The 144,179-nt window shown below is 43.9% G+C and overlaps 1 protein-coding gene across 1 annotated transcript; it reads right to left on the reverse strand.

The window, feature by feature from the left end:
• Nucleotides 1-15,554: 15,554 nt before the first annotated feature.
• Nucleotides 15,555-107,127, reverse strand: CLASP (CLIP-associated protein). The gene is made up of 22 exons (XM_086486468.1): nt 106,251-107,127; nt 74,188-74,343; nt 74,018-74,080; nt 70,978-71,046; nt 70,714-70,891; nt 46,874-47,035; nt 46,653-46,750; nt 21,285-21,359; nt 21,124-21,192; nt 20,931-21,016; nt 20,732-20,849; nt 20,415-20,513; nt 20,003-20,333; nt 17,945-19,893; nt 17,759-17,860; nt 17,547-17,651; nt 17,394-17,468; nt 17,244-17,312; nt 17,089-17,157; nt 16,407-16,508; nt 16,207-16,329; nt 15,555-16,123 (listed from the first exon to the last, which is right to left on the reverse strand). Exons 1-22 carry the CDS (start codon nt 106,581-106,583, stop codon nt 16,085-16,087), a joined length of 4,470 nt encoding a protein of 1,489 aa, XP_086342594.1. The 5' UTR covers nt 106,584-107,127; the 3' UTR covers nt 15,555-16,084.
• Between the last annotated feature and the right edge of the window lie 37,052 nt (nt 107,128-144,179).

Below are 144,179 nucleotides of genomic sequence, written 5' to 3' on the forward strand. Positions count from 1 at the left end.
TTGTGCTAGTTAACATATGCCAACAAGCACATCTTGTAAGCATAACACGTAGATTGGACAGTCATATTTCCTCAAGTGTATGGGCCACCATCATGAACTATATAAAGTGTATACTTGGACTTCAAGAAAATGAATCATAATATTTTTAAAATCTCAAACAGTTAAGCTCAGTCGTTACGTTGAGGTAGTGGTGTAATCTTGATGCATGGAGGGAAGCACAGCACAAGGGCCACATATCAGAGAGAGAGAGGGCAGAAAGCGATTGTGAGATGCAAGCAGGCTTGCAATCAGAGGCCAATAGTCAGTCCAAATGGAGGATAGCTCACCACTAGAGCCAACCAGTTCCGACAGCTCTCTTGACAGTACTCCACCGAGAAGGAACTTGAGAGGCAAAGGTTCTGTTGCTTCTCCTCCGCCCTGCAAAAGATTGAAGGCTTCTAATTCCCAAGGATCCCCAATGTCAAAGTACATGCATGGAGGGAAGGGGAAGCAGGACTCAGGTACTCTCTCTCTCTCTCTCTCTCTCTCTCTCTCTCTTCAATGAGGGGGCCACATTTGGAAGTTGTAAATCAAGCAAAGCATGAAACATTTCTCTAGCAGTCCCCGATTACTAATCTGCTAGTGAATCCTCTCACCCATGAGAAAATTGTGTTGATAAGCATATGTTGTAATCAACACAGAGGACTATGCATTCAGCTTATATGATTGTTTTTGCAGTAGCCCCTAGCTGCAATCTTGTTGTGGATTCTCTCACACTAATCAGGTGCTTGTGCATTGGCTTAGGCATTCAAGGTGCATGCTTAGATGATTGCATCTAAAGAAATTACTTGACAACCCTATTCTAGTGAAGTTTGGTATGTTGGAATTAAACACAAACAGCTTGGAGAAGACGAAGGAAGCTCAAGGCACACAATAGAGAGTGTGTTACTTAGTATACAATGGAAAGATAGATAGCCCTAGAGTGATGGGCGTATATACAATGCTCGGGAGGAAAAACCTCCTAAAGAGGGAAAAAGTGCCCCGGCGGTCCTAGTGTGTTCACACACATCACTACCACATGTATATGGTAACAAATCCCCCCCTGGAGTGATGCGGTGAACGAGAGCTGGCACATAAGTAAAGGGAAGTGCCATGCCCTAAGGACATGATCAGTTCACAAAGGGGAGTAAGCCCAAAGCTTTGCGGAAAGCTTCAAGCTTCTCATGAGACAATGCCTTTGTGAAAAGATCTGCAAGGTTGTCCTGTGTTGGCACATAAGCCAAGCTGATATCTCCTGAAGAGAGCCTCTCCCTGACATAGTGGTAATGCACCTCAATGTGCTTTGTCCGAGCATGAAAAATTGGGTTCCTCGCAACTGACAATGCGTTCTGACTGTCAGTGTAGATAGTGTTGGCAGTGTCATGTCCAACACCCAAATCAGCCATAAGGCGTCTGAGCCATACACACTCAACCGTAGCTATGAAGATTGCCCTATACTCAGCCTCACTCTCGAAGTGGCCATAGTAGGTTGCTTCTTGCTCAACCATGATATACATAAACTGCCAAGCATGAAACAAAAACCACTTGTGGACACTCGCGTGTCAAAACAACCATCCCAATCTGAGTCCGAAAATGCATGTAAATTTGGCGACAATGATTCCCCCTTGGGATAAAACAAGCCAAGATGTAAAGTGCCACTAAGGTAGCGGAAAATCCTCCTGACAGCCTGCCAATGCTTAGACCCTGGGCTATGCATAAATCTTCTCACTTGTGAGACTGCAAACTGAATATCTGGCCTTGTGTTGCATACATAAATGAGACAGCCAACAGCAATTTGGTAAAGAGTGACATCAGCACGATCGCCAGTATCATGTAGACTCAACTTCAAGCCTGTTTCCATGGGAGTGGCAATAGGTTTGCAATCCTCAAGTCCAAATTTACATAGCAATGTCTCTATGTAACTTTTCTGACACAAGGCAATACCACCATCACACTGCTTAAACTATATACCCAAGTAATGATGCAATAGCCCCAAATCTTTCATCTTGAAAGTAGCATTCAAATCAGCCTTAAATTCAGCAATATGTCTCTCATTTGGTCTAGTGATCAGCAAATCATTGACATAAAGAACCACAATGAGAAGTACATCACCCTCACGCTTTACATACAATGTGCTTTCTGTTGGACTGTTATGAAAGCCTTGTTTGACCAAATGAGTGTCAGCTTTCTCATACCAAGCACGAGGAGATTGCTTCAACCCATGCAAAGCCTTCTTACATCTGCACACTTTGTCCTCTTGTCTTTTTATGACAAAACCGCGAGGCTGTGTTACATAAACTTCCTCAAATATATCACCATTCTAGAAAGAAATAACAATGTCTGATTGATGTACATCCCAACCAAAATGGGCAGCCAATGCACATAGAAAACGCACAGTAGTCATACGACAAATGGGAGCAAAAGTCTCTTCATAATCTATGCCTTTTTGCTGTGCATAACCCTTTGCAACAAGTCGAGTCTTATGGCGATCGATATCACCATCCGGCTTGCATTTCAACTTGTAAACCCACTTCGTACCAATGGCCTTTTTACCAGGAGGCAAATCAAAAGTCCATGTGTCATTTTCTATAAGTGCATCGTATTCTAATTGCATGGCAGCAATCCAATTTTTTGAATTTTGTGCTTCATCAAAAGACAGAGGCTCCTCAACATCATGTAAGCTAGACACAGACAAAGCATAACAATCCGATGCATAAGATGCATGGCGAGAGCCTGAATGAGTACGACTAGACAAAGGTGCATCCAATTTACTATCACGCAAAGTGTGCACTAGCCATTTTGGCATACCTTTAGCCTGCTAATTTTCAGCCCTTTCCTCATCAACTACATCATGTACATCTGCATCAGTAATAAGCTGATCTGTAACATTTTTAGAAACCCTTATAGGATGTACATTTGCCTCATTGGAACTTACATTCGTATTTCCACCACTGAAAAGAGGCAACAAAGTGTCATAAATGTCCTGTGAGCTTACATTACTGTCTCTAGTACATGACAGCAAGGACTGAACAGAATCTTCCACAAACACTACATCCCGTGAAACCAGAATACGCTTTGTTTGTGGATGATCTAACCTGTAAACTTTGCTTTCAGCACTATAACTAACAGAAATACTTTTGACAGCCTTATCATCCAATTTTTTGCGTTGTGTTTGTGCACCAAAGCATATGCCAAGCAGCCAAAAACACGCATGTGCTCAATAGAAGGCTTTCTATCATGCCATGCTTCATATGGAGTAATAGACTACAAAGATTTCGTAGGATACCTGTTAAGTACATAAGTGGCACAAATGGTGCCCTCAAGCCAAAAAGAATGCGACAAAGCTTGAATTTTGACCATACATCGTGCCATTTCCGTCAGTGACATGTTTGTCCTCTCAGCAACACCATTTTGCTGAGGTGTATAAGGCACTGTACATTGGTGTTTTATCCCACGACTAGCCAAAAATTCATTAAAATCATGAGACATATACTCCCCCCCTCGATCGGAATGGAGGGTGCCCATAGTACATTTCGAGACATTTTCAGCCATAGCCAAAAATTGTTTGAAACACATAAAAACTTCGGACTTCGCTTTAAGCGGAAATACCCATGCATGCTTGGAGTAATCATCAATGAAAGTCCCAAAGTAAAGGTAATTGCCCAAGGATGGAGTTTGCATGGGCCCGATGCACAAGCTGCAACCTGCATGTGCCCCGAACTAAACCATCCTTTGGAAACTTAGAACGCTGCATCTTACCCAAAATACAACCTTCACAAACATGTTTGGCAGGTGCTTCAAGAGGCGGCAAAGAAGCATCCATATCAGATTTTTGCAAAGGCAGCAAACTAGAAAAATTCAGATGATCAAAACGTGCATGCCAAAGTTTTGCATCTGAAATAGCCCTTGAATTTGCAACAGCATTTGCAAAATTTTGTCCACACTTGTCATAAAAAGTGAGCTTATACAGCCCACGACACAAAAGACCATATGCAACAATTTCATCACCAAAACTGAGATCATGAATTGTACATTTGTCATCCACAAATTTGACTACAAGTCCCTGTCTAGCAAGTGCGGATACAGACAAGAGATTCTTCTTGATCCATGTACATAAAGTGCATCAACAAGTGTGAAGGAACTTCCATTTGCAGCAGTAAGCACAATCTTTCCAACTCCCTGAACCGGATAAGAGGCATTGTTGGAACAAGTGACTGAATTCCCATGAGGGATAGACTCGAGAGAGGTAAACAATTCACGATGTGAGGTAAAGTGCTTTGTAGCACCACTATCGAAATACCACACATGTGAATCAGCAGCAACTCACAAGCATGCATCATGGACAGCAGGACTGTAAGTGCACTCTGCGCTAAAAGCCCATTCTGCATCAACATCAGCATTACAGTCTCCTTTCACAGAAGACTCAACAATGACTGCATTTGTAGTGGAACCAGCATTTGCAATGGAACCACCCTCTTTTTTCTTAGCCTCTTTGGCCTTCAACTTAGAACACGATTTGATCAAGTGATCATTAGCTTTACAATAATGGCAACGCATCTTCTTTTTTCCCTTATCATCAGAAGCATTAGGAACAGAAATTTTCCCACTCGTAGCAGAACCATAAGAAGTAGCCGCATTGCTGTTACCACCCTTTCTTTGAGAAGCAATAGAAGCATGTTCAACTGCACACTGCCTAGTTTTGACCTTTCTGAAAAGTGACTCTTGCAACAGCACTGTGCATAATGCATCAAACTTGACAACTTCAGGCTTTCCTTGGGTCATAAGTCTCCAAGTACTAGCAAAAGTCTGGTAGGAATCTGGTAAGGCATCAAGAACAGTCTGCACAAGGGAACTGTCTGAAAAGACTTCACTTGCAGAAATAAGTTGCTCATTGATATTCTTGACACTAGCAAGGAAAGTGTCCATATCATCTTCCTCATGCATAATCTTTGACTCCAGCTCTTTACGCAGCAAAGCAATCTTAGCCTCATTGCAACTTGCATAAAGACCAGCCAAAATATCCCAAGCCTATTTTGCAGATTTTGTTGAACGGATGTGAGAAACAATGGTGCGCTTCACAGACAATGCAATCAATGCATGAGTCTGCGCATCCTTTACATCCCAATGAGCTTGTTCTGTCGTAGGCAAAACAACTATAATAGCAGCAATCTTTGCAGCAAGGCCTGCAACATCCTCAACATCGCCTACATCCTCAGAACCAGGACGTACATCAATGCCCTGCACAATATTCGAAATGCCCTTTGACACAAGAACGTGTTACATCATATAAGCCCACATAGGGTAATTGTCCCCATCCAACGTGTCCTCAGTAGCAAACATCTTGAACACATCTGTGTTGTTGTTGTCAGCCATGGTAAATGTTGCACCTGATGTGAAAATTGTCCGAAAATAGGAGAAACGGAGCGGGAACAACACATGCTATATATCACAAATCCTAGAAGACTATAAGGCACCTATTATGCAAAAAACGACACTGACAGAAATTCTGCACAAAATGACAAAATTGCCTGTGCAGACCTGCCTGTAGTGGAAACGAAGGCCGAAATGAGCCTGAATCAAAAATCTGAGCAGACCGAGCAATTTGAGTTCACCCGAAATATTTGTCGACCTGCAAATACTTGCCAAAGCTCACTGAAATCGGAGACAGTGAGCAGGCGTGTGCTGGCACAGCTGGTGACTAAGCCCGAGAGGACGCAACCTGCTCTGATACCAATTGTTGGAATTAGGGTTGCAGAGAAATACACACAACTTGGAGAAGATGAAGGAATCTCAAGGCACACAATAGAGAGTGTGTTACTTAGTATACAATGGAAAGATAGATAGCCCTAGAGTGATGGATGCTCAGGGGAAAAAACCTCCTAAAATGCCCCGACGCTCCTAGTGTGTTCACACACGTCACTACCACATGTATATGGTAGCACTGTAAGGTTTTAATCTTATAATCATGTATGGTGTGCAGGCCAATGGAAAGCTCCCAAGCTGAACATCCCATTGGAGGAAAAGTTTTGTGTAACGGCAGAAGAGTTTAATGTTGTCCATGGACGCTGTCGACCCCAAATTGGTGAAGTGGGAGCAGATTACAGATGTGGAGTGGTTCAGTGTATTTAGAGAGGTGAAGGATCGCAACAAATATCGCTTCAAATGCAGTAGCATTCCTAGCGACATGTACGACCAAGTACTTCAGTTGCACTACAGGATGTACCAGAAGGCCCCCACCAACATGGAAATTAATTCATCTTTTGCAAAGGGTTTTGTAAAACAATTCAGTCCAGTGGAAATTGCAAGTGGCTCAATCATGCAATTCAATTGGGTTGAGTGTGCTGTCCAGCATTTGCACGACCTTCGAGAAAAAGGATACTACGATGTCCATGTTAAGAAGTGGAGGGTGCGTAATGCCCACCCCTCAAGTCAAAAAACAGAGGAGGGCTCCGCGAAAACAAAGGACGATTGCACTCGCCAAGTAGCTCCGAATGTTGTTTCTACTACCAGGGCAACACCCATGTCTATTAACAGCTCTCACAAAGTGACAGCAAGCATGTCATATTTCAGGCTCTCTAATTTGCAGCACATCATGAGTGCAAGTGACCATCTTAGAAATCGACTACAAGATGCTAAACAACATCTCAAGAATGCAGGTTAGAAGCTTGAAGCTGCGAGGGTTCTAAAAGCAAGCCATGATATGGTGAGCCGTGTAGTACTTGCTATGAGACAGAAGCTTCATGATGCTGAGAATGAATTGCGATGTTTAGGCGTCACTGACAGTGTGGATGCAAGGAGAGAAATAGAGCTCAAGCTTAAGATCGAGACACTAAAAGAGACACTGGATGGTTTGGGGTTTCCTCACAGTGGGGACACCCAAGTGTTGTTGATATTGACATAACCTGTCTTCGTGTAAGTGGCGATGGTTTTTGTGATTGAACCTTATGTTTTGAATATGTGCACAACTATCCTATGTACTTTCCATGCTTCTGTTTTGATTGGTTTGTAGGTTAATGTGGAGGGTGCAGGAAGCGAAAGTGCACCCCTGCGATAGTCAATTGAGGTTGCTCATGCAGATAAGTAGGGTGATACAAGGCTCCTTCATCTCCACTTCCCTATGCAAGATAGCTGTGGACACTTTTATACAGAGTGTATAGGAGGGGTACGCGATGGGACAACAAGCAACGAGTGTACTGGCAATGTTCTGCCACTATAAGTACACGAAATCAGTGCAATGGTCAAAATCCCACATGAGCATACCTATCACCTAATCTGCTTTATTGATGCATGCTCCCAGGGGACCGAATGTAGAGCTTCCACTTGCCATCAGAGGATACCAGCTGAATGGTGTGGCAAGGTCTCACAAGCAAGGATCTCTAATCACACATAGTTCTGGTAAGATAATGTTCAAGGAACAGTTATCCAGCCTTGATTCCCACACTAGCCCTGTGTATTCTAGTTAGCATAGAACGTATGCTAGTTAGCTTAGTGTGTATGGTGGCCAGCAGATTTTGTATAATAGTTGGCAAACCTAGTTGTGCTAGTTGGCATACGATGAGATATAGCTAACATACATTGTCATGGTGGTAAGCATATTGTGTATGCTAGTTAGCACACCTAGTTATTCTAGCTAACATATTGTGAATACTAGTTGGCATTTTTTGTATGCTAGTTAGCATATTGTGTATGGTAAAAAGCATTCCTTCTATGCTAGTTAACAAATTATGCATGCTAACTAACATAGACAGTTTCCCAATTAGAAACAAAGTATGTTAATCAGCATATAAAATATGCTAATTAGTGCACAGTGTGCTAACTAGCAAACATGGTATGTTAATTAGCATATTTAATATGATAATTAGCATACTTTTTAAGCTAGTTAGAACACTGGCTAACCATCATACACAGTGTGCTAACTAACATATAAGGTATGCTAATTAACATACTTTTTATGCTATATAGAACATTGTGTATGATGGCAAGCATGCAAGTATGCTAATTAGAAAAAAGGTATGCCAATTAGCCTGCATAAGCATACCTTTTTTTCTAGTTATCATACTTGCATGCTAGCCATCATACACAATATTCTAATTAGCAAGGGTATGCTAATTAGAATATTGTGTATGATGGCTAGCATGCAAGTATGATAACTAGAAAACAAGACTTGATAATTAACATACTCAGTATGCTAACTAGCATACCTTGTATGCTAGCTAGCATTTGGTGCATGCTAAAAAGCATTCAAAGTTTAATTAGCATACCTTCTTTGCTAGCTAGCATAATGTGTATGCTTGTTAGCATACCTCTATGCCAATTAGCATACATTCTGAGCTAGCTAGCATAATAGTTAGCATACCTCTTTGTTAGTTATCGTAATGTGTATTTTAGTTAGCATGCACAATATGCTAATCAACAAAGATGGTATGCTAATTAGCAAAGACGTTATGTTAATTAACATAACTTATCTTCTAGTTAGCATACCATCTATGCTAGCATACACAGTATGCTAGTTAGCATACAATTGTGTATGCTAATTAGCACACCATCAGTAATAAGCATACCATTAACATACACAATTTTGCTATATAACATTTTATGTATGCTAATTAGCATACATTCTCTGCTAGTTAGCATACACACTATATTTACACTTCCTTGTTAGCATACTTCGTATGCTAGTTAGCATATTGATCATGGTGGTTGCCACACTTTGTATACTAGTTAGCATAGACAATATGAATGTCTATAGGATATAGATGCCTACCATACATGGAATGCTACTTGTCACACTATGCATACAAGCAATCATAATGGTATTGATGAAAATTAATGGGTGAATGGAATACACATATTTCAATGATGCAAGATGAGCACCTGACAAGACACCTGTCGATCAAAGGATAGAAGAGAAGCTCTGTAATGATGAATCTGATGAGCTGGATAGAGAGCATGAAAGAGCAACTGTAATACCACATCATGCGACAACGCACGAGGCCGCTGTAGATGGTAAAGAAGCAGATGATGATGATGAAAATTTTATCATGATTATTCATCCCAAACCCAAGCCCCCTACAGATGATCAAACAAGCGTCTTAGAGGAAACAATTAGGAGTGTGCAAGAGGAAGGTAGGAGTGCTCAAGAGGAAGGTTTCAGGACTACCCCTACAGATGATCAAACAAGCGTCTTAGAGGAAACAATTAGGAGTGTGCAAGAGGAAGGTAGGAGTGCTCAAGAGGAAGGTTTCAGGACTGACAATGGGCTGACTGCGTAAGACACCAGTGATGACAACCCCCTGCAGGGTTTTGTAAACAAAGGAAAATTAAAGAGAAAAGGTGGTCTGGAACAAATTTTGGAAGATCCAGGGGACGAGATATGTGCTACCCCTCCGAGCACCTTGGATGACACAAACAAACGCAACAGAGGTGAAAAGAAATCCATTCGCGTGCTTGCAAGATATTGTGATGAATCTGTTCCATGTCTCTTCTCCACCAGAAGGCATGCTCCCAGTCCACCACGAGCAGTGCCACTTGCCAGTCCTCTCCCACCTGACATTGTTACGGGATCTTTCTCAATTTCGGACTCTACATCACTTTTTTGCCTATCTGAGGATATATTGCAAGAGTCGAAGCAGGCCATTGCTACCATTGAGCTTGAAGCATAGCGATTGGCAGCTACACACCAGCGTCACGCAGCTACTTACGCAGCTATGAAAAGATCTCTGCGAGTCGCTGAGAGCGCCATCGCGATAGGGATGCTACTATTTTCGCACTACAACAGACTTTGAAGTTGAAGTCTCAAATGATTAATGACCTTCAAGTTCAGGTACAAGGATTTAGAGAACTGCTTCTACATGAAAATGGGCCTACCCAACCTACCATGATGGGCGTGGGATATGGATGGACTCGATCAGGTACGCCAGTGCAGAATGCAGCAACAAGTCCTCAGCAATTTATGTGACTCTACACACAACGTCCAAATCATTACTACAATCAACAATATCCTTCGGGGTTTCAGTCGTCGCCATTGCCTCAAACGCAGAACGTTCCTTGCTGCGATGGAATTACTGGTGCACACCGCCATGGTTGTGTTACTCGACATCCTCAGTACACTCCAGGACAGGTGCTACCCTCTGCCCAGCAGCCAGGTGGTTGCTCTCTTCCCATGCGGCCCAATTATGGACAGGAGAGCCCACATACTCAGGGTTCAATCATTAATTTGATGGCTCCACCTCCGGAGACTAATGCTTCGACTGGTGTCACGAAAATCTCTCTCTTGGGTGATTGCATAGCAACTTTTTTCACCATGGCAATGCAGTGCATAATGGTTTATTTTACAGTCTTACGATCTTTCTCTCACCGAGATGGTGAGGGGTCTTGTGGTGGGCAACCTGTAAGCAGGCTAGTGTCACTTTCATAGGACACACAGTTGGTCTGGTTTGGATCACACTCGACGGACTCTCTGGGCTGGGCAATGACACGCGTGGTCAGGTCACCACCACCACTCAGTTTGGAGATAGACTTAGATAGCTTACATTTATGAGCCGTTGGTGGCTCTTTATGGTTGTAAATATGAGTAGTATATGTTGGGTCATCATGAGTATTTTCTTTATATATGGTCCAACGTCGTTGTCTAGAGTAGAGAGTCTATACACACAACACATCTGCACGATCCTTGCACATCTAAGCTTCTACGCTCCCGTTGTACCCGTGAGTTCAGAGCTACAGCTGAGTGTGCTACCATGCCAGAGTCTGTATCGGTTCTTTGAGATAGTCAAGTCGATATGTTCTGGTGTGCTGTTGTATCTCTGTGTTGATCAGTTGTTATCTATTGTTTCCTTTGTTATCATTCTGTTTTGAGTAAGATGTCACGCACATTGCACTGAGGAGCACCCAATGTAGAGAGCACGACACACGATCCGCGCTACAGCAAACGCATGGAGAGCATGATGAGAGGAGAGGCTAGCCAGTCTCATAGACCGATCACATGTCTTTAGAAGAGACATTGGACAGTCGGAGGAGCTACTGTCACAACAAAGCTCACACTTGTCTCACACCAGAGGCACACTGATGGGCCGAGCATTTGAGTTGGGGAGATCCAAACGCCCGTGAGACTGCAGTGGACCACCCAACATCGACAAAGACTGGATCAAAAGATTCGGATCACTTTGGCGAGGCATGCACGACGCCCGGTCAGACTACTAACCATGGAAGAGATTGATGAGATCTGCCAACGACCAATGTTGGATCTCCTATGATTTAGCTACTTAGCTATCCCAACTAGCTGCTTAGTTCACATCGACCGGCATAGGTTTCCATAGTATTTTTAGCTTGGTTTGTTATGTTGTTATTGTTGTTACTCTTACTTAGTATCAAATCCACCACCACATTGTAGCTTTCTGGTCTCATAGGTCACTTGAAGACGTTAATATTACATTTCATTTCATCATCTCTCTCTCTCTCTCTCTCTCTCTCTCTCTCTCTCTCTCTCTCTCTCTCTCTCTCTCTCTCTGCTACTCCTCCTGAACCTCTACTCCCATGCTCAGATCTCGTGACTGTTCTGTGGGCTGTCTCCCATTTGTATCCCACTACATGTGGCAACAGTTGGCCAGGGGCCTGGTGAGTCTCTGAAAAGAAAACAATGTCCTTGTCTCTGAAACTGTCCTCAAAGGCACCAACATCCAACCTCATAGACCCATTACAATTCCAAGTCGCCATCCTCAATGTGGTCCCATAGGTCTCGCACCGTCATGTAGAGCGCCGCTCTACAATCACCACCCGACCATCTCTGTAAAAGGCCATCTTCCCCTTCTCCCTTGCCGCTTGAATCTCGGGCATTACTTCTCTCATATGCGCAAGTTGTGAGAGAGTGAGGTCATCGCTTAAGAAAATACCTGTCTTCTTGAGAGTAGGTCTCTTCCTCAAGAATTCCTTCTTCTCTTCCAATGAAGGGAAGAGTAGTATGAGAGCTCTTTCCTTTGAAGATTCTCCGGGGCCCTCACTCTTCTTGCCCACTCTCCATGCCTTTGTGTGTGAAGGCTTCTCCACCCCCATCATTGATGTGAGGCTTGTGACCTCTTTTTCCACATTGTTTATGTCCTTGAGGCCGGTTACCCTCATATGTAGAGCCCGCACCCTCCTTCTTTGTTCCTCTTCGAGGGTCATGTTGATAAGAGTGGGTGTACAAGGAGCTTCCTTACCTTTCCCTTTCTTGGCAACCTCAATCCATTTTTCGGCCTCCTCTACTTTCTTTTGCGTTTCGGATATGACCGCGGCCCATGACTTCTTCTCCTCATTGATGTTGTCAATTTCTTCCCTCAAAGAGGGCTGAAATTCCCCCTCTTCAAGCCCATTTTTTGACCGTGTTTCCAACACTTCTTTGTGGAGGTCCAAAATGCTATTCTCCAACGTGGCGATCTTGTTGAGAAGATGATCCTTCTCGTCCTTCCACCTCTTCTCCTTTTCTTCATTTTCTCGGAGGAAAACAGTCTTCGCGTTCCTCCAATCTTCCATCTCTTTTCTCCATGCTTTCATTTCCAATTCAATGATGGAAATTCGTTTGGAGTGAAGAATATATTTGAGTTTGCTTGTTGCCATAGGTGAGGTTGGGGATGACATGAGAGAGAGAGAGAGAGAGAGAAGAGAGGATTGATGTTCCTACTCTATTTGGTATGTATGTTGATGAGGTGTCTGATTACATTGACAGAGAGGGTGATAGAGGTGCCCAGCTGGCAGGGACGTGGATCCCATTGTTGTTATATGCTGATGATATTGTCTTGATCTCTGACTCACCAGAGGGTATGCAGCGACAGTTGGATGCATTACACAGTTTTGCAGAGGATAGTGGATTGTCTGTAAACCTTGGTAAAACCAAGGTCATGGTGTTTAACACCACACCGCAGTGGATCAGGAGATCGGCACCGACCTTCACGTATGGTCAAGAGATTGTGGAGTATACAGATGCATACACTTACCTTGGGATAGTCTTCACTGGGCCGAGGTTTTCTTTGGGGAGAGCAGCAGAGACTAGACATACCAGAGCTTATGCGGCCTTGGGAGGCTTGGAGAGGATGTGTTCGCAGGTTCAGTTCCAGGAACCTCGGACAAAGTTATGGCTCTTTGATACTTTAGTAGCCTCAGCTATGATGTATGGGGTACAGGTATGGGGACCTTCTGTAGGCCAGGATGGTTGGAGACGTATGGAGAGGCCCTTGGTATCTATGATCTCCCGATTGATTAGAGCCAAGGCCTCCGTACCTGACGCGATCATTCGAGCAGAGCTAGCTGCCCCCCCCATGGAGATTGAGGCGCTTACCAGATCAGTGTCCTTTGTGCACAGCCTATGGGATACTACTAGAGACAGATATGCTAGACTGGCCCTTGAGTCTTCCAGACAGTTAGCTCTACAGGGGGACACTTCATGCTGGTATGCACAGATGACTTCATGGTTTCAGACGCATGGCTTCACCATGGACAGGTTGCCCCCTTTCCAGTATTCTCTTCAGGCACCCTCGCTGTCTCTTACACGGGTGGAGATCACTAGACTCATTCGTCAAGACCTGATCCAGCTCGACACCAGGAGGACATGGATAGAGCCGCCTCAGGAGTTGAGCACGAAGATGGCTTTCTATAGAGAGCATCTTCTCCACCTCACAGGAGATGGGTTTGTGATTCGACCCAGCTACATGGACACACATGTCTCATGGTTTGCGTTGTGCCATTGGTCAGATACGCACATCCTCACATCAGCTCGAGATTGAGACTGGTAGATTCAGAGGGATACCAGCAGACACCAGGATATGCCGATTATGCCAGAGAGAGCCAGAGACAGAGTTGCACTACATATGTCATTGCACAGTGTTCTATGAGATACGGGGGCGTTTCCACTGCTTATTCAGAGAGGGTTTTGGTCCTCTATCTAGGGTCATGAGTTATGAGGATCAGAGATGTCTTGGACTATATCTACTTGAGTTACACAAATATAGAGACACTTTACTGGGGAGAGCTAGAGAGAGGCAGTCCCAGAGACACATTACAGATTTCTTTTCACTAGATATGGGACAGCCAGAGGAGCAGCCACCACTGCAGAGCTCGTCCCACACTCATTCGACCACTACTGGCACTCTCATCGACCGAGCATTGGAGCTACAGAGATACAAACGACCGCGACTGAGGAGAGGAGCTACACAGCATCGACGGAGACTACAACAGAAGATTCAAGCCATACTCTCTCGACATCCAGAGTGCAGATGAGGATGGATCCTCACCATTTCTTCCATCTTTGTTTCACACACTGTTACATCCAGTTTACCGGGTACCTATTGTATCAGCTGCTACACCCACGTAGTTTTAGATTGTAGTAGTAGTAGTAGTAGTATTTTGTTCCACTTCTAGTTCTCTTCTTTTCTAGTTCTTTTGTACCCAGACATGGTATTAGATTCACTATTTTGTAACTGATTGGTCTCATAGGTCATTTTGGCCTTTTGAAGACGTTAATATAACATTTCATTTCATTTCATTTCTCTCTCTCTCTCTCTCTCGTATGGGTGTGTGCGTGTGCTAATAAAAGAGGAAAATGGTATAACCTTTCTATCACCCAAGTGTCGCAGACTGGTTATGCCATTTCCCTCTTGAATAACAAGTCTTGAGTTCAACTCTCCTCATCTGAGCTCTTTAAGGTCTCTTGGGATAGTTTCCTACGATGTTAAAAGTCTCTTCTTCTTCTTCTTCTCTCTACACTCTTCTTCTTCTTCTTCTCTCTACACGCGCACATATCTTGCCCAAGAATGTTGTCAGGAATCCACTGTCCAAATTGGGTTGCTAGGCAGATTGAGCCATGTCAGCACAAATTTTACAACAGAGGCGCTTGTCCTCCGTGGCACGCCCTGGTTGGACTAGAAAGCAAAACCTCTATTTCCGGGCCCACCAGCCAGCAGGCGGCCTCATTCCCCTGGACACTTGCCATGTCCACGAACTTTTCAGCAGAAAATGCGCGGAGGCATTGAACCTGCGACAGTCAGCGTCCCATGTCAACCGAAATAGCCACAAGGCCCAAACCTATTCGCTGTAGCAAGTTTGCACTTTATTAATTTTGTGTTGTCCTCCGTCTAGTGCGAACCACAGGTGTTTTCCCAAAGGGAAAGGACTGTGAGCACTGGTACGCAGTCTGAAACCCCACACCCCCCCCCCCCAAAGAGCTTGGACTATCTGAGGACATACACACACAGCGGTTCATTACATGACGATCCAAAAGGGTAATCAAACGCTTGTGTTCAAGAATCACCTGCAACAATACCCGTGTCCACATCCTCCACTACACATGTTGGTTTCTAGATTCCAGAGAGATCAAGCAGTAAATGTCAAGTCACAGTTAACCAATGCTAGGAACGAGGGAGAATGCTTCCAATACCTCTTTGTCTAAAACAATAATCCAGTGGCTTTTGTTTCGTATGAAAGAAACTCAATTCGTTACACATAACTCAATTTTGTGTTTCAAGAAAGAAGACCACACTAGTATTACAAGAGAAAACTGCACAAGATTTTTCTGAAAGTGCTTAAATTATCCAAGAAGATGTATACTATAATATAAGTGGATCCCAATAACTCTAGAAAATTGCACATCATACACAAGAAAAGCTCCGCAACCAGATGCAGATCATATTCTCTTGACATGGATGACCCTCTACAAGAAATAACCCTCTACAAGAAATAAAAGGGGCCTCTCCGAAAATTGGGCATCCTGGGTGAGAGGATTACATCAGCTTTCCACATCCCAGAAATATCCAATATAGCAACAACAAGGCTATTTAGTCCGTATAAATCATTTACATAATGATAACACGCCTATCTATCTTACCCTCCACATCTGCATATATCATTGACAGGCGACTTCGAAGGATTAGGATGGCAAAAGCACTATCTTCCATTTTGATGGAGTAGCGTTGCTGCTCCGTGTGACCACAAAGCAGAGTTCGTGAATTCAAGACTCACTACTTTAGGTATGTAACTTGAACTGCACCGTGTAAGGCAAAAAAAATTCTAGCCATCGCCTGCCCCTTTATGTGACAAATCATGCAGGTGTTGAATCCAAAGGTGTCCCCGATCGTGCCTGCATATGCATACAAAAGGACTCAGATTGATGGACGGGTACAAACCCCATGTACGTAACAAAGCTTGAACATGCTCTACAACCTGGGAAATGCGATTTGCGTATATGGTGACCAGCCGCAGTTGAGTACTGCTCAAACTTCCCAGATAAGGCAAGAATGCCTTCCCAAGAACAATGTAGATGTCAACGAGACAAAAAACAACTGTCTGCAAGCATAAAAACTAAATTAGACTAGGCTTGAACAAAAACCTCAGCATGCATTAAACATGATGTGGAACCTGACCTTCCGCACATCTGCGCTTTGATTGCCAAATGCATCGAATAATGCAGGTAAAAAGGAAGGCAATTGCGCCATCAAATCCTCTGGTGGAAGCCTACCCACAAGCTGAGAAACAGAGAAGATATCAGTCAAGCTATTTAGATTGCCACATGCCCTCTTCCACAGACCAAAATCCTTACATGCCCCTACTCCAACAGGATTGCTTTTGCCCAGTCAACATTTCCAGTTAGTTACATATCTAATGCACCTTTTCCCTTGTAGATGAACCTAGGTCAATGTCATTCAAGAGTTTCATCTCCCCATCCTTGCGATTGATCTCCCCCCTTTCATTGTAATCAGCTGGCCTTACCAAAATGATACAGAAAGTAAATAAATACAACGAACATAAACCAGTCGCACAGTTTTGGGCACTAATGCGTTTAATTTCCTGACATGTCGAAAGAATTCCACGAAAAGATTTCCCAGGTACTACTCTAATTTGTTTCTCACAGCTGTTTAGACTTGCTAGCTGTTCTCAAACTAATAAACAAAAGGTGTAGTACAAGCCAGTAAAATTCTTCTACTGGAGAGAATGAACGATTATCATTTCAGAGCAGCATGATTCAAAACATCACCCTCTTTCCAGCTGCAACTCCTGTTCATGTAGATCATGTAGAATGATCTAGCAGAAAATTGAATAGAATACCTTGGTGAGGCAACCGATGCATGTCACCAAAGTCTTCTCATCCTCGCTGTTCAGAAGGGGAACAACCACCTGAAGACGATACAAACAAAATATTAACTCCCCGAAAACGCTGCACAAATTCGATTGCCTTCCAAGAGATGACAAGAGAAACGGACCGAAAGACAGCGATATGGATCATACTGAGATAAAACCAGAGAGAGACAGCGATCGGCGGCACTGGACACCTGATTGGCGCAAGAGTCAAGGTCATTACACTCCACAAATGAAACAAAAGAACCTCAACTTAGAAACACTAGCTCATATACCTTGGCAACAAGATCTCGAGTGCTATGAAGAAGCTTTTCAAGCAGCATCTCAACAGAATCTTCCAGCATATCTTTCTGGATCAAACAACACTTCTAACTATCACAGCAGTCTGAAGTCCGATTTCAAAGCTAAAAATGTGGTCACAAATATACCTGATTTCCCAACATTGCAAGCACAGTTGAAAGGGCAAGCTCTCTTATTGATGGATCTGCATCATCAAGCGCCTCTAGCAACCCCGTTAAAATCTGGTTAAGATACTGCCCCCAAACAACAGGTCAAGTTAAAACTTCAAAGGGGCCAGTGAGAAGACTGAGCAGCGCCTAATTTAGTGCAAAGGAATAACAGTGATGGAAAAACTAAAAACCTGCGACCAAATAGTTGTTTGATTGGCCTTTGAGAGATGAAGGAAGTTCTGCAAAGCAGCACGTTTCTTATCCAGGGCTTTCTCATCATTGCCAGCAGAAAGCTGCGATGGTAACAAACACTCTGCTTAGTCTAGAGACTGCAACAAGCAGAGAATTAGAAACTTTGACAATCGATTGAGCAATACCTGATTTAGCAAACCTGGTATGCTGGCCGCTATTTCCTCCGAAGATAGCTTTTTACTCGGAGTCACCTGGCTAACTTTGACCAGAATTTGTTCACCTTCCAATTGCCTCTCACTTGGAATTTTTGCATCAACTGCTGAGGAGCCAGAAAGTTCATTGCTTGGGTACAGATGAGAATCAACATGCAATGAAGCCAAGCTCTCAAAGTCACGTTTGGCTTCTAGGCTAGGACGTGAAGTAGATGAAGGCCGATCTAACCAAGCCTTTGGGCCGTCTAGACTGTCGTCGACGCCATTTCTTGAGCCTTTGCTTCTTATGGAGTTTAACGATTCTTGCAAAGCACTAGGAGTTTCAAAATTCTGATGATAGACGCCATGTACATCTTCCAAACTCGTCTGATTGGCCAATCTATTCCCATACTGTGCAGGCTCTGTGTGACCACCACTGCTCCACTTTCTACTACCATCATTGTTGAATGAAGTTGAGTAACCACCCAGAGCTTGACTTTTCAAGATAGAAGAGTTTGCCCTTCGAACCGATAAACCATATGCATCATCCAAAGGAGGAGAAAGGTCGAGTTGATCATGAACAGATTTTGACCTTGTCCTCTGGCTCCTGTTCTGTAAAAAATTCATCAACTCTACCTCTATCCTTGGTGTATATTGCTTTAGAGCTCGTCGCAGGCTGCTTTGCTCCTCGATTGAAAGACCAAGAATAAAGTTCAGGACAGTCGATGAGTCAAAATGAGTGTAGACAGATATAATACCATTCACTGCTGTTTCCTTCAACTTCGCATTCTTGTCATTGGCTAAAGGGGCAAGTTTAGCCAGCCACATCTTCAGTAGGTTACTGCCAGCTGCTGCCTCCCCATTTACTGCAAGCTTGGCAAAAGCAGCTATGGCAAATTCAATAACAGCCATTTTAGCCTTTGGAGACCTTTGCTCATCTAAGGATCTCAATAAAGCAGGAAGCAGTGAGTCAATACTGTAATGATTCCCCACAATCTCTAAGGCAGAGGTGCCCAGTTGACGGATAAGCTCTTTTGGGTCAACCAAGCGAGAAAAAACATGGGGTAGTATTCTCTCCAGATAAGATTCGAATAACTTTTGACAAGCCGGCACAAGCTCTGCAAGCGTAGACAAGGCCGCTTGTGCAACTTTATGATGTGGATCATCCAAGTGTTGCGAAAAAAGTTTCATGACCTTCTCAAAGCTCTGCATTACATCTTGAACACCTCTTGGACCTTGTTGTAAAAGTTTCCTCAGATAATTAAAAGCTGCAACCCTTGCAGACCAATCCGCACTCACGCTCAGGCCTTCTGTCAAAGCATCATTGAGGGACATTAACCCATCCATGTAATTGTACACTTCTCCAAAGGGAAGATGTGAATCATCCAAACTACCTCTGCTGCTTATAGAGGACCTAGTAGAGCCACTGTTCCGCAACAAGGGTCGTTGGAAACCTGGTATAGAGCCATGGGAACTATCCTTGTAATAAAAATCTTTGTTTCCAGCATCCATCATATGTTTCTCCACTTGTGGTTCTGCCTTTGAGAACCTTCTAACAACTTTTGTTTCCATCCCCTCATCATTTGAGCTACCCTGGCTTGACCTATCAGATGTGATAGGCACCCTCTTCACCGAGTAAAGAGGAAGCATTGAAGATGTTACATCTCGTGGGTTGCCACTGGCATAAGCTGTTTTGGAAAAGTCCAATGATGAGGAACCTTGCAGATTTGCCAAACTACCTGCCCCTGAAATCACAGAGCTGCCAACTTGAACCCCTCTGAGGTAGCCAGGGGAAGCCCCTGTGATAGAGCTTCTGATGCCACCTTGTATAGCTGGAGTAGATGCAGGGAATGGAGGATCACGCGCTGACGGTGGATCAACTGCTGCCCGAGTGGCAAGAGTTGATGCATGTATTTTCCTGTAGCTTCCGCCCGCATTCACACCTAGACAGAGAAGTGAAGACTTATGAAACATACAGAAAAGCATAAAAGATGCATGTGTGCACCCTCTCCAGAAGCACCCTTCTACAATATGAGACTAGAAAATTGTCACCTTGTTCCTTCCCATTTGATCTAATCGACGACAACTCGCTTTTCTCCAGAACATCCATGCCCTTGAGCATTGACTCAATGGCATTCACCTGCTGTTGACTTGCCTGCAATACACTCTCTAGGCTCCTTTCCGATGGTGGCTTATTATTCGGCAATAAGCTTCCTGTTCGATCCATGGCCACTATGGGAGTGGTTCCAAATGAAACCAACTGACTTCCAGCAGAGGCGGATTGAGTTCCTGTACTTGAATGTTTTATCTGATGACCACTACGCTCACGCAAAGAGGGAGATGCGTAGCGTTTGTGAAGACCTCCCTCTTCCTCATTGATGAGCTGTAATTAGCAACAGCCACTTCTGTTATGAATATGAACAGCTAAAACTAACAAAAAGCCAAGAAGATTCAAATGACATACTCTTTGTATTACGGGGTCAAAACTTGCAAACAACCTACGCGACCGTTCAGGCCAACATTTTGCGAAGACACGGTAACATGTTCTTGCAGTAGAGCGAACCTGAAAGATTTCCACACATCATTCTTATTTAAAAAGCATCAAGCAATTCAATACATGGTTCAACACAGTCCTATAACGGGAAAATGCAACATATGCACCAGTTCTTCCACACCAAAAGCTATCCTGTTGATACAGTTCTAACTCCAGTGATAGAGTAGACAGTCATTCGATATTCACAATACATGTAAGGCTTGGCAACTCATGTTGACTTGTCACACCTCACTCATGGCATCTCCTACACAACACTTGATCAGGTCCTCATACATGTCGACCAGCTTCTGTGTCTCTGGTGAATCTGCCCACTGTTCGAGAACTAAGAGTGCATAGTCACAACATCTGCAAAGTTCATCATGATTCAACCTCATCACTTCCATGTTAACCTTAGATGCCTGATTGACCCCTTGTTTTTTAACTTACCTTGCGCGAAGCACAGAATTTCTATCATTCTTTGCACTGTCCATAATGCGAGGTAGGACCCGTGCCACTCTACAGTTTCGCAGCATCTGTAAAAGCATGAAGCTTAATACAAAATATAGCAATGTGGCAGAAACACAGAAGAATGAATATCCATTTTTATTGTTCATTCTTTTCCCCTAGCGAAAAGACCTACAGTTTTGATGCAAGTGTCAGCAGATTCTGCAATCACCAACACCGTGATGACCACGAGTTTAAACAGTACCTAAAAACAATTTCAAAAGTTTAGAATCAAAATCCAACATGCAGCGTATGTCAACAAAATAAAGCCTCGCAGCTCAAGAGATCTGAACTAACAGGTATGAATGCTTCCGCACATTGCTCAAAGTCTGCCAGCAGCTCCTTTGACAACAAATTGAGTAAATGGCAACCCTGGGGAAACAAGGCACTGCATGGTTAACGTGTAGTCGGTATGAAAGCAACACAGACATTTCATAAGAGTGAAGTGATTCTCAGAAGCGGGTAACAAGATTTCATCACAAAGTGTTCTTCTCATGTAAGTATATGTGAACACATGGAAGAAAGAAGGTAAAACAGGGAACGAAAAAAGAAAAGAGGGGAGTGCCTTCTGTTTTTGAGTCTCACATCAGAAAGGGCGGGGGCACCCGCGGGGGGGGGGGGGGGGGGGGGAATGAAATGTTATATTAACGTCTTCAAGAGGCCAAAGTGACCAATGAGATCAAAAGTTACAATTGGTGAATCTGATACAGTGTCTTGAGTTAAAAAGTACAAAGAACTGAAAAACTGAAACTGAAACGAAATAGGTGGGGAGGGGTGAAGGCTGATATAAAGGGTTAGCTGATACAAAGCTAAAAAAAGATGGATCAAATGAGATACAAATCATCAGATGAGATCCCTCATCGGTCGCTGCCGAATCTCATCAATACCCTCCATTGTCAATACTCTGACTGGTCGTCTTGCATGTCGAGCTAGGGGGGGGGGGGAGAGAGAGAGAGAGAGAAATAAAATGAATTGAAATGTTATATTAACGTCATCAAAAGGCCAAAGTGACCTATGAGACCGAAAAGTTACAATTGGGAATCTGATATAATGTCCGAGTACAGAAAGTACAAAAAGCTGAAAAAACTGAAGCTCAAATAAAAAAGGCGGCGAGGGGTGATGGGGTGAGGGCTGATATAATGGGTTAGCAAATGGATACACATCACTAGTGATACAAATGCAAAAGAGATACAAATCATCAGAGGTAAGCGGGTCAAGCTCAAATGAAATCCCTCATCAGTCGCTGTCGAATCTTCTCAATATCCTCCATGGTCAATACTCTGACCACTCGTCTTGCATGTCGAGCTAGGATGATCTGGATCCTCTGCGCCCACCTCCGTCGATGATGTGAGGCCCCCCGAGGTCGTGGGCGCCTTGATCTGCCTAGCTCAAAGGCTCGGTCACTCAGCCTACCTCAGATGTAAGTGGGATCTGAGATATGTTGTGATGATTGCTCCTCTCGCTGTCCCTTGTCTGGTTTAAAGAAGTCCGTGATTTGTCTCTGAGACTTGTCTCTGAGACTGGCTCTCCCTTGATGTCCTTAGCAAGCTCTCTCTATGTTTGCGCAGCTCTAGTAGAAACAATCCAAGACATCTTTGATCCTCATATCTCATGACTCTAGAAAATGGTCCAAAACCCTCTCTGAACAGACAATGAAAGCGGCCTCGTATCACATAGTACACCCGGCAATGACGTGTAGTGTAGCTCTGACTCTGGCCTCAGCTGGTACCCCTCAAAATCGGCCAATCTCAATCTAAAGCTGATGTGAGGATGTGCGTATCTGCCCAATAGCACACTGTATCCATGAGATAATTGTGTATCCATGTATGCAGGCCTAGTCACAAAACCGTCCTCTGTGAGTTGAAGAAGATGCTCTCTATAGAAAGCCATCTTCGTGCCCAACTCCTGTGCCGGCTGTATCCATGTGCTCCTAGTATCTAGCTGAATCAGATCCTAACGTATGAGTTTGGTGTTCTCTGTCCGTCTAAGAGGTAGGGAGGGTGCATCTGGAACGAAGCCAATCTATCCATGCTGAAACCATGAAGTCATCTACCCATACCAACATGTTGTGTCACCTTGCAGTGCTGGCTGTCAGGATGACTCCAAGGCTAGCCGAGCGTATCTGTCTCTGGGGAGTTCCCCTACACTTATGTATAAAGGATACTAATCTAGTCAATGCCTCGACCACGAGGGGTGGGGTGGCTAGCTCGGCTCGGATAATCTCATGTGGCACTGAGGCCTTAGCCCAAATCATCCGAGAAATCATAGAGACCACAGGCCTCTCCATACATCTCCATCCATCCGTGATGCCATATCTGCCATGGTGGTCTGCTGAGCGTCCCCATATTTGAACTCTGTAAAGCATAACTGAAACCATTATAGTGTCAAAAGGCCAGAGCTTTTTTCGCGATTCCTGAAACTGAATCTGCGAACACATCCTCTCCAATCCTCCCAAGGCTGCATAGGCTCTCGTCAGTCTGGTCTCTGCTGCTTTCCTCAATGAAAACACCGGTCCACTAAAGACTACCCCAAGATAGGTGTATGCGTCTATGTACTCCAGTGTCTCTTGGCTATACGTAAATGTGGATGTTGACCTCTTGACCCACTGTGATGTGGTGTTGAACACCATAGCCTTGGTTTTGCCAAGGTTGACAGACAATCCACTATCATGGGCAAATGTGTGCAAAGCATCCAAATGACGTTGCATTCCCTCCTGAGAGTCAGAAATCAACACAATATCATCAGCGTATAGCATCGGAATCCATGTCCCTGCTGGTTGAGCACCTGTGTCTCCTTCTCTCTCTACATAGTCTAAAAACTCATCCACATTCATCCCAAAGAGAGTCGGAGATAGAGGCCATCCGTGCTTCACCCCAACAATGGAGTGCACCATGTCAGGCATACTCTCATTAGTGCCTACCCGCCATACCATTGTCCTGTATAAAGCCAAGATCCCCCGGATCATCTCTGTAGGCACACCAATGTCCTGTAGTCTGCGTATAAGTCTACCTCTCGGCACTATGTCAAAAGCTTTGCGGAAACCAACAAAGCTACAGTAGATCCTCCTGCCATGGTGTCTACCCTCCTCAATCATAGCTCCGAGTGTCAGAATCTGGTCAAGAGTGGAGAAAAGTTTCCTGAATCCTGCCTCCCCTGATGCTCGTATGCCCTTTCTCTCTGCCCATTTACTATTCTCAAGAATAGATGCATACATCCTAGCCAAAGTGTGACCAACCATGATGGTGCCTCTACCTCTGGCCTGCAGCTGACTTTGTTGCGAAACCCAAAACTGCCAATGTCGCGAACCCTAAAATTTGCCTTGCCCAGCTATGCACACAAACCCACCGTCACGAACCCTGATCTGACAGCGCGCAGGGCATGAGGAAACCTTTAACCAGAAGAACGCATAGGCAACAGGTTGCACGTTCAAGGTGCACGAAACAGCAACGATAGAGGGCAGGGTGAACCCTAAACGCAGCGAGGAGAGAGAGAGAAAGAAAGAAAGAAAGAAAGATTTTTAACGTCTATGTCAGGCCGAAATCGGCCTATGAGACAAATCAAATGTACATGGTGTGTATGTCATCCGTCTATCGGAAAGAAAAATGAAACAAAACTGATACAAAACTGAACTGAATGTAGGTAATGGAGTATCTGAGGAGGGATGGAGCTCTATCTCTAGGGGTATATGCATGTCTATATGCTCAAGGTAGTACAATCATGAGAATGTATCAAGCTATCTAGCTCCATCCTGTACAAATGGGGGGATGTAAGATGTGGTACATGGGGGGGGCTGGTGCCAAGGCTACCCGGATGAAAGCTGTCGGGTCGGCCCTCATCTGAGCTACTCGCTCCTCAGTGGCACGGTGCTCCCGGGCTCGGATCTCCTCGATCTGTCGATGGTGGGAGCTCACGCCCCTGTAGCCTGTGACTCGTGGTCGTCGTCTAGCTCGGTTCACCTCCGCCTGTGGGAGTGTCACTCCTCTTTGAGTATCTGGTGAGGTAGGGGTGGCAATCCTTTGAAAGAAGTCTGTGAGATGCGACTGTCTCCCCTCTGTCTGTGTAGCTGTGCGTGGCTGTAGTAGTGTGTCCCGATGGCTCTGTATCTCTAGTAAGAAACGTCCAAGCTGTCTCTGATCTCGAGAGTCCATGATCTCTCGGAGAGTGGGCTGTCCTCTGAGTAAGGCCTCATACCTGCCTCTGATCTCAGTGTATGCTCTGCATCTACATACAAAGTGCTCCTCACTCTCCACCTCCTCTGTGCAGGCTCTGCAGACTCGCTCCTCCCTGGGAACACCAGTATGTCTCCCGATCTCAATCTCTAACCTGTGTGAAGCCACTCTCAGCTGACCAATCGCCACCCGTGAGCTATGTGGCATATATGTGTCCATATAGCGTGGTCTCTGTATGAACCCCCCAGACAATATGGTGAGAAACTGGTCTCTGTAATCTGACATCCTCGTCCCCAAGCCAGGTGACTCCCAGACTCTCCTAGTGTATAGCTGCCACAGATCCTGTCTCAATACCAAGTTTCTCTCACTGCGAGAGAGGTGAACAGATGGTGAGTGGGGGTCGTACTGGAATGGTGGTAGGCTCTCCATGTCAAGACCGTGTCCCTCAAACCATGCTCTGACCTGTGAGTACCAAGCTCTCTCATGCCCACTCTCTGATAGCTGTATAGCTGCCTCAAATGCTCTACGAGTAAGTCTGTCAGGAGGTAGCTCTCTCATCCTCTGGATGAAGCAGACTGTCTGGAATAATGCCTCTACAACCATAGGTGGTGTGGCGAGCTCGGCTCTAATAATGTCATGTGGCACTGTCTTCTTGCTGCGGAGCAAGCGTGAGATCACACATACCTGTGGCCTCTCAAGCTATGTCCACTGGTCAGCTGTCAATCCTGGTGCCCATACTGCCGCCGAGTACATCAGGGCCGGGGTGACTAAGGTGTCGAAAAGCCACCCCTTCGTGCGGGGCTCCTGAAAGTGTGCCTGGTGGCATCTCCGCTCTAGCATTGTCAGAGCTGCATATCCTCGGGTGAGCCTGTCAGCAGCAGCCTGCCTCATAGTGAAGGGTCCTGGTAGGCTGGTGAATGTGATGCCAAGGTAGACATAGGAGGTGACTACATCAACCTGTCCTCCTGCTGCTGTGAAGGTGGCTGCGCTCCTCACTGCACTGGATGTGTGAAAGATCATGACCTTGGTTTTGCCAAGGTTCACAGTCAACCCCTTGTGTGTGCTGAATTCGTCCAAGGCCTCAAGATGGCGTTGCAAGCCCTCGGGTGACTCTGAAATCAACACAATATCATCAGCATATAACATGATGTGGACCGGAGTACCTGCCAAGTCGCTCCCCTCTCCCACTGCTCGTAGTATGTAGTTGGAGATCTCGTCGATGTAGAGCCCAAAGAGTGTCGGGGAGAGTGGGCATCCTTGCTTAACACCAATGGTGCTAGCAATGGTCTGTGAAAAGCCGCCTGGGCAACGAACTCGACCCGTCACCCTCTCGTAGAGAGTATATATGGCCCAAATCATCTCTGTCGGTACCCCAATGCTGTGAAGGCGCTGGAAGAGTCTCTCGCGTGGGACTGTGTCAAAGGCCTTGCGGAAATCCACAAAGCAGCAGTAAAGCCTCTTCTTCCGCGCCTTTGCCCCATCAATGAGGCAGCGCAGAACGAAGATGTGGTCAGTGGTGGAGAAAGCTCGTCTGAAACCTGCCTGGCCTGGAGCTCGTAAACCCTCGGTCTCTGCGTAGCAGTTGAGCTGTGCCTCAAGTACTGCTCCATATAGCTTGGCCATCGTGTGGCCAATCATGATAGTCCTGTAGTTCCCTGGGTCCAGGGTGTCGCCAGATTTGTGGATAGGCACTATGGTGTGCTGTGTCCACTCCTCTGGGAAGCCCTCCCCTATAGCCCGGTTGAAGACATGTGCAATCAACGGGGCTATAGTGGAGGCCGCATAAATGATGTGCTCACTCTGTAATCCAGTGTGGTCAGCTGATCGTCTGTGCTGCATGCGGCGTATGGCCCTCTCTACCATCTCTACTGTAAAGAAGGAGGAGCACGTGGGGCGTGGCTCATGTGGCTGTGGGATAGGAGGCTGCCCTGGCACCTCATAGAGGCGCTCTGCATAATCATGCCATATTTGTGGATCCTCAATAGCTGTGGTCGGATGTGGCTCGCGCAGGGTGCGCCATGCCGTCGCGCTATCTATGCTCATGAATAGGCGGTATAGCTCAAGCTCCTGTGCCTCTTCGAATGCTCGCCGCTTTTGGCGTGTCAGCGTCTTCATATCTCGTCTGGCCTCTCTCTCTGTGATCTCTCCTAAGGCTCGCCGTGCACGGAGGCGTCGGTATAACTCTCTGCACTCATCATCATACCAGCGGTTCTGAGGCATAGTCCCGGGGGGGGGAGTGCGTCCTGTGTGAGTGGTGTGTGGAAAAGAGCTAATAGCTGAAGTGTGGAGAACGGAAGAGATATGTGATGTGAGAACTGAGAGTGGTGTGGATGGGTGGAGGAGGCATAGGCCATGCTCGACCTCGGCTGAGTAAAGAGAGGCTAGCTCATGTGTGAAATGGATGGTGGTGTGTGGAGTGTGTGCTGTGGAGCTGTGTGGGATGGTATCTCCGGTGATGGAGAAAGAGAGGTATGTGTGGTCGGCTCCGATGGGTATGGGTGGAATGGTGAAGGATGTGATAAGGTGTGTAGCCTCCCTGGGTCCCAGAATATAGTCGACTGTACTCCCCCCTCCCTCTGTAACTCCATGTGGCATACAAGTCAGGCGCCCTGAGGTGGGCCACTGGGCCATCCCGTTATAAATAACGAGACGGTGCTGGGAGCCAAGTCGAAGTAGGTGTCGTCCGTAGGCTGTGACTGGAGCTCTGTCTGCTGTATCTCTCATAGTAGCCTCCTCATCTAGAGTGTGTAGTGCCTCTGGGTCCTTGTGGTCATATGCCTCACACTGCTCACTGCGCGTACGAGCATTGAAGTCTCCCATAAGGAAGACTTCACCCAGTGTGGAGTACTCCATAATCTCCTCCGTGAGGCATGCGTACGGTGACTCCTGCTCAATAGGGGCGAATCTGGAGCCTGTGGGAGCAAAGTAGCAAAGGGCAATGTAGACAATCCTGTCTCGTGAGAGCTCGAGGCGAATCCACATGTATCGGGCTTGTGGGTCCCGGGCAACAATCTGTAGTCTGCTGTGAAGCCCCTGTCTAAAGAGTATGGCCACTCCTCCTGAACCGCGAGTGGTGTGCTGGCGCATACATCCCCGATGTAGAGACTCCCATTGGAAACCATGTATCCGTGGTAACCCTCTCTCTGGGCTCTCGTGTGTCTCTGTAAGTAGAATGATGTCTCGACCTCTCATCACCTCCTCAAGTCTCTCTGGGTGTGTCCATAGGTCTCCATTGCAATTCCAAACCGTGACATGAATCTCCTCGTGTGTCCCACAGGCCGCGAGTCCCTATGCGATGGTCTTGCCATCAATGATAACCCTACCATCTCGATATACTGCCTTCTTCCCTTCTTTGCGGGCTTGGTGGACTCTAGGCATGCACGTGCGGCGGTGATCTTGTTGCATCTTTGTGAGGTCATCATCAAGATAAATCGGGGGGCCTTCTAGCCCTCTCAAGATGACCCTCTTTCGGAGGAAAGAAGTTCGAGACTCCTCGGAGGCGAATTGGAGGATGAGAGCTCTCTTCTTTGGATCTTTGCCGGCTCTCCAAACTTTGGAGAAAGGGATCTCTTCTTCCTTGTATCCCACTTTCTTGCATAAGGCTTTCCCATCGCTCTCGGGTGTGGACCCTTCTTCTTCTTTGATGCCGGTCACTCGCACATTGAGACAGCGAGCTTGTCGCATTTTCTCCTCCTCGATGGTTGTGTGTACGATGAGTACCTCATCTTTTTGGGCTTCTCCCATATCGTGCTAGAATAGTCATGATGCTCTGATGGAGCATCCATCGATATCATGGTCGCCCTCGTAGACGTGGGTGTCTAGCTCTCCCGAGCTCAATGGCTCTGTCCACTAATATACCTCTCGTATAAGTGGGCTCTGAAGTCTACTGTGAAGCATGCTCATCTGGCTGTTAAGCCCCTGCTCTGAAGAAGTTAGTGATCTCCCTCTGTGAATGTCTCCCACTACCTGGTCTCCTAAAGTGACTCTCCCTAAGTCTGCGCAGTTCTAGCAAAAAACAACCCGAGGCATCTCCGATCCTAATATCTAATGACTCTAGCCAATGGTCCAAAGCCCTCTCTCAATAGAGAGTGAATGCGGCCTCGTATCTCATAGTATACTGGACAATGATAAATGTGATGTAACTCTGTCTCTGGCTCTATATGACACAACTAGCATATGTTGGCTCCTACTTATATTCTCCTTAATTTGCCAGTCTCAATGTGCGCATCTAACCTATAGCACATCGTATCCAATAGGATAAATGAGTGTCCATATAGCCCGCTCTGATCACATATCCATCCTCTATTAGTTGAAGAAGATGCTCTCTATAGAACGACATCTTTGTGCCCAACTCTTGTACAAGCTGTATCCATGTGTTTCTGGTATCTAGTTGAATCAAATCCTAACGTATAAGTCTAGTGATCTCTATCTATGTGAGAGAACGAGAGGGTGCATCCAAGGAGTACTGGAATGGAGGCAATCTATCCATGTTAAAGCCATGTACGATGTGACTAAAACCATGATGTCATCTGCCCATACCAATATGTTGTGTCCCAATGTAGCCCTAGTTGTCGGGATGACTCAAGGGCTAGCCGAGCATATCTGTCTCTCGAGACATCCCATAAATTATGCATGAACAAAACTGATCTAGTAAGGGCCTCAACTACGAGAGGGGGGGCAACTAGCTCAGCTTGAATAATCGCATGCGGCACTGAGGCCTTGGCCCGAATCAGACGAGAGATCATAGAGACTAGAGGCCTCTCCATACATCTCCATCCATCAATGCTACAAGATCTTCCATAATGGTCCACTGAGGGTCCCCAAATCTGAACTCCATAAAGCATAGTTGAAGCCTAGTACTAGAATGTCAAAAAGCTACACCTTTGTTCGAGGTTCCTGATATTGAACCTCCGAACACATCTTCTCCCATCCTCCCAAGGCTGCATAAGCTCTCGTCAATCTAGTCTTCGCTGCTCTCCTTAATGAAAACATCGGTCCACTAAAGACTACCCCAAGATAGGTGTATGCATCTATATACTCCACCGTCTCTTGGCCATACGTAAAAGTGGGTGCGGTGCTAACCTCCTGACCCACTGTGGTGTGGTGTTAAACACCATAACCTTCGTTTTCCCCACATTAACAAATAATCCACTATCATGGGCAAATGTGTACAAAACATCTAAATGACTCTGCATCCCCTCCGGAGAGTCAGAAATCAACACAATATCATCAGCATATAACAATAGTGGGATCCATGTCCCTGCCAATTGAGCTCCTCTATCACCATCCCTCTCAATGTAGTCAGCAACCTCATCCACATACATGCCAAATAGTGTAGGAGATAGTGGGCAGCCCTGTTTCACCCAAATAGTGGAGTGAACCAATTTATAAATTCCCTCTGGAGTGCAGTACCCCCATCTCTTGCAATCTATGCATCAATCTAGCTCTAGGCATTGTATGGAAGGCTTTGCGAAAATCCACAAAGAAACAATAGAGCCCTCTCCCACATGATATCCCCTCCTCAACAATGGCTTTGAGTGTCAGAATATGATCAAGAGTAGAGAAACCTCTCCTGAAACCCACATGTCTTTCTACCCATACACCCTCTCTCTCTGCCCATCTACTCAACCGCTCAAGGATGGATGCGTACAACAGTGCCAATGTGTGTCTAATCATGATAGTGCGGTAATTCCCAGCCTCCATGAGGTCCCCTAACTTGAAGATAGGTACGATAGTGGACAAACTCCATGTATTAGGTAGGCCCTCGCCCATGGCACTCTTGAACATCACTGCTTGAAGCTCTGCAAGCATATCTTTGGTATGTATAAAATGATCTACTACCATGCCATCGTGATCATATGCTATCCTAGCCTTCATCCTGTCAGTGGCTTTCTTTACCATCTCGGTGGTAAAGAAAGCACATGTGTGTGGGCATGCCTCTGGCGAATGTGGAAGAGGTGGCTGCCCCTAGACTATGTAGAGAGATAATGCATACTGACCCTATACCTTCGTAGAAGTGATGACTAGTGGGAGAGAGTGCTCATGGAAGAGTCGCCATGCCTCACCTGAATCCTGGCTCAAAAGCAAGTGATATAAATCTTGCTCTAGTCGAGCTAGAAACGCCCTCTTCTTCCGTCGTACCAAACACCGAGAAGCAATCCGTGACTGCCTGTGAGTAATGACTCCTAGAACTACCTCCCTCCGAAGTCGGGCTCTAGTCTCTTTGCACTCCTCGTCATACCAACCATTCTGGGGTATGCTCCCAGAACGTCGTCTTTGCCCAGGCTCAATGTGTGGGTATGCCTTTGCTGCATCCTGTAGTGTCTCTGTCAATATATATGTAAGCTCTCCTAGAGAGCTCCCCGGATCCAATATACATGTCATAAGCATCTATAGATACCATTAATGTAGATAGAATCAGTCTCCAGAGTAAAAATGTAAGGGGTATGCGTAGATGTCTAAGCCAGCCCAGCTGTGCTATATTGGAATGAGACGATAAATGTGAGGAGGGCATGATCTAATGCTACCACAATAGGCATGGGCCCAACTGTGAAGTCTTGAATAGAGGGTATGAAACTGGGATGAGCCAAAACATAATCCACTGTGCTAGCCCCATGTCTATGAGAAAAACAAGTGAACCCACTCGACGCTAGAAATTTCTGGAGGCCATTCAAGGTATCCAGTCCATGTGCAATCCCCAAATCTATCAGATATCCCCCATATCCAATGAGCTCTTCATCCAACGAGCACATCGCCACTCCCATATCACTGACATCCAATTCTCTCAACATTTCCTCTGAGGTATCATAGAAAATTGTTTGAGATTGGCTGGTCCTGGCATTAAAATCTCCTAGAAGAATGACATCTCCATACCTAGAGAACTTCCATATGTCCTCATCCAATATCATGTAGGGTGACTACCCCTTGGGCGATGCATAATGAGATGTGTTGGGCGCAAAATAGCATATTGCAACGTAGAGTGGCCTCCCTGTCTCTCCACTCACCCTGACCCACATATATCTGGCTTGCTCATCTCTTCGAACAATACGAATGAGGGGTTGAAGCTCCTCCCTGAATATGACTTCCACACCTCCTGACCCCTGTACTCTATGTGTTGATCTCACATCCTACCTACAAGTAGTCTCCCTATGGTATCCCGTCACTATAGGTAATGTGCCACCGGGAGTCTGATGCGTCTCCGAATAAAAAATAATGTCTCTACCCTTGAAGCGATCCTCAAATGCGCCTACATCTAGCTTCATTGATCCATTGCAATTCCATGCTTCCATTTTAAGGTTGGTCCCATAGGTCTTGCACCGTCATGCGGTGCGTCTTTCAAGCACAACTACTCTCCCTCCCTTCTAGAAAGCAATTTTTCCTTTCTCCCTTGCCGCCTTGATCTCTGGCATCAGCTCTTGCATGTGTCTTACTTGTGCTAGAGCGAGGTGATAACCCAAAAATATCCCAGTTTGCTTGAGTGTTAGTCTCTTCTTCAGGACTTACTTCCTAACTTTCAACGTAGGGAAGGTATAATGAGTGCTCTTTCCTTTCGCATCACTTCACTTCTTGCCAACTCTCCAAGCATATGTGTGTGGTGTGGGTTAAGAAATACCCATGCGCTTCAAGAGTTCTTGCACTTCTTCGTCTACTTTTTCACTGTCTTTGAGACCGATAACATGCAAATGAAGGCATGTGGTCTTCCTCCTTTGCTCCTAATTATCATATTGATAATAGTGGATGTTGGTGTGGCTTCATGCATCTTATCTTTTCCTTTCTTTGCATCCTCGATCCACTTTTCAACTTCGTCAACCTTCTCTTGTGTTTTGAATAGGTGCCTTGCCCATGAAGAGGTTGTTCATGCCTTCTACTCTTCCTCTTCCCGTAAAGTTTTCACCTATTCCTTCATGCTTTCGAGCTCCTTTATCATTGAGGATTGGTTTTCACCTTCCTTTGTGAGGGTCTTTTTACAAGCTGCGAGTTCTCCCTTAAGTGCTTCGATCAGTGCATCCTTTTGACTCATGCGTTCTTCCATTTTTTATTTCCAAGATTCAAAAGCAGCAAGTGCATCCTCTAATCTCTTTTGCATCACGCATTCCATTACATTCACTTATGCCCCTCACTATAGTCTGTATTTTGGCCTTCAATGATGTGTACATCTTTTTTTTCTTTTTTTTCTTTTTTTCTTTTTTGGAAAAAGTCAGGGCTGTATATTACTAAGTACAATATAATCCCCAGCGGATGCCAAAATAGCCTATCACGTGGGGTGTACACGCTGAATGTAAGGAGGAGAGCCACTATAGTGACAACTCGACTAGAACAATCTCATGGTGGTCGGTGTGATAAGTGGAGGAGAAACCACCGAGGAGAGGCATAATGCCACGTAATCTGGCCACCTGTAAGTGTGAAGAAGAGTGGGGATCGGGCCCAACGCCGAAGGAAGGCAAATCGAAGGAAGGCAAATCGGCGAGCCTCGGCTGCTCGAGATGTACCTGAGGAAGAATCCCACTGCCAAATCAGGGTGTGAATGATGTCCAACCAAATGGCAATGAGGGTATCCTGAAGGAGTTGTGGAGCCACACTTAGAATGTGGAGACAACGAGCTCTCCAAACATTCCATAGTGTAATACTAGTGATGACTGAAAAAACTTCATCTCGTGTCTGAGAATCCCCCTGCCAAGCAATCTATGGTAGCATAGCCAAAGTCCCTCGCCGATAACCAGTCAAGGTAAGCATAAAGGCTGGATTTGTGTATGAGCCCCCATAGAAAAGATGCAGGCCGGGCATCGGCATCAACCATGAGACAGATCCCCAAGTAAGAAATCCATGCTGAACACCTGCTCTGCTAAGTAGAAAGCAAACTGCAAGCCACACTACATGGGAAGCTGAGCATGACCAAAGACAGTGTGCAAGTGACTCAAGTAGTCGCAAAGGACAGCGAGTACAGAACGGATCATGACCCATAGTAGCTAGCCAAGTCCCAACTGAAAGTCCCGCATGTGCAATCATCCACATGAAAAAAGAAATACAACGAGCCGCATGTAAATCCCAGATGGCGGACCAAAACTGCTGCAGATAGGCATGGGAGAGGCCTAAATATAACCAGAAACACATACGAGTAGACTGCTCTGGTTGTTGTCTCATCAATGCTAACCTTCCAATCCTGACAGTGTACTCAAAGAAGGATACAAGTGCACCGGTGGGGTCAGAGTGAGGCCAATGCCACTCTCCTGGGTACATCTCATCATGACCAAGCATTTCTTTGTCCAACTCTTTTCTCATTTCTGCATACATAGCTTTTTTGTAAGTCTCCGCATTTGCATACCTCTCTTTTTCAATGTCACCCCTCAAAAGGCTCAGCTCCGCCTTAATCATCACCTGTACTTTTTCATAGATTTAAGTCATCCTTGACTCTAAAAGGTTTCTCTGCTCTCACCGAGCCTGGCGATAGTGTCCTCTTTCGAAACCTCCGCATATCTCTCTCTTTTGATTTAGGCGGGGTTTTATAGATATTGTCGTCCCCGAGGTCAATCGGCTGGTCCATTCTCTGGTACCTCATGTGAGGCTACGCATAAAGTACATGTACCCCTCCTTGAGTGGTGGTATAGGTTGTCTCTCCTAGACAGTACTAAGCGAAGAGGAGCTCCAAACACTGTTCTGTCGCCCTTATTCGCTTGGTACTAACCTCACAAAAACAAGGTCGTCAACGGTCCCGACATGTCTCGAGGACGCAACGCACAAGTATGCTTTGTGCATAAGCAGATTGCACAAGGAAGCGAGGGGGGGGGGGGGGGGGGGGGGGGGGAGAGAGAGAGAGAGAGAGAGAGAGAGAGAGAGAGAGAGAAGAAGAAGAAGAAGAAGAAGAGTTTTAACGTCGTAGGAAACTATCCCCAGAGACCTTAAAGATCTAGCCGACGAAGAGTTGAACTCAAGGCCTGTTATTCAAGAGGGAAATGGCATAACCAATCTACCACACTTTGGTGATAGAAAGGTTATACTATTTTCCTCTTTTTATTATCACACACACCCACACCCACACACACACACACCCGAGAAGGAGAGTTTTAACATCGTAGGAAACTATCCCAAGAAACCTTAAAGATCTAACCGACGAGGATTTGAACTCAAGACCTGTTATTCAAGAGGGAAATGGCAAGAGGGGGGGAGAGAGAGAGAGAGAGAGAGAGAGAGAGAGAGAGAGAGAGACTATTGTGCGGCAAAGTCTGTTGTCGTGCAATCCTAATAGCGGTTCTTGTTGTCGCGGAACCCTAAAGTTTCATCTCTTGCTAGTGCGCAACTATGTCGTGCTGCCGCGGAACCCTAAAGTTCCATCTCCTACTAGTGCGCAACCCTAACGTGTTGAGAGAGAGAGAGAAATGAAATGAAATGAAATGATATATTAACTTCTTCAAAAGGCCAAAATGACCTATGAGACCATCAGATACAAAGTGGTGAATCTAATACAATGTCTGAAGTACAAGTACAAAAAGTACTGAAAGTAAAAATAAAAATGAAAACTAAAATGAAGTGTGAAATGTGAAATGTGAAAATGTAGAATAGGCCCTCAATGACAATCTGGGTGTCGTGCTAGAATGCCTCTGATCCTCTGTTGGAGTCTTCGTCGATGCAGTGTGCTCCTGTGTCTCGATCGTGGTCGTCTCGATCTCCCGAGCTCAATCGCCCTGTCAATGAGGGTGCCTCTGGTATGAATGCGGGTACAACCCTGTGCCGGTGGTTGGTCTCTTGGCTCCCTCGATCCAAAGAAATCTGTGATCTGTCTCTGCGCGACTGTCGTACTCCATGTCTCCCCAACAGACTGTCTCTATGTCGGTGTAGCTCAAGTAGATATAAGCCAAGGCATCTCTGGTCTTGATATCTCATGACTCTATCTAGGGGCCCAAAACCCTCCCTGAATAAGCAATGGAAGCGCCCTCGTATCTCATAATACACAGTCCAGTGGCATATGTAGTGTAGCTCTGTCTCTGGCTCTCTACCGCATAGTTGACATATCCTAGACTCCGGTGGTATCCCTCTGAATCTACCCGTCTCAATCTCCAGCTGGTGTGAGGATGTGCGAATCTGACCAATAGCACATCGCAGACCATGAGATAAATGAGTGTCCATGTAGTTCGGACGTGTCACAAACCCATCCCCTGAAAGTTGGAGAAGGTGCTCTTTGTAGAAAGCCATCTTCGTGCCCAACTCCTGTATCGGCTCTACCCATGTCCTCCTCGTGTCCAACTGTATAAGATCCTGACGAATGAGTCTAGTGATCTCCGTCCGTGTGACTGGTAGGGAGGGTGCGTCCAGGAAATACTCAAAGGGATATACCTAGATGAATCCAAGATAAGCCCAGATTCACCCTTGAAGGAAAGTGCAAGGTATAGACCCATGGTAGTCACCCACAAGACGATATAACCATCAGCTCCATCATGCATAGTATTGACTAAATACCACGACATCCCCACTAACGTCGTCAGTGCCCAATAGTAGGTGTAGAACTAGGTACTAACATATGCTCCCCAACACAACACACACCACACGCACACACACATGAGCATACATCAACACAAAGTTCAGCCTACTGAGTTTCTGTCATGACTCCGGAGATCAAGGGCAGACTCAGTCATAATGAAGCCTAGCACTAAAAGAAGCATGAAATCGAAAAAATTAGCCCAAATGAGATAGTTGATAGCGCATACGCACCACAAAAGATAGAAAGAATTAGCACAATACCAAATGGTCGTAACTCGGACGAAAACTTCACAATGTGAAGTCTGCATGTCCGCTACACGACTAAAAAATATACCTAGATGAATCCAGGATAAGCCCAGATTCACCCTTGAAGGAAAGTGCAAGGTATAGACCCATGGTAGTCACCCACAAGACGATATAACCATCAGCTCCATCATGCTGAAAGGGAGGCAATCAGCTCCCTTTCAGGGAATACTGAAAGGGAGGCAATCTATCCATGCTGAAACCATGTCTCTGAAACCATGAGGTCATCTGTGCATACCAACATGATGCATCTCCCAGCATCGCTAACTGTCTAGAGGACTCAAGAGCCAGTCTAGTATATCTGCCTCTATGTGTATCCCATAGACTGTGCATAAAGGACACTGATCTGGTAAGAGCCTCAATCTCTATAGGAGGGGCGGCTACCTCCACTCGAATAATCGCATGTGGTACAGAAGCCTTGGCTCTAATCATCCGGGATATCATAAATACCAAGGGTCTCTCCATGTTCCTCCAACTGTCATGATTCACAGATGGTCCCCAAACTTGGACCCCATAAAGCATAGCTGAAGCAACCAAAGTATCAAAGAGCTATAGTTTTGTTCGTGGTTCTTGAAACTAAACCTACGAACACATCCTCTCTAGCCCTCCTAATGCCGCATAGGCTCTGGATAGTCTAGTCTCTGCTGCTCTCCTCAGGGTAAACCTCGGTCCCGTGAATACCACCCCCAGATATGTATATTCTGTGTACTCCACAGTGTCCTGGCCATATACGAGTGTAGGTGCCGATCTCTTGACCCACTGTGGTGTGGTGTTAAACACCATAACCTTGGTTTTACCAAGGTTCAGAGACAATCCACTATCCTCTGCAAAGTTGTGCAATGCATCCAAATGTCTTTGCATGCCCTCTGGCAACTCTGACATTAACACAATATCATCAGCATATAATAATAAAGGGATCCATGTCCCTGCCAGCTGAGCGCCTCTGTCACCCTCTCTGTCAATGTAGTCAGAGACCTCATCTACATACATACCAAAAAGTGTAGGGGACAAAGGACACCCTTGTTTCACTCCAATAGTGGAATGAACAATGTCAGAAATCCCCTCAGGAGTGCGTACCTGGCCAGTCACTGAGCCGTATAAAGCCATGATCCCCCATATGATCTCTGTGGGTACTCCCAACTTCAGTAGCCTGTGCATCAATCTGGCCCTCGACACTGTGTCAAATGCGTGGCGGAAGTCCACAAAGCAACAATACATCCGTCTCCCATGTGCCCGACCCTCCTCAAATATGGCTCTGAGTGTAAGAATATGGTCCAAAGTGGAGAAACTCCTTCTGAACCCAGCCTATACTGCTCGTATGCCCTCATTTTCTGCCCATTTACTCAGTTGCTATTAAAGAATGGATGCATACAACCGTGCCAATGTGTGCCCTATCATAATAGTACGGTAGTTCCCTAGTACCGTGGGGTCCCCTGCCTTGAAAAGAGGTACAATAGTAGATAATCTCCAGGACTCGAGTAGTCCCTCACACATGACACGGTTAAACAACCGCGCAAGAACCTCTGACAGTAAATCTCTAGCATGTATCAAGTGCTCTGCCACCAAACCATCATGATCATATGCTCTCCTAGTCCTCATCCTGTCAATGGCGTTCTTCACCATCTCAGTGGTAAAGAAGGTACTAGTGGCTGGACATGGCTCTAGAGGGTCTGGTAATGGTGGTTGCCCAGGTACTGTATATAATGATGCTGCATATTGACCCCAAATCTCGGGAGAGGTAATCACTGGAGGAGGTGAGTGCTCATGGAAGAGACGCCAGGCCTCACCTGAATCTCGGCTCAAAAAGAGCTGATACAAATCACGTTCCATCTGGGCTAAAAAGGCCCGCTTCTTCCGTCGCACTAAACGCCGAAGGGCAATCTGAGACTGTCTATATGTAATGACTCCAAGTATAAGCTCGCTCTGAATCTGAACTCTCATCTCTCTGCACTCCTCATCATACCAACTATTATGAGGCATGTTCCCAGAACGTCTTCTCTGATCTGGTTGAGTGTGTGGGTATGCCTCTGCTGCTGCCCCATGCAAGATCTCCGTCAATAAAGTGGTGATCTCCTCCACTGTATATACAGGCTCGGCTGCCCCCATCCATCTGTAAATCTCTTCCACATAAACTGAATCCGTCTCTGGTGTAAAAGTATACCGTGTGTGTGCAATCCTCTGTGGTGTCTGAGAGACACTATACTAAAAAGAGACTGAAAAAGTCAGGAGAGCATGGTCCACTGCTACTCCAACATGCCTAGGGCCCACACTAAGATCTTGAATATGAGAGATGAAGCTCGGTGAAGTCATGACATAGTCCACTGTACTGGCCCCATGTCTATGTGGAAAGCATGTGAATCCCCCAGACGAAGGAAAAATCTCTAGACCATTAAGTATGGCCAGACCATGCGTAGTTGTCATCTCCATGAGATATCTCTCATACCCTGTGTGCTCTTTATCCTGTGAGTGTCTGTCAAGTCCCATCTCCGATATATCCATCTCTCTAAGCATCTCCTCCGAGGTATCATAAAATACCGTTTGGGAGTTGGCCGTCCTGGCATTAAAGTCTCCCAAGAGAATGATATCTCCATCTCTAGAGAACTCCCATATGTTATCATCAAGTATAGAGAAAGGGGATTGCCCTCTAGGTGAGGTATAGACTGATGTGCTAGGGGGAAAGTAACATATAGCAATGTATAAGAATCTGCCTGTCTCAGCTCTCAGTCTCACCCACATGTATCTCGCTTGGTCATCTCTTCGGACAATCTGTAAAAGCGGTTGCAACTCTTCCTTGAATAAGACTGCTACCCCTCCTCAACCTCGACTTCCCTGTTGGGATCTAGCGTCTGGCCGACAAGATGTCTCCCATAAATAGCCAATCACACTTGGCATCAACTGTCCAGATTTTTGATGTGTCTCCGAGTAAAAGACAATGTCTCTATCTCTGAAGCTATCTTCAAAGACACCCACATCCACCCTATATGATCCATTACAATTCCATGTCGCCATCCAGAGTGTGGTCCCATATGTCTCGCACCGTCATGCTGTGCGTTTTTCCAAAACCACTACTTTCCCTCCTCTGTAAAAGGCAATTTTTCCCTTCTCCCTTGCTGCCTTGATCTATGGCATCAACTCTTGCATATGTGCTATTTGTGCTAAGGTAAGGTCATCCCCCATAAATATTCCAGTTTTCTTAAGTGCTAGTCTCTTCTTCAGGAATTCCTTCCTTGTTTCCAAAGTCGGGAAACGCAAAATAAGTGCTTTCTCTTTGACGTTTCCCTTCTCATCCACTCCCTTCTTTCCTACTCTCCAAGCACCTGTGTGCATAGGTTCCGGGATGCCCATGCGCTGCAAGAGTTCCTTCACTTCGTCTTCTACATTTTCGGTGTCTTTGATACCAGTAATACGCACATGGAGGGCTCTAGTCCTCCTCTTCTTTTCCTCCTCAATGGTCATATTGATGATGGTAGAAATTTGTGCGGCTTCTGGCATCCGGGCCTTTCCTTTCTTTGCACCTTCAATCCATTTTTCTGCTTCTTCAACTTTATCCTGTGTTTTAGAAAGGCGCTCCGCCCATGAGGAAGCCTCCTTCGAGTTTAGTTCTTCCCCTTCGCGCAGAGTTTTCACATGCTCCTTAATATCTTCGAGCTCTTTTAACATCGAGGGCTGATTTCCCCCTTCCGTTTTGGGCATAATTTTGCACGCTGCAAAATCCCCTTTAAGTTCTTCAATCACTGCATCTTTTTCCTTCATGCACTTTTCCACATTGGTTTTCCAAGATTCAAAGCTTGCAATTGCCTCATCCAACTTTTTCTGCATAATACATTCCATTACATTCACTTCTGCCTGCATTAGAGCCTGCATCTCCCCTTTCACAGATAGATGCATCTCATCATGCTTATCGCTTTATCGAATTCTTTCCTCATATCTGCATACATAGAATTCTTATAACTCTCTCTGTTTGCGTACATCTCTTTCCTGATGTCATCTCTCATAAAGCTGAGCTCAGATTTAATCATCACTTGAACCCTCTCCATCATTAAATCATCTTGGATTCTGACGGTTTTCCCTGCCCGCAATGAGCTTGGCGAGAGTATGCTATCTCTGTTCCTCCGCTTGAATGTCGCTTTCATTTTTTGTGGCGTGATGAAGCCACTTGCTTCACCATCCTCGATTGGTTGGTCCATCCGAGAGAGAAGAACAAAGCGAGCACTGAGTCAAGGCCCTCACCAGCTGAGGTCTGGCCTCCGCCCTGGTTGGCCTTGCCCTCATCACCAAGTCCTAGCCCTCGTCTTGGCTGACTTGACTGCTCTCGTCCTCGCCCTAGCACTGGTCTCGTCTGGTCGCCCTTCGCTCTTCTAGCCCTCTCCCTTGGCAGGCAGCTAGCTCTCGCCCTTGGCACAGCTCGCCCTCGTCCTTCAGAGGTTGGGGCCCTCGTCCTCACCCTTGGCAAGCTGCTCGCCCTCTTGATACAGGACCAACAGCTCGACCAGGTCCACCTGCTCGCCCTCGACCAGGTCCAGCAGCTCGCCCCGCCTTCGACCAGCAGCTCGCCCTCGTCCCGCCTCCTCATCCAACAGAGAGAGAGCTCGTCCCTCTTCCTTCGACCAGCAAGTTGGCAGCGCGACGAGCTCATCCTTCGTCCAGCAAGGCAACGCGAGAGGGTTTGACTCAGCCTGCTCGCCTTCGCCTCAGTCTCCTCCCCTCAGACATCTCGTCCTCGTCAGCCTGCTCGCCACATAATGCTCGCCCTCGTCAGTCTGCTCGCCCTCGCCCTCGTCCACAGAGAGAGAGAGAGAGAGAGAGAGAGAGAGAGAGAGAGAGAGAGAGAGAGAGAGAGAGAGAGAGAGAGAGAGAGAGATGAAATGATATATTAACGTCTTCAAGAGGCCAAAATGACCTATCAAACCAAACCGTTACAAACTCGTGAATCCGATACCATGTCTGGGTACAAAAAAGAGATGCTAAAATGAATCTAGGAGTGCTACTAGCTGGAACCGTGTGAGGTATGTGCGATCACTGATACAATGGGTGCCCACTACAAGAGGGTAATATAATGGGTCATGAGTCTATCCTCGTCTGTACTCTGGATGTCGAGATAGTATGGCTGGAAACCTCTGTTGTAGTCTTCGTCGATGCTATAAAGCTCCTCTCCTTAGTCGCAACCATCTGGATCTCTCTAGCTCCAATGCTCGATCAATGAGAGTACCACGGGCGTGAGTATGAGTTGAGCTTTGCAGTGATCGCTGCTCCTCTATCTGTCCAATGTCTGGTGTGAAGAAATCGGTAATCTGTCTTTGGGATTGTCTCTCTTCAGATCTGCTCAGTAAACTGTCTTCGTGTCTATTTAACTCAAATAGATACAATCCAAGGCATCTCTAGTCCTAATAGCTCATGAGTGTCGAGAAGGATCCGAAGCAGATTCTCAATAGACAGTGGAAGCGACCCCGTATCTCGTAGTACACTGTGCACTGACATATATAATGCATCTTCGTTTGGCTCTGTATGGCATAGGCGGCGTATCCTGCTTGCTGTTGATTTGCCTCTAAATCTACCAGTCTCAATCTCAAGCTCGTGGGAAGATGTTCGTATCTGACCAACGGCACACTGTAACCCATGAGATATATGTGTATCCATATAGCTGGGTCGAATCACAAACCCATCCCCTGTGAGTTGGAGAAGATGCTCTTTACAGAAAGCTATCTTCGTACCCAGCTCCTGTGTCGGCTCTATCCATGTCCTAGTGGTGTCCAACTAGGTCAGATCTTGGCGAATGAGTCTAGTAATGTTCACCCGTGTAAGAGACGGCGATGGTGCATCGAGGGAGTACTAGAAGGGGGGTCAGTTGTCCGTGCTGAAGCCATGTATTAGGAACCATGATGACATCTGTGCCTACCAGTATGTTGTGTCCCCCTGTAAAGCTAATTGTCTAGAGGACTCAAGGGCCAATCTAGCATATCTATCTCTTGTGGTATCCCATAAGCTGTGCACAAAAGAGACTCATCAGGTAAGCGCCTCTATCTCCCTGGGAGGGGCTGCTAACTCCGCTCTAATGATCTCATGTGGCACGGAGGCTCTAATGAGCTGAGAGATCATAGAAACCAAGGGCCTCTCCATACCTCTCCACCCATCCTGACCTATAAAGGGTCCCAAAACCTGAAGCTCATAGAGCACAGTTGAAGCTACCAAGGTATCAAAGAGTCATAGCTTTGTTCGGGGTTCTTGAAATTGAGCCTACAAACACATCCTCTCCAATCCTCCCAAGGCCGCTCTAGTCAGTCTAGTCTCTGCTACTCTCTGCAAAGAAAACCTTGGCCTAGTGAAACCCTAAGATATGTGTATGCATTTGTGTACTCCACAGTCTCCATATCATAAGTGAATGTAGGACAATAAGTGAATATAGGTGTTGATCTCTTGATCCATTGCAGTGTGGTGTTAAACACCATAACCTTGGTTTTATCAAGGTTTGAAAACAATCCACTATCCTCTGCAAAGTTATGTAATGCATCCAAATGTCGTTGCATACCCTTCGGTGAGTCAAATATCAACACAATATCATCAGTATATAGCAACAATGGAATCCATGTCCTTGCAAGCCGGGCACCTCTATCACCCTCTCTATCAATGTAATCAAAAACCTCATCTACATACATACAAAATAGAGTAGGGGACAATGGACAACCTTGTTTCACTCCAATAGAGGAGTGCACTATCAGATATCCCTCCCCCCCCCCCCCCCCCTCAGACTGCGTACATGCCCACCATTGATTTCTATAAAGCCATTTGATCCCCACAATCAACTCATTGGGCAGTCCCATCGATCCCCCCAATCAACCCACTGGGCACTCCCATCTCCTGTAGTATCCGCATCAATTTGGCTTTGGGCACCATGTCAAATGCTTTTCGGAAATACACAAAACTACAATAAATCCGTCTACCATGTGCCCTACACTCCTCAATGATGGCTCTGAGTGTCAGAACAAGGTCAAGAATAGGGAAGCCTCTCCTGAAACTGGTATGCCCCGTTACCCATACGCCCTCACACTCTGCCAGCTGCTTCTCAAGGATAGATGCATACAACCGTGCCAATGTGTGTCCAATCATAATAGTACGGTAGTTTCAAGGCTCCATAGGATCACCTGCCTTGAAGATGGGCACAATAGTAGACAATCTCCAAGTCTCGGGTAGACCCTAACACATAACACGATTGAACAGAATTGCAAGAACCTCTGCCAACATATCTCTAGCATATATAAACCTTCATAAGTTTAGAATAGTTTGAACTCACAAATTATAAGAGGGAATAAAGCACTCATAAAACTATAAAGCAAGGGACACAAGAAAAGAAAAGAAAAAGAGAAAAAGAAAAAAAAAACTAAATCACTTTATTTGCTACGAGACAAAACTAGATAAAACAAAACATTAATAACTTAAAAATGTATTTTGAAAAAGGCATGCGCAAAATAAGTTGACGCAGCTTACTTGGCTAAAACTTAGTACAAGTACTTAACTTTAAACAAAAAAGGATAAGACATCTTAAAACCTTAATATCCTAGAAAGGCAAACTTCACACAACAACTTCTAAAGGAAGAAATTTTTAAGCTCTAACGTAAGCTAAATATGCAATCGAAAAATAAATACTACTACAAACCTACGAAGAAGAGCTCCAAATAACCAAAGAAGTACAAAGATCCAAACTTGACAATATGTGACCTCAACTTCGCTGCTTGTCCAAACAGGAAGAATAAGATTAACACCTTTATCATGCATAACTTTACCATCTCAGTAGTAAAGAAGCTACTTGTAGATGGACATGGCTCATGAGGATCTGGAAGGGGTGTCTATCGAGGGAACCGTATATAAGGATGTTGCATATTGACCCCATACATTAGGGGAAGTAATCACTAGGGGAGGGGAGTGCTCATGAAAGAGAAGACATGCCTCTCCTGAGTCTCTACTCACGACCAACTAGTATAAGTCTCGCTCCATCTGAGCTAGGAGCGCTCGCTTCTTCCGTCACACATGGCACCTAGATTGTCTGTGATCAATGACCCCTAGGAGGAGATCCCTCTAAGTTGTGCTCTTGTGACTTGTCTCTCTACATTCCTCGTCATACAAATTGTTTTGAGACATGCTCTCAAGACACCGTCTTTGATCAGGCTGAGTGTGTGAGTATGCCTCTGCTACTACATCATGCAATGTGTCAGTCTAAAAAGTGGTGACCTCCTCCACTTAAAGTCCTGGCGTGGCTGTTGTACATACATGACCATAGATCTCCTCTGTATAGATAGGGTCAGTCTCTGATGTGAATCTATAGCAGGTATGTGTCCTCCTCCGTGACGTGACACCTGAGCTGTATTGTACTGAAAGGAAACTCAAAGTGTCAAAAGAGCACGATCCACTGCTATACCCACTAGTTTGGGTCCTGACTCCTACTGAAAGAATGAAGACGTGGATAGCCACTGAGGAATCCTGGAATTACCTCGGGATAAAGATACTCTAATCAGGTGGTGAAATGTACCTATCTGGATAGTGATCAAGTCTACACAAATCTGCCCAAAGCTGTGTCCACCTCAAGCAATGTAGCAAAAACCACAAAGTCAAGTGCTCTGTATCTAGTTGATATAAAGCATCCACTGAAAAACCTCCTGTAGCACCTCACAACAGCCAAGGGAATATGAAACCCTTGGGCCGTGCCTCCAAAATCATCCGCATCCACTCTTAACATTTCCTGATGATGTACCCCAAAAAAGGATGCAGATCTACTGCAAAACCATATTGTTAGAGAGGCAAGGACCCACTCATCATCCACCTCGAAAGCCAAAGGGAGGTACCAAGATGCATATCTCCCTGACAAGCATAAATTTGCATCCAATAAAGCCCCCAATTGTCACCGCACTCATCGTTGAGCAGTATAAAGCAGAAACACCTCTAATCCAAGCTTGCGGAAACCCCATCCAAGCAATGTGCCCTCTAAGAAGTCCTAGTAAACTCATATGTCTTCTCAAAATCAAGGAGCAACACAACAGGAGTTTGAGAGGAACTGGCCCACTCAATTGCCTGATATAAACGAAACAAATTGTTCAATATGCATCTCTATCCTAAACAAATCCTGTCTGCGAACCATGAATAAGAACATGTAAGAATGATCACAATCTAGCACTAATTATCTTGGCCAAAATCTTATTCACCTAAGGGAGAAGTGTGATTGGTCTCCATTGCCACAGATAAGTGGTTTCTCCTCCCTTGGGAATAAGAGATATGAGGCCAGAAAACATAGATTTAAACATATGCCCACATGTTAAGATATCCAGACAACCTCTCAACCGCCCATGCAATACATCCCACTGTCTCAAGAAAAAGCCTCTAGCAAGCCCATCCTCCCCTGGGCAAGTATATGCATCCAAACTACAAACTGCATCATAAAGCTCTGTGTAAGAGAAAGGAGCCATGAGCTGGAAACACATATCCTATGTAACAGATGGGAGTAAGTGAGACCATATCTGCTCTCTAGCCTGGACCATCGCTACAGTAACTGGATCTGCAGCAAAGAACCGCTCATAAAAACCAGAGACGATGTCCAAAATTTCATTTGGATAACAAGCAGTCAGTATAACCCCTACCCCCAAAAAAATAACAAAAACAAGACAAGATCCAAACGCAAAAATGTTACAGTTCATACAAGACGTTAATACACAAGGAGCAAAGTTCAAGTGCATACTTGTTTCACAATGGTTGATCTTCGATCAGCCAGCTGCACATTAAGTGGGTTGATTAACTGCTTGAGGAGAGCAGGAAAACAGGCGTATTCAGCAGCCCCTGAATGAATGCAAGTATAGGTGAGCTAAACCAAGTAAAAATGCCCCATGAGTCAGATTTTCATGCATTTAAAACCTGAAGGCTCAATTATTGGATGGAACACTCCAAAAAAGTAATACAAACCTCCAGCCACAAGACCTTCTATTCGTTGCATGGCTGCCATTCTCACAGACCAATCTTGCTCAGGAGCAAGCATGCCAGCTACTTTCTCCAGCTCCTTTGTAAGTTCTTTCTCTGAATAGACCCGAATAGGTTCTGCTGGCTTCTCGGCTCCCTCATTCTCACCTGCATTAAAGGGACAACTTTACTTACTTGAATGAACTTATTTTACTTACCCAGCCTTCTTCGCAAGTCTGTAGCTACAGCAAGCACAGAAAAAAATTTAAATATCATGTGACTGAGCTAAGATGGAGTGTAGTCAGCCAAGAACAAGAATTTAGGACTAATGTCCAGTAAACTTTAGACCTGATAAATCCTTGACATTGATCCTATTATGGGACACTAAGCCTGTGTTGGGACACCTCAAAATTTAAAGTCTTTCAAAATTTCGCACGTATATTTCACAGCAATGTACAGTGAACCATCGACATCTTAAGAGTTATGTCTGATTTCTTCAGTAGTACAAAATGAATCAAAGACATCCAAATACCTAGGCTTGCAATAAAACAATATATTCTAGACAATTCAAAACATGAATGGAAATCTATCCAAAGAATTTATTGGCAGCTCTTTTGAAGCCTTCAGTTATGCCATTAAATGATTGTTAAATTGCCCTATTTTGTTGCAATCCCGTCTTCTTGCTTGCTTCACAATTTGCAATTTGCATCCATGATGGATTTATACCATCGCTTGACTACTCAACTAGCTCATATAGGAATGAGAAATCTTTTCTCTCTTCGCCTCATCAAGTTGGGTTCTCGGCGCATAAACTTACACTCCAAAAAACTTTTCGCAGAACTTGTTATGAGATGAAATTCTGCTATACTGGTAATACAAAACAGAAATCTTCAACATGTAACTTTGTGATTACGAGATATATTCATCTCACAAATGTGATTAATAACAAACCGTGTTTTTATATTTCATTACCCACGCTCCAACAACTCAACATTTTGGCTGGCAGTTTTTGCTTGCCCATGTCATCAGCATCCATCTAATTGCTTGCCACGCTAGAATTGAAGAAAATAAGTCAACTTGAAGATGTGAATTTAATGTATCGTGATGCTCCTATCTTATCATGGACTTCTTGTGCCAACAACACTGGCATTTGTTGCTTCAAAAGAAAATAAAACCGTACTTTCTTTGCTTAAAACTATAGTTTTTCTAAATATAGACCCGTTATGAACACATATCCATCCATGTAGGTTTACCAGGCAACATGAAATGGTTATTTAAGTGCTCTAAATCAATGTTTCTATGACTTAAAACTATTGTTTTCCTAAATACAAACCCAGAAAAGCAGATAAGACGAGGCACAATAGAGCGGAGTTTCTACCCAAATGCATTGGCCCCTAGGCACCCCACACGTCTTTTATATTAATAATCCACAGAGTATAACTGCTATTAGCAATGGGAGACAAGCTGAAAATAAATAAACTTTCAACCAAAAGAGACAAGGGAGAAGATTGACATAGTATCGCGGACAAGAAGATGGGTTACCCCCCCCCCCCCCCCCCCCATAGAGAATCTTTACTAGGGAGAATCTTTTTACAACACAAGAACCGGAGTGACCCCTCCGTCCTTAATCTCAAACTCGAAGGTCAATTCCTACCCGTGCGGGAAACTCCAAGACACGAGCTCTCAATTTTGTTTCCGCTCATACCTGAAGCGTGAAGCTCCACACACCGTTACTGATTCCGTTTCCAAAATCCTTGAGCACACGCCAGGGCTCTCGTGACGGAGTACCTCCCAAAGCACATACACGAAACAACAACTTGTAGAGCGTATTCACAATCGGTAATTGTCATTCCAAGAGCGGAAAAGCGACCTTCAAACGCTGGCTTCACTCATTTGCTTGCAAATTCTTGCTGGCAGATCCTCCAAGATCTAGCGCTCGTGAAACTATGGGACTGAGAGAGGGCTGGCTGAATTTAAAGGCACCAAGGACCGGCAGGAATAGACGTGCGGTGCTGGTTTGAGTCATAGATGAGTCGCTTGTTTCTTTAGTCTTGCCTTCTCAAACTTGAGTAAGACAAATTGACCGACTACTAAGTCCAAATTCCTTTTGTGCTTGTCTGCAGCTTTCTCACTCTGCACATCTATTTGAGGATGATATACAAAAGAAAAACTCAACTTCGTGCCAAGCTTATCAAACAAATCACACCAAAAATTTCCTGTCATGAGAGGATCTCGATCTCATTCACAATAGACTTGGGCATCCCATGATGATTAAAAAACTGTCCTAGAAAAATACTAGCCATATGATTTGCTTTGATCGTTTTCTTGACTAGAATCAAGTGAGCTTACTGGCTAAATTTGTCCACAATGATCCAAATCGCATCATTTCTAGTCTAAGTCTTTGGGAGATCCGTAATAAAATCCATGGCAATACTCTCCCACGGTTGATCAAGCACAGGTAAAGGTTGGAGTAACCCAAGCGTCTTATGCCGATCGTACTTGACTTTTTGGCAAACCAACATTCCTTACATAATGATCAATGCCGCTTTAAAGCCTTGCCAAAAGAAATATCTTTCCAAAGCTAAAGTCTAAGGGAGAATACCTCGGTGACTTGCATAGGGCAAAGCATGCACTTCTTCCATAATTTTCATCCTCAATGGCACCGCCACGCAAATAGCTTGGTGATGGTAGAGGTAACCATCCCGAATGGAATAGGGATATTCATCCTCTCTAATCTGTAACTAGCTCCAAATAGAGGAGAAGTCTGGAACGTTCGGATATAAATCAAAAAGTGATTCCGATTCCTCGTGATATACAGAAGAGATTGCATTCACCCTTGGCCATCTAGATTGTCACGAGATTGTGACAACCACTATATATATTTGTTGGCTTCTTTCCCTTCATTTGTATTTAATTTATAGAACCCTCTTGTTAAAATCACAAATGCCCAGACATTACGTGGCCATTGTGAAAGGGTATCATAAAGTCATACAGCAGAATATTGTCAGCTTTCAGTATCCCTGAAGCTCAAAGACACATCAATGACTCTAGTATCTAAATCAAGGCATCTGTTGACAAAGGAGCGGAGTAACTCCCCTCTTGTGCATCCCACTGCACCAGATCTTCGGCCAAGCTGAATTATGGGTTCCATTTGGAGTAGACTATGCTAAACCAAAAGCATCGAGGTAAAGTTTCACAATTTGAGGAGTATCTGCTAGGTCCTCCTCCTCCATCCACTTCGTATCCAATGCAAGATAGTTCTTGAACTTAACCAAGAACCGCCTTCGGACTTTACCTTTATTCTTTGTATCCTTATGTGCCAAAATCTATTCAGGAACAAGGATCTCCTCGTTTTCTTCCACTCCGGGTTGCTCATCAAGCTCCCCATCATCGGGCACATCACCCTTAAAAGGTTACTCACATGAAATGCATTGTGAATCCTCCAAGTATCTCGCAGTTTCAATCGAAAGGAGACATCATTTATCTTTTCAGTGATCTGGAAAGGTCCATTGTATTGCATACTAAGCTTTGGAAAAAGCCTCTCGTTTCCCTTTTTCTTTCTTAGGCGTGCCTTCTCAAAACGTAAGAGCACCCAATCATCCTCCTTCAATTTCAAGTCGCAACGATGGCGATCCGCTGCCTTTTTCTGTCGTTCTTGAGACTTCTGCAAACTCTCGCGAACCTTGGCAAAAGCCGTATCTAAGTCTCGCGTATATTCATCCGCTTCCAAAATCTTATATTTCGTGCTCAGAGGGTGGAACCTTCGCAGCACCTTCAACAATCTCAAATGGCGCCTTCCCCGTCGAAGAGTGTATCGTGTTATTGTAGGCAAATTCCACCAAAGGTAAGTACTTTTCCCATTGAGTCTTCTGATCTGAGATATAAGACTTCAATAAATCTAGTACCATTGAATTGGCAATCTCAGATTGCCCGTCAGTCTGCGGGTGGAAAGACGACGAGAACTGCAACCGCGTGCCAATGTTCTCCCAAATAGCCTTCCAAAACAAACTCGTGAATCTGGGGTCCCTGTCGAAGACAATCGTCTCGGGCATGCCATGTAATCTGAAAATCTGGGCCACAAACAGTCTCGCTAAGTGATCCGGCTTGACTGTTTTCTTCACTGGAATGAAATGAGCCTATTTGCTAAATCTGTCAATAACAGTCCAGATACCATCGTAACCACTCTGTGTTCTCGGGAGATCAAAAATGAAATCCATTGCAATACTTCCCCAAGGACGGGTGAGTATCGGTAAAGGCTGTAACAATCCCTGTGCTTTATGCATGTCAAACTTGACCTTCTGGCATACTAAGCAACTGCGCACAAACTCTTCCACATCTTTTTTGAGTCTTAGCCAAAAGAAGTATCTCTCTATCCCTTTCATGGTGGTAGCAATGCCACGGTGACCCGTAAAAGGTGGACAGTGGCATTCAGTCATAACCTTTTCCCTCAACGCTGTGTAATGCACAACATGGTCTTTCTCATTAAGTAGCCTTCCCGAATGGAATATCCTGCTACTGTCTCCCCATCCCGTATCCGTGTGAAAACATCTGCAAAATCCGTATCTATGGCATACTGGTCGACCATATCCTCGAAGCTCTTATGATGTATCGCGGAAATAGCCAGAACCAATGGCCTCCGAGACAAAGCATCTGCCACCACATTCTTCTGTCTGTGCACATGGACAATCTGGAAGTGAAACAGTGACAAGATGTTCGCCCACCGCATTTGCTTTTCCGAAAGCTGATTCTGTGACAAGAAGTAGAGAAAACTCTGATGGTCTGTGAAGACAGTAAAACCAGCTCCGAGTGGGTAATGCCGCCACTGAGTAAGAGCATGGATAACCGTCAAAAGCTGTTTCTCATAAATCTGTGTTGTCATCTCCAACCTTGAGAACAATCGGCTCTCGTAAGCAATGACATGGCCTTCTTGCATTAAGACCGCACCGAAACTATGACCACAAGCATCACAATATACTCAAATGACTTTTGCAAATTAGGGTTTCTGGTAGAAATTAGGGTTTGCAAGAATTAGGGTTTCTGGCAGTTTCTGCTCTCGGTAGCCACGTCATCACTTGGTGACAAGTATACAGATGCTGACACCTACCTTGGGGTGGTCTTTAGTGGGCCAGCTTTTTCATTGAAGAGAGCAGCACAAACTAGACTGATTAGAGCCAATGCAGCATTGGGTGGATTGGAGAGGATGTGTTCCCAAATTCAGTTTCAGAAACCTCACATGAAGCTATGGTTCTTTGACACTTTGGTGGCTTCCGCACTGCTCTATGGAGCTTAGATATGGGGGCCTTCATTGGACCATCATGGGAGATCGGGTCACATTGATGGATGGGGGCACATGGAAGCCTCTCGTTTCTATGATCTCGCGGCTTATTAGAGCCACGGCTTCAATACCACATGACATTATTGAATATTCGAGCAGAGCTAGTTGCCCCCCCACTAGTGGTTGAGGCGCTCACCAGGTCGGTCTCCTTTACACACCGCTTATGGGACCTTCCCAAAGACAGATATGCCCACATAGCACTTGAGTCCTCTCGACAGTTAGCAGGTAGCTATGTAGGGAGATACAGCATGTTGGTATGGGGAGATGACATCGTGGTTTCAGGTACATGGGTTGAGCGTGGATAGATTGTTCCCCCCTTCCAGTACTCATTGGATGCACCCTCTCTGACTCTACACAATCCGAGATCAGCAGGCTCATCCGTCAGGACCTTACTCAGCTAGACACAACGAGAACTTGGATAAAGCCGGCTCAGGAGCTGAGAACGAAGATGGCTTTCTATAGAGAGCATCTTCTCCAGCTTACGAAGGACGGCTTTGTGACGGGACCCAGATACAAGGACACCCACTTATCTCATAGGATACGATGTGCTATTGGTCAAATACTCACATCTTCACACCAGCTTCGGATCGAGATTGGTAGATAAAGCGGAGTACCATCCGAGGCCAGGACATGTCCCCTATGTCACATGGAGCCTGAGACAGAGTTGTACTACACATGCCACTGTCCAATTTACTATGAGATACAAGGCCGCTTTTACTGCCTGTTCAAAGAGAGCTTTGGACCACTCTCTAGAGTCATGGGGTATGAGGACCAGAGATGCCTGAGATTGTTTTTCCTCGAGTACCATCCCAGGCCAGGACATGTCCCCTATGTCACATGGAGCCTAAGACAAAGTTGTACTACACATGCCATTGCCCAATTTACTATGAGATACAAGGCCGCTTTCACTGCCTGTTCAGAGAGGGCTTTGGACCACTCTCTAGAGTCATGGGTTGTGAGGACCAAGGATGCATGGGATTGTTTTTTCTCGAGCTGCGCAAACACTCGGACAACCTGATGAGAGGAGAGACTAGCCCTGTTGGGTCTAAAGGCCCTCTGGCCACCTCTCTTGTACATTACTTATAATCACTTATACTTTGGGTGTGAACCACCCCTAGGGTCACTTCAGTGACCCTCATATTTGTACCCTAAAGAAAATAAAACATAACATTGAAAGGTGTTCCAATAGCACACAAGAAACCTACGTACAATCTCTCTCCCTCTCTCTCTGTATAGCGCTTGCAATCTTCTCTCTCTCTCTCTCTGCTCATTGGCTCTCAACACCCATCGCTAGCCCTTCTACTCTCTTCAAACTGGTATCAGAGCACGGTTGGCAACTCCCTGGCACAACCCCCAGCGCCTAGCAAGGAATTAACATTTTCTCTCTCTTGCACAGTTTCTCTCTAAAAACAGCAGCGCATGTACTTTCTCTCTCCTCCCCGACCTAGAGAACAACGATATCTCAGCCTGCAAGCTTTAATACGCTGAAAACAGGCCATTTCGGGCTGTTTTTCTTCAAAAACAGGTGTTTTTCTGCTAATTACAGCAAGCACAGGTATTACAGGCACTTTTGAACACTTTGGGCAACACCAATTCACCCACAGAATTGGGGGTTTTGCTCTATTTCAGCAAATTGTCGCTCTAAACTTGGGGGTTTTGCACATTTGTGCAAGATTATTCAAGATTACTACTTACAGGTGCAATTATAGGAGAAATTTCAAGGATTCGAGTTGGGAAATTTGGGAAGTTAACTGATTTTTCACAAATTTCAGCAAATTGCTCAGTAAATTTTTGGGGCTTTAGAGGTGATGCAATTCAGGACGATTTGTAGCATGTATTACAATTTGTGGTCCTGTTGAGTAGAGTTTGGGACTCTTTTCACATGTACATGAAATTTCTGTGATAAACAAATGTATATTACTTGCGGAATGTTCCCTTCAGAATTGATGTATTACTGAAATCACATGCTGCAGTTGACCTCTGAGTTTTGGGTCTCTGCACATGCTTTTTGGCGATACCATTGCAGTGGGAGTTTTCTTGCATGTTGTGTGAAAATTTCAGCATTTATAGTTGGAATTTACCCATGTTTTATGCTGCTTATGCATAATTACAATGTCCTCTATACAATGTCTTTGTTCCTGGCTCATTTGTGCTGAGTTTTGGGCAGTAATTAAGCTGCTTTTCTCACCTATTAATTTGCTTTCATAAAATTTCAGCATCATATTTTTGCGTCTTTTGCCTTGAAAATGGCCTCTAATGCATCTCCCAATAGTAGTGAGTCTAAGTCTTTGATGGAATCAAAAGATTTGACGGCACAAGCTTTGATTTGTGGAAGGAAAGGATGCAAGGTATTCTATTCCTTAAAGATTGTGAAGATGCATTGCTTGCGATAAAGCCTGAAAACTTGTTAGATGCAGATTGGGCAAAGCTGAACAAAAAGGCTATTGCTTATATCAAAATGGATGTGTCAGATGATGTGCTTACTGACAATAAGCGTCTTGACACTGCATATGCTATCTAAGACAAGTTGACTAGTTCGTATGAGAATAAAATTCCTATGAATCAAGTTCATCTCATGCGGAAGCTTGTATTTCCGCATTGTAAACATGGAATTAGATGAGGCAAAGTCTGCACTGAGCACTTGAATGCATTTACAAGTGTTTTGAGTCAGCTTCAGGATTGACGGCTGCAACATTTGATGACAAGTTGAAAGCTATTTTTCTTTTGATGACTTTGCCTGACAGTTGGGAAGCGCTTGTTGGGAAGCGCTTGTTGTGTCATTGTTAAACAATGTTGCTTTAACCTTTGATGGTGTAAGAGGCTCCATTCTAAATGACGAGATTAGAAGGAAAGTCAAAGGTGAAGGGAGTGGCACAGCTTATTATGTAAGGGGCACGTCAGATAAAAGGAACAATGTGGCCAATAAGGGCAAGAGCAGGAGTAAGAGCAAGGGAAAATCTCAAGATATAACTTGCTATCAATGTGGACGCAAAGGGCATAAAAAGCCCGATTGCTGATTTTACAAGCAAGAGCTTGAGAGGAAGAAGCAACAGCAAGGTAAGAAGAAGAAGGATGCAAAAGATGCTAGAGGTGATGATGACACCTCTTCTTCTTCTAAGGATGTTGGCAAGGCCAAGGTGGCCTCTAGTGTGGTCATAGAGGAAATTGTTGATGTGGACGGAACACTTGCCGTAGCTTCGAGTGCTTTTGATGATGTTGTGTCTATGGCAAGTGATATGTACGTCACAAAGCCAGATCTTATTGATGCTTTGCTTTCAGCACATGATGGGTTGTCTCAGTCTTGCATAGTAGACAGTGGTGCCTCATTTCATGTAACTCCGTCTTTGGAGTCTTTTGCCACATACACTGCAGGTAGCCTGGGTAAAGTTTACTTCGGTAATAACTAAGCATGTGAGATTGAGGGTGTTGGCAACATTTACTTGGCTTTGGAAAATGGCCAAGAGCTTGGTACAAAAGGGTTCTATGCTGATTGTGAAGGGCAGTAAAAAGGGAACTTTGTACTGTTTGCATTGCAAGGCTTTACTTAGCAAGTTTGTTGTTGTGGTTGAAGTTCATTGCCCAATGGAACTTTGGCACAAAAGACATGGTCATATGAGTGAGAAAGGGCTACAGGTTCTCTCCTCTCTTGGGAGATTTGATGTGAAAGGTCCTGGCCTTGAATTTTGTAAAGATTGTATCCATGGTAAACAAGTGAAGTTCTCTTATTCGTATGGTGTCTCTAAAAAGTTGCATGCTCTTGATTTAGTACACTCAGATGTTTGCACTATGCCTCTGAGTTCACATGAAGGTGCACGTTATTTTGTATCTTTAATTGAGATTTCAATAGAAAGACTTGGGTGTATGTACTTAAAATCAAGAGTGATGTTTTTGATGCCTTTAAAAGATTTCATGCTTTTGTGACCACACGGAAGGGTCTTAAGTTAAAGGCCATAAGAACGGATAATGGGGGAGAGTATATATCACGTGAGTTTAATAATTTTTGTGAGATGCATGGTATTAAAAGGGAATTAACAACCCCTTATAATCCATCATCTATTGGTGTGGCTGAAAAATATAATTGCACAATTTGTGAGAGGATACGTTGCATGTTGTCCAGGGCTAATCTTCCACAGGAATTTTGGGGAGAAGCTTTGAAAACTGTAGTCCGTGTATGCAACCGTTCTCCAAATCGTGCTTTGGACAATGGCATCCCTGAAGAGTTTTGGTCTGGCAAACCTGCTTCATATGATCATTTGCGAGTATTTGGATGCGAGGCATTTGTACATGTGCCTGTAGATCAGAGGACTAAGCTAGACATGAAATCCATCAGAGGCGTCTTCATGGGTTATGGAGATGAGGGTGAGATGGGTTACAAGGTATGGCTACCTGATTAGGGGAAAGTTGTATGCAGCCGAGATGTAGTATTTAATGAGGTAAAATTGCTACAAAATGCTACACGTGTAAACTATGACAAAAAGAGAGTCGAATTTTATAATGACCAACCACCCATAAAGCCACCTTTGGCTGAAAATATGGTGTCTATTGATGCTGAAAATGAGCAGCAACCATTTGTGCAACAGCCAAAAGAGATTGGACAACAGATAGATGCACAAAATGGGATAGAGCACAATGACCAACAGGCTGAAAATGATGTACAGCAGGGTATTAATGCTGAAAATCAGTTGCTAAATAATAGCGGAAATATTCTTGAGGATGTAGGTCCTTTGCCTGCTAATGCAGATCATTGGGTGAGGAGATCTACGCGTCAGAGACGTCAACCAAAGAGGTTTCAGCCATCTTTGGATTGCATTTTGTTGACTGATGAGGGAGAGCCTCTTACATTCAAAGAGGCCGAGTCTTGTGAAGACAAAAGTAAGTGGGAGCTTGCTATGAAATCTGAGATGCAATCACTCTATGAAAATAATAAATGGGAGCTTGTGCATTTTCCCAAAGGCAAGAAAGCTATTCCTAACAAGTGGGTTTATAAGATCAAATGTGTTGATGACAAACCCAAATACAAAGCGCGTTTAGTTGTTAAGGGTTACGCACATAAGGAAGGCATAGACTTCCAGGAGATCTTTTCACATGTAGTGAAGATGTCTACTCTCCGTGTGTTGTTTGCTCTATGTGCTATCTTGGATTTGGAGTTGGATCAAATGGATGTGATCACTGCTTTCTTACATGGTGACTTGGATGAGGAGTTGTATATGTTGTAGCCTGAGGGCTTTGTCATTCCAAGGAAAGAGCATTTGTTATGCAAACTAAAACGCAGCTTGTATGGGTTGAAACAAGCCCCTACACAAGGGTACAAGAAGTTTGATACTTTTATGCTCAATCATGGTTTCAAACGCAATCAAGCGGATGACTGTCTCTACACTAAAAAGGCTCTTCTTGGTAGTCTTATTGTGCTACTCCTATATGTGGATGATAAGCTGACTACATTCAAGCACAAGGAAACCCTGAATGCTTTGAAAAGGAAGCTGAATTCAGCTTTCTCAATGAAAGATTTGGGTGCAACTGAACATATTTTGGGAGTATGCGTATTACGAGGGACAGAAAGAAGAATCTTTTATTCCTTTCTCAAGACAAGTACATCAAGAAAGTGCTTGAGAGATTTAATATGGCTGATGCCAAGCCTCTTGGTGTGCCTATTGCCCAAAAGTGATGCAGTTATACATGCTATGAAAGGTATTCCTTATGCATCAGTCTTTGGTTCATTGATATATGCCATGGTTGCTACACGACCATACATTGCTTATGCAGTGGGAGTTGTTAGCAGGTTTATGTCTAATCCGGGTAAAAACCACGTTGGGAGCATAGTTACCAGGAACGGGAAACCGGAACGGGAACGGGGAACGGGAACGCGGAACAAAATGCCATTCCCTGTTACGGGCACTCACGTTTGAAACACGGAATGGGGATTCGAAACGGGAACTTGGAATGGGAACGGGGAACGGGGACCTGAAAACGGCCATTCCCTGTTACTATGGTTGGGAGGCAATGAAGAGCATTTTCAGGTACTTAAAAGGTACACAAGACACATGTATATGTTATGCCAAGGGTACACTACCATTGCGGGGATTCTGTGATTCGGACATGGCAGGTGATCTTGACACTAGAAAGTCTACCAGTCGGTATGTATTCACACTTGCTGGAGGTGCTATCTCGTGGTGTTCAAGGTTACAGAAGATTGTGGTACTGAGCACTTAAGAGGTTGAATATATTTCAGCCACAGAGGCTTCTAAGGAAGCTATTTGGCTTGGCAGGTTGGTCAAAGACTTTGGTCTTCCTGCATATGCTCCAGTGCTTGGTTGTGATAGTCAAAGTGTTGTATGTTTGGCTAAGAATGCCATGTTCCATGCTCCAACCAAACACATAGATGTGCGGTACCATTTTATACGACAGGTATTGGATGATGGTGTAACAAACTGTTGACGTGTCCAAGCCTAAAGAATGGGGCCAACTTACAGATGTCGGCCGAGCGGCCTAAACCCTAAGAAGAAGAAGTAACAGAAGAAGAAGTCCTACCAACTTACGGGAACCCTGTCTGATGGGGCCCTGAGTGACAAAGGATTTAAATAAAGCTGGACTCTCAAGACTTGCGCAAAGTGATGACGTGGCAGATTTTCGAAAATTGCGCTGACATGATGACGTGGCAAGCTGTACGGAATTCCGCATTTTGCGTTGGCTGATGACGTGGCAGGTTGTACGGATTTCCGTAAATTACGCTAGCAGCTTTTTGGCTTTGCTTTTGGACCATATGCCTTTGAGTTTGAAGGCTTTTCATTGTAATTGCTTTTTAGGCCAAGGGCCTTTAAATATGAGGTTAGGCTCATTCTTTGGCATGCTTCCTTGAGAAGGTGCAGAGTCTGGAGTACCGGCTTGTCCTGTGTTAATGCAATATAAAGAAACACCGAAAGGGGCGCCAAGGTTTGGGGCCAATACTCTTTGGGGTGGAATTCCGCCACTCCGTGTCGCGTGTCATCTCTCTCTCTCAGTTCAGTTGTTACTGAAGTGCTAAAAGTCTGTTCAGTCTGTTCTTTTCTATTGGCACATGGTGCCCGTCTTGTGACAGATGGCCTTGTCACACTGACAAAGATCAAAACACAGGATAACCTTGCAGATGTTCTCACTAAGAGTCTTGCTAATACACTTAGTGGGAGTTACTTAAAGGTACCCTATCGGGCCTTTAAGTGGAAGATTGTTGGGTCTATTGGCCCTCTGGCCACCTCTCTTGTACATTACTTATACTCACTTATACTTTGGGTGTGAACCACCCCTAGGGTCACTTAAGTGATCCTTATATTTGTACCCTAAAGATAATAAAACTTAACATTGAAAGGTGTGCCCAATAGCACACGAAAAACCTACATACGATCTCTCCCCCTCTCTCTATGCACAGCGCTTGCAAGCTTCTCTCTCTGTGCTCGTTGGCTCTCAACACCCATCGCTAGCCCTTCTACTCTCTTCAAGCCAATCTCAGAGACGGATCACACACTTCTTTAGAGCGGTCACTAGACAGCCGGAGAAGCTTTTACCGCCCTTTTATTTGTTTTTGGTACTTTGTTTCAGATCCACCACATTGTAACTTTTTGGTCTCATAGGTCATCGTGGCCTTTTGAAGACGTTAACATTTCATTTCTCTCTCTCTCTCTCTCGCCAGATAGATTTTTGAGGTCTCTTGAGATAGTTTACTACGACGTTAAAATCCTCTTTTTCTTCTCCTCCTCCTCCTCCTCCTCCTCCTCCTCTCTCTCTCTCTCTCTCTCTCTCTCTCTCTCTCTCCCCCCCCCCCCCCCCCCCCCCCCCCCCCCCCCCGCCTCTCTCTCTAAACGAAGTAGGGCTTAAGACCCTTTTGTATTACGTAATCAAAGTTACAGGTCCGAAGGCTATGGTTATCTGCAGCCTGCAAAAGTAGGAACAAGTTGAAGAAGAGGCAGGAGGCTCAACCACCAACGTGATCACCGCAATCCCTATGCACCTTAGCCTGTTCATCAAAAACAAGGGAAATAAACAACAAAACATGCAGCATGCAGTCATCCACGCACACATGCAAACAAACATGTAGGCAAGCAAAGAAAACATGCATCACACATAAACAAAAAAGGCGCAAGCATGTGCAACAGACAACATGCAGACAAGAAAGCAACCAAAAGAAGAAGCCTATGTTAGAAAGAAAGGGAAGAAGGAGACACCGACATAGGCCACAGATCAACAGAGAAGGATGCAAGGGAGAGGGTGGAGGAAGACGGGAGGGAACCATGCAAGCAGCATCCGCATGCAGGCTGAAGCATTGGGGCCAAATTGGGGTGCAGAACAGGCGACGGGAGGCAGCGAGCAAAACCCATAAGCATGAGCGAATGAGGAAGGGGCAGAAGCAGTGCCATGCATTCAATGAGGGCAATCCAATTTCGACGTGCTGCGCGCACGCGCACGCACACACACACACAGGCCGATACGAGGCCCTATTCAGGGGGCAACCTACCTTTTGAGATATCATGCACTCTCAAGATCAGAGACAACTGGGTTGCTACTTTCTAGAGATACTGAAACGAACGAGGAGATAGGATCTCCCGGCCACACGGACCGCCTACAAACACGCGTCGGACGATCCACCCGACCATAGCCACCATCCGGCAGCTCCCCCGTGCTGGGGCCAACGTCCGGACGTAGGCGTGCACCTGTAAGACCAGGTGTCCCATACCACTAGGCCTCACCTCCTCGAGGTGACCTCACGCACTCCTAGCCTCGCGGGCTAACCACTGGGACTCTGCCAATGGGGTCGATAACTGAAAATGAGGCCTTGGCCTCCCTTTTATAATAATGGCCGGCCACACTGGCCGTGGTCACACTACGTCCGCCCGGACACTGGACGCCCATCCCGACGACATCTGGGCTAGATCCCCTCTCCTGTGAGCGGGACATAACATACTTCCCCCCTTAAGAACCATTGATGTCCTCATCAATGAAGTGGGGATACTGAGCCTTCAAAGCTCTAACCGGTTCCCAAGTAGCAAACCTTTCACATTGACCCTTCCATTTAATTAAGTACTCATCATAAGCCTTTTGGCGAGAATGCGGGTACGATGATCTAAAACTGCTTCTGGTTCTCGAGGAATATACTCAATTTGCATATCTTGCCATACATTTTCCTGGATAGGCACGACAACATCAGCTTCGCCCAATTTCACTTTAAGGCGGCTTACATGAAACACTGGATGTACAATAACATCCGAAGGAAGAGCCAGTTTATAGGCAACTTGGCCAATTTTCTTTGTGATCAAGAACGGACCACAATATCTAGCTGAAGGCTTATAATGCTTTCCTGTTCGCAGAGTCTTGGAATCCTTGGGTATCTTCAGATAGACCCATTGTCCCACATCTAGAGTCCTTGGAGATCACTTTTGATTACCATAAGTAGTGACTCGATCACGAGCCGTTCTTATACTATCCTTAGCCAATTCGAGCATCTCCTGCATGTCATACAAGAAATCACGAGCTTGGCGTTCCTTGACTTTCTCTAAGCCAATAGCAATCAGGGATTTAGGCTCAAATCCATACATCAGCATGAACGGGCTAAATACAGTAGCAGAATGCTTGCTACTATTATAGGCAAACTCTAACTCTGGAAGATACCTTTCCCTATCAAATTGTCTATGAGAGACATAGGCTCTCAACATGTCCTCTATCGTCTGATTCATCCTCTCATTTTGTCCGTCGAACTCAGGATGGTCAAAAGACGACATACTCAACTTCGTCTGAAGATGAGTAAACACATCTCGCCAAAATCGGCCAGTGACCTTAGTATCACGATCACCGACGATATCTTCTGGGAGACCATACAGCTTATAAAGCTGATCGACAAATAAAACCGCCAACTCATGGCTTTTTACTGTCGACTTCGTTGGTATGAACTTCGCCATTTTTGTGAGTCTATCGACCACAACCCAAATAGCGTCATCGCCCTGACTGGTATAAGGCAAACCAACGATGAAATCCATGGAAATACTCTGCCACTTGGCATCTGGGATTTCCAATGGGTGTAGCAGGCCAGCTTTCCTAAGGCGCTCTGCCTTATTGACCTGACATTGAGCGCATCTCTTCACATAGCTCTCTATGTAAGAGCGCATTCTTGGCCAATAGAAATATCGCTTGACCAAAGCCAAAGTTCTCTGGATGCCAGGGTGCCCAACGCTAGGAACATCGTGGCATTCGCACAAAATCTTTTGGCGAATCTCATCGATTTCTGGCACACAGACTTTACCATTTCGGAACAATAGTCCACCTCTAATGGAATATTGTCGTTGTCTCGTCTCTCCAGCACGACTCGCTTGGGTCTCCGGACCACCCAAGCCTATATGCGAGTCATGCCCCGCTTCGACCTCGTTCCATATTTTGCCAAAATGACCATTGGAACGACATAGCCCTCGGAGAGAGAGATATAAATCCTTCAAGATTTCAGCCATAGACAAGGAATTGACCTCAAGAATCCTGCTGAGCGCATCAGCAACTTGATTGCTGGATCCTTTTCTATAACGGATCTCAAAGTCAAACTCTTGCATAAGCTCAACCCATCTAGCCCTTCGGCCTCTGAGATCACCCTGATCAGAGATATAGCGCAAGGAATGATGATCTGTCCATGCAACAAACGTAGAGCCATACAAGTAGTGCCACCATTTCCTCAAGGCGTCGACTACGGCGTAAAGCTCTTTTTCATACGTTGGATAACGCATCTCGGCGTCAGAAAGCTTCTTACTTTCAAACGCAACAGGACGTCCATCCTGGTATAATGCCGCACCAATAGCATAATCGCTAGCATCCGTTTCAACCACAAACGCTTTGCTAGGATCCATAATGTGCAATATTGGTGCAGTAGTCACCAAGTGCTTTAGTGTCCAAAAGCTCTCGTCGAGACGCTCATTCCAGACAACAGGGGGATTACCTTTACGACGAGGACCCGAAGTCTTCGGCCCTTTCACCCCTCCTTTTAAAAGTTGCGTAAGCAGAGCAGCAACTTTAGAGTAATCCTTGATAAACTTGCGAAAGAATCCAGTAAAGCCTAAAAAGGACTTTACTTGGCGTACATTCTTCTGAATGAGCCAATTTCGCACTTTATCCAACTTTTCAGGGTCGACACGAATTCCATCGCGAGTAATGATGTGACCCAAGTACAGAAGCTCGTTCTTAAAGAATTCACACTTAGAAGCCTTAGCGTAAAGCTTCACAGTTCTCAGTACTTCGAGAACAATACGTATATGCACTAGGTGCTCAGACAAACTTCTGCTATAGATCAAGATATCATCGAGAAATACAACAACGAAGTTGCCTAAAAATGGTCTCAACAGATCATTCATCATCTACTGGAACGTAGCTGGAGCATTGGTCAAACCAAAAGGCAAGACCAAAAACTCGTAGTGACCATAACGCGTATGGAAGCCTGTCTTAGGAATATCTTCCAGTTTGATCAGTATCTGATGATAGCCTGATCGCAGGTCTATCTTCGTAAAATACCACGCTCTAGGGAGCCAATCTATCAGATCATCCATGCGCAGGAGCGGATACTTCTTCTTGACAGTAAGTTTATTCAACCCCTTGTAATCCACGCAGAAGCGCATAGTGTTATCCTTCTTTCGAGAAAGTAACATTGGCGCTCCCCACAGGGATTTGCTAGGCCGAACGAAACCCCTGTCGAGATAATCCTTCAGCTGCGCTGAGTCTCGTCCTCCTCAGTTTTACTAAACCGATAGGGTTGCTTTGAGAAGGGCTGACTACCAACCACCAACTCAATGCCATGATCTACTCCTCTCGAAGGCGGCAAGCCAAGAGGTAGATCATCGAGAAAAACATCCTTAAAATCAGTCATGATTTCTCGGATAAGGTTGGATTCGTCGGAATCCCCAAGTTCAACTGAAGAACATGAAACATTTTTACGAAATTCAGTGACTGAAGTACCAAGCACTAATGAATCAAACCAAGCAAATCGTACACATTGATAAAAGTCAACATCAGAAGACTTTATTTTTTTATACATTTCCAAAGTAGTAACAATTGGTATTGCAAAACCATTATTTACAAACTTCTGATTACAAAGCGACACAGATACATGAGGCATGTTCTACTTAACAAAAACAAGAGAGTGATGTATATAGTCTATATACAATGAGTCTTGTTGATCATAAAACCATGGAATTCCTAAAATAACATCTGCTCTATCCAGGCGCATGATGTGGAAATCCAGGTTCTCTTTGTAATCAGCCAGCTCAAGCGACAAGTCTGGAACCATCCGATTCCATACATCCGTATCCACGCCACGAGCCATCTTCACGCGATACTCATAGTCACTGTCCTGCGTCCGCAAGTTCAGTTTCTACACCAATTTTGCATCCACAATATTGTGTGAGCTTCCATTATCAAGGAGTACGGTCACGTCGTGACCATTGATCTTCACGGGGAAACGGAGAAGATCGTGCTTATCAAACTCTTCGGTGCTAAAAGCACAGTTTGTGCATGAACTGTGCGCTAAGTGATGGATTTCAACTTGAACAACATCAGAGTTACCTGAGATCTCGTGAATTTGAACCGAAGGACGGCCTTGCGGTTTTCGCTTCTTTTTCTTCTTAGGGCAATCCTTGATTTGGTGACTCGTCTGGCCACATCCGAAGCAAGCCCCCTTCTTCACTGCATCAGCAACTGAAGCATTTCTGGCTTTCTTCTTCTCTTGAGAAGATCTCGGCGGTGATTTGGACTTATGCTGGAATCGGGGTCGCTTCCTTGAAGCACCCTCACCGGATTGATGGTCTGCAGTTCTTTTCTTCTCATAATTCACTCCATTTATCAAATGGAACGTCCTGGCCTTGGCCACTGCATCCTCGACATCAGTCGGGGCTTTGTCCTTGATTAAGGCCCAACGGTAATCTTCATGTAACCCCAACAAGTACATGTGCACGGCGTGTGTGGAATCCACCTTGCATAAGGTGAGCGCCTCTTTGAAAGCTGTCGTATACTTATGAAAAGACAGGAGTTTTCATCGAAAGACTCTGTAGTTTCGCATAGGCTTTCAAAGGGTCCATTTTAGCGAAATCCTTCTTGAATTTCTCACAAAAATCAGCCCACGTTGTAGGCTTTTCTGTCATATCACGCCACCAGGTAAGCGCCTTACTGCGCAGATAAAGAGGAATTGTCTGAATCCTCTGTTCATCATGCTCCCCATGGAGATCAAAGTATGTGGTCCACTCGTGCAGCCAGTTATTTACAGTCAATTCCGTACACTCCTTCTCTTCACCTGAGAAATTTGTAGTTTTATACCGAATTGTGGCAATCGGACCACCCTACAAACGCCCAAAACCAGCAATCTGCGTCCGCAAGGACGCAGATTGCTGGAGATGGGTTTCGCCCTCGGAAATACGCGCAATTGTCGATTGAGCCATATTTTCGAGAGTAGAAAGTCGGGAACTAAGCCCCTGTACGACCCCTTCGAGAGAGGCCAGGCGATGGTTCGTCTGAACATTCGCATTTTCCAGAGCGAAAACACGCTGGTCGAAACTCTGGAAAGTGCTTGTAATCCAAGTGTAAAGAGCATGCGTAAAGGGAATTTGGATGTTACCTGGCGCGTCGTCACGCTGCACGTCAGAGCTGGAGGAATCCACGGAGAAGTGCGTGAAAATTTAGAAAATTCACGCAAAACCGAGCCTCTTCTGTACTTTTCGATCGCGAAAAGTCGAAGTTTGAAGAGCTCTACGCGTCGGCGTGAGCGTCGGAACGCGAGCAGGTGATGGCGGGAGCGCATGAGCGCGAGCGGGTGAGAGAGAGCAGACTGGAGAGAGGAGCAGGAGAGCCTAAAAAAAATGAACTTCAATGTAACTCACAAGCCTCTGTAAGTGAGTTTTAATAAAACTCAGGTTTCAGACTTATTATTAAAAAAAGTCCAAACTTGAAAGGGCCTGGCCACCTTGAATTAAAAGGCCCACTTAGTAGAAATAAAAAACCAAGGCAACGTGTTATAACAACGCAAGGCTCAAAAAAAACTTCCAACATAAAAAAAAAGTGAACGATGGTTGCAGATTTCGCCAATGCGTGGGTCCAATATATATACGACGGTGGAGAGAGACCCTGCAGAGCAACGCATATAGTGAGAGAGGATCTTGGTCTCGTGGAGACTTGTGTCCAGCACGCAAAACAGGCTCCAACTAGGAGCCAGATCTACAACAAAAATCCACGCTAACTTCTCAGTTCTCCTCTGCAACACTTCTTCTGCAGGCTGCCACAGAGAGAGATAACTCTCTCTCTCTCTCTCTCTCTCTCTCTCTCTCTCTCTCTCTCTCTCTCTCTCTCTCTCTCTCTCTCTCTCTTCTTCGCACAGAGAGACTTACACAGAGAGAGGGACTTACAGAGAGATTTGAAAGTACCCCATATGCTGAATTTTATTCTAAAGCAGCAGATTAATGAGTAATATACTGATTTTCATCCACAAGTTAGTAAAATCAATTAGTAATACTGCGATTTCCAGCATTTCCACCTGCTAGACTGCTAAATTTTATAAAAAATCAGCGAGCAACGCATTAAATTTCACCTGCACACAAGCTTATGAGAAGAAAATAATCAGTTAAACAGTTAATTCATCAAAAATGACATAAAACAGTGATTATCCGACTCGAACCAGTCTGTAAGTGTGCACTCAGTCCTTCGTGCAACCAAGCCGGCTCTGATACCATGAAACGAACGAGGAGATAGGATCTCCCGGCCACACGGACCGCCTACAGACACGCGTCGGACGATCCACCCGACCATAGCCACCATCCGACAGCTCCCCCGTGCTGGGGCCAACGTCCGAGGACGTAGGCGTGCACCTGTAAGACCAGGCGTCCCATACCACCCGGCCTCACCTCCTCGAGGTGACCTCGCGCACTCCTAGCCTCGCGGGCTAACCACTAGGACTCTGCCAGTGGGGTCAAGAACTGAAAATGAGGACTTGGCCTCCCTTTTATAATAATGGCCGGCCACACTAGCCGTGTTCACACTACGTCCGCCCAGACACTGGACGCCCATCCCGACGGCATCTGGGCTAGATCCCCTCTCCTGTGAGCGGGACATAACAAATACAAAGGCACAAGGACACAATTCTGCAACCGGGGGGGGGGGAGCATAGTTACCCAGAACGCGGACCGGGAACGGCAACGGGATCCCCGCGGAACAGGGGAACGGCTAGGGGTCCGGAACGGGAACGTCGCGGAACGGGAGGTATAAAAAACACCCAAATAGTGAAATTTTTAGCTCCTTGTGTTTAAATACAAGGAGTATTAGAGTGCTTTGACTCTAATACTCACAAAAAACTCGTTTTGAAGACCATTCAACCTTGCTATGACTAGATGATGAGAGAGAGAGAGAGAGAGAGAGAGAGAGAGAGAGAGATGGAGAGGGAGAGATTTGAGAGAGTGGGAGGGAGAGGAAGAGAGCTTGAAGGCTTGAAGCCTTGAGCCTTGAGAGAGTGAGTCTTGAGAGGGAGAGATCTTGAGAGTGAGAGGGAGAGAGCTTGAGCCTTGAGGATTAGCTTGTGAAGAGAAAGGGGGAGGGGGGTGCATTTTATGAGTCCTTGAGGCCTAGCACACTTTCAAAAGAAGCCCAAACATTTACTTCAATTTTTTCAATTTTTGCCAAATTTGTTTGTAGCCGTTGGCCGTTCCAGGGGCATTCTGGAACGGTCCGGGGACGTTTCGGAACGTTCCGGAACGGCAGTTCCGGTTTGCATTAGCCACCCAGAACGTCAGACATTCCGGGACGTTCCGGAACGTTCGGGAAGGAAACTGCCCCCCGGAACGCTGGAACGGGGGCTAGGGGGCGTTCCCCTACCTCCCCTTGGACACCTATTTATGGGGCCAGGGGGGTACCCACTTCCATCATCTCGTTATTGTGTATTGGGCCTTCTGCTCTGGTAGTCAGTGGGTGGGGGGGGGGGGGGGGGGGGGGGGGGGGGGGGGGGATTGTTTGTAGCCTACTCTCTCTCTCTCTCTCTCTCTCTCTCTCTCTCTCTCTCTCTCTCTCTCTCTCTCTCACACGCACACTCTCACATGGCATCAACAACTTCAGGCTCTTCATGTCCAAGGCGCATCTCCGTATCACGTTTCTCTCCCAAGATCGGATCTCCCAGCGTTTTTTGCATCAACCAGGCAAGCGACAGGATGCTGAGTTTTTTTGTCGCAGAGGACCCCTCCCCACCTGAGTTTTTTGCAGATCCACATGGCGATCACCTTCTCGCTGCAAGCGCTAGCCTTCTCGGGGTGTTTCCTTGCCGGAACACCCCTCCCTCTACCTGCATTTTCAGCCAGCAGATCTGCATTTTTTTTGGACAGCAGCACTTTTGTTTCTGGGGCTGAATTGCCAGCGTTTTCTGGCCAGTAGGTCAGCGTTTTCAGGAGGGGGGGGGGGGGGGGGGGGGGGGGGGAAGCGTCAGCCTTGGCTCACTCGATCTTGCTATTCCTACACGGCTCGGCATCCGGTGCCTTGCCGGAAACAATCCTCTTCATCTGCTACAGATTTTAGCCATAAACACCTGCTGTTTTCTCTGTTTTCAGACCAACAGGGGTTGTGACGTTGATTCCCTGCCGACCCTACACCCTCTGCACCGTTCCAGACCCCGCCGGGAGCGTACGAGCACGCTGAAAATCGCTGGGGACAGCAGCGTTTTCATCACCTTGCAGTTGCGTTTTTGGGTGGACAACAGCCTCTTGGGTTGTGTTTTTCAAAGAGGATGAAGTTACCTCCTGCCAGGACACCATCCAGAGGCGGTCCATGCGGTCTCTCAGTGACTGTTGCAGTACACGGTATCTTCAACATCGGCTTGATCATCTACAGGCGTACGATCCTTGAAAGATCTATTCATTCCATCCATCATTCGGCGGTTGCACACTCCAGGGGGGATGGTAACTTGTGGACCGTGGTTTGCTATGGACACACCTACACACTCATCAGAGGAGTTCACACAAGATATGGCCATGCTCATGGCATATGGGATTCCGGCATTCCTTGAGAAGACACCACCATCTTGGGTGGACAGACACTTACCAATTGACATCGACACGTCATATCACTTGCTTACACAAGAGCATCTACATGGAGTTAGGGAGAGGAACGTGGATCTCTTCTTGGACAGGTTCATTGCTAGTAGGCCAGTCCCAGCTAATTCACATTGATAGCCACACTGAGATGCGGTTTCGCGGTGGTGTTGGCGCGGATTCTGTTTTGGTTGACACCAGAGGATTGGAAGCAGGAGATACAAGCAAGACTCGACAGACAGATTGGTCTGGCCTTCCCTCTACTCAGAGATTATTCACAGCGCAGACTGCTCACTCTCGCTTTCCTTGTTCATACAGGAGGATTACGGTGCAGATAGCTTGGTCTGACCACACCTCTTCTTAGAGGCCCTTCACAACGCAAACTGTCGAATCTCGCTTTCCCCGCATCTTGGATTTTACCCTACCTACTGACAGGACACCATCCAGTGGTGGTCCGTGCGGTCTATCGGTGACTGCTGCAGCTTACGGTAGCTTCTACATTGCAGATTGTTTAGTCTCGCTTTCCTTGATTTGGAGGACGTTTACGGCTCAGATTGCTACATCTGGCCTTCTTGGAGTATTACACAGCTTAGCCACCTAGCCACCCTGGGGTACAGATTCAGTATTGACACGCTTCCGGTCATTTTGATGACAGTTCATGGGCTTCACCACTTTCTCCAGATGGTTTGACTACAGACAACACAGATCCTATTGCACAAGACACTTGCACGTCTATTGGCACTTCTTTCACGACAAGGAATACCTTCACGCAATATCTTCACCCTGTATCGGCGGTGTACAGCAGTTTGTTACATTGCTCGTGATGACACTTTACCATGGAGATCTCGCAGAGGTTAGGACACCCCAGACTGCTACTACACTCTGGACTTGGTGGTTCGTTTTCTGGCGGCTTTTACAGGCAGCAATTTCTCTCCCTCTCCTCTGTCCGCTCAGGTACTAGCCATGTCATCACTTTTGTGACACTAACCAAGCGACCACTGGGACACCCAACTCGTAAAAATAACACTTAGTTTTCTCCAACTGTGCAAGACTAGTGTTAAGGATCCCTCGTGATTGCCTATCTTGCCCAAAGAGTCTTCCTCTTGCTAAAGACTATAGGGGACTACGAAAGAACAAAGGGCGCGTCCTTTCTAATTTATTAGTCAAGCTTACATACAGCAAGCTCAGAAACGGTGCATGATACCGAAAGACTTAGCTAAGATAAAGCCAAGAATGGAATTTTAACATTACAGGAAACTCAGACTGAACGTGCCTTGGATGTTCCAATCCTGCCCATACTTGTCTCTTCAGATGCAAATGCGCATACTGCATGGTGAAAGGACAGATGTGTGCATGTAAATGTGAAGCAAGAAATCTCTGTGCATGGGTGTGCTTAGCACAAACAGGAAAAATTACACAAGATAGTCATTGCTCATTTCACTAAATAATCCAAAAAGACTGACCTCCAAGTAGATTCATGTCCAGCGCAGAAGGCTTTGTTTTAGGGCTATTTTTCCGATTGCCTGTGGACGAGGGATTTGAATTTACTTTTGTATCTCCTGCTCCAAACTGGCTTGCAATCCCATCAAACGAAGCAGCCTTGGGCTCAATTTTCTCAAACCTGCCCACTATCTCTTTCAACTGTCATTTTCAAAAAAAAAGGTCAGAAAGAATACAGAGAGGGAAGCTACAGCATAAAGTATGATCCTGTTTCACCATAGACCAACCTGTGATGGCCTAAGAGAATGCTGTTGCAATTCCTCGCGCAACTGTGGCCCTCCTTGCCTGTACATTTCCTGCATGGAGATTGGATGCCTCAGAAAACAAAGAATCTCTAAGACAAGGTGGTTGCTAAGCAGCCTTTATAGACTCGCAGCTCTACAGCCATGTAGGGTTTAAATTGACAGACGAGCTCTTTGAAAAGGTAACAATAAAAGTCTCATGGTCTCATTGTATTTCTTTTGGTTTCGAATTCCTTGCATAAATATCGTGTACTGATTTTAACCAGGCTCTAATCTTCAATTGTTTAAGGCGAAGCAAACACAAATAACAAAATGACCAAAAAAAATCATTAAGTTGTACACCAAGCACACGAAAACTTAAGAAATATGCTTATTATTGAAAACACAGAAATCAAGTTTGCCAAAATCCTTTGTAACGACATCAAACACTTGAACTGATATCCAACTTCAACCTAAAACACATGAGATGCTTTTTTTGTTACAATATATATACCCAATTCTCCAGCAAGATCCTACTATGAGTCTCAGAATTTTGAAAATGATATCTTGGCAAGTCCCAACCATACATTCAAACATACGCATATGCATATGGGTATGGAAGTATGTTACAAGTATGTTTCAGAGAGAATACAAAACATACACGGCCCTAAATTCTAGCCTAAAAGGAGCCCCTTAAGGCGCAAATCCTAAAGTTCATAAGTGACTACAGAAAAACATCGTAGAACTCGCATAGCAATTTGTAGCCTCAAAGCTTCACAAAGAGGACCAGCTCACAACAATTTTTCAGACTATAACTTTGTTATTGAGGGGCTTGACCTTTTTTATAAGTTAAGCTCATATGTTTCAATCTATGGTCCCAAGTACAAATATACTAGGCTAAGCCCAAGAATACTTATCCATTGCTTCGTAGGCATTAGTAAACATAGCACCCAATCAAACATTTTACGCACATCAATGGAATATCAACAGTGTTGTGTCTGGATAAATTGACAAGCATACAGTAAATTTATAAGATGACTAACACTAGATTCGATGGCTACAATGTTAAACTATTGTCCCCCAATATGTGAGCACGATACTGCAAGATGCTTCCTTTAAGGGGAATCTACCAAGGTTCTAAGGGAAGGGAAAGTAAATGGATGGCAAAAGGAATGGAAGGGCGAGGACAGATGGCGAGTAGGCGTGGGCAGATAGCGAGCATGCCAGTGCAGGCTACAACCCCCCATTATGTATGTTCTGCCAGCACCAGCATGAAGAGCAGCGCACATGAACGCACATGTGGTGGAACAAGGGGGAAAGGTTTGGCAGAAGAGACACAAATCTCTTTTTTAAAACTTGGGAACGTCTCATTCTCGACATCAAGGCCATTATGGTAGCGTGGTTAGCCCATTGATCTTCAACTCATGAAGTAGAGAGTTCCATTCATTAGATTCCATGATGGTGTTTTGCTTGGTTAGTATGTTGCTCTAAAGAGATAGAGGCGAGGAATCTGCAAAAGATTTTGCCTAATGGAACGTAAAAGGAGCCAGGACATAAAGTGTAGGTACGATGAAGATACAGGTATAATAAATTAGGCCCAAAAATAACTTCTAAACAACCAAGAACAAGATTTTGCCTAATGGAACATGAAAGGAGCCGGTACATAAAATGTAGGTACAATGAAGATACAGGTTTAATAAATTAGGCCCAAAAATAACTTCTAAACAACCAAGAACAATCTGTTGCAATCTGCAGAAGAGATCTGGGCCTTGAAAAACCAAACTGCATAGATGCGAACCCTTTGTCTCTACCAGTTCAAAAAACTTCGACTTTCTCTCAAGGAAGACCAGGCGACCGAAGTGCCACCTCGGCATAACACAAGAAACTAGGGTCCCCCATGAGCTACAAAAGAGGCCCCTTTAGAAGATCCAAATAGCTTAAACCTGACTGCCCTCTTTTTAAAGAAAGCAGTATAAGCCATCTCTGTCCTCCCGCAATGATCCATCACTCCCTTAATTAACCTTCTACTAATTATTTCCATATCCCACAGAACCAGTAATCAAGCTTCGTATTTAAGAAAGCCCCTCACTTCCATAAATCCCATTTGAAGAAGAACAATAAAAAGTCCAAGAACTTTTCAAGGGACAAGAGCGTGAAATTCCATCCCTACAAATGTCTCCAAGACTCTCACTTTCAACTCTTTTTCATCAGAACCTTCGAGGTTGCCTTTTGCCAACGGGAAGCAAAGATGATTGGTAAAGATCCTTGAAGAAACTCAGGTAAATACACGAAGAGTTTCAAAATAACTTCTACACGCCGTTCTCTCGCACCCCTCTCCAGAAAAAGCATAAAGATGAATTCTCATCATACACTCCAAAGAATGGAGTCAGCCCACATAGCCCAAGAATTGCACATGAACTCCACGCAATCAGGAGTACAACACCTATCAAGCAAACCAAAAAGCACTGTACAATCAGCCGGAGCCTCAGGCAATAAGCGCTTTTCTCAACAAGAACAAACTTACGATCAGAAATCGTAAGGGTAGCAAAAGAAGTAAATACCTCCCCCCTCTGTTAGAGTCTTCCATGGAAGACGGTAAGTGCGTACTATAAAAAGAAGAGCAGCACAGAAACCTGATCCTCCCTCTTCCAAAATCATAGCAGATGTACATGCAAATACCATGAAAACAGGGAAAATACTTTTCTCAAATTTCTTAACTCAGCATTGAACTCCTTCCATGTAAAAGCATGCTTTCATTCAATTGCAAAAACTTTTAGCACCCTGTAATCAGCAGCTGCAAAGACGTTTTCCGTTTGCAGAAGATGAAAACACAATTTTGGTTTTTATCTGAAAATTCAAGATTCGTGTGCAGTCACACATCTCCCTACGTAAACCGTCTAAGATGCCAATACAACATTCCTCACTTCATTTTACTTGCTGTTGAAAACAACTTCATTCCATTAGTACCATCATGAAAGAGGCAGCAAAACTGGGGTTCTCAATACAAAAATAACAAAACCTTAAAAGACATTCTGTTCTTACTCACCTCCAAGCAGACCATAGCTGCTTCCCTGGCACTGCTATTAGGGTCCTCCAAAAGTTGTAAAACCTGACATTATTACCACATTGTGATGCTCATGATCAAACTCGATCGAGACTTGCTGGCACCAAGTAAAATCTGCACAAATGGCTCACGGTATGAACGACAGGCCTTACCGAGGGCAAAAGCAAGCGCTGAAACGGAAGCTCAGTAGCTGCAAAAAGATTTATAGCAGAAGCCACTGTGCGTGCAAACTCCTCTCTGACCCGCCAGTTCTTGTGTGCCCATGCATAGCTTCCAGCTCGCTCTACAATAATAGTAGGTGACGAAATCTGAACATAAGCACAAAAGCCTTTCCTTCAGATCAAAACAAATACAAATAAGGCTAAACTTTCATCACTTCCCAAGCGCCCTCAACAAAAAACTGTCTATATACACAATACACTCAGGTCATGAAACCAGATTTTAATAGTGAATTGAAATGTTGAAACAATAAGTTGGACCCCACTGTAGAATCCTCCTTCCATCGAGCCCTCCAGATTATTGAATTTCTGACATAATTATTACATTTATATAAAAGAGTTAAAATAGTATACCTCCATAAGGTCGGAATAGTCTGAACTTACAAATTAAAAGAGAGGTGTAAAACACTCACAAAAATATAAAAGCAAGGGACACAATAAAACAGAAAATGGAAAATCTACATCAATTTATTTGTTATTAAACAAAGCTAGATGAAAAAAAAACCATTATTCACTAAAAAATGCTTTAAGAAAAGGCATAAGAAAAATAAGATAAAGAAGCTTACTTGAGTAAAACTTGAAACAAGTAATTAACTTTAAAGTAACAAGAATGAGACATCAGAAAGACTTAATCCAAGAAAACACGACACCTTCTAAAAGAACAAATTCTCAAATCCTAATATAAGCTAAATACTAGAATTAAATACTACTACAAACCTACCTACAAATCCTAATATAAGCTAAATACTAGAATTAAATACTACTACAAACCTACCTACAAATCCTAATATAAGCTAAATACTAGAATTAAATACTACTACAAACCTACCTACAAGATGCAAAACATAACCAAAGTAGTACAAAGAGTTGAAATAAGACTGAGGTGATGTTGAGTACAGTATATGTGAGAACAGCCAAGACATCGCTTGCCAATCAATTTACTACCACGAATTAGAAGAGAGGACACCAAAGAGAAAGCAACTAGAACACCTTTACTGTACAAAAACGCAAAGCCGTCGGTGAAAACTTAGCCATAATCTAAAACCCTACAAGTCCTAAAATTTAAATTTTAAATGATTACAGAAACTCAGAATCAAATTTTCACTAGAGACACAGGTATATCGAGGCTGCTACAAATACCAACCATGAAAGGATTTCTCATATGCAAGAGGTGGTGACAGCCTTTAATTTTCAAGGACTATCTACCCTCACATAGGCGCACCACAATTGCTTTCTCACACTCCAGGCGCAAGGCTCTATCACATTGATATAGACCCTAAATTTCCTCAAGTGACGAGTCTCCTTGAGCATCACCTTGAAACCATGCTCCCAACACAAGAGAAAAAAAATGGGAGGTGATAATGTGTCAATAACTAAAGTTCAACTCAGTTTTCATAGGAGAATTTACTTGTTTGCTGCATGAAATGAAAAAGTGCAAGATGTCGTAGCATAAATCATGCAAGGTTGTCTTCACGGTGGACTCAAGCTAGGGGTCAGGAATTCACTTCAAAACAGTTCACAATTTGATTCGACACCGGCCCAGCGGAGTTCCGTGCCAAGAGATATTGGCCCCAAAGACTAGCGCCCCTTTCGGTATATCTTTTTGTATTAAAATCTATGCTCAAAGTACAAGGGAGTGATTGGGTCTCACTCTCTGACTCTGTGTCCAGATGCTCTGAGAAGTGGGAGCCCAAACCACACTTATAAAGAGTTACAAGGGATGCCAAAAGCAGAGCCCCAAAAGCTGAAAATCAAAATCTTTATAAAAATAAAGCAATTTCTCTCTCAAGCCATTGCTTGGCATATAAAGCAAAACTAAAGCCCTCTCTCTCTCTTGCTAAATTGCATAGAATAAAAACAGCCCCAAAAGCTGCCATCCGTACGCTGCTGCCACAGCACCATTCCGTACAAGCTCCGCGTTTTGCGCCGCAATCTGCAGAGGTGTCCGTACGCTGCCTGCGACGTCAGCAATGCGGAATTTCGGGACTGCCTGCTTGCCCGTGTGTGTGTGTGTGTGTGTGTGTGTGTACAGGGCAGCCACGTCACTGGGTTGTGACACGCTCTCCTATACTACTCTTTTTTTATATAGTACTAACGCACTAGACACGACACATCTAGCACTTGTACAAAGACGATAGTCACATCATAGGACGTCAACTGAAATCACAGGACATCACATGACAAATCACAAAAAAATTCATTTCAAATCTCAGACCATGACTGCCAGTAGAGATTTATGAGACCGAAATGCTGCAATCATTTCGTCTTTCAGTTCCTGCACTCAAACAAGTCAAGTGAGTGAGTACAAATCAATCATATTCAATTTCGGGAATTCCGTTTCATAAAGTCATTCAGCAGAATACTGTCAGTCCATTAGTATCCCTGAAACCCAAAGGGGACATCAGTGACCTTATTCACTCGAGGTAATCTGTTGACAAGGAACCGGGGTGACTCTCCTCTCGTGCAAACCCGCTGCACCAGATTCACCCTCGCTGAGTTCGGGGTTCTATCGGAGTAGACTATGCTGAACCAAATGCTTCAAGGTAAAGGTCCAAAATCTGAGTATCTGCTAGGTCCTCCTCCATCCACTTCGCATCTAATGCCGAATAGTTCTTGAATTTAACCAAGAACTGCCGAATCACTTTACCTTTCATCTTTCTTTCCTTGTGTGCCAAAACCTGTTCAGGAACGAGTATCTCCTCGCTCTCTTCCACTTCGGGTTGCTCATCAGGCTCCCCATCAACCGGCACATCACCTTAAAAAGGTTTCGAAAGACTCACATGGAATGCATTGTGAATCTTCCAAGTATCGGGCAGCTTCAGTCGAAAGGAGACATCATTTATCTTTTCTTTGATCTGGAAAGGGCCATAATACCTCATGCCAAGCTTTGGATGCTCCTTTCCTTTCCCTTTCCCTTTCGTTTCCTTAGGCATGCCTTCTCAAACGTCACCCAATCGTCTTCCTTTAATTTCAAATCTTGTCGATGTCGATCTGCTACCTTTTTATGTCGTTCTTGGGGAACACCTTGACAAAAGCAGTGTCCCAAGTCCCTCGTGTATTGGTAGTCTCGTCGGCCTCAAAAATCTTGTTTTTAGTGCTGAGAGAGGATGGGACCTTCGGAGCACCTTCAATCATCTCAAATGGTGCCTTCCCCATCGAAGAGTGAATCGTGTTAGTGTAGGCAAATTTCACCAAAGGCAAAAAAAAATCCCATTGAGTCTTCTCATCAGAGATGTAAAACTTCAATAAATCCAAAACATTTGAATTTGCAATCTCAAATTGCCCATCTGTTTGCGGGTGGAATGACGACGATAACTGCAAGCGCATGCCAATGTTCTCCCAAATAGCCCTCCAAAACAAACTCGTGAACTGGGGTTCTCTGTCGGAGACTATTGTCTCAAGCATGCCATGTAATCGAAATATCTGTGCAATGAACTCGCTAAATGGTCCAGTTTCATTGTTTTCTTCATTGGAATGAAGTGAGCTTGCTTGCTAAATCTTTCAATGCAATCGTACCCACTCTGTGTCTTCGGGAGATCAAAGATGAAATCCATTGCAATGCTTTCCCAGGAGCGGGTGGGAATGGGTAAAGGCTGTAGTAATCCGTATGCCTTATGCCTGTCAAACTTGACCTTCTGGCATACTAAACAAGTGCGAACAAAGTCGTCTACCTCCTTCTTGAGTCTAGGCCAAAAGAAATAACGTTCCACACCTTTCAAGGTGGTGTCAATGTTGCAGTGACCTATAAAAGGTGGATAATGGCACTCAATCAAAACCTTTTCCCTCAACGACTGTGTAACACAACATCGTTTTCTTCATCAAGTAGCCATCCCGTATGGAATACCATGCCACTATCTCCCCATTCTGTATCCGAGTGAAAACATCGGAAAAATCCGCATCGGTGGGGTACTAATCAACCATATCCTATAATGAATCGTCAAAATAGCCAAGCCTAGGGGCTTCCGAGACAATGTATCTGCCACTAAGTTTTTTTGTCCCTGAACATGGACAGTCTGGAAGTGAAACTGTGACGAGATGTTAGCCCAAGCCCACTACATCCGCTTTTCCGAAAGCAGCTTCTGTGACGAGATGTAGCGAAAATTCTGATAATCAGTAAAGACCGTGAAATCGGCTCCGAGTAGGTAATGTTGCCACTGAGTAAGAGCATGGATAACTGCCAATAGCTCTTTCTCACAAATCTGTGCTACCAATTCTGGCCTTGAAAACATTCTGCTTTCATAAGCAATCACATGGCCTTCTTGCATTACGACCGCTCCCAGACTACGTCCACAAGCATCACAATAAACTTCAAATGGCTTTTGCAAGTCTGGCAAAGCCAACACTCGTCCAGTAGTCAGTTTTTCCTTAAGTCTCTAAAAGGCAGTCACCTCTGTCGGTCCCCACGAGAAAGGGACTCCTTTTTAAGTCTAATATGTGCAAAGGGGAAGCTACCACTGCAAACTTCCAAATGAACCGCCGATAGTAAGAACACAAGCCCAAGAAGCTTCTATCTTCATGAACATTCTTCAAGTCTGGCCAATTGCGGATAGTCTCAGTCTTGACCGGGTCCTTCTGTACTCTTGCTGTGCTGAGATAATGTGTCCCAGAAAGTGTATCTCCGACAAGAAAACTCGCTCTTTTTGGCATTGATGACTAATCTGTGATCACACAATGCCTGAAAGACCTATAGCAGATGGTGTCGATGTTTTGCTTTATCCTTGGAGAAAACTATAGCATCATTAAAGAAAGTGCCCGCAAAAGATCGATGCTCTTGGAAAATCCTATCCATCATTCGGTTGAAAGTTGTTGGAGCATTGGTAAGTCCAAAAAGCATCACCAAAAATTCGTATAAACCAAAGCTTTTCCAAAAGGTTGTCTTGTAGACATCTTTCGAGGCAATTCTAATGTGATGATATTTGCTTTTTAAATCAATCCTGTTGAAAAAAGAGGATACTGCTGAAACAAGAGGATCCCTGAAGCCGGTCAAGAATATCATTGATCCTTGGAATCGGAAATCTATTCTTGATAGTGATTTTATTGAGAGCTCTATAATCAATGCACATTCTCCAAGATCCTTCTTTCTTAAGTACCAACAAAGCCGGAGAGCAATAGGGTGAAGAACTCGGTTGGATAAGACCCTTTTCAAGAAGGTCTTTCACTTGGTTCTTGATTTCTTCATTCTGGGCTTAGCTAGCACGGTAAGGTGGCCGGTTTGGTGGTGTGCTTCCAGAAATCAAATCAATAGTATGGTCCTCAAGGCGAGATGGGGGTAACTCGCTTGGAAGGCCTTCAGAGAAACAATCATCATGTGTGTGGAGAAAATCTTGGCGTTCTTTGTCTAGTTGAGACATGTTTGTTTGATGTTCATTCTTCAATTCTTTCAAATAGATCGAGTAAACAAAAAGACTGGATTTCATTAGTTTTGAAATTGCCGAAGCCGATACAACAGGGACGAACTCGCCCTTTAATTTTACATCTAGTACAATTTTTCTGCCCTTCTCGTTTGTCAAAGTCGCTTTCTTGGCCCAATAGTCGACCACGGTATTGTTCTTACAATACCAAGGGATTCAATCGAGGACGTCACACCCGTCCAAAGGCATGATGTAAAAGTCCTAGTGCCCTAAATACCCCTGACAATGCAAACGAAGTTTGCCAATGACAAGCGTAATGGCTACATCCCGTCCAAGCGCCCCTAGAACTGCCTCCGTCAGTGGCCCCATCCTGTCAGGCGTAATCTCGAGCCATGCAGCCAATTCAGGTGAAATGAAGTTGACCTTGGCTCCTCCATCAAAAAGGATAAGGGCTTCCTGATCTTTCACTTTGTCCCAAGCTCGGCAAAGTTCTATACTTTCATCTACCTAGCTTGGGTCGGTTTCCATGCAATCCGGTACCAGTCCTACTTTCATATTGCCTTTTCTACCACGTTCCTCTTCTGCTCTAGAACGTTTGGCCTATCTTCAGTCTGTCCTTGTTGTGCCTTTTTGGGGCACTTTGCGGAGATGTGCCCTTGTTCCCAGCAACCAAAACACTTCCCCTCTTCAAGATAGTTAGCCCTTTCCTTAAGAGTCATTCGGAGTCGTGTATCTTTCTTTTCCTGGGGATTCTTTTTCTTTCTATTTTCATTGTTGGAGGTCTGTATGGTCCTTTGAGTCAAGACTCAAGATTTCATCAATGGGTTCGGTCAAATTTCCTAAATGTATCGAGAACCCCCGTTTCGCATGACCCATTAGTTCTTGAATAGAGTCCGACTTTTGTTCAAGGCAATAATCTCAAGTCTCTGTAGGGAGTCCGCAGCAAAACCGCTCAATCTCTTTTTTAAAGGTGACCTTCTTAAACGAAGAGGTCGGTTGAAAAGAATCCCAAAACCTCTCGCAATATGCATCCAAAGAATCTCCCTTGGTCATCTGAAGATGATTCCAAACAATTCTTACATCTCGTTCGTACTCCCGGGTCAACCAAGAAGAAATAAAGATCCGTTTGAATTTCAACCACTTGACTGGGGCTTCTTTCCTCAGAAGAAGAGTGGACCACCATGTTCGAGCATTTCTTTTTAAAAATGATGCAACCCTCCTGATCTTGGAGTGCTCTGAGTAATGCCCTCCAGAGAAGGCTATGTCAAACTGTTGGATGAAGGCCAAAGCCCTCGGAGCATCTTGAAATCCAGAAAAGGATTCAAATTTTATTGACCGTCCACCCTCTTTAAACTCCTTTGTGTTCTTGCTCTTATCTTCGAGGAAGTCGTATTGGTTGGCTCTCTAAAAGTGCTTCTTCTTCGCATAAAACATGTGGTCGGCAGAGTCCGAACTGTCAAAGGATGACTCCTCCGAAGAGCTATCAGAAACTGGTCCGAGTATGAACTTCTTTGCCTTTTTCTTGTTCTTTCCAAAGCTTTGCTTTTTGCTTCGCTTGTTGCCCTTTCTCTCCTCCTCACTCGAGTCGGAAGAGCTAGAAACCCATAAACTAGTTCAGTACACACTGACTCTAAGTACCGACGCACTAGACGACACAAGTCCCGCACTTGTACAAAGACAACACTCACAACACATGACATTCACATCACATCACATAGAATCTAGGACCGTGATTCCTTGCGACGTATTTAGCAATCGCATCTAGATTCACATTGGACCTCACTGATGTCAATTAACTAATCTCATATCGCGATCACGTCCATAGATTCAGTTTTAATCTAGGACCATGATTCTTGGCAACGTATTTAGAATTCGCATCTAGATCTATCCCAAATCTCATGTCGGATTAGCTAATCCCATATTGCCATCATGTCAATAGAGTTCTACACTCAAGCACTGTCGTGTGCGGGTATTCATTCCATTTGCACTCCAACATTGTCGTGTGCGAGTGATCATTTCCGAGGATCCCAATCCATCACTAAGTTCATATTGAACAGAGTGGTCCAATCACTCAGTTCTAGTTGTGCGGCCATCTCATCTCGAAGGAACTCTTGATGCGCTCACAGCAAATCCATTGAATCATTCGTGATTCAATATTCATAATTCGTTATCAAGTCCATTCGGGAGTTGTCACTACTCCAAAATCATCACCATCTCATTTATAATCATGTTATCTGTTCACAAATAGCACGTTCTTACATAAAACATTAGTTTCATACTTAAAATCAAAGTCATCTTCAAAAAAAGTCCTATTTAATTCATTCATTCATAAAGTAAAATAATGCTAGCTCGTCCATAATTTTCTATCTAATATCTATTATGGAACGAGTATCTCCTCACCCCATTCTATTTCCGATTTGTCAACCATTTTCATTCTTGTGCCTTCTTGCGGCACTCTGCAAAGATATGTCCTTGTTCTCCACATTCAAAACTTTTTCCTGCTTTGAAATATTCATCTCTCTGTTCTTCTGTCAATCCAAATCGTGTATCTCTCTGTTCTTATGTCAGTCGGGATCGTGTACCTCTTTGTCGTTTGTTTTTGTTCTGACTTGTTGACGGTTCATCTGGTAGCAAATCCCCACTTCGCATGTCCCATTAACTATTGTATGGACTCGGATTTCTTTTCAAGACAATAGTTTCGAATCTCTTAAGGAAGTCCACAGCAAAACCGCTCAATCTGCTCCTTAAAACTGATCTTCTTAAAACATGAAGCATGCAGAAAAGTATCCCAAAATCTTTCACAATAAGTATCCAAAGATGCGGCCTTGACCATCCGAATACCATTCCAATCAATAATCACGTCTCGTTCATATTCTTGAGTGAACCATGAAGAAATAAGGAGTTTCTTAAATTTCAACCACTTTGTCAGCGCTTGTGTTTTTAACAAAAGAGTGGACCATCATGTCCATGCATTGCCTTTCAAAAAGGATGTTGCCCGTCTAATCTTGAAGTGTTGTGTATAGTGGCCTCCAGAAAATGCTATATCAAACTGTTGGATAAAGGCTAAAGCCTTGGGAGCATCTCGAAACCCTGATAAGTACTCAAAGTTTACTAACTATCCTCCCTCTTTGAATTCCTTGAGCTTTTTTCCCATGCCATCAAGAAAATCATACTGATTAGCTTTGTAAAAGTGCTTCCGTTTTCATAAAATATATAGTCCTTTCGTCGTTTCTTGTCAAAATATATAGAGGATGAGCAGTCCAAGCTGTCAAAAGAAGATGAGGATGAACTGGACAATCCTTCGAAGCGTACACGCTTCTTTTTGTTTCCTGGCATTCTCAAAAGAGGATTTTCGGCCCAAATAACCGGAGATGTTAGTTCCCTTATTACGTTTGTTCAGTTGCTTCTCTTTTGACCCCAACAATAGGTTGACTCGTCTTTCAATCACATCCTCCAGTTCATCTTCCGTAAACATCCATGGGGCTCGAGGTTTCTTGAGGGCTAACTTTATGTTAGGTGCAACGGAATGAATGTTTGAACTTTGCTCAAGATGAGTGCTCCGAACTGTGCTCAAGGTTCCTTTTTATTCTTATGGAAGGGAGAGCCTTCCGTTCTTAATGAGAGAGTGCAATGGACACACAAAGTGAATGGACACAGTGCAAGAAAGTGTATGAGACTGAGAGATAGAGAGAGAAGAGAATACGACACCAAAGACGTTGTAAAACCCTCCTCCGAAGGCCCCACTCTCATCGATGAGAGTGGTCTACTATTGATTGCACAAACTAGTACAAATTGAATGCATGTGACTGATGCAAGTCTAGGGCTAGATCGATGACGACGACGGGGATGGCAAGACCGATCTAAGGGCTGAAAACTGATGCTCTTGTCCTGCTGTCCAAAAACTCAAATGGCTGAAATCTGTTGCTGCTGAAAACGCAAGAGAAAACGCCGGTTTGCTGATCTTCATTGCTGAAATTCTGCTGCTGTTTTGAGGCTGAAAATGCTATGGAAAGAAGCGGTACTGTCCGCTGAAAAACGCCAGCAAAGGGGGGGAATTGTGGCGATGGATCTTGATGAAAACGCTAGGGAATGGATGTCTTGCTTGGAGGAGAAAACGCCACCAAGGGGTCTTGTTGAGAAGTTGCCTATTGAGCAATGGTGCTCCTGCTGCCTCTTCTGCCAATTAGTGCTAGTCTAGGTTTGCTTATATACAAACTTACTCAATTTGCCCTACCTACTTTCCAACAAAAGTCACTTAAAAATAATAAGTGAAAAATGTCAAAAATAGGAAAAATAGGTCTATGCACTGTAAAACTGCTAATGATGGGATCTGATGGGAATCTGATGGTCATGCTGTGTGCAACCAGAGGATATGCATCTAATCTAAGTGTCTGGACATGCACGGTCTACGAACAGACTCACAAAGGTGTCAGATCACATCCTATTCTAGACTGACTTGACTGAATTGAACCCTGATCATGCTGTAGCTTGTCCACGGACACATAAGGTTGGATGTGTCACATGACACTTTATCGAGGAATTGATGGCTTTCTGCCAATGAGTGTGCACCTCGTCAATCGGGTATCAAGTAGCATACCGTGGATCCTTTGCAAACAAGAGCATCTGCTTTGCACAATCATGAACTTGTTGTTGACATTGCATCTCCATCAGCAAATATTGTGTAGGACGAGGGGGCCTGTACTCGTGATCTGCTAATCCATTCAAATTTTCCGTACCGCCTCCCATTTCAGAAGTGTCAAGGGGGTTCGTCTGATTCTTATGGGATTCGTCGTTTGAATCCATGTGTGTCGCAATAAAAGGATCGGATTTCCCGGTAGAACAGAAATCAATCGTGCTCTAATACCATTGTCACAAGCTTGGGCACCCCAAGTCGAGAATCCAACACGACACACGAGAGAATCGCTTAAAATACTTCACAACTTTAAAACTTGAGTCGACACGGCCGAGCGTAGTTCCGTGCGTGCTGGACGCAAAGTCTGAGAGTAGAAGACCCAGCGCTCTGAAGAGTGAGGCCCTTGAGGGTCGTTTTATTCGTACAAGGGATGCGAAAAACAGAGCCCCAAAAGCTTATAAACTCAAATGCAAACACTTCCAAAAGCTATTGGTCCCAAAATATGGCCCAAATAGCATCAGCGTGAATTGCGGAATTCCGTACATGTTGTCAGTGCTTTTTGCGGTGTAATCGGCTTGGACACTCAAAACCCGAAAATCAATAGCCACACACAAACAGATACTTCAAAATTACTGAACTGAGAGAGAGAGAGAGAGAGAGAGAGAGAGAGAGAGATTCGACACAGCCCGGCGTAGTTCCGTGTCCACAGATATTGGCCCCAAAGTCTGGTGCCCGTTTCCGTATTTATTTTTCATTAATCATTGCAAAGTACAAATCCCGAGGGACCTCTAGTCTCAGACTCTGCGTCCGGATGCCCTCAAAGTAAAGCTTCAGGGCCTCTTATAAAGTACACAAGAGATGCCAAAAACAGAGCCCTAAAAGCTTCAAACTCATAAGCAAATAGTCCCCAAAAGCATCTGGTCTAAAATCTACCCCTAAAAGCAAGCAACACAAATTTCAGAAATCCGTACAAGTTGCCACGTCAACATGTCAATGCGTTATGCGGAAATCCGTATTGCTGTCATGTGACATACTACCATACAGTCTGCCACATCATCTGCCGTACAGTTTCTGCCACGTTATCACTTCTGTCGGTGGGGTCATGCCACATCATCAGCTTGTGACATACCCCCCCCTCTTGAAAGAATTGTAATCGCCCTCGATTACGCTTGCAAAGTCAGACAGAAGCCATAAAACAGTTCAGTAGACACTGACTCTAGGAACTGACGCACTAGACGAAACAAATCCAGAACTTGTACAAAGACGGCAGTCACATCACATCACATTCACATCACAGTCAGATCACGTTTAGTCTTTCAGATCATATTCAAATCACATCACAGATAAATCCATTCCAAATCTCAGACCATGACTGCCAGCAACATATTTAGCTAACGCATCTAGGTCCATCCCGGACTTCACTGATGTCGGATTAACTAATTCTTATTGTGATCATGTCTATAGAGATTCTCAAGACCAAAATGCTACAATCATTTCGTCTTTCAATCTTGCACTCAAACACAGTCACGTGTTAGAGTGTTCATCAATTAGAATCAATTTCAGGAGTTCCCATGTCGAAGTACTTCTTTCAAGTCATCCAGCAAAATACTGTCAGCCCATCAGTTTCATGAAATCAAAAGGAAAATCGGTGACTCTATTCTTTTTTTAGGTAATCTGTGACAAAGGAGCAAAGTAACTCCTCTCTTGTACAGTCCTGTCTGCACCACATTCAGCCTGCTGATCTCCGAGAACTCTTAAAATAGCCAAAGCTAGAACAAAAGCGTCAAGGTAAAGTGTCACAAATTGATGACGTGGCAGTACTACCCAGACACACACGTGGACAGATGATGACGTGGCAACCTGTACAGATCTTCCGGATTTCACAATGATTGATGACATGATTGTACAGATTTTCGCTTTTCACATTGGCTGTTGTCGTGGCAGGGCTGTACGGATTTCCACAATTTGTGTTGATGCTTTTTGATAATTTTGAAGACAAGTTGCTTTTGAAATCATTGTTTTTAAGTTTACTGCTTTTGGGGGCTCTACTCTTAGCATCCCTTTGTAAGAATAAATAAGCCCAAGGGGCCTCACTTCTCAGGGCATCTGGACGCAGAGTCTGAGAGCGAGGACCCGAGGGAGTTGTACTTTGCTCAAAGATTAATATAAAAAGAACTACCGAAAGGGGCGCCAATCATTGGGGCCAATTCTCTTGACACCGAACTACACCGGGCAGTGTTGACTCTTTGATTGTGAAGTATTTTAAGTAATTCTCTCGTGTGTCATGCCGGATTCCGGACTTGGGGTGCCCAGCCTGTGACATAAAGTTCCAAATCTGAGGGGTATCTGCTAGGTCCTCCTCCTCCATCCACTTTGCATTTAATGCCGGATGGTTCTTAACTAAGAACCACCGTTCACTTTACCTTTCTCTTTTCTTTCTTGGTGAGCAATCTCCTCGCTCTCTTCCATTTCAAGTTGCGCACCGTTCACTTTACCTTTCTCTTTCCTTTCTTGGTGAGCAATCTCCTCGCTCTCTTCCATTTCAAGTTGCGCCTCCGGCTCCCTGTTGATTGGCACCTCACCCTTGAAATTTTTCAAGAGACTCACATGAAAAGCATTATGAATCTTCCAAGTATCTGGCAGCTTCAGTTTGATGGATACATCATTGATCTTCTCTTTAATCTGGAAAGGGCCATAGTATCTTAGCTTTGGAAAAAGCCACTCCTTTCCTTTTCGTTTCCTTACGCGTGCCTTCTCAAACCGTAAAGTCACCAATCAAAGGCACCAAATCATTTTCTTGCAGCAGTAAATCGTGTCGAATCTTGTCGGCTTCCTTCTTATGCCGTGCTTGAGACTTCTGAAGAGCCTCGTGCACCTTGGCAGAATCGGTATTCAGATCTAGATCATACTGATCTGCTTCAAAAATCTTATCCTGGGTCTGGGGAAATCTCTGATCTACCAATTGATTCCCTTTTTCCTTTCTTTCCTTGTGCCCTGGGACCTGTGGGTAGCTTCTTTAGCTTCCCCTGTACATTGGCACGACATCAATCATCGGAACCCTAAGACGCACTAACATCTGATCCCCTTTCTTTGGAATCCTTTGATGAACTTGCATCTGGTTCCCTTAGTTCGTCGGATCCCTCTAATTCTCGAAAATCCTATGATGAGTTGTCATCCAATTCCCTTGACTCATTCTTTTCGATCTGGCGGACTCTTTCCTTGTTGAGGTGGATACTATCCTATCCGTAAGATAAAGTGAATGAGCCGGCATGCATTCCAAGACGTTCCTTAGCATGTTGCATAAGTCTTTGAATAGAGTTAGCCTTCTGATTAAGACAACATACGCAAATCTCTTATAGCAAGCCACAGTAAAACCACTCAATCTAGTCTATCAAAGTGATCTTCCGAAACGAAGACACTAGCAAATAAGTATCCCAAAACCTCTGGCAGTAGTTATCCAATGGATCTTTCTCAGTCATTTGCAAGTGATGCCAAGTCGTAATGACTTCTTGTGCATATTAATTTGATATCCAAGTTGAGGTGAAAATTGTCTTGAATTTTTAATCACGTCGCAGGTGCTTCTCTACGTAACAACAGAGTAGACCGCCATGTCTGTATAGTTCCTTTCAAGTAAGATGTCGCCTTTCACACCCTGGCATGTTATGAGAACCGTCCTCCAGAGAAGGCGACGTCAAATTGTTGTACAAACTCAAGGGCTTGATGGGTGTCCTGGCAACCTGAAAAAGTTTCAAACCTGACAGCCTGACTCCCTTTCTTGAACTCCTTGGTTTCTTCTCAATCTGGTCATTGTCAAAAGAGGACGAGCTCTCCTCCTCTATATGGCTAGATGGCCTTCCATGCCTTCTAGACTTTTTTTATAAAAATCTACTTAAAAGACTCTTGTCTTAGGTGCTTAGAAATTGAGGAACCTTCTCACCACCCTCGACTACTTCAAATGGCGCCTTCCCAGTGTGTTGTTGTAGGCAAACTCCACCAAGGGCAAATACTTTTCCCATTAAGTCTTTCGATTCGAAATATAAGACTTCAACAAATCCAATCCCATTGAATTGGCTATCTCAAATTGCCCATTTGTCTTCGGGTGGAACGAGGACGAGAATTGCAACCACGTGTCAATGTTCTCCCAGATTGCCCTCCAAAATAAACTAGGAAACCGAGGATCGCTCTCCAAAGCAATGGACTTAAGCATGTCATATATTCGGAAAATCTGTGAGACAAACAGTTTCGCCAAATGGTCTGGATTAACTATCTTCTATACCGGAATAAAGTGGGCATGTTTACTGAATCTGTCGATGACTGTCCAAATAACATCATGCCGACTTTGAGTCTTAGGGAGATCAAAGATGAAATCCATAGTAATGCTTTCCCAAGGGCGGGTGGGAATGGGTAAAGGCTATAAGAGTCCGTGTGCCTTATGCCTATCAAAACCTGACCTTTTAGCACACTAAACAACTGCGGACAAAGTCCTCCACATCCTTTTTAAACCTCGACCAATAGCAATAACGCTCCACACCCTTCAAGGTGGTATCTATGCGCGGTGGCCTATAAAAGGTGGACAATGGCACTCTATCAAAACCTTTTCCCTCAAGGGCTGTGTAACACAACATCGTTTTCAACATCAAATAGCCATCCCGTATGGAATAGCTTGAAATTGTCTCTCCATCTTGTATCCTAGTAAAAACTATCATCCAAGTCAAGATTCGTGGCGTACTGATCAATTATATCGTCGAAGCTTCTGTGATGAATCGCGGAAATAGCCAGAACCAAGGGCTTCCAAGACAATGCATCTACAACTAAATTCTTATGTCCTTGAACATGGACAATCTGGAAGTGAAACTGTGATAGGAGGATAGCCCATCGCATCTGCTTTTCCAAAAGTTGCTTCTGTGACAAGAAGCAACATAAACTCTAATGATCCGTACAAACTGTATAATCAGCTCCGAGTAGATAGTGTTGCCACTGAGTAAGAGTATGGCTCACTGCCAATAGCTCTTTTTCATAAATCTGTGCAACCATTTCAGGACGTAAGAACATCCTGCTCTCATAAGCAAATACATGACCTTCTTGCATCAAGATTGCTCCCAAACTGCGACCATAAGCATCACAATAAATTTGAATGGCTTTTGCAAGTCTGGTAAGGCCAACACGAGTCCAATAGTCAACTTTTCTTTGAGAGTCTCAAAGGCTTCAATCTCTGTCGGTCCCAAATAAAAGAAACTCCTTTCTGAGTCGACATATGCAAAGGAGAAACTATCTCTACAAATTTCCAAATGAACCACCAATAATATGAGCACCAGCCCAGATAAGCTTCGAACCCAATGAACATTCTTCAAATCAGGCCAATAAAGAACAGTCTCAATTTTGGCTGGGTCCATCTTTACCTCTATTGCCGAGACGATATGTCCCAAGAATCAAGGAAAAAAAATTCGCTCTTTTTCGCATTTAGAACCAATTTATGCTCTGCAGTGCCTATAGAACTCTCTGAAAATCCCAAAAGTCGTCCTGAAAGCTGTCTTGTAGACGTCTCCAAGAGCATTTCAAATATGATGATAGCCACTCTTCATATCAATTTGGCAAGTAGAACCCTGAAGTTTGTCGAGTATATCATCGATCCTTGTAATGTGTGGAAATCTCTCCCGGTTCATTGTTTCTTTATTTTGGCCTTGGCTAACTCTGTAAGATGACCGGTTCAGTGGTGTACTACCAAGAATCAATCATGTGATCTTCACGACGATAAGAAGGTAACTCGCCTAGTACGCCCTCAAAGAAACAATCAATCTTAACTTGCTGAAAATCTTGTCGTTCCTTTTCAAGATCAAACATATTCAACCTTTCAGTTTTTTTTTCCATCAAGTACAATGTCTTTGCCCTTGTCATTCATTCGTCAAAGTCGCTTTCCTAGCCCGATAGTCAACCTCGGAGTTGTTCTTGTGGTACCAAGGGAATCCTAGGGAGGACATCACACCCTTCCAAAGGCATGATATAAAAGTCCTCGTGCCCTAAATACCCCCGACTGTCACAAAGTGATGACGTGGCGGACAGCAGAAACCCTAATTTCTGCCAAAAACCCTAAAATTCCTGCAAACCCTAATTTCTGCCAAAAACCCTAAATTCCAGAAATCGCGGAGGCGGATTATTATAAAAAAAAAAACTTTTTTTTTTTTTGGGAAAATGATGAGCGACGCGAATTTTGCTTTTGCTTTTTTTTAATAAAAAAAGAGAAAAGATTCTCTAAGAGAGAGAGAGAACTGATGCTTTTGATTTTAAAAGCTTTTGGGGCTCTGCTTTTGGGCATCCCTTGTAACCTTTAAATTAGTGGTGAGGGCCTCACTTCTCAGAGCATCTGGACGCAGAGTCTGAGAGTGAAACCCTACCGCTCTCTTGTACTTTGATGATTGATTAATATAAAAAGAAATACCGAAAGGGGCGCCAGTCTTTGGGGCCAATATCTCTAGGCACGGAACTCCGCCGGGCCAGTGCAAATCTATTGTGATCTGTGAATTGTTTTGAAGTGGTTATTTGGTGCTGTCGCGGTTGATTCTTGACTTGGAGTGTCCAAGTTTGTTACAGTGGTATCAGAGCACGGCCGATTTCTCTTCTACGAGAAATCTGATCCCTGAATTTTTTTCCGCGGCACCTATGGCTTCAGGCAATGATCAGTCGACTCCCTCTGCATCTGGAGATGCAGGCTGGGATCACAACGAAGATTCAGGCAGAGAGTATGGCCCGCCTCGGCCTACTCAGGCGGAGCAAACAGAGATGGAGTGTCGTCAATTGATTGGCAATGCAACAAAGATGATGCTCAATTTTGCCAAGGACCCGAAGATGGCAAAATATATGAACCAGACCTCTTTGGAAGAGGTACAGACGGAGTGGAAGAGAACCACAACACCACTCCCGAAACCCGCTCTCAAGAAACCTTCTGCCTCCAAGAAATATACGGAGAAGGAACTGGAGAACGTGGTTGATGCACGGATTGCTCAGCTTTTCGACGTGCAAAAGAAAGGCAAAAAGCACGGCAAAAAGCAGAACAAAGGTACTGACTTCCTGGGATATTTGGGTCGTCAGTCGACATTCGACAAAGCAAAGAAACGGAAGAAGCGCGTCAAGTTTGAAGGCCTACCCAGTTCTTCTTCTTCTTCTGACAGTTCTTCTAGCTCTTCAGACTCGAGCGAAGAAGATAGGAAAAGCAAAAAGCGAAGCAAGAAACAACGCTTCGGAAAGGGCAAGAAAAAGGCAAGGAAATCTAGGCCTCGCCCAGAGAGTGACACTTCTACAGAGGACTCGTCTACGGACAGTTCAGACTCTGACAACGGAAACTTTTATGCAAACAAGAGGAATTTTTACAAAGCCAACCAGTATGACTTTCTCGAAGATAAAAGCAAGAAAGTCCGAGAGTTTAAGGAAGGTGGCCAAGCACTTAAGTTTGATACTTTTTCGGGATACTCCGATGCTTCAAAGGCTTTGTCTTTTATACAGCAGTTTGACATCGCTTTCGCGGGAGGACGCTATTCAGAGCACTCCAAGATTCGGAGAGCTGCCTCTTAGTTTAAGGGGAACGCTCGCACTTGGTGGTCCACGCTTCTATTAAGCAAGACTGTGCCAGTTACATGGCTGAAATTCAAGAGGCTTTTTATTTCTTCTTGGTTGACTCAAGAGTTTGAGCGAGATATACGAGCTGCTTGGAACCATCTCCGGATGACCAAGAGCGATACAGTGAATTCTTATTGTGAAAGATTCTGGAGCTCTTTTCTACCCGCCTCTTCATTCAAGAAGATCTCGTTCAGAGAACAGATTGAGCGGTTTACCTTGGGTCTACCTACAGAGATCCGAGATCACTGCTTGGAACAGAAGTCGGCTTCTATTCAAGAGTTGATGAGTCATGCGAAGCGGGGCTTTGCCATTCACTCTGGCAGTCTGACCTACCCCACAAATGAGGCCATGACACAACGAGCCGAACAGACTTCTGGGAATGAAAGTAGAATGAAAAAGAGCAACCCAGAGAAAAAAAAGGATGCACGACCCAAGCTTACTCCTGAGGAGAGAGCTCGCTTCATCAAAGAGGGGAAGTGCTTTGGATGCGGGGAACATGGACATATTTCCGCAAAGTGCCCTGATAACGCACAGAAAGAACAGAATGATAAAGACGACGACAGGTCTGAGAGTTCGAGAGCAGCTGAGGAATGTGGCAGAAAAGGCAGATAGAAAAGCAGAACTGGTACCACATGGCGTGGGACCTGCACCGAATCTAATGAATGAAAGTACAAACTTTTCCGCTTTCGGGGCAAAGCGAAGGATCAAGAAGCTCTTTTGAAGGAGCCAAGGCCAACTTCTTTTCACTTGGAATTGGCGGCTCGATTTGGAACTACGCCCGACAGACTGACGCCACAGGCGGAGGTAGTTCGACTGGCACCCGGATGGGATGTTGCCATTACACCGAGCATTGGCAAACTTCGTTTGCAATGACAGGGGTGTTCAGGGCACGTGAGTGACGTTCTACTCCGGATCCCTTGGTACCACAAGAACTACGCCGTGGTTGACTACCGGGCCGAGAAAGCGACTTTGATAAATGAAGGGCTTAGAGATTGTACTTGATGAACTTCAGTTTTCTTACTCATTCTTTTGGGAGAACTGAACGATGGATAAAGGTTGAATATGTTTTGACCTGAAGAAAAGAACGCCAAGATTTTTTTTCTCCACGCTCATGCCGATTGCTTTTGAGAGGGCCTGAAGATCATACCATTGATCTGATATCTGGAAGCACGCCACCGAATCGGCCACCTTATCGTGTGAGCCGAGTACAGAATGAAAAGATTATGAACTCGGTGAAAGACCTCTTGGAAAATGGTCTTGTCCAGCCTAGTACTTCACCGTATTGCTCTCCAGTGTTGTTGGTTTTGAAGAAAGACGGATCTTGGAGAATGTGCATCGATTATAGCACTCTCAACGAAATCACCATCAAGAGCAGATTTCCGATTCCTAGGATCGATGATATACTCGACAGGTTACAGGGATCCTCGTGCTTTAGCAGGATTGACTTGAAGAGTGGATATCATCAGATCAGGATAGCACCAGGAGATGTCTACAAGACAGCTTTTCGGACGACGTTTGGGTTATTTGAGTTTTTGGTGATGCCTTTTGGCTTAACCAATGCTCCTGCGACATTAAACCGGATGATAGACAGGATTTTTCGAGAGTACAGGCTATTTGTCGGCACTTTCTTTGACGACATCATTGTTTTCTCCAAGAATGAGGCAGAACACAGAGATCATCTGCTTCAAGTCTTTCAGGCATTACGAGATCACAAGTTAGTGATTAATGCAAAGAAAAGTGAATTTTTCCTACCAGAGATACACTTTTTGGGACACATTGTGTCAGCAGCAGGAGTGCGAATGGACCCGGCCAAGATAGAGACTATCCGTGATTGGCCCCATTTGAGGAATGTCCATGAAGTTAGAAGCTTCTTGGGACTGTGTTCGTACTACAGGCGGTTCATACGAAAGTTTGCACAGGTTGCTTCCCCTTTGCATACCTTGACACAGAAAGGAGTACCTTTTTCGTGGGGACCCACAGAGGTGACTGCCTTTCAGACATTGAAAGAGAAATTCACTACAGGACCAGATTTGACTTTGCCGGACTTGCAGAAGTCATTTGAAGTATTTTGTGATGCTTGTGGTCGTAGTTTGGGTGCGGTCTTGATGCAAGAAGGCCATGTCATAGCTTACGAGAGCCGTTTGTTCTCTAGGCCGGAGATGACAGCACAGATCTATGAGAAAGAGCTTTTGGCGGTTATCCATGCTCTTACTCAGTGGCGGCATTACCTACTCGGAGTGAATTTTACTGTCTTTACAGACCATCAGAGTTTGCGCTACTTCTTGTCACAGAAGCAGCTTTCGGAAAAACAGATGCGGTGGGCGAACATCTTGTCACAGTTCCACTTCCAGATTGTCCATGTGCAGGGACAGAAGAATGTGGTGGCAGATGCTTTGTCTCGAAAACCGTTGGTTCTGGCTATTTCCGCGATACATCATAGGAGCTTCGAGGATATGGTCGATCAGTATGCCACAGATACAGATTTTGCAAATATTTTTACACGGATACGGGATGGGGAGACAGTAGCGGGATACTCCCTTCGGGAAGGCTACTTGATGAAAAAGACTATGTTGTGCATTACACAACCGTTGAGGGAAAAAAAGGTTATGACTGAATGCCACTGTCCACCTTTTACGGGTCACCGCGGCATTGCTACCACCATGAAAGGGGTAGAGAGATATTTCTTTTGGCGGAGACTGAAGAAGGATGTGGAAGAGTTTGTGCGCAGTTGTTTGGTATGCCAGAAGGTCAAGTTTGACATGCATAAGGCACAGGGATTGTTACAGCCTTTACCCATACCCACCCGCCCCTCGGAAAATATTGAAATGGATTTCATTTTTTTTTATCTCCCGAGAATACAGAATGATCATGATGATTTTCCGATTACATGGCACGCCTGAGACGATTGTCTCCGACAGAGACCCCAGATTTATGAGTTTGTTTTGGAAGGCAATTTGCGAGAACATTGGCACGCGGTTGCAGTTCTCGTCATCGTTCCACTTGCAGACTGACGGGCAATTTGAGATTGCCAATTCAGTGATTTTAGATTTATTGAAGTCTTGTATCTCGCATCAGAAGACTCAATGGGAAAAGAACTTACCTTTGGTAGAATTGGCCTACAATAACACGATACACTCTTCGACGGGGAAGACGCCATGTGAGATTGTTGAAACTGCTGCGAAGGTTCCATCCTTCCTGAGCACGAAAGATTAGAAATTTGAAGCGGATGAATATTCGCGAGATTTGGATACGGCTTTTGCCAAGGTTCGCGAGACTTTGCAGGAGTCTCAAGAACGACAGAAAAAGGCAGCGGATCGCCATCGTCGCGACATGAAATTGAAGGAGGATGATTGGGTGCTCTTACGTTTTGAGAAGGCACGCCTACGAAAGAACAAGGGAAAGGAGAGGCTTTTTCCAAAGCTTAGTATGCGATACTACGGCCCTTTCAAGATTACTGACAAGATAAATGATGTCTCCTTCCGATTGGAACTGCCAGATACTTGGAGGATTCATAATGCATTGCATGTGAGTCTCTTGAACCTTGTTAAGGGTGATGTGCCTGATGATGGGGAGCCTGATGAGCAACCCAAAGTGGAAGAAAACGAGGAGATCCTTGTTCCTGAACAGATTTTGGCACATAATGATACGAAGAAAGGTAAAGTCCGAAGGCGGTTCTTGGTTAAGTTCAAGAACTTTCCTGCATTTGATGCAAAGTGGATGGAGGAGGAGGACCTAGCAGATACTCCTCGGATTGTGAAACTTTACCTCGATGTTTTGGTTTAGCATAGTCTACTCCAAACGGAACCCAGAATTCAGCTTGGCCAGAGATCTGGTGCAGTGGGATGCACAAGAGGGGAGTCACTCCACTCCTTTGTCAACAAATGCCTCGATTTTGATACTAAAGTCACTAATGTCTCTTTGAGCTTCAGGGATACTGAGAGCTGACAGTATTCTGCTGGATGACTTTATGAAATGGAATTCCTGATTATGATACTGATTTGTTCTTGACTTCTTGTGAGTGCAGGAACTGATAGCCGAAATGACTGCAGCATTTTGGTCTGATTGATCTCGAATAGACATGGTTGCAATAGGGGTTAGTCAATCGGACATCGATGAGGTCCCGATTGGACCTAGATGTGATTGCTAGCTACATTGGCGATAAATCATGGTCTAAGATCCGAATGAATGTTGAATGTCATGTGATGTCCTGTGATGTCTGGTGATGTCCTGTGATGTCGTGTGATGTGACTGTCGATTTTGTACATGTGCTAGATGTGTGTTCCTAGTACGTAGGTACTAACAGTCAGTGTCTGCTAAGACACTTTATGGCTTTTGTCGGTTTTGCAGGCGTAATCGCGGTCGATTACAATGCTTTCAAGAAGGGGGTATGTCACAAAGTGATGACGTGGCGGACAGCAAAAACCCTAATTTCTGCCAGAAACCCTAAAATTCCTGCAAACCCTAATTTCTGCCAGAAACCCTAAATTCCGGAAATCGCGGAGGCGGATTATTTTTAAAAAAAACTTTTTTTTTTTTTTTGGAAAAATGATGAGCGACGCGAATTTTGCTTTTGTTTTTTTTTTATAAAAAAAAGAGAAAAGACTCTCTAAGAGAGAGAGAGAACAGATGCTTTTGATTTTAAAAGCTTTTGGGGCTCTGCTTTTGGGCATCCCTTGTAACCTTTAAATTAGTGGTGAGGGCCTCACTTCTCAGAGCATCTGGACGCAGAGTCTGAGAGTGAAACCCTACCGCTCTCTTGTACTTTGATGATTGATTAATATAAAAAGAAATACCGAAAGGGGCGCCAGTCTTTGGGGCCAATATCTCTAGGCACGGAACTCCGCCGGGCCATTGTAAATCTATTGTGATCTGTGAATTGTTTTGAAGTGGTTATTTGGTGCTGTCGCGGTTGATTCTTGACTTGGAGTGTCCAAGTTTGTTACACCGACAATGCAAATAAAGTTTGCAAATGACAAGTGTAATGGCAACATCCCGTCCGGTTGCCGCTAGAACTGCCTCCGCCTGTGGCCTTAGCCTATCGAGCGTAATTCCAAGTCGAGCCGCCAATGAAGTTGGCCTTAGCTCCTCCATCATAGAAAATGAGGGCCTCCTGATCTTTCACTTTGCCCCGCGACAAAGTTTGTGCTTTTGATCATCTATTTCAGATTGGTCCCCACGCAATGTGGTACCAATCCTGCTTTCGTATTTTTGCTCGGCTGCTACTCTGTAACTTTCTAGCTTATCTTCTGGTGGTAATCTAATTCGTCTTCTATTCAAGAGTTCTGTCTGACTCTTCCTACCAGCATAAGTTCCACTTTTCTGCACTCGTCTGTCCTTTCAACTTTCCTCCCAACCTAAGAGGAGAAGCAATGGCCTCACTCAATCTCAAGTAAATCTCATCAATCAGGTAATCCTTCAGGTGTTTCACAAGTCTCAGGTTTCTGGAGTACTTGATCTTTTCACACGTGTCAACCTGCAATTGACGTTTATACTCCGCCTTGGAAAAATTTTCTACCAAGAATCTATCCAAATCTTCATTCTTTTCTTCCGTACCCGCGCCGAATTTCAGCTTTTCTTTTGCCTGCCATCTCTATCAGATTCTCCAAAAGAACCCATGAGTAATCTGGAATTCTTTATGGCTTATGCCCTAATAGACAAAGCGATGAAGATGGGAGCGCGCCCGATGCGGGATGTACGAAGGGTGGGAGTGGGTAATAAGTCCGAAGTCGAGCCACGAAGATTCTGTCACAAAAACCTAGGTGTGCTGCAAAAAGGATTGGATCCTCCGTAGAAGAAGAATCTTTTTGTGCTTTGATAACATTGTAATTGGCTTGGACACTCCAAACCTGAAAATCAATAGCAACACACAAACAGATACTTCAAAATTATTGAACTCCAATTACGAGAGAGAGAGAGTCCACACGGCCCGGTGTAGTTCCGCGCCCAAAGGTATTGGCCCCAAAGTTTGGCACCCCTTTCGGTATTTATTTTTCATTAATCATTGCAAAGTACAAATCCCGAGGGACCTCTGCTCTCAAACTCTACGTCCAAATGCCGTCAGAGTGAGGGGCTGTTATAAAGTTTACAAGGGATGCCAAAAGCAAAGCCCCAAAAAATTTAAACTCAAAAGCAAATAAACCCCAAAAGCATCTGGTCTAAAATCTACCGAAAAAAGCAGGCAGCGTAAATCACGGAACTCCGTACAGACTGCCACGTCAACATGTCGATGCGTTATATGGACATCCGTACTGCTGCCACGTGGCACCCTGCCTTACAATCGTACACTTTCTACCACGTCATCGCTTTTGTCTGGGAGGTCATGCCACGTCATCGGCTTGTGCCATGCGGAGCTCCTCCATCATCAACCTATCAACGCAATTTGCAGACGTCCGTACTGCCAACCTGTTTCACGGGTATTCCCGTACAGTCCCTGCTGTCACGACTCAGTGACGTGGCAACCCGTGTACACACACACACACACACACAACTTCCTCCTTGGCATGGACAATCCCGGGGAGAACCAACTGAAATGATGACGTGGCACTGCCATACTGCCTCCGCATTTCACGTCGAAGATCACGGACTGCTTACGTGGCATGTTGTACGAACGCCCACGTTTTGCGACGCCTTATGCGGAAGCAATGTGCGGACGTTCTGCTTTTTGGCTACGCAAAGCTTGAGAGAGAGAGAGAGAGAGAGAGACAGAGAGCTTTATTTTTTTTAAAGCTTTGCTTTATTTCTTACCAAGCCTTGTGAGAGGAGATGTATTATTGTTGAATGTTTTTTATGGCCAGCTTTTGGGGCTCTGCTTTTGGCATCCCTTGTAATCTCTTTATAGGTGTGGTCAAGCTTCCCACTTCTCAGGGCATCTGGACGCAGAGTCTGAGAGTGAGAGCCTCTCACTCCCTTGTACTTTATGAGCCAGACCTCCTTCGACGAGGTTCAATCACAGTGGCGGCAAACCACAAAACCACCCCTCAAACCAGCACTTAAGAAACCTCCTACTCCTAGGATGTATACAGAGCAAGAATTAGAAGAGGTGGTTGATGCACGGATTTCTCAGCTTTTTGACGCGCAAAACAAAGCAGAAAAGCACGAGAAAAAGCAGAAGAAAGGAACTGACTTCCCGAGTTATTTGGGTCGTCAGTCTACATTTGCATCGGCAAGAAAGCAGAAGAAGCGTGTTCAATTTGAAGGAGTACCCAGTTCTTCTTCTTCTTCTTCTGACAGTGCTTCTAGCTCCTCTGACTCGAGCGAGGAAGACAGAAAAGAGAAAAAGCGAAGCAAAAGGTAAAGCTTCGGAAAGGGCAAGAAAAAGGCAAAGAAGCCTAAATCTCGCCCAGTGGTTGACAATTCAACAGAGGACTCGTCTTCGAATAGTTCGGGCTCTGACGACAGCAGGTTTTATGCAAAGAAGAAGAATTTTTATAAAGCCAACCAGTATGACTTTCTGGAAGATAAAAGCAAGAAAGTCCGAGAGTTCAAAGGTCGACAGTCAATTAAATTTAACACGTTTTCTGGTTATACAGATGGTTCGAAGGCTTTGGCCTTCATACAGCAGTTTAACTCTGGAGGGCGTTACTCAGAGCACCCTTTTATCATCGCATGTATCCGCGAGAAAGACTGTCAAAACATATATACAAATGACTTAATGAGACCTTCATACTTTTGTCAAATTGTACACTGCTGTTGCACTGAATCCATGAGTACATTTGATGTGCTAGCTCTATCATTACCCCTCCTTTGCACACATTGGGTTGGGGCATACGTAGGCTGTACACAACCCAAAGGCCTCAAGGTAAAGCTGCAATACATTTGGTGACTCTGACAGTTCATGCTCTTCCATCCACTTTGCATCCATAGGTGGATAGTTCTTGAACTTCACCACATAGCATCTTGCAACCTGTCCCTTAACTTTTTACCTGTGCAAGAGGCTCTTGCCTCTGCAAACGAGCATAATTCCACAACACTGACGTACCACCCACGACCAAGCAAGCTCAAATTTCAAGATGATTTACCAATGCGTCATAGAATCCAAGCAATCGCCTCAGAGAATCGGTAAGCAGCGTGTCACCTAGCAGACCCACATCACTCCAGCAAGAGATCTAGTGGCCAATCTACCACCGTGAGACCTCTCCCTATCTCATCTTGGTTCATACTTGCAAACCCTAAAAACGCAACAGAAAATCAGCCCTAATTTGACCACTTTTGGGCAGGGCAAACATGCGGAATTTCCTGTCTGTCCTGTGAAGGAGAACCCTCTTCCATAATGCCCTTCCCTTTGTCGGCCATAGTATAATCCTGCGTTCTTGTACTCTGTGTCTTTACCCAAAACAACCGAGGCTCACTCTTTGAGGAAAAAGTGATTGATATCCCGGCAATGGAACCATGAAACCGGCCCGTAGTGGGGCGGTGGTCGTTGGCTTTCACCCGAAATTCTTTACTTTAGACACACATAGAGCACTCTGCAAAGGTAACCTGTAACCGGGATTAACACTTATGCACACACACAGCTCGGAAGCTAGAATGCTCCAAGCAAACGACGACAACCTGTAGGCCCCAAAATTGGCGCCCCTTTCGATATTTCTTTATTCTTTGAGAGGGAAAATTACAAAGTAAGGTCTTGGGAATCCTTTGTCTATATCCAACTAAATACCACTTGATTTGGCCAAATTTCGGCAACATAACAGCCCCAAAACTTGCGCGAAACCAATTCCATTGCTGAAACTCACTTCCACTGGCATAAACCCTCTGATTCCTGCCCAAAAACAGTAAATTCAGCACGCTGTATTTACTGGTTTTTGCCCTGTTTTCAGCCCCAAACAGTCCCCTAAATGTCCTCTATCAGTGGGGCACTATTCCCAATGGTTCTGGCGTCCGTATGGCTGAAAACCGGTCAATTTACAGTGCATACACAGCGGTGAAAACGCATCTGTACGGCGAGGTTATGACCATCACCGGTGCCTGCTTTGAAGTAGCAATTAGCTACCCCTGTTCCTGCTCAAGGAGGCTCTTGCCTCAGCACAAAAGCATGAAACCACACAGTTGTACATCAGTCAAATGAAGAGCCCTCTTGTGGGGCATCACATAACTGCACGTAGGGGTGAGAGAGAGCAGTGTGTAGCGTGCAGGGCATCACTCCTAGCACCACATTGTACATCGGAGGGAAAGAAAGCACTCCATAGCTCTTAACCTGTGACAGGTTCTCAATGAAGCATCCCCTAGCATAAATCGAGTGCCCCCTCTTCTGCCCTTAACCTGTAATGCATCTATGAACAAATAGATGCAAAAAGGGGAAGATTTCCATGGCTGCCAAAACTTGCGTATCGCTGAAAACGCAGCAAAACAGCCCTATAAACACGCATTTGATGCCTTCCAATGCTGAAAATGAGCTCCTTGGACCTAGGTAAACTTTAAAGTCATGGGAAGCTCAAAAATGGAGAGAAATGGCTGAAAATCAGAGTTATCAGCCTTCAAAACTGCTCCAAAAAGTCAGTTACAAGTTCTCTTCTCCCACACTTGGTAAATTGACCAAAAAGTGCCACTTGGCACTCATGCATGCAATTTCCCCACATTGGGCTTCCTGCTTAAAAATCTCTCAATTGGTGCATCAGTTGACTTTGCAACAGAGTAATAAAATGTTCCTTTTGTCATTCTGAAGCTAATGATGCAAACAGATTTCACGGCCCAAAATAGCAGTTCCCTAATTTTTAGGAGATGCTTCCGTTGGGCTCCCACTGGTCATCTAACCATCTATCCTGATTGGAACCGCATCCAAAAGTGCAATGTGGCCCAACTGTCGGATACTTTCTGTTGGTGATCCCACCTTGACTTTATGCTTTTATTGAGTTCACTTCCTAGTATCCACCAACTTGCTAAGTGCGACGGGGGTACCTACATGATCTTGCTCTGAGCCTAGACATCCTCTCACTATACGAATTCCAGTGCCGACCACTTCCCGTCTGCGGGTGAAACTACCGTTCACATTGGCCATACAATGTCCAACGGTTTGCTACTTCAAAAAGAGGCTCTCAAAAATTAAACAAAAATCATTGGAAAGAAACCAACAACTAAGGTTAGCAGTTGCCACATCCTCGTGACAGAAAAGGTTATGACCGAATGCCACTGTCCACCTTTTATGGGTTACCGCGGCATTGCTACCACCTTGAAAGGGGTAGAGAGTTCTTTTGGCCGAGACTCAAGAAGGATGTGGACGAGTTTGTGCGCAAGTGCTTGGTATACCAGAAGGTCAAGTTTGACAAGCATAAAGCACAGGGATTGTTACAGCCTTTGCCCATATCCATCCGCCCCTGGGAAAGTATTGCAATGGATTTCATTTTTGATCTCCCAAGAACACAGAGTGGTCATGATGGTATCTGGACTATTATTGACAGATTTAGCAACCAAGCTCATTTCATTCCAGTGAAAGAAACAGTCAAGCCGGATCACTTAGCGAGGCTGTTTGTGGCCCAGATCTTCAAATTACATGGCATGCCCGAGACGATTGTCTTCGACAGGGACCCCAGATTCACGAGTTTGTTTTGGAAGGCTATTTGGGAGAACATTGGCACGCGGTTGCAGTTCTCGTCGTCTTTCCACCCGCAGACTGACGGGCAATCTGAGATTGCCAATTCAATGGTACTAGATTTATTGAAGTCTTACATCTCGGATCAGAAGACTCAATGGGAAAAGTATTTACCTTTGGTGGAATTTGCCTACGAGGAGAGTTGCTCCGCTCCTTTGTCAACAGATTGCCTCGATTTTTTATATTAAAGTCACTGATGTCTCTTTGAGTTTTCAGGGATACTGCGAGCTAGCAATATTCTGTTGTATGACTTTATGAACTGGAATTCCCAATAAATGATACTGATTTGTTCTTGACTTGTTTAAGTGCAGGAACTAATAGACGAAATGACTGCAACATTTTGGTATGAATGATCTCGATAGACATGGTTGCAATAGGGATTAGTCAATCGGGCATCTTTGAGATCCTGAGTGAATCTAGACGCAATTGCTAATTGCATTGCCGATAAATCATAGTTTGAGATCCGAATGAATGTTGAATGTGATTTGTCATGTGATGTCCTGTGATGTCATGTGATGTGACTGTCCATTGCTACATGTGTTAGATGTGTGTTCCTAGTGCGTCGGTACTAACAATCAGTGTCTGCTAAGACAGTTTATGGCTTCTATCTGTTTTGCAGGCGTAATCGAGGGCGATTACAATGCTTTCAAGAGGAGGGTATGTCACAACGCAGAGACGTGGTAGCCCGTGTACACACACACACACAACTTCCTCCTTGGCATGGACAATCCCAACTGAAATGATGACATGGCACTATCGTATTGCCCCCGCATTTCACGCCGAAGATCAGGGACTGTTGATGTGGCATGTTGTACGGACGCCCCCATTTTGCGGCACCTTTTGCGGAAGCAGTGTACAGACGTTCTGCTTTTTGGTAGATCTTACACAAAGCGCGCGCGCGAGAGAGAGAGAGAGAGAGAGAGAGAGAGAGAGAGAGAGAGAGAGAGAGCTTTATTTTTAAAAGCTTTGCTTTATTTCTTACCAAGCCTTGTGAGAGGAGATGCATTATTGTTAAATGTTTTTTATGGCCAACTTTTGGGACAGCTTTTGGGGCTCTGCTTTTGGCATCCCTTGTAATCTCTTTATAGGTGTGGTCAGGCTTCCCACTTCTCGGGGCATCTGGACGCAGGTCTGAGAGTGAGAGACTCCCACTCCCTTGTACTTTGAGTTGTAGACTAATACAAAAAGAAATACCGAAAGAGGCACCAGTCTTTGGGGGCATTATCTCTACTCCACCGAGCTGTGTCGAATCAATTGTGAACTGTGAACTGTTTGAAGTGATTTCTTGTCGTGTCGCGGTAGAATCTTGATTTGGTGTATCCAAGTCTGTTACACCTGCCACGTCAGTGTCCGTACAATGTGTGTGTCCAGGCAGTATTAACGTCATCATTTTGTGAGAAAAGGGGCACCAGATGCCTAAGGGGGAACAAGGGAAAATATCACAAGGCTGGGAAATAATATTCCCAGCCTGCAAAAGCACAAATGGCAATGGAACCGAGCCAAAATCCAAGGCCAAACATGGCCGCGGGCACAGCCATAAAACAACCCACTCCCTAACACATGTCCTTGGGAGAAACATGGACCAATTGGACGAATTCACAGAGATGTTTGAACTCTCACAAGACCATCACCTGATTCACCCTTTTCTGCTACACCTTTGACATTTATAAGTGAGGATTTTTCTCGCTTGAGACATCCGAATACAGATATTTCTAGTGCATCATTCAGAGTAATAACAGGAGCACTAAAATATGGTAATATCCGTAAAACCACCAAGAACGGGTACTTCTAATGTGTCACATCAAATAAGTGACATAGAGCATAGAGAAAAAGTATTCGACCATTCAGAAGGGACATCTCTGATGCGTCATGGGATGGATGACAGCGCATCGTGAAGGAGATTGTACCGTAAATTCGGTGAGAAAACACTTGGTGATGGGTATTCCTGATGCGTCACAGGGTGCGTGACGGGAGCATCGAAAAGGGGTTATTCCATAGTCAGGAGGAATATCGAACTAAGTTAGAATTGTGCAAAAGAAATGAGGCAAGCACTTGAATGAAGATGGGTTCATAGGAAATTTTGAGGAAATCTAGTTGCTTTCTAATAAAGCGAGTTGCTTTTCGGGAAAGCATCTGAGGTCTATATTAGCATTGCATTTGTGCATGAGACTGCATTCGGGGACACTTGGGTTGTCAATTAATAAATGGGCAGCCAGGATTAAAAAGCAGCAAAAACCCAAGGCACCCCCTCCTCTCTGTTTTTAGAAGAAAAGCGATCTCTCTCTCTCTCACCTAGACACCCCCTTCGTGGCAGCCTGCCGGCTGACAAAAGTAATAAAAGCGGTCTCTCTCTCACCCTCATAGTGCACCAGATGTTGCCAGGATCAAGTAGGAGAGTTCCATCGCAAAGAAGTGCCTACGGAGATTGTTTACATCATGACAAGTTGCTGTTTTTCCTCTGTTTTCAGCCTACAAACGTCTTAGATGGGGCTGATTTATGAGGAAGAACCCCAAAGCACACCTCTATTGTGTGTAGGATTGGAAGAGAATGGCTATCAAACACGAGGGGGTTGCCATTTTATGAGCTAAAACCCATGAGCTAACGAGCTAGGAGTCCTAGACAGAGATCTTGTCAAAGAGAAAGCTGTCCACTTGTTCGTGGCTGATCCAAAGGGAGATCTACATGGAGTTGTTCGAGTCTAAGTGGCTGTCCACAACCGTAGAGAGTTGTCATTGCACCAGTTTCTATTTCACTCATCAGCCAATCCCCTATTCCATTGCCACTTTGATAGATCCATCCCTAGTCTTGCTTTGTGTATGAAACACCCCTCCAAGGGGTGTTTGTGTTCACAAAGACCGAGGGAGGGAAAGTTACAAGGAGAGGCTGGTTGTCCACGATCATAAATTAACAGATTGTCTGACCTGCACGAAAGCAAAGTTCAAAGGTTTTTGCAAAATATTGCACAATTTTGCAGGTCTTTAACCCTATGCAGTATCAATACAAGTTTCTTGATAGGATAGACCCATTGCTCAAACTTTAAGTCCATTTTGCCTCCTATGACATCATAGCTGAGATAATGTTCATAAAGCCATGATATTGTGTTGAAGCACCAGAAGCAATCACAAATCAATGCACAAGAACCTTTATATAGCTCTTTATCCACCAATTATATGGACAGTAGGAACCCACACTGCATTGCTAAACGTTTGATGATTGATGACAATAATCACACCTGAGGCAGCTAAATGCTCCAAAACATGTTATGTGGGTACCTTAGAAACCAAATCCCATTCTGTGGATCACCCAATGGCACTTAAATGTCCTCTTTGACATAGGATTTGCAAGAGTATCTAGAATCAAACAAGCACTGATCTGATAATAATGATAACACTATCTCCAAATTCAATAAGTACTCAAACGAAAAACAATTTCGGCAGCGAAAAGAAAAAAAAATGTGTCGTGAACGACCGTCCACCTTCCATAAGGACAACTAACGCGACTTGTCTAGCATTACAGCTGGTGTCACCAAAGCTAATCTAGTACAGCAACTTGCCCTTGAAACGCTATGATTTGTGCAAGCATTCCTTCAACTACTGGGTAAAAAAACTGGCAAATTCTGGCATCATTATTCTCACTAATTCCGAGCAGGATATGGTAACACAACCATAGGTGCCATAACCCACGCACCAAGCCACAATCTTATTTACAAACAACTCATCTCACAGAAGACGTTTCAAAAAGGTCCAAGCATGCCAGATATCAAGTCAAATTTTAACATCTGCACTTGTACATTGAAAAATCTGGATGGGTATGTACCTCCATAAGTGCCAAAAGTAAGCGTCTTGCCGCATCTCGAACAGGCTGTTTGCCATCACCCAATCGTTCCGCTATCGCTGGCAGCAGCACATTGAAATGAAGCTTCAGGTGTTCACTTGACAAAGCAGATGCGGAGGCAAGCGCCTGCAGTGCACCCTGGCAGACTCTAAAATTATTGTCTCTTAAAAGTCCAAGGGAAGCGTCTACAAGGCTCCCCACTTCTGTTGCAGTGAGGCTTCTTCTACTCTGTTCAAGAAGAACCTGCAATCTTTCGACCCCCGCCATTCTTTCCTTTGTGTCCTTCGCTTGAAGCAGCTCTAATGCTTCCTCCATTATGAGATGACGATGGTGAGACCATAAATATGACAATGTTTAGGAAAGTGTGCATCACCCTATGCCCAACAAGGGCTGTTTTCTGTTGGTCTTCAAGACCACGAGTGGTTTATTGTAATCTTCTCTCTGATCGAGTTGGTTTTCCTGTATACGAAATTTCCTGCTTGAACACTCCAAATTTAGGTTGGATCGCTTCCACTTGCTCATGTATCAAATGCGCCACCATGTTTATCATCCATTGCACGCGGAGGTAAGCAAGCTCCTGTAAGGAACCCTAAGGGCGACGCAGAACGTGATCTGGAAGAAGAGGAAGCAGATCGTGCAGCGAGGCCCAAAATGGGGAAGGAAAGAGTGAAATTCCTCGCAGCAGAACAGCGCCAGAGATCGAATCTTCGAAAGGAGAAACCTGCAGAAAATTGTGGGTAATGGGGAGGGGGAGAAGTGGGGGGGGATCGGGGGGTCGTAGAAGAGGAAGAAGGGTAAAGGGAAAAGGAAAAGCAAAAGAGAGAAGAGACAGTTTTAAGCAGAAATGGGGAAGAGAGAGAGAGAGGGGAAGGAGGGGGAAGGAGAAAAACCCCCAAGTGGTGCGTTTAGAGCTCAGTTTCTCCTGATGTTTTTGTGTTTTGGGTAGAGGAGGGCCCGGTGGTTGGTGGGAGGGAAAACGCTCGTTTGCTCTTTTCTCCAAAATTCAGATGAAAATGCAGGGCCTCCTCTTTCATAACCAACAGTCCTCAAATGACATTTCTTATTATTACCTCCTTAATATTTTCTCTTGGCCCTTGGCCTTTGAGGTGTTTACAGAGAGGTGGCCCTAGATTGAGCAGGAAGTGTGTGTGTCGACATGGATGACAATGAGTGCAACGTTGTGCTACAATCCACAAAGTGCACAAGTGCTTGGGCATCCTATCTATCAACAGACAAGCGTCGAGCCCTCCACGTGATTGGTGAGGAGCAGTGGGCAGAGTCAAAAGCATTGAGCGATAAAGGCTTGTCCGCATTAGAGATGTATGTTCACTTTACATATGCTTTCACTCTTGCTTACACTTGGTTGTCAATTGGCCACCCTTTCATCCTCCTCATGGGGATTCTAGGCTCATACAAGGTTTGCACAAAGCATTTTTCCCATTGTATATGTTTTCCAATTTTTGTTGATTTTTTTGTTGCATAGTTTAATAGATTTTCCCCCACCTAAAGTAGGCTCTCTTTCTTAGTGTAGCCCCTATCCACTATCCAAACATCTTGTATCACTCTTCCTTTGGAGTTATTGAGTTGCCAACTTCAGCTCTCTCTCTCTCTCCCATGTTTTCTCATGTTTTGTGTTTCCTCCATTGCACACTCTAACACCCGCCCATCCCAAAACAGGTTAGACACGTGTGTTTTTAATGTATAAGTAGCATTAGCACATGGCAAACCTCCAATCGACAAGGGAGCCTATCTATGTTTGTCAATGAATGAGAGACGTGTGAAGCACTTATGACAAGTATCTATGGCAATTGTGGATGAGGCCTTGCTAGCTAGAAAGGCCATTGGAGAGAGAGAGAGAGAGAGAGAGAGAGAGATCAATTGGAAACTACAGAGAGGGACGACTAGTCAGAGGAGGTTGGCTATGGAATTGCAAGGTAAGCCAGTCACTTGCTTCAAATGGTTAAAAGCAATGCCACGCAACGTGATACCCCTATCTCTCAGGGCGGGTTTAGACTCCACAAAGGTAGCCATGCCATTTGTGCCTTTTCCACATATTTGCATTCACACAGTTAGTAGGGCCCTTTACAAAATGCACTTGTTGCCATGGCATCAAGGCAGAATAGTAGATTGTGGATCCTTCGTGCCTAGAGTAGAGCAATCGAACGTTGCGCTGCATTTCACCGAAAGCCTTACAGTAATTGGATTGCACTAAAAACCATGGATTTTCATGTTTCAAATTCCCACTCCAATGAAGAATATGCATAGTCTAAAGGCTCGTTCATTCTACGCTCCACATCTTCAACCCTTTTTCGCCACAAAGCAGAGCCAACTTTTCGAATGTCTGCTGCTCTGTTCACACAGAGACGTGGAAAAGAAAGCAACTACAGGGTGTTGTGGCTTTTGACTAGCTAGAGCAGTGCAACGCAAGCTACGGGCGGGGTGGGCAACCGGAACATGGAGCAGCTTCCTTGGCCTTGAGTCACATTCCAACTCAGCCTTTCCAGCCAAGTTGCGTGTGCAATCAGAACCGCATCCAATGAGATGTGCATTTTCATTGGTCCACCTACGCGAAAAGGTTGTTGCACGTTGCAATCTGAACCGAGCCTAAGGCATCTCTATCTACCTTAATCACCTATGCTTTCTTTTCTTCACTTCTCTTCTTTAAGTACCCATAGTCAAAGACCTCTCTGGAGACTTATGTCTCTCTCGACATGTTCTCGGTTCCCCTACTGTTGGAGCACCCAACTGACATACATCTTACTCTACCACAAACAATTGAGTCACATGGTAGCTTAATTAACAAAACCCTCTAACGATTGTCTCCTCCATGAACGGTAGGGAGAGAGTTAAAGTGAGGTGGGTCCTTCATAAGAGATGGGTGAACACACACACACACATACAAACCTAGGTGAAACATAAAAGAGCTCAAATTCACCTTCGCAAGAAAGTGCAAAGTCATAAATTCCTTGTGGTCACCCACGAGACAACATATTTGTCAGCTCAATCATGCATAGTATTGTCTAGGTACAACAACACCCCTAGCATTCTCTCCACCAAAAACTTGCTCTACATAGTCCACGCTATTCTAAGTTGGATGGCGGACCACGCTATTTGTAGCATAAGAATGTGATAGATGACATATGAGAGCAGTTTGTATCCCACTCACATAGGTTGCATGACTTGATGGATGACATATGAGAACAGTTTGTATTCCACTTACATAGGTTGAATGACTTGATGTGTCGCATTCATCCATACCAATCGTAGATAATTTCTAGTTTGTGTGCTCAATATAGCAATGTGTAGGGAAAAGGTGTAACTCCATCATACTAAGCCATTTCAATCTGGAAATTCATGTATTGCTTTCTATGGACGAAAGTCTCTTTTATGGGCCCCTCCCTCAACAACTTCAAAGGGGAGAAATTTAGTGGGGCCCCCTTGGATGCCTCTTGGTTAAGCCTTCCCCATTGAACTTATCTTTCTCGTTGCACGGGCATTATAGCCTTTAGGGGGTATTTTGCCCGTTTTGATGGGTGAAAATGTGAGGTACCCTTCATAATATACACCAAAATGCCAAAAAAGTCATAAATTCCTACAAATTTGAAGAGCAAGGGGGTTCGTAAAAATTGAACCCTAATCAGGGTTGTTTTTAGCGTGTGGTTGGGTATTATGCTCCTTTGTTATGGGTAAAAATTTGAGTTGCCCTTGAAAAAAACACAAAAATATAAAAAGTTATATCTGCTTTAAAATTTAAAGAGCAAGGGTGCCATTAAAAATGAACCTTGGTGGGCCTATCCCCCCTCTTCTATGGATGATTTAGATAATTTCCTAGTTAATTTCAAGCAAGGAAAGTTGGCCTTGTGGTTAAAGCAAGGAGCTCTAAGTGTGCCCACTGCGGTTCAACCCTTGCAACATGCGGGTGTGGGTGTGTGGGTGCAATCTCGTAAAAACTAGCTAATGCGATTCTGGGACCCTCAAAGCTCTGTCTGAGCTCGAGATTGTTGTATATTGCTGATGTTCTTAATATTATCCACTCACAATTGTGAGTTTTGTAACAAAATAAAAAATAAAAAAATGCAAAGCAAATAAATAAATAAATGTTCGTCTATACCTATCATTGTTTGAGTCTTATACCTATAGTGAAATCATAAAGTAAAACACTCTCTCTCTCTCTCTCTCTCTCTCTCTCTCTCTCACACACACACACACACACACACAAGCACACCCACAACACATAACCATGTATTAAATCATAAGGACAATACTAGCCTCAAGGTGTACTAGGAACTTTTTTCCCTTTCCGGTGGGGATAGAGGCACTACACTAAACATTTTGTATTTTGATTTGTCCCATAACCTTCACAAATAGCTATGCGATCTCTCTCTTCCTCTCTCTCACTCTCTCATGTGCACATGTCTACATACGCACACATTTAGCCGAACCGGTTGCCTCAAGAATGAAATTGTACTCTTTGGTGATAAATGAGAACACCATATGGAAGGTATCATTTCTAGCCATGACTAGGTTTTTTTTACAGCACTCATAAATCTAGGTTCTCAAAAGTTGCTTGTCATGCATGTGGAAGAAAACAAAGCAATCCGTACTTTCACCTTTGCAACAGAGGGTTACAATTAACCTTAGGATATCAAAAGGGAAGAATTTTGCACCCAGATTTAGTCACACCTACACCTGCAAAGCATTGAACATTAAAAAACTTAGCACAACTTTCAAACTTAGGCTTCACTCATACTCCACAAGAGAAATGTCGGCTAGAGCCTCAAAGCGAGCTTCCCTTTTATGGTATCGAGAATGTGAGAAGCCAAAACGTTCACAAGATTATGTATTGACCAATGAATCTACACCTTGGGGCTGAATCGAATGTATTCTCCATTGCACAACTTGCTTCAAGCCCCTCACCTGCCATTTTCGTTGAAAGCTCAATGGAACTTCTAAATTGCCTGGGGGGGGGGGGGCTTGCCCACAGTTTTTTGGGCTCAAAGAAAGAAAGCTGCATTTTTTACTAGGAAGCACACCCTTTACATCCTCGTCTTCCGCACAATTTGAACCCAGCCTTAAAAAAACAACAAGTTTATGGCAACCCCTAGTTTCTTCCAAGTTAAAAAGAAAATTTAGAGTCGAACTCTCAACCTTCTAGTCCCAATTGATCAACATTACCAATCTATACGATATATGCAAGGGGGCTGAAATTCTAACAACCCTACATGACAAGGGATGGTATCTAATGCCTTTGACTAGTCCAAGTAGACTGAGAGAGAGAGAGAGAGAGAGAGAGAGAGAGAGAGAGAGAGAGAGAGAGAGAGAGAGGTGGTAGTTTCTATTGCCTTCAGCCAATCCAGGTTGTATGGTAGCCTGCTAGAGAGAGATAGAGAGAGAGAGAGAGAGAGAGAGAGGCTTCTAGTATGTTCATGGTAACAAAATCCACGAAATTGGTTAGTTGGCCCACATTGATGTGAGCCTACACACAAGCTCTTCCCTGCTTGGATTAACAAAGCCTTTAGGTTATTGCATGTACACACTTCCTCAAGATCTCTATGAAGAAAAGCCATCTTCACGTCCATTAGGATTGATTCCAAGTTCTCTATAGCTACTAGTCTGGGCGCTATATGCAAAATGTTCATGTTGACCACAAAGTGAGAAGATGGTAGACATATACACCTTTTTGCTGCTTGAACCCTTAATCTACAAGTCTAGTTGTGTACTTGATTTTGGATGTATACTTCTTCTTGTAAACCCATTTGCAAGGTAATGTTGTCTTGCCTTTGGAATTTAACCATTTCCCAAGTCTCATTATCTATACTATTATAAAAGGGGGAGGAATTCCAGGCCCCCCCCCCCCGCCCCCAACCCCTTACACATGGTGAGCCTTGCTTCATCTGACAATGCTCTCTCCAACCTGTCCACACAGAGAGCACAGAGAGAGAGAGAGAGAGAGAATGGCACGAAAATTGAGAGAGGCCGTTGATTGCACTAGTTAATTATAATGTGCCTGAAACTTTGGGATGACTTTAAGGTCATGTTTGCTAGCAACTTCGTGCCTTTAGATAAGTATAGTCACACTCTAGACGCATGGTATTTATTGTCTTGCAAGTGCATATAATTTCCTTACCACTGAAAGAGACATTGAGACCTCTGGCGTATGAAGGAAAATGCACTACATTTGAATTTCCCTAGGGATCCAATAGCCCTACAAGATGATTCTGGCATATGAAAAATAAATAGCAAGGCTCAAGTCCATCCAAAAGTGGGTACGATAGGTAATGGGAGTGTAGTCTTGTCCATTTGTTGGTGTTAGCACCAACAAATGGACCCCCACTAAAGGTCTCTCTCTCTCTCTCTTTCTATATATTTATTTATTTATTCACCAAGCACCCCCTCCTCCATTTGTTGGTGTTAGCACCCCACTAAAGGTCTCTCTCTCTCTCTCTTTCTTTATATATATATTTATTTATTTATTCACCAAGCACCCCCTCCTCGCACTAGTTTTTCACATGCACTCTTTTCATTGTTCATTTGAGCATGAGAGAGAGAGAGAGAGAGAACGAATGAATGTAGATGATCATCGTGTGTGTGTGTGTGTGTGTGTGTGTGAGAGAGAGAGAGAGAGAGAGAGAGGGAGAGAGACTGAATGTGTGTGTGGTTTATCTACATCTGAAAGGATTTCTTACAAAGGAAAACAAACACGGGTTTTGAGCTTTACATGGTGTGATTTCCATATAGAAGAGAAAAACCCGTTCATCAAAACCTAGCCAACATATAGTAAGAGTTGATAAAAAATTGTGAATTTTTTTATTGATGCTCAAGTTACCTTGTAGCCATTTCAAAGAACTAATTTTTCAAATGTAAAAGATTTACGAAAGTATCTCACACCTAAGTCAAACAATTAATTTTTAAGCATGTTCAAACTTCATTTATAATACCTAAAGAGATACGTGTATGTGGGCATGATTTTGCTAGCATTTGTCTAAGTGGAATCACACCTAGATGCTATTTGGATAGGAAGGAAAAAAAAAGCTAAATGGGGGAGTCTTATTCTCCATGGCCAACTTCGTGGACGATGCAGCCAATCGACTGGCGCACGAAGGGAGGGGGGAGTAGGATGCAAGCGATAGTGCCTGGGGGGAGCTCTTTTGCTTTTGAAAAGAGCGAAGTAATGAGAGATTCATATTAATAAACTCGCTTAGAGTTAGTATGTACTCTCCACTTCTTCCTTCGTGAAACATTTGGACTTTTTGAGTCAAAACATTTCCTCAAAGCTTTATTTGCATCTAAAATTGAAGTGTGAGAAGTTTTGGTTTCATATGCAAAAGTTATGCTCAAATCACTAAAATCTGGCAAGAGTTTAGTGGCTCGTATGCAAAATTAGTGATAATGATTGGCTTCATGTTTTAGTGAGATTTTGAATAGTAGAGTGAGAGAGAGGAAACACAAGATCGCTTTTGCAGCAAGCACACCTCCTAGAGCAGAGTGTTACACATATCATGAGAGAGGAGAGAGGAAGGGAGAGAAGAGAAGAGACACGGAACACTGGTACAATCTTGCCCCGTGATTAAATAAAGTAAGTGGTCATTCGACCATTAAAAGTGAAGTACATGGGACATCATGAGATTTAAACATTTTTATATGCATCATGGATACATAGAGATAGGGAAAGATAGATAGAGAGTGAGACTCACTAAAAAGTACAAAAAAATTGTAAGATTAATGGCTATGTTAACATAGATTGGTAGACAACATATGTATGGCAAGAGGCATGAGACAGAGCATTACAAGATGATTCTGGTATATGAAACAGAACATAGCAAGGCTCAAGTCCATCCAAAAGTGGGTGCGATAGGCAGTGCGAGTGTAGTCTTGTCCATTGGTTGGTGCTGGCATCCCCACTAAAGGTCTCTCTCTCTATATATATATATTTATTTATTTATTTGTTCACCAAGCACCCCCTCCTCTCACTAGTTTCTCTCTCTCTCTCTCTCTCTCTCTCTCTCTCTCTCTCTCTCTTTATATATATATTTATTTATTTATTCACCAAGCACCCCCTCCTCTCACTAGTTTTTCACACCCACGCTCTTCATTGTTCCTTTGAGTATGAGAGAGAGAGAGAGAGAGAGAGATTGAATGTGTGTGTGGTTTATCTACATCTTAAAGGATTTCTTACAAAGGAAAACAAACACGAGCTTTGAGCTTTACATGGTGTGATTTCCATTTAGAAGAGAAAAACCCGTTCATAAAAACCTGGCAAACACATAGTACGAGTTGATAAAAAATTGTGAAAATTTATATGGATGCTCAAGTGACCTTTTTGTAGCCATCTGAAAGAACTAATTTTTCAAATGTAAAAAAACTATAGAAGTATCTCACACCTAAGTCAAACAATTTTTAAGCATGTTCAAACTTCATTTATAATACCTAAAGAGATATATGTATGTGGGCATGATTTTGCTAGCATTTTGTCTGAGTGGGATGACACCGAGATGCTATTTGGATAGGAAGGAAAGAAAAATATAAATGGCAAAGCCCTATTCTCCATGGCGAGCTCCGTGGACAATGCAACCAACGAGTGGTGCGCGAAGGGAGGGGGGAGCAGGATGCAAGCAGTAGTGCCTCGGGGGAGCTCTTTTGCTTTGGAAAAGAGCGAAGTAATGAGAGATTGGTATTAATAAACTTGCTTAGAGCTAGTATGTACTCTCCACTTCTTCCTTCTTCCTTGGTGAAACATATGGACTTTTTGGGTCAAAACATTTCCTCAAAGCTTCGTTTGCATCTAAAATTGAAGTGTGAGAAGTTTTGGTTTCATATGCAAAAGTTATGCTCAAATTTCTGAAATCCGGCAAGAGTTTAGTGGCTCGAATGCAAAACTAGTGATAATGATTGGCTTCATGTTTTATATGCTAAATATGGTGAGATTTTGAATGGTAGAGTGAGAGAGAGGGAACACAAGATCGCTTGCAACGAGCACACCTCCTAGAGCAGAGTGCTACACATATCGTGAGAGAGGAGAGAGGAGGTGAGAGAAGAGAAGAGACACGGAGCACAGGGTACAACCTTGCCCCGTGATTAAATAAAGTACATGGTCATTCAACCACTAAAAGTAAAGTACATGGGACATCATGAGATTTAAACATTTTTATATGCAACATGGATACATAGAGATAGGGAAAGATAGGTAAAGAGTGAGACTCGATAAAAAGTACCAAAAAATTGAAAGATTAATGGCTTTGTTGATATAGATTGGTAGTCGATATATATATGGGCAGAGGTATGAGACAAAGAGCATTACAAGATGATTCTAGCATATGAAACATAACATAGGAAGGCTCAAGTCCATGCAAAAGTGGGTGCTATAGGTAGTGTGAGTGTAGTCTTGTCCATTGGTTGGTGTTAGCACCCTCACTAAAGGTCGCTCTCTCTCTCTCTCTCTCTCTTTATATATATATATATATATAATTTTTTAATTCATGAAGCACCCCCTCCTCTCACTAGTTTTTCACACACACTCTCTTCATTGTTCATTTGAGCATGAGAGAGAGAGAGAGAGAGAGAGTAGATGATCATCGTGTGTGTGTGAGACTGAATGTGTGTGTGGTTTATCTACATCTAAAGGGATTTCTTACAAAGGAAAACAAACACGAGTTTTGAGTTTTACATGGTGTGATTTCCATATAGAAATGAAAGACCCGTTCATAAAAACCTGGCCAACACATAGTACGAGTTGATAAAAAAACGTGGCCAGCACATAGTACGAGTTGATAAAAAAAAATTGAGAAAATTTCTATGGATGCTCAAATTACCTTTTTGTAGCCATCTCAAAGAACTAATTTTTCAAAATGTACAAAATTTGAAGAAGTATCTCACACCTAAGTCTAACAATTTTTAAGCATGTTCAAACTTTATTTATAATACCTAAAGAGGTATGTGTATTTGGGCATGATTTTGCTAGCATTTGTCTAAGTGGAATCACACCAAGAGGTTATTTGGTAGGAAGGAAAGAAAACGATAAATGGTGGAGGCCCTATTCTCCATGGGACGATGTAGCCAACAAGTGGCACGTGGAGGGAGGGGGATGATGCAAGCGATAGTGCTTGGGGGGGAACTCTTTTGCTTCAAAAAAGAGCAAAGTAACGAGAGATTCATATTAATAAACTCGCTTAGAGCTAGTATGTACTCTCCACTTCTTCCTTCTTCCTTGGTGAAACATATGGACTTTTTGAGTCAAAACATTTCCTCAAAGCTTCGTTTGCATCTAAAATTGAAGTGTGAGAAGTTTTGGTTTCATATGCAAAAGTTATGCTCAAATTACTAAAATCTGGCAAGAGTTTAGTAGCTCGGATGCAAAACTAGTGATAATGATTGGCTTCATGTTTTATATGCTAAATATGGTGAAATTTTGAATGGTAGAGTGAGAGAGAGGGATCACAAGATCACTTGCAACAAGCACACCTCCTAGAGCAGCGTGCTACACATATCATGAGAGAGAAGAGAGGAGGGGAAAGAAGAGAAGAGACACGGAGCACTGGGTACAATCTTGCCCCGTGATTAAATAAAATACATGGTCATTCAACCATTAATAGTGAAGTACATGGGACATCATGAGATTTAAACATTTTTATATGCATCATGGATACATAGAGATAGGGAAAGATAGATAGAGAGTGAGATGCAATAAAAAGTACCAATAATTTGAAAGATTAATGGCTATGTTAACATAGACTGGTAGACGATATATACTTGGCCAGGGGTATGAGACAGAGCATTACAAGATGATTCTCGCATATGAAAAAGAACATAGCAGGGCTCAAGTCCATCCAAAACTGGGTGCGAGTGTAGTCTTGTCCATTGGTTGGTGTTGGCACCCCCACTATAGCGCTCTCTCTCTCTCTCTTTCTCTCTCTCTCTCTCTCTCTCTCTCTCTCTCTCTCTCTTTATAGTTTATTTATTTATTCACCAAGCACCCTCTCCTCTCACTGGAATTTCACACGCACTCTCTTCATTGTTCACTTGAGAGAGAGAGAGAGAGAGAGAGAGAGAGATTGATTGAATGTGTGTGTGGTTTATCTACATTTGAAAGGATTTCTTACAAAGGAAAACAAACACGAGTTTTGAGCTTTACATGGTGTGATTAACCCCGTTCATAAAAACCTGGCCAACACATAGTACGAGTTGATTAAAAATTTGAGAAAATTTCTATGGATTCTCAAGTTACCTTTCTGTAGCCATCTCAAAGAACTAATTTTTCAAATGTACAAAATTTACATAAGTATCTCACACCTAAGTCAAAACAATTTTTAACAATGTTTAAACTTCATTCATAATACCTAAAGAGGTATGTGTATGTGGGCATGATTTTGCTAGCATTTGTCTAAGTGGAATCACAACAAGATGCTATTTGGATAGGAAGGAAAGAAAAAGATAAATGGCGGAGCCCTATTCTCCATGGGACGATGCAGCCAACGAGTGGCTCGTGGAGGGAGGGGGAGCACGATGCAAGCGATAGTGCCTGGGGGGGATCTCTTTTGCTTTGGAAAAGAGCGAAGTAACGAAAGATTCGTATTAATAAACTCACTTAAAGCTAGTATGTACTCTCCACTTCTTCCTTCGTGAAACATTTGGACTTTTTGAGTCAAAATGTTTCCTCAAAGCTTTGTTTGCATCTAAAATTGAAGTGTGAGAAGTTTTGGTTTCATATGCAAAAGTTATGCTCAAATTACTAAAATTTGGCAAGAGTTTAGTGGCTCGGATGCAAAACTAGTGATAATGATTAGCTTCATGTTTTATATGCTAAATATGGTGAGATTTTGAATGGTAGAGTGAGAGAGAGGGAACACAAGATCGCTTGCAACAAACACACCTCCTAGAGCAGAGTGCTACACATATCCTGAGAGAGGAGAGAGGAGGGGAGAGAAGAGAAGAGACACTGAGCACTGGGTACAATCTTGCTCCGTGACTAAATAAAGTACATGGTCATTCAACCATTAAAAGTGAAGTACATGGGACATCATGAGATTTAAACATTTTTATATGCAACATGGATACATACAAATAGGTAAAGATAGATAGAGAGTGAGACTCAATAAGAAGTACCAAAATTTTGAAAGATTAATGGTTATGTTAACATAGATTGGTAGACAATATATATATGGCCAAAGGTATGAGACAAAGAGCATTTCAAGATGATTCTGGCATATGAAACAGAACATAGCAAGGCTCAAATCCATCCAAAAGTGGGTGCGATAGGTAATGCGAGTGTAGTCTTGTCCATTTCTTGGTGTTGGCACCCCCCTAAAGGTCTCTCTCTCTCTCTTTATATATATTTATTTATTTATTCAGCAAGGGTATGATCCCTTTGTAACCTACTTCTTGTTTCAAGTACTAAAGCCATTGAGTGGCTGATTTTTTGTGGATGTAGCCCACATTTGATGAACCACGTATATTGTGTGTTCTCTCTCTCTCTCTCTCTCTCTCTCTCTCTCTCTCTCTCTCTCCTCTCCTCTTTAATCTCTCATGTGTGAAAAAAATCTCTCTCCATTAAGTAAACTACTCTAATATCTACTTAGCTACGTCCTATTTCCTAACATAAATACGGATTTTGGAATTAAAATGTACCATATGGCAGTACCACGCATGTAGACCACCCCACTACCTTGCATCGTGCCATTACCCTCTTTTTTGAGCCCCGTAACCCACTTACCCACAATAGAGGAAGAAACCACCTACCCATCAACAATGGATCCACCGACCCTATGTTATTTAAGAGGGGCTACGTGGAATCCTCTAAGCCTAAGAGTGGAGGACGTTCTCCTTGGTTCCTATATAGTCATATACTCTCCAACCATGGCCAATCATGTCCCCAATATCGTCAAACCTTTTTCTATGTTGACATCTATAAAATGTGCATTGATCTTTTTATACCTGCAGTCCATAAACTGGAAACTAATCCTAGTTCTCTTGGTTTATGAGAAATGTGGGTAACACGATCAAAGCTTGTATAGTCGGGATTTTTGGATAAAATGCAAGGGCAAAATTTTACATTTTCATACTAGTGTTATTGTACTCGAAAGCCTTCTTATTGAAAGCATCACTTTTTCCTGCTATGATGTACACAAACTTAACTAATGTAGTCTTTTGATGTTTATTGCTTACACAGACTAATGGTTATTGTGCTGGTAACACCATCAATTACCCTTTGACCACTCTACATTCATAAGTCATTGGAAATTGTGCAAACATTAGATGCAACACTACAACCCTCGGGCTATGGAGATAAGCTGTCAATGGTCCCTAGCCTTAGACAAGGGCTTTTCTTATTCATTAAGGACCTGGCTTTTCCCAACACCGTTATACAACATGATGTGCAAAATTTGGATAGTGATGAACTGTGAGCTTATGCTACTAGCCGTATGAATATACCTGCATGGCTCATGCTGTATGTTGTGGCTAAAGAAAACCCCATGTTGTTATTGCTAGATTACAGGATTTGATTGCTAATGTCAATACCTTCCTTGATGAGGACACAAAAGAGCAGAAGGAGTGGAGAGAACAATCCCCGTCTGCCATGCGCAGATTTATGGAACATGGGAGAAAATTGAGGAATAACCTTCTTATGAGGTAAAGAAGAAGAAGCATGTTACAAGGTGCCCCAGAATTCCCCTTAACACCTCCTATGAACCATACAAGTAGCCTAATCCCCGAAGAACTTGATGCAGATGAAGTCAAAATAATCAAGCAGGAGTTTTCTATCGACAAAGCCTTCATGGAGTGTTAACCCTCATGGCTCACGGACACCCTATCACCTACGACAGACGTTGTATTATTTTACTTGGTACAGTCAGGTATCGGGTTTCTCGATCCAATAGGAAAAGGGTAAGAATGATCGCCGATGAGGGGCGCACTCTAACTGGAACATTCAAGGGATTAGTTGGCTAAGCATGGGCGCCCAAATGTGAATGGGGCGAGCTCATATAAAAGTCAACTAAACCTAAAAATCACTCATTCTCTCATTTATACAATTGAAGAGTGCTCTTGCTCCATCTCCATCTTCTTCTTCTTCATCTCCTTGTGTGTGTGTGTATGCGAGAGAGAGAGAGAGAGAGAGAGAGATAGAGAGAGAGAGAGAGAGTGCGATCGAGCATTGCGGCGGCACGACAGCGGTGAGGCGATTGAGCGCGGCGTAGCGGCGTCTCCCTCTTCTTCGCGACGAGGAATCCTCCACGACAGGAAGCGTAGAGCGGTGAGTGACACACCAACGCCATCTTTGAGCTTACTAGTTTAAGCTTGTTGTGTGCTTGGAGCCATTTGTGGCTCGCACACAGTGTATCGGCAAGTTCCTTGCATTGACACGTGCGACATACGCGCACATTTTTGGCGCCGCTGTCGGGGAATGCCATACACTAAGCTTGAATGGCACTCTGTGCTTCTTTCGTGGTGCAATTTCAATTGTAGAAAGGGTAGGAAGGAGGGTGTGTGTGTTGAGAAGAAGGATTTTGTGTTACTATTGTGTATTTTTTTGTTAATGAAGTTTTGAAAGGTTACCGTGTTTTCTCTATGGAAGGTCTTAGTATTGAGGTTGTTAGTTCTGTGTAATGTAACGTACAATAAGTAGGAAGTAGATCTGTGAGAGCTAATGAAGTGTGTTAATGTGTAACAGTAGATGTATTAGTTGTAAGTAGGTAGGTAGAGTGTGTGTGTGCTCGCGCGCAGGCCGCGGCGACCTTATCTCCATATATATATATATATATAAACGTAGGATCAAGATCGAGAATATCTCCCAGACCCAAGTCCAGACCCAAGCCCAAGCTCACGCTCAGGCTCAGGCCTTAGCCACCCTTTAGAATTACGTATTTTAGCGTCACACGTAGCAAAAAATCGACTTTTTTGAGGACCAACGGAGCTTCAGGTGACCGAACGTTGTGCTGTAAAGCACACCGTGACCCTCTGAGTGATACGCTCGTTTTGAGCTACACACACTTTAATCAAAAAATCGATCATTCAAAAATATTAAAAAACATAAAAAAACGAGTGAAAACGGACGCTTAAAAAAGTAAGCGGTTAACCTTCGAGGTTATTTGCTGACGCTTGTAGGGTGCCAAAGACACATGCATTTGCGCTCTAGTCGTGTGCTAGAGACGGAGCAACTAGAGAGAATTTTGACTTACGCGAGTTCTCATTATCCACCTACCTTAGGTTCCGGGCCCTCGGCGGGGACCCAAGGTAGTACAAACTAAGACGCAAACATAGCGACTAGTGACTCTTCCTCTCACTACGACGTCATGGAGGGTTTCCCAATGCCTAATCTCGATAGCTCAAACCAAGACATGCATGGCATGGGCCCGCGGTCTGGACTGAGCGTGATTAGCCACTTGAAGAAAACATTTAGTAGAGCCACTCACTCCAAACATAGAGCTAATTATGTAAATGAGGGGGGTGGGGAAGTAAATTCTCCATTCATGACCAATGGAGACCCTATGCCCTTAGAGAATGTGCACGTGAATACTTCATTCACTGCACCTCCTGACTCTTCAGAGCTATTCCCCTCCGAGGTCATATTACCCGATGGTAGAAGCCTTGCCGAAGTGCAAGAGGTTGAGCGATATATTCTTGCAGCAAGGGAAAAGGAAGTCCAGATCTTACGCAAGGCGGATCAATGAAGAGAGTTAAAAGCGAAAGCCCCTATATCAATATCCTTGCTAAGAGAGCAATCAAGTGCTCCTGACTTAACAACCGCTAAGGGCCAACCCCTAGAAAGCAACATTGCATCTAGCTCAAAGGACACCCCTAGCACCTCAATCCTAGATGGAGAGTTCTTAAATGAGAACTGGGAGTACGAACTACCAACGGAAACTCTAACCAACCTATACACAGGTCACACCTATCACGTGGGTTGGTTAGATGTCCTACAATCCACAATGGGTGCTACTAGTGTGGAAGATCAACAACAAAGAGTTTGTGAGGTCATCCATAGGGTCATCGAGTTAGAGAGACAGAACAAGGGGATCAACATGCCTTCAACGGGTCTCATGAGATTCTTGGATACAGGAAAGGCTAAACAACCGACCATACCGCAAATGGAGACTCCCTTGATAAGGCCGATGGATCCTCCATATGTTGTTTCGCTAGGGGTCTCGGTGCAATCTCAGCCCACAAGTGATAGCTTTACCTTTCCAAGTTTAGCTCATCTTTCTCTTGATGACACCACGGCTACCATGCCTACCCCAATGATGGGCATGCCAAGAAACACGCCATGGACCTCATTTCTTAGTAAAGCACTGCTACATGGTAGCTCAATGCCTGCAATAGTACCTACAAGTGTGTACCAGTTGTATACACCCATGGGTCCTCGTACTCATGTAGTCCCTACTCCTCCCATTGTTTCAACTACCTATGCTCCACAACCACAACACCCAAGTTCTTATTTCCATGGGACTATACCGGCTAGCATTAGCATGTCACATCCGACATCTGATATGCCTAGGGCCACACATATGAACTATGGACCACCACATGGCACAACATCGTACCCAACGTGGAACCCAAGGGCTTCCTATGCGCCAAGCCCAATGCCAATACCTACTCCACATGTAGTCTCTAGAGCACCTTCACCTACGGTGCCTGCTCACTTAGGTGACTTGGCAACATTTTATCAAGCTATTGGTCGATCTATCGCTGAGAATATGCGTAACACGCTTGATAGAGAACATAGAAGTAAGGCAGTACAATTAGCCAAGCTCACACAAAAATTTAGTGGAGAGGGAGATGTGAGAAAGCATATCGAAGTGTTTGAACAAATATGCGATTCTCTAGGGGAACACAATGACCTGCATACCAGTAATGATTTAAGCCTAACCTTAAGTGGGAAGGCATGGGATTGGTATAGAACCCTAAGGGTGGAAGAAAAAACGATTTACCCTACTCTTAGGAGACTGTTCTTGAAAGAATACATACGAGAGGGAGTGCTTTGGGGTGTAGCCTCTCAGTTCCAAAAAGCCCAATGAGAGAAAGGAGAGTCGGTGAGAGACTTTATTAGTTGCTTGAAGCATTTGAATTCTCGTTGTAATCCAAATGAGCGCTTCAATAATAATCAATTTCTTGATAGATTCATTAGGGGATTATGACATGAGGATATCTACAATGGCCTAGTCATTGGAGGTATCACCACTTGGGAAGCAGTCACCACCGATGAGATCCAATTGGAAGATAATTTAATGATTCAAGGAGAAAGAGTGTCTGTTGAGCCTAAATCTATTAGCTCGCAAGCATCAGGGCATCAACCAATGACCCTAAAGCCTATTGCTAAGGAGCCAAAGACATCTGAGATGACTTTAGCAGATCTCACCAAGGCTATTCAAGAGAGTCTTAGAGACAATCGTGCTCCGCAAAACAATTATATGTATCCAAGAAGGAAGCAACAATGGTGCTCAGTATGCTATGGACCGCATAGTACCAGTGAATGCCCTACTTTTAGAGTAAAATTCAATGGGAACTGCAATTCCTGTGGGAGGTATGGTCGTCAAGCTAAGGATTGCATAGTATTTAGCGCATGATGTCCAATAGACCAACCTTAGCATGCACAGACACACCTCGAGTGCTTGCATTGATGCCGGCCCCACCTCTTGCAACAAACAGCACAACACATGGTCCCTAGGGCCCAAAATGTTGTTTAAACAACAACCTTACCACCTCCAGTGCTAGGACCGCAACCACCACATCCGAGAATCACTTTTGTGAATCAAGTGGGTTGTGAGTCATCTATTTCTTCTTTGGAAGGCTCTGAGGAAGATATAGATCCTAATGTTGCCTATGGAATGGATGTGCTTGAAGAAAGTCCACAATACTACATGGAGGACTATTGGGGACAAGTCAAACTTGTATATCAAGTAGCTGCTCTTGTGACAAGAGGCCAAAATATCAATTACACTGCTAAGAGACCACCTCTTCAACGCTATGAGTGTGGAGGTCCACATTGTGTGGCCGAGTCTCCTATTAGGCTACAAAAGAACGCCACACTAATGCAAACCAATCAAGTGAACACGTCTACAATGCCGATACTCATGTGTAATCGATGTGGCATAGATCATTTGATTGCCCAATGTCCAAATAATCCAAATGCACCGAAGATCACGCCATTAAACTTGATTGAGGTTATCGAGAAGCCATCACAAAGTACACATGTGGTACCAGTAAACGTACTCACACGATCGATGCTCCAAAAACAAAATTATATTATTGAGGAAAGAGATACGGCATCAATTGCCCAATCTCAAAAAAAGAAGAAAACACGAAGGAAGAGATCGTCAAAAGCAGCGAAGTCAGACCCTAGTTCAAAGACCAACATAGAGACTGGTGACGATCCCGTATATATGAACGACGCTGAAGAGGATTCTAATTCAGGTGAAACCATGGAGGCCAAAATGTCCACTAAGATAGAAACCAACAAGGAAGACCTTCATGAGCCACAATGGCTAGGATCCAAGAAGAAGATAGGAACTTATCCAAACCCTACAGAGGAGATTGAGCGAGTCAAGCAATTAAGGAGTTTGGTAGAAGATACCCAAAGGGATCTAGAACCAGCACCTAGGCAGATCCAGATTATAGACATCATGTTCCCTACGCAACAACAACCTCACCAAGTCCATAGACCCTTAGCTATACCTAGTGTCATCCAAGAAGAAAGTGACTTAAAGTCATGGGAAAGTGGACGTACTCACTTCTTGATGGAAAGAATGTTTACAGAGGGACTACTTGATCCTATCGAAGAAATGGAGATCCCATCTTCCCCACATCAAGGGACTGAAGCCCAAAAGGTGTCGTTAAACATTGCCAAATTGATGGATTTCATGTCTTCAGAAGTTAGAACCACCATCTTGTCCAAACTATATAAAGACCCTGAGCTAGTCTCAGCTCTTCGAGCCTTCCTCAATGGAGAACTAAAGTTTGGGCTACCACAATTTGCACAGATGGATGGAGTTGAGGAGATGCCAATAGAGGAGGAACACTTAGATCCACAACCCAACTGAGATGAGAACCTTGTTATAGAAATACCTGTTAACAAGTTGGGACAATACTTTGAGGGTGATGAATCCAATGTGACCATACCAATCACTACTAAAGGATTAAATGTGAAGGGAATCCTTGATGGTGGCGCTGGGGTTAGCATTGTGACTAAAAAATTCTGGGAAACTATGGGAAGACCTCACCTTGCGACCACAACCATTGTAGTGAAGATGGCCAATGGGTCTATCATTAAACCTATTGGGATGCTAGAAGATCTCAAGATCAAGGTCTTTGGATATAAAATAAGGATTACCTTCATTGTTATGGATTTCTCAACACACTATGGTATCTAAGATGATCTTAGGATGTCCTTTCATGAGGGAAGCAAAGTTGGTGCATGACTGGTCTAAAAAACATGTTTACTTGCAGTTCCAAGATTCTGTCATTCGAGTGGATCTTGTGACTGGTCGAGCACATCCTCTAGGAAACAGGTTTATAATTGATCATAGATCTGACACCACACTTCACTCGGCCCCATTGCAGTATTGTTACACGTGTAAAGCGGACACTGATGTTGGGGAAGATTCTCCTTATATGGATGTACTACCTAGGATGACTGAGTCGGACAATGTGGATTGGGTCCACCTAGCAGCAACCATAGACACTTGGGGAAATAGGGGAACGACCTGGGTAACACCTGAGGGGAATGAAATGCTTGTACCCTTAAATATGCTACAAGCAATGCATATAGCTTCTGACAAGACTCATCCTAATATAACGAAGAAAACATACAAGTGGGTCCCTAAATCTTCTTTAGCGACCATGGCCGATGCTAAAAAACAAAAGCCTTGTAAGAAACGTACCACTCGCTCCAAGAAAAGTAAGAAAATGTTGTGATGGATTCCTAAACGACTATTGGAAGCCCAAGGCTACTATCAAGTAAATAATCAAATCTGGGTGCCAAAACGTAGATTGTGTTCTTACATGTCACCTGACCCATGTGCACCCAATCCCGTAGCTCCCAAACAAATCAATGATCACGGAAAGAAAAAAATCACAGAATGCTACACACCCGCTCAAGAGCTAGTTTGGGTAACGAAGAAAGAACGATTTGTTCCACCTAGCTTAGGAAGGGGGGAGTCCCATGAAGCTTCTAGCTCCTCATGTAATGCATCCATAGAGGTAGAAGATTCTCCACAACCTCCACCTATAATAGTGGACCTCTATGAAGCCACAAAGGAATCCACACCTCCCAGTGTTCAAGAATCACCTGATGAACCAATTCAAGTTCGATCTTGGGAGAGTACCTTACCACCCTTGCAACTTGACGAGGCACCTAAGGTAATAGAAAACTACTGGCAAAAATCCTCACCTAGTACCACAACTGGAACAATTGGTTTCAAAGGGTGACGAGCACATTTCAAAAGGTATGATCTACCCAAGGTAGGGGGGAGTGTTTGCTGACATCCATCATTCACTTGCTTCCCTCTCAAGCTTCCTCCCTGACCTCTTACTCTCCCAATCTTAGGGAATGTATATATAAAGCCTTATACTCACAAAAAACAAAAATAATAAAGAGCAAGAGCAATTAGCGAAAGATTGTGCACAATAAAAGTCAAAACATTGACCCAGACCTACACATTCACATCCGGTACACTGAAACAGAAACCTATGTCATCAAACACGTTTGATCCTCATCACTAGAGTGATGGAGGGTAGGTAGGACTAATAATTAGGAGTGTTTCTGTTTTAGAGTTGAGTGATTAGCAAAGTTCCTTTTTCCCACTGATGTGCCTCCTAGAGGTATTCTTTGTGTTTCTTAGTGTGTACAGGAACGTGTTGCTGTTGTTAGGATTTGGACCTTCATGGGATCTTTCTCTCATTCACACTTCAAATCAAGCACGACCATCAACACAAACAGGTGTTTCTTGTCCATTAGCATTGCCCTTTATCTTTTTGCATCCATGTTTGTCTACTTTAATTGTGATTGATAACATAATATCCAACACATTTTCTTAGTATCAAACATTTAATTCAATGTAATTTTTTGTCATAATCACTTGTCTAGGTTTAAAAATCAAGCAGTCCGACTAAGCTAGTTTGACCAAGTTAGGTGTTAGAGATCTTCTCTTAATACCATGGGGAATGCCTTCCTAATTATCAATGGTTACTTACGTTCTTAATCTGATTTAGGCAGCATTGTGTGAAATGGACTAGGGCTTTCTAGTGGGCTTAGTCCCTATTAACCTTTAGCTTAAGTATTATAAAGGGAGTTTACTAGTGTGATGAGCCTGGGGAGGTGTAACAGTGTTATATGACCCCCAAAAGTTACAAAATTAAAATGCTGATAACGAACAAACAAAAACAAATCAAAGTGCCACAATGTAAAATCTTAAGCTCGAAGAGAAATCTCAGTCTGATTTGGTACTTCACTCACATGTATTGCCTATGGTACTAGAGCCCTAGAGGTTCCCAGTGTGGGCGCTTTTCCTTGAAAAGCAAAAAACCCAAGGCATACAAAATAAGCACACACATCAAAATTGAATAACTGTGACAAGACTTTGGGGGTCAAAGAAAAGAAAATAAATCAGGCGATGATTTCATGAGCAATTCCTTTTATAGTAGCTTAAGTACAAGGTCTTCTAGGTATAGCCTCTAGTCAGCCCTTGGACATGAAATACTTGGCTCTTGCGATTAAGCAACTTAATTGACCAGAGAAAATTGAGAAGCTTACCCATGGTATTAATAATCGATCTTTAGTGCCTTTCGATCGTTAAATTAGCGACCCGAGACTTGTTTAATTTTTTACCTTTACAGCTATTTATGCATTTGATTATATTGCAATTTAATGTTTATTGCTAACAAATGGTTTAAAATTCTTTTACCAATCAAACTGTCTGCCGACAACTGCATATGCTTTTTAATTGTACATGAGAATGCAATTACTGTGCCAATGTTGTTTGATTTTACAGTGATTGAAGAAGGCTAAGAACATTAATTTCAAACGCTCTTCCACTTCGACGAACTAGCTTCAACTCAATAGCTTCCGAGGACGGAATCTACATCAAGAAGGGGGGCATGTTAACCCTCACGGCTCATGGACATCCTATCACCTACGACAGATGTTGTATTATTTACTTGGTAGAGTCAAGTACCGGGCTTGTCGGTCCAATAGGAAAAGGGTAAGAGTGATCGCCGATGAGAGGCGCACTCTAACTGGAACATTCAAGGGATTAGTTGGCTAAGCATGGGCGCCCAAGTGTGAATGGGGCGAGCTCATATAAAAGTCAACTAAACCTAAAAATAACTCATTCTCTCATTTGTGCAATTGAAGAGTGCTCTTGCTCCATCTCCATCTTCTTCTTCATCATCATCTCCTTGTGTGTGTGTGTGTGTGTGTGTGTGAGAGAGAGAGAGAGAGAGAGAGAGAGAGAGAGAGAGAGAGAGAGTGTGCGATCGAGCATTGTGGCGGCATGACGGCGGCGAGGCGGTTGAGCACGGCGTAGCGGTGTCTCCCTCTTCTTTGCAGCGAGGAATCCTCCACGACAGGAAGCGTAGAGCGGTGAGTAACACACCAACGCCATCTTTGAGCTTACTAGTTTAGGCTTGTTGTGTGCTTGGAGCCATTTGTGGCTCGCACACAGTGTATCGGCAAGTTCCTTGCATTGACACGTGCGACATACGCGCACATGGAGAAAGTTACTCCACCCAAGGATACCTACACTGACCCTTTCATACATGATCGACTACTTGAAGTAATGCTTTAGGACACGTACCAGAAGGTATAGACATTTTGCAATTTTGCCTTACTAGCACCAATAAATGAAGGCTTTTTGCCTACCATGCTAAATGAAAACAATAAAGCAGCTACCAAGCTTGGATTAAATCAACTCCTAATGACTAACTCTTCTAATATCATGGAGCCCTTCTTGATGGGCTGCCCCTTAACTATGTCCATATTTGAAACTCAATGATGCTCACAAGATTTAGGTTGTGTACTGGGCGTCAAAGGAGTGATATCACTCGCTGGCCAAAATCAATACTTCACTAATCAGCTACGGAACATACGTAGGCCTTTCATCAAATGTGGTTGTGACATCATGGGTGAGTCTTGTAAGGATTGGAATGTCCCTAGTTCGACCACGGCCTATGGATGATGATACATAAAGTATAGGCTTAATTTTCTGCCGACTTCCTAAAAAAGTCAACACTAAATTTTCTCAAATGGGTTGCTACAGAAGGGCAAGAGGCTATTAAAGCCCTCCTAATCCATGTGATGTACATAGAAAGGCTCAAAGTCTACATCAAACATGTTGCTCTCTTCCACCAGCCATTGCCAAACTCACCTGGAGGAGAGAATTGAAATTATTCCTAGCAAAGGCGATATTCCCTACATGGCAGAAAGGCAAAGGAGGAAAACAGGCTAGATTGGATTCACATACCTAGGGGAGAAGTACTAAACCTAGGAATCAAAATCCCAGGTATTTAACTTAACTTCTCACCCTTGCATGGATTCCCATTGCCTCCCCCTCTAAATCATTGTGATCCCAATAGGACTCCCCCCCAACCTCTACCATGAATGCAACTCCATCAAATCTACCTAACACTCGTAGTAGATTGCTTATGCACCAGCTTGTTCTCAATCGGCTAAGAACCTCTTATATTTCTAATTGCTAAAAATTATGGTCAAGGATGAAGTCAGGAGAAAGAGATTAACCCAACGCCAACTTACAACCACCCCGCTAATAAACCACTTGAAATACTTGAATGCCTATTTATATATTACCTTTGTAAGAAGCTTTCTTAGTATTTTTGTATATGGTATGAGTAACAAGAATGCATGCAAGCTAGACCAAATCTTTCTTGGATGGTCTTTTATGGAATCTATAAAAAATAAAGTATGTAATACAAAGTTTGTCTTTTTATTGAGACATAACACATACGCTTTTGTAGAACAGGAATCATGGGTTTCTAAAGAAAAGTGCATGTATTGACTTATAATCTTCATCACTTTTGAGAATTTATGAACTTTGTTATTTACCTTAATAACCAAAAAGGTGATTGTAATAGAGCATCCCAATAATATTGTTAAAGAGTTTTTTTGGGACTTTTGCCATAATAACCTACCAAGGCAAAAATCTATCAAACAGATTCTAAGCCTAAACAAAGAGATAAACGAGATCAAGAAAACTTTTTTGTTACATGCTTAGACAAAGCACCTAATAACCCTATTCTGGTATGCAAATCATATATGTTATGGCAAGCTAAGCTTAGGCTAGCAAAGCCAAACTTTATATCCCATAAAGAGACCCAAGTGAAATCCCTCAAAAGAATATACCTACATGTGAAGCATTTCACATCATGTACACATTTCCACTCCCCTAGATAATGGGATCGTATAAAGCCAATAAGAAAACCTTTAGGTGGATAACTAATGAAGCTAACTGTTGCTTTTCTGAGTTATCCTTACTATTAGCTTGCATCCAAAAAATGTGCATTCCTTTAACGGAATATGGCTAATAATATGGATTGTAGCTGAATTAAAGTAACAATAGTGAACATTTTCTTAAGAGGATTCTTAATGAACATAAGGAGAGTACTTGATTGAAGGTAGAAAAATAAACATTATACCTCGTTAGCTTGGCATGAACAATACTTGCAAAAGAGAGAGAGAGAATTAGAGAAATTGACAACAATTGAGGACCGGATTTACTTGGAGTGGGTCCCCCTCCAAAAGGCTTTTGTATTATAGATTCTCCCTTGAAGAGAGGCTTGGCATAATACATGGTTTGTGTTCCTCGAGACCTTGTTGATTCCATGGAAATGGTAAGCTTCATGCACCCAAATTATGTGCGTAACTAACTTGCAAAAACATCAACTTGTCCCCGGTCTCAATCCCAAGACCTCCAACACCTTCAAAGGTCGAGAGAGCTAGCAGGGAGTGAGGAAGGTGAAGAGAAGAAGATGTATCTCTACAAGAAAGAAGTAGTCTCCTCACCTATAATCACTCTTAGAACATAGCTTAGCATAGTGATAATGAAGATGGAGAGATTGATAAGCATTGCTTTGAGCACAACTCTTGGTTGGATATGCATTCCATAGCCAAGGGTGTTGGTGTAGTGTAACTAACTTGCAAAAACATTAACTTGTCCCGGCCTCAATCCCAAGACCTCAAACACCTTCAACGCTGGAGAGAGCTAGCAGGGAGTGAGGAAGGTGAAGAGAAGAAGATGTATCACTACAAGAAAGAAGTAGTCTCCTCACGTATAATCACTCTTAGAACATAGCTTAGCATAGTGATAATGAAGATGGAGAGATTGATAAGCATTGCTTTGAGCATAACTCTTGGTTGGATATGCATTCCATAGCCAAGGGTGTCAGTGTAGGCTCTCCACTTCTCAAGCTTGGAGAAGGAGATGACTTGTGTGCACAACACACAATGGGGGGATGAGAGTCAACTTCCTCGAACCTGTTCACCTTAAAAATGCTACTATAGAAACACCTTCCATAACTCTAATTTTTTTTTGTTTTTACAGCAGTGTGTAGAGAGCATCGTGCTCTTTGATTGAGACTATAGATAACCCAAATCGGAATTCGGATGAAGAAGTTATGATCAAAAGAGGGAACTAATGTCTACTAGGTCAAAAAGAGAGAGAGAGAGAGAGAGAGAGAGAGAGAGAGAGAGAGAGAGAGAGAGAGAGAGAGAGAGAGAGAGAGAGAGAGAGACCTCTAATGGGGGTGCCAAACACGAAACACACACGCATTACCTATTGCACTAGCTTATAGGCATATATGCCAGCATGCACCGGATGGTGAGTTTCTTGGATTTTGTTACCACACAGGTACTCCCCCCCCCCCCCCCCCCCCTCTCTCTCTCTCTCTCTCTCTCTCTCTCTCTCTCTCTCTCTCTCTCTCTCTCTCTCTCTCGCCCGCCTATAGACTTAACATTCGTGGCGTCCAATTTTTGACCTCTGCATCATATGCTACTTGGACTACTGCTTTGAGCATCGTAAGCTACCTACTTTGAGCTGCATCCCTTGTCAAGATCAAGCCTATGGTGCAACCCTATAAATCTGGGTCTCTAATAGACATTCAAATCTTTGAAGGTTTAGGTTGCAAGGATTCATTCACACCTTTGAAGGTTTGAGAACTTATCAACAAGCCTGTTTAGACTCTCTTAAACCCACTTAAGCCCCAATGTCTTCCTCTGGCAATCCGATCTCATGCAAGAGCTTTCTTGTGGTGGTTGATGCACAAAGAAAGGATACCATTGATTTCCAAGAAGCAAGGATTACCACCCTTGAGGCTCAAATCCAAGAACTCATTGGAGAGAATGAGAAACTCAAGCAGTTCTTGCTTAAGCTAAAGGCGATGAAGAAGTAGAGAGCAAGGGTCTACTCACAAAAGGCCAATGTGTTGAAGCCTCCCTTACTGAGACCGTCAAGGCAGTGAAGGAAGTCCATGAAGCGACACATATGAAGATTAACACCAAGATACATGCAATTTTACAAGAATGCCGACTACACAAATCCCTTGATCTTAAAATTAGGATCAGGGGATTTCACTCACCATGGTGCACCGGCGAGGACACTCTCAAAGAACCAATCAACAAACTCCATGACATTCTTCAACCTACCAATATCAAGATTGAAATCGTTTCTTAGATCAACAACATACATAGGCATGTGCCTTCTGAGCATTGTATTCTCACATTCAAGGACAAGTAAGAACGGATGAAGCACTATGCCAATCCCACCTCCTCAAGAGAAAAATATTTTGGATATTCGAGAAATTGATGCCTCTTGAACTTTCTAGAGCCCCTATTGGGTGCTTGCAACTGCATGTGGGCTAGAACAGACACACAATGATCTGCATAAGGCAACTTGGCAATGTAAAATCCCCAAGCTATGGATTCATATCCCCAAATACAATAACATCACCTTTGCCTTTGAAATAAAAAATGTCCTCTTTTAAATAAAAAAATGGATGATCTCTATCCATGTAAGCATAAAAGGGAAAATCATGATGGGGAATGTAGCAACCGGATACAAAAATGGGTGCTCTTTTTGGTGTCATAATTTTCAACCATACATAACGTTTGTACTTGTCATCTTTCACAATTGATACAAAATATTTCAATCCTTTCTTAACCGTAAATGCTACCCCTCCTTGCCCTCTTCGTTGCTTGAGATTCTTTGACCACATCAATGAATGTACATTGTAATCCTCCAAGCTGTTAATCCTTTCTGTATCATGCTCCCAAGTTTCAATAAGAAGTACAACATCGACTTTGCTTGTTAGTTCATCAATGCCAACCCCCGCATTCCATGGGTATCCATTACAATTCCAAAAGCATATTTTTGTTTGTAACTCGGTCTCTTAGGTCACGCATCCCTATTTGCTCGAGGGACTTGCCTCTTCCTTGGGCACATTTTCTACGGGGTAGGTCTCCTTGTTTTTCTTATTCTTTTCCTCATATGCCTTGCGACACATATTTTGTTGCTTAATAGTGCGATCTTTACATACAAAACATTTTGTATACCTCAAATAGATCCAACTATTAGCAAAGATAATCTTTTGTTTGGTCTCATCTGGCATGGTGCATACAATTGGCCATTCTCTAGAGCGAGGAGCTCCTTTCTTACCCACTCTATGTGCTCCATAGACCATAACTCCGGACATACCAAAGTGGATTTTGAAGAAATTTTTGATAACAATGGCAAGAGAAGGAGGTGTCTAACTTCTCTTCGGGAATTTCACGAATAACAACGTTCTTGGAATGTTCTTTGTTTGAACCATAGCTTGCATGAGTGAGGAATTAGGAACCAAATTTTACCACTTACATCAGCCCAAGACTTGTTTGTGCATACATTTTTCATGTCGCATACATCCCGGCTCATGGTGTCAAATTTCTCCTCTTTCAATACATGGTCATGCTCTACTTTGCTCATGCGCTCCTTCAAAGCATTCAAGTCCACAAGAGAGCGTTTATATTTCTTGACTTCCTCTTCAAGTTCCATCAAACGTGTTGTTTGTATCTCAAGTGTCCTTTTGAGATTCTCATTCTCAACCACGAGTACCCTTAGTGTGCCATTCTCCATTTGCAAGTGCCCGTAAGTTTTTGCCTTGTTTATTTACGGTCTCTTGCAACGATACCAAGTATGCAATGATCATGGTTTTCGATGTCGTTGATTGGGTGGTTGCGTTGCTATCTCCCCACTTAGGAGATTAATTTGGATCATTTTCTACAATGGTTGTGGACCTTGTTGAAGAAAAAGAAACCTTGCGAGTGCTGGAAGACATTGTATGTAAAATAAGAGATAAGATTCAACTTTCTTGAACCTGTTCACTTTGAAAATCCTGCTACTACAGAAACACCTTCCATAACACTGAAAATTTCCGTACAGAGAGAGAAAGTGGAGGATGGGGTGGGGAGAGAGAAAGAGAGGGAGAGATAGATAGATAGATTTTATTATCGTCCTCGGAGGTCAAATATGACCTATGGGACCAAAGTTACATGTGATGTAGTATGTGTATGGCTGATGAGTGACTCTCGATGCTCCAAAATTGTAGTGATGAGAGTCGCAATGGAGAGCCCACACTTTGGCTGGGAGAGGAAAGTGTGTAGGTCTAAGTTATGGCTCAAAATGTGAGAGAAGCAAGTTCGGATGTGATCAAAAGCTGAGCACTCTAGTAGTGTGTGGTACTCAGACTCTCGAACTTGCAGTGAGCATAATGTGCACAATCGATTTGACTCTTCTCCATTGCCCCAACGCCCTATCTCGCATCGAAGGAAATGGGAGCTAAGCCGAATTGCTGCGATAGTGCGTATCGCGGACAAGGGAATAGGCTCAAGCATGTAAGTGTGAGTACGGTTTCCTCTCTCAGCGAAGAACATGGTTTTGTAGTTGGGGGCAATATAGGTGGTGTAATGTATGAAGCGTGACCCACCGGATTTCTCCCAAGCCGTAATACATTGGTGTTGTAGAAAAGCTTCATTCACTTGAGAGTCAATTGAAGCATCATGTAGCAAGTGTAATGCATCCCATCTCCCAAACCACTTCTTTATGTCTTGCATCCATCCCATGCTCAAGATCTTGCTTTTATGCGTCTTTTGAACTTTTTTGCTTGCTTCCCATGCAATTGTAGGAAGTCGATGGGAGGGGTTTTGACGCATCTTTATCATGTACTCCACAACCTTTTCCATGCCCATAAACTCAATTGGAAGAGATCCCGACTCAAGAAGTAGGAGCATATATGGTGTTTATGTCTTAACTTGGAGAAAGTTTGTAAGAAAACGCTTTTGGACAGTCTCAAACTCTTTCCAAGTAGACTTTGAGATGCTCCCGCCCCACACTTCAACTCCATAAAGAAGAACCGGTGTCACCAATGCATCAAAAAGATACTTCTTGAGAACCCAACACTTGATGTTTCCCGCATTACACATGTTCTCAAATGCATAATATGCTCTCTTTCCCGCTTCCAAACGACGCATAGCACATTCATGCCACTTGTGATTGGATGGAACCTGAAGGCCAAGGTACTTAAAGCTCTCAACAACTTCAAGTGTCTCATTGTTGTACACAATGTATGGCTTCTCCTTATGGTTGGTTTTCACAAGCATAACCTTTGTTTTGGATTCATTTACAATCAGCCCACTATGCAAGCAAAAGTTCTCAAGGACAACCATAAGCTTTTGTGCATCTTCTAAAGTGTGTGCTAGAAGCACTACATCATCCGCATACAACAAAAGCATGATTACCGCATTGCAAATAGTGACCTCTTCAATGGCTTCTTCTTGCATAAAGTCAAGTACCATTTGTTCCAATTGATCGATGCATAGACCAAAGAGAGTTGGTGACAATGGACATCCTTGTTTAACCACAATAGTGCTTACAAAAATTTTTGAAATTTCTCTTCCCATGCGCAATTGACAAATCACCTTCTCATAGATTCGAGAAACCGCAAGCATAAACTCACTTGGCACTTGGAGTTCTTCCATCCTTCTCCACAAATTGTTACATGGAATCATATCAAAGGCTTTCTTAAAGTCCACAAAACAACAATACAATCGCTTGCCTTTCAACCGACTTTCCTCCATGAGAACACGAAGAGTGACACGATGATCAATGGTGCTATGGCATCGACGAAAACCCGCTTGTCCCTTTGCACGCTTGTCATTCTCTTCAGCCCAATCACTCAATTTCATCTCCATTATGCATCCAAACAACTTTGCCATAAGAGACCCAATCATTATAGTTCGGTAGTTGCTTACATTCTTTACATCCCTTCCTTTATGCAAAGGCTTAACCCAATTAGTACTCCAATCATAAGGCATACCATGTTGAAGTGCAAGGTTGAACATATCACATATCCACTCATGGGTAAAATCTCCCGTCCATTTGATCATCTCCGGCTTGATACCTTGAAGATCTCCCGCTTTGCGAGTGGCCAACTTTTCAAGCCCACCGCATACATCCTCAATAGTTTAAAAAAACGGCATACATGGGAGTGAACCATAAAATGACATTTTTTCAGTATTTTCTTGCTCATATAATTGCCTACAATGTGTGTACATATCCACTAGACTCAAGTTACCAAAATTCTCAACCCGCTTGCCTCTCAAGTTTCTCCAAAATCTTCCACATGCATGTGCCTTTTCTTGGACTTGAAATTCTTGTTGCTTTACTTCCCATCTTCTTCTCTTCTTTTGAATCAATGCCTTGTATGTATGCAAATGACTTTGATAGTTGTCTTTGTCCATAGTTGTATCAAGCTTTATCAAGGACTTTCGAGCATCTTGACATTCTTTATCAAACCACCTTTTGCGTGATCTATCTTTGTTGATACCATGGAGATGCTTTATGGCAAAGTATTCTTCCGCACAAGAACAAATAGCTTTCTTGAAAGCTTCCCATTTAGTTTCCAATGGCGCATCACATTGAAGCTTTGTCATCCATAATTTTTGCTCAACCATTTCAATGTACATTGGTGCCCGTTTGAAATCCATACATAGTGATAACTTCTCTTTCCTTTGGCTGAGATTATCATGCTTAGTTGCTTCTCCACATGAAAGGTCAATACATAAGGTGCGATGGTCGGATTCCGGGGTCCATTGACCAAACATAAAACTCTTTATGCGATACATGATGGCTTCAGAGAGTAGCATATAGTCAATCACACTATTCCCATTATGTCTTCAAGTAACTTTCCATAGTGATCCGGCTCTTTCTCATCCATTGAAGTACGATCATACAAGTGAACTTCCTCCAACTCCCTTGAAATGTATGGCATATCAAAATGTTGAGTATCATGTTGCAATGTTTTTGTACGAGCATTCATATCCCCAAATACAATAACATCACCTTCACCTTTGAAATAACCAATGTCCTCTTCCAAATCAGAAAATGGTTGGTCTCTATCCATGCAAGCATAAAAGGGAGAATCATGATGAGGAATGTAGCAACCGGCTACAAAAATGGGTGCTCTTTTTGGTGTCATAATTTTCAGCCATACATAACGTTTGTACTTGTCATCTTTCACAATTGATACAAAATCTTCCAATCTTTTCTTAACCATACATGCTAACCCTCCTTGTCCTCTTCGTTGCTTGAGATTCTTTGACCACATCAATGAATGTACATTGTAATCCTCCAAGCCGTTAATCCTTTGTGTATCATGCTCCCAAGTTTCAACAAGAAGTACAACATCGGCTTTGCTTGTTAGTTCATCAATGCCAACCCCCGCATTCCATGGGTATCCATTACAATTCCAAAAGCATATTTTCAATTGTAACTCGGTCTCATAGGTCACGCATCCCTATTTGCTTGAGAGACTTGCCTCCTCCTTGGGCACATTTTCTTCATGAGAGATCTCCTTGTTTTTATTATTCTTTTCCTCATATGCCTGGCGATGCATATTTTGTTGCTTAATAGTGCGATCTTCACATACAAAACATTTTGTATCCCTCAAATAGATCCAACTATTATCAAGGATAATCTTTCGCTTGGTCTCATCCGGCATGGTGCATACAATTGGCCGTTCTCCCGAGCGAGGAGCTCCTTGCTTCCCCACTCTATGTGCTCCATAGACCATAACTCCGGACATGCCAAAGTGGGTTTTGAAGAAATCTTCAATAACAATGGCAAGAGAAGGAGGTGTCTCTAACTTCTCTTCGGGAATTCCACGAATAACAATGTTCTTGGAACGTCGCTCCCGTTCCTTCAACTCCTCCACATCCACATTCTCAACATTCTTTGTTTGAACCATAGCTTGCATGAGTGAGGAATTAGAAACCACATTGCTACCACATACATCTGCCCAATACTTGTTTGTGCATACATTTTCCATGTCGCATACATCCCGGCTCATAGTGTCAAATTTCTCATCTTTCAATACATGGTCATGCTCTACTTTGCTCATCCGCTCCTTCAAAGCATTCAAGTCCACAAGAGAGCGTTTACATTCCTTGACTTCCTCTTCAAGTTGCATCAAACGTGTTGTTTGCATCTCAAGTGTCCTCTTGAGATTCTCATTCTCAACCACAAGTACCCTTAGTGTGCCATTCTCCATTGCAAGTGCTCGTAAGTCTTCGCCTTGTTTGTTTACGGTCTCTTGCAATGATACCAAGTACGCCATGATCATGGTTTTCGATGTCGTTGGTTGGGTGGTTGTGTTGCTATCTCCACACTTAGGAGATTTTGGATCATTTTCCACAATGGTTGTGGACCTTGTTGAAGAAGAAGAACCCTTGCGAGTGCCGGAAGACATTGTATGTAAAATAGGAGATGAGAATCAATTTTGTTGAACCTGTTCACTTCGGAAATGATGCTACAAAAACGCCTTCCATAACTCTGAAAATTTCTGTCTTTACATCAATGCGTAGAGGACTTTGTGCTCTTCGATTGAGGCTATAGATCACCCAAATCGGAGTTCGGATGAAGAAGTTATGATCAAAAGAGTGACAGTTCAAGGCATAAGAGACCATATAGCACAGCCTACAAAGGCGGGTATGCACATAGAGAGAGAGAGAGAGAGAGAGAGAGAGAGAGAGGGAGGGAGAGGGGGTAGAGAGGGTGTACGTGGAGAGAGATAGAGTGTGTGTGTGTGTGTAGAGAGAGATAGGAATATATATATATATATATATATATATATATATATATAGAGAGAGAGAGAGAGAGAGAGAGAGAGAGAGCTTTCTAAGAGAAGGGAGAGAGAGACCGTTATTGCTCAAGGGAGCACAATCTTTGATTGAGTTGTGTTAAATATTTGAAAGAGTGTGTGTATGTTGAATGATTTGGATGTGTTTTATTCCTCGTGTATGTGTGCTCGCCAAAGAAAGAAATCAAGGAAGGAGAGAGAGAGAGAGAGAGAGAGAGAGAGAGAGAGAGAGAGAAAGAGTGGATCCTCAACTATCCAAGGTTGAGAGAGAGAAAGAATCTTTTTAGAATCTGTTCGCTAAATCCAAAAAAGTGCTAGCCGAAAAATGCTCGCCAAAAAATTGTGTCCCATCGATCGTAGTGGTCATAAAAGAAATATAAAGAGTTTGCATGGCCTTACACGATCGAGATGAGGAAGTAGGATCTTGTTGCATTTTGAACACAAAGCTGTGTGAAGAAGAGAGGACTTGAGTGTCGGTCGAGACAAAGTGAAACCTTCTTCACACTATGCACACATGTTTTATATAGACGGTCTCTCTCTCTCTCTCTCTCTCTCTCTCTCTCTCTCTCTCTCTCTCTCTCTCTCTCTCTATGCGCATACCCGCCTTTGTAGGCTGTGCTCTATGGTCTCTTATGCCTTGAACTGTCACGTCCTTGGGGCTATCTTTCCCTCTCAACGGTCTACATCTTTGTAGATTACCTCATGAGGGTGAGTGCTAGGGTTAAATGTGAACTGGATTCCTTCATTTATAAGTCTAGAAAATGTTTTATTTCACGTTTAAGCCTCCCCACATGCAAGACTTCTTGTCGCTTAAAGGCATATTGGTCTGCTGGTAGCCCTTCCATGCTAGTGATTTAGTCCCATGTTAAGATTTGAAGGGCTCAATTTTATCCATCTCCAATGTTTCCCTCATTGCAAGTAAAATCTCCATGCGTGAGTACCCAAAAATTAACCTCACCTCGCGATTCAAATAAGGTCTTGCATGTTGAACCAATCTAGTGCGAGCTTGTGGTTTCCCGTGTGCACATGCTTATATTTTAAAAAAGCATAGAGAGGACAATAGCTACAACAACAATAATATAGAGGGCAATAGTTATAGGTCATTAACATAAGAGCACCCTCTCATAGCTCACTAAAACCACCTCTCACAAAGAGGGTCCTCCAAAGGTAGACGGTCCATTAGTGCCACCTCTCCCATCCATAGCTAGGGGATTTTCCATTGCCAAGCTGCTTTATGCACGTTATTGCGTGTTTGTTCTAGCCCACAAGTATTTGCATGCACCCAATAGTGGCTCTAGCAAGTTCAAGAGGCAGTTCAAGCGCCTAGAAGATGGTAGGACCACCCCCCATGTTGAAGGGAAAATTGCTTCACACATTTTGGCAGTCACAAAATAGAATGGGCCTTTACCAACATTTTAAGCTAGCTTATGAGAAGGCACCTTAAGGGCAAGGCTAATCACAGGGGGCAGGAAGCAAAAATCAAGTGAAGTGTTTGTGCACTACTTGACAAATTAGCATTAAAAGACTTGAGTGCCGGTGACAATCTAGATAAGCAATGTTGAATGCCTATTAATGGTGATCAGTACTGGCCAAGAGTTTGGAAGGTAGGGCATAAAAACCTATCATGCCCAAGATTTGTGGTTTCATCTCCACCACCTCAAGCCCACCCTTCCAAGCTTGCCATAGCCTCCCACCTCATCATCCACTATTAGGTTCCTTTGTTCATCTTATAGTTACACACCCATCAAATGTTAAAAGTCACAAGGTGGGTGGTACCATCAGTCGTAGTGGTGATAAAAAGAAATATAGAGGGTTTGCATGGCCTTACATGATTGAGATGAGGAAGTAGCATCTTGTTGCATTTTGAACACAAAGCTACTGCGAAGAAGAGAGGACTCGAGTGTCAATCGAGACAAAGTGAACCCTTCTTCACGCTATGCACACATGTTTTCTATAGACTCTGTGTGTGTGTGTGTGTGTGTGTGTGTGTGTGTGCACATACCCCCCATTGTTGATTGGCCTATTTGGTCTCTTACGCCTTAAACTATCATGTCCTTGGGCTGCCCCTCCCTCCCAGTGGTTGACTCATGAGCATGTTGGGCATGCTGGTGACCAATTTCTACATCTTTGTAGATTACCTCATGAGATTGAGTGCTAGGGTTAAATGTGAATTGGGTTCCTTTATTTGTAAGGCTAGGAATTGTTTTATTTCAAGTTTAAGCCTCAATGCATGCAGACTTCTTGTTGATTGAAGGCATATTGTTCGGCTGGTAGCCCCTCCATGCTAGTGCTATAGTCTCATGATAAGATTTGAAGGGCTCAATTCTTTCCATCTCCAATGTTTCCTTCATTGCAAATAAAATCTCCATGCTTGAGCACCCAAAAATTAACCTCGCCTCGCGATTCAAAATAAGATCTTGCACGCTGAACCACTCCACTATGAGCTTGTGGTTGTCGCGTGTGCACATGCTTACATTTTAAAATAAGCATATAGAGGACAATAGCTACAACAACAAGCATATAGAGGGTAGTAGTTATAGGTCATTAACATAAGAGAACCCTCCCATAGCTCACTAAAAGCACCTCTCACAAGGGAGGGTTCTCCAAAGGTAGATGGTCCATTAGCTCCATGTCTCCCATCCATAGCTGGGGGATTTTCCTTTGCCAAGCAGCCTCATGCAAGTCCTTGTGCCCACAGGCATTTGCAGGCACCCAATAGTGGCTTAGCAAGCTCAAGAGGCAGTTCAAGCGCCTAGAAGATGGTAGGACCACCCCCCATATCGAAGGAAAAATTGCTTCCGACCTTTTGCTAGTCACTTTCAACTACTGTACGGGATGGTTCTACAAAATAGAATGGGCCTTTACCAACATTTTTAGCTAGCCTATGAGAAGGCGCCTCAAGGGCAAGGCTAATCACAATGGGTAAGAAACAAAAATCAAGTGAAGCATTTTTGTAGTACTTGACACATTAGCATTAAAAGACTTGAGTGTTGGAGACAATCTAGATAAGCAATGTTGAATGCCTCTATATGGTGATTAGTACTGACCAAGAGTTTTGAAGGTAGGGTGTAAAAACCTATCATGCTCACCACTTGACATTAGCCCAAGATTTGTGGTTTCATCTCCACCACCTCAAGCCCACCCTCCCAAGGTTGCCACAGCCTCCCACCTCCTCATCCACTACTAGGTTCCTTTGTTCATCCTATGGGTACCATTGATGGTAGTGGTGATAAAAAGAAATATAGAGGGTTTGCATGGCCTTACATGATCGAGATGAGGAAGTAGCATCTTGTTGCATTTTTAATACAAAGCTGTTGTGAAGAAGAGAGGACTTGAGTGCCGTTCTAGACGAAGTGAACCCTTCTTCACGCCACACACACATGTTTTTAATAAACTATCTCTCTCTCTCTCTCTCTCTCTATCTATCTTTTTGCGCATACCTGTCTCTCTAGGTTGTGCTATTTGGTCTCTTATGCCTTGAACTATCATGTCCTTGGGTTGCCCTTCCTTCTCAGCGTTTGCGTCAAGAGCATGTTGGGCATGCTCGTGATCAATCTTCTACATCTTTGTAGATTACCATATGAGGGTGGGTGCTAGGGTTAAATGTGAATTGGGTTCCTTCATTTATAAGGCTCGAAAATGTTTTATTTCAAGTTTAAGCCTCCTACATGCAAGACTTCTTGTCGCTTGAAGGCATACTGGTCGCCTGGTAGCCCCTCCATGCTAGTGCTAGAGTTATGTGTTAAGATTTGAAGGGCTCAATTGTATTAATCTCCAATGTTTCCCTCATTGCAAGTAAAATCTCCATTCCTGAGCACCCAAAACTTAACGTCACCTCGCGATTCAAATAAGCTCTTGCACTTTGAACCAGTCCATTGCGAGCTTGTGGTTGTCGCGTGTGCACATGCTTTAAATTTATAAAAAAAGCAAGCACATGACAATAGCTATGACAATAAGTATATAGAGGGCAATAGTTATAGGTCATTAACATAAGAGAACCCTCTCATAGCTCACTAAAACCACCTCTCACAGAGAGGGTCCTCCAAAGGTAGATGGTCCATTAGCACCACGTCTCCGATCCATAGCAGGGGGATTTTCCATTGCCAAGTTGCTTTATGTAGGTCATTGTGTGATTGTTCTAGCCCACAGGCATTTGCAGGAACCCAATAGTGGCTCTATCAAGTTCAAGAAGTAGTTCAAGCACCTAGAAGATGGTAGGACAACCCCCAAGTTAAAGGCAAAATTGCTTCCCCCATTTTGGCAGTCACTTTCAACTATTTATGGGATGGTTCTACAAAATAGAATCGGCCTTTACCAACATTTTAAGCTAGCCTATGAGAAGGCACCTCAAGGGCAAGGCTGATCACAATGGGCAGTAAGCAAAAATCAAGTGAAGCGTTTGTGCAATACTTGACAAATTATCATTGAAAGACTTGTGTGCTAAAGATTGTTGGGGTAAAGGCGCCGCGCTTTTGCCCAGGGCCAGACGTCGTTGTCCAACCGCCCGCCCACCATGTGTACATGACCTTATTCATCATATACACATGAATAAGGAGCACCTCACTATTAGTTCAAGAGGTTGCTCCATCCACACAGCCTCGTGCTCCTCCCCTTCCTTGCACGCACCGCGCATTCACGCATTAGTGCACACACACACACACACACACTTACAAGTGGTAGCAGAGCTATGGCTTGGCGGCGATGGCAGTCTCTCGGTGGCAACGGAGCTCCCACGGAGCTCGACGC

Source organism: Adiantum capillus-veneris, chromosome 17, assembly GCF_014529385.1.
Source record: "Adiantum capillus-veneris isolate H3 chromosome 17, ASM1452938v2, whole genome shotgun sequence".
Taxonomy (NCBI): Eukaryota; Viridiplantae; Streptophyta; class Polypodiopsida; order Polypodiales; family Pteridaceae; genus Adiantum; species Adiantum capillus-veneris.

Coding starts and splice junctions, on each gene's coding strand:
- CLASP (XM_086486468.1), bottom strand. CDS start 106,583: ATGGAGGAAGCATTAGAGCTGCTTCAAGCGAAGGACACAAAGGAAAGA. Junction 20,850..20,930: donor AATTCTGTGCTTCGCGCAAG/GTAAGTTAAAAA, acceptor TGAACTTTGCAG/ATGTTGTGACTATGCACTCT. Junction 16,330..16,406: donor AAAGCGCAGATGTGCGGAAG/GTCAGGTTCCAC, acceptor TTATGCTTGCAG/ACAGTTGTTTTTTGTCTCGT.